Consider the following 144,179-nt stretch of genomic DNA (forward strand, 5'->3'; position numbering starts at 1 on the left):
AGTTCATCGCCCACTTGCATACCTATTTACCCGGCAGTAAGTAGCCCTTGGAACGGATTCGGTTATATTTGGGATTTCATCACCCGAGTCTGCTGGTCACGCATCCATTTGAGGTGAAAGCACCATCTCTTTGCACGTTGCCCTTGTGGTAACGTTAAAATAATGTTGTACTAACTTTCCGTTGCGTTCGGGCACACTGAACAAGGAATTGCTTATACACATTGGTAAGAGGGACCTTGAAGCCTTCATCCCCTGCATAGCCCAGCATACTAAGCACGTAGATATTACCATGTCCTGTCTAAGGACATGCTGAGCTTAGAGTTAAGCAAGCCTACCAGTTAGTCTCGAGAGATGTGAGCGTCATCTAAATAGACATTAAACCCCCAACCCACCTCGGGCATGTTGAGCGCGTCTAGAAAGGTGTCCCCGGGTTGCCCCAATTCTTTCTAGGGTTATCATTACCCTAGTCCGATGCGCACTCGGACGCAGTTTCATTTAACCCAAAATTAGAGGTTATGTCTAATCTTTAGTTTTGTCCAGAGTCATATTTGCAAACCCATATCATCACATTCCTTGGATAAGCAAATCATTGTACCCTTGAAGAACGTCTGTCTTACGGTTAATGCGCTTAGCCAAAAGAGGCCCTCATTCTGGTCCCATCTCACAAAAATTTTGCAAATCCCTCAGTCCTTCTTATCAAGATAGATTAACTTGGTCTCAGACATGTTAGGCTCTGCTGTTTTCCACTTCAATCCATCTTGACTAGCATTATAGTCAAGACAGCAAAGCCCTGTTCAAATAAAGTCTATCTATCTTTTGAACCATCCAATTTCCTGTCAAAGGTTATCTCTCCACACAGAGATAAACCTTCCTTGACCCCTATTGCGGTCCATAGCGGCAAAGCTCTGCCTAATTTCATTGTCAAAGTTTACCTCTCTACACAAAGATAAACCTTCCTTGACCCCTCTTGCGGTCAATAGCAGCAAAGCTCTGCCCAAAATCTTGTCAAAGGTTACCTCTCCACACAGAGATAAACCTTCTGTGACCCCTCTTGCGGTCAATAGTGGCAAAGTGTTGCCCAAAATTCTGTCAAAGGTTACCTCTCCACCCAGAGATAAACCTTCCTTGACCCCTCTTACGGTCAATGGCGGCAAAGCTCTGCCCAACTCAACCCTTCTTCCGTTACGAAAATAACCTAGTCCTGACCATTCGTTATGGTCACAGTACCCGAGCCCGGATCACCCCCTCTCAGTATTTTCTTAGGATTAGACTCATTTCCGACCAGCTCGTAGTGGATCAAAACGAGGGCAAAATTCTATCTGGTTTGTCTTATTTCCGAAAGGATACCCATCACTTGGTCTAATATATTCAAAGCATCGAGTCTCTGTATTCCTTCGCCAGAAAATACGTCAAGCCTAACCTTTGTCAACCAACGTGTCAGACCTCTGTCCGCTTGTCACCCTGAGATCAGGGTTATCTGAATCCTGGTCAAATTCAATCTTTCAGGGGTGTCCTCCCATTTCCCGTATCGTAGGGGCAGACCTCACTTTCAGCTCCTCACATGTCCAAGTTCTATCAAAATTTTGTCAAAATTTGAAAAAAAAAATTATTATTAAAAATTGTAAAAAAAATTATTAACAAAAAAAAATTATTTAAAAAAAAAAAACTTTGTATGGTTCCTTCTTGCATGAAAAGGCACTGAATCTAGTGTATAAATATTCCCGTCTACAGGTAAAAAGTTCATGCACTTGAAACCATTGCACCCGAAAAGTCAAAAGCATGGTCACGTATCAACTCCCGTCTAGAAAGAACCTTGGATTTACTGAGTCCTTCAATTTCTACTCACTCGGTAGAAATTTCGGAACCTTTCAGTCCATCAACTCCTCTTACCATCAGGGCAGAACCTATGGACCAGTCTCAGGCTATCCTAGAACTGCAACAGGCAGTAGCTGAACTCACTCAGAGTTTCCGTCAACTCTTGAAAGAGAATGCTGCATTGAGATCACCTCCTCAGGTTACTGTGGCACCTCCCACACCTCAACTACCTATTCCTCCTGCAGGAAACCATACCGGCCCAGCCCACTAACCAGTCTACGGCTTAGCCTTTGGACCCATTCCTGGAGGAGGAGTACGCCGATGAGAATCATCCCCTTGTACAGATAGTTAAGCAGTGGGAAGATAAACTTGCCAAGGTTAACCAAGACCTCAAGGTCATTAAAGTTCAGGGGTCATCAGGACTCACCATGCGGGAGGTGTCTCTGTTCCCTGATGTACAACTTCCCACTAGCTTCAAATGGCCAGATATCAACAAGTACGATGGAACTGGCTATCCTCGTATGCATCTCGCATCGTTTGAAGGCATGCTCCGATCGCAAAAATTGTCTCCGGAACAGTTAGAATTGGTCTTTCAGATGTCTCTAGAAGGCGTGGCGCAAAAGTGGCTTCTGAATTTACCTGGTAGACTATGGGCTGGGACCGTATAACGAGTGAATTTATCAAACAATTCTCTCATGAGGACGGAACAGAAACTTCTCACCGGGATCTCCAGTCCACTAAGCAACAACCTATGGAGTCTTTCTCAGACTTTGTAAAACATTGGCGTCAAAAGGCAGCTCAGATGCTCAAACAACCGTCTGAAGAAGATCAGATAGACATGATGCACCAGAATCTAACCATCTTCCTCCAGCGCCCTATGGCTGCCCAGAGTTTCTCGAGTCTCAAACATTTCATTGACACGGGCAACAAGATAGATGATTCCATGGTGAGAGGATTGATACCAAGATCAGTACCAGAGTTAAAGCGTGCATACTCCAAAAATTCTGAATCAGGGACAGAAGTAAACAACGGTTCAGCCAAAGTGAGAAAACTGGAGGAAAAATTGTTGCCGCGATCCCAGAGGAAATTCTCCACATTACCATCTGACCTGGTCACAGTTATGAGGGTTTTGATCAAGACCAACAAGCTCACTGCTCGTACACCTAGCCCTCTCCCCAATCCACTACCAATAAACTACAGTGAATGGGAATTCTGTGAATATCATCAAGGGAAGGGTCATCCAACTCAGAAATGTGTCTCCTTGAAGTACGCCATCCAGAAACTCATCGACAAGGGTGACTTCATCATCCCATCAGGGGCGGATGTTGCTCTCTAAAGGTCGTAGCTGTAAGCAAGAAAGCATGGGCATTCGCACTTTTTCCTCATAATATGATTACTGATGCTGGCAAGGCAGAACCCTCCAACTGGTCGGATACTTTTATCCCACTCCTTACTTCTCTGGATACAGACTTCTCATCCTCTAAGTCTGACTCCTTTTTCAGGTTCTGACTCATCTTTTGAAAAAAGGGTCAAATGTAACCGAGCCTAAATAAGGCGCGTCAGTCAGTTCTTCTTCTGATGTATCTTGCGAATCAATAAAAGAACTTTCTGTATTTGCTTTTGTCTCTCGATTCTTCTAAAATGAATGCTTTTAGAATATGCAAATGAAACTCCCCTCAAAATTAAGGAATTAACCAAGAAAGAGGGGCAGCGTCGAGCAAAACTTTTAGAAGATGAGTTTGAAACTATTAACATAAGCATTGAATCCCTGCTTCAGTATATTAAGATTGGCAAAACCTTATCCCCTGAAGAGCGTGCGGGATTAACCAAATTGTTAAAAGAATTCAAGGAAGCTTTCATCTTGGTCATACGAAGATATGCAAGGATTAAGTAAGGAAATTATCCGGCACCATATCCCTCTCTTCCCAGAAGACAAGCCAAAAAAGCAGAAGCTCAGAAGAATAAGACCTGAATAGGTCCTCAAAATCAAGATAAGAAATGATCAATCAATCTCTAGGAGTCTTCCAGAATCCTGAATGGTTAGCATACGTCATTCCAATACCAAAAGAAAGATGGAAATGTTCGATGCTATATCAACTTCAGGAATCTCAACAAAGCATGTCCAAAGGACGAATATCAAAACAGTGGAACACTGAATATCAAGAAGCCTTCAAAAGATCAAGGGCTGTTTGTCATCTCCCCTAATGTTGTCACCAGCTGTCGCCTGACAACCATTCGTCAAAATTCGACGTCATGAACATTACTCTAAAAAGTTTGTCAAAGACAAACTTGTCACAAGGAGAGTTGATCGATGCTCCTACTGAAAATGCAGAGCTAAGCCGTGAACTTCGAGAGAGGGATATGGTGTTTAGATAATACCAAACTCATGTCTTCGATCTAAAGGAAAAAAGTTTAGACCAAACTGGTCTGGCCCCTACATCGTTGATGAAATCCTGTCTGGAAAAGTCATCAGACTTCTTGACTAAAATGGAGATGTGATTACCAAACCTACCAACCTCGATCAAATCAAAAGATATTCAAAGGCTTACATGCGCCGACCAGAGCCAAAATTTGTCACCTACAAAATCAAATCTCTTTTGAAGATGCCTTCAAGCCACAAACTACGCGGACCTGATCCCAGCATCTTTGGGGTACATAAGCAGCCTTGCAAAACCCGGGTTCAGTCACCCTTTTTTGGCAAAGCCAACAGAAATTATCCCCCTTCGATCCTTTCCCATAGAAAGGCCTCGAACTACGCAGACCTGATCCCAATCTCTCTTTGGGGTACGTAGGTAGCCTGATCATTTCAGGTTTGGTCATATTTGGCGAAGCCAAAGACCCAACTCGTTCCCCCGCAGAAAGTCTTGAACTACGCGGACCTGATCTCAATCCTTCTTTGCGGTACATAGGCAACCTGATTATCTCAGGCTCGGTCACAGTTGGTGAAACCAACAAACCTTTTTCAGGATCCCCACAAGTCTTCCCAATGTCCAGAACAAGATCTGAAGATCCGTTAAGTCGAAAACTTAAAAGGGCGGCTTAGGCAAAAATTAGGGTCATCGTACCTATAGAAACAAACCCGGAAACATGTTTCTAGAACAAGTTAAGGTACAAACAGTCCGTTAAGTTGAAAATCCACAAAGGACAACTTAATTGTTGGCAAGGCATACCTTCAAAATGACCAGATGAAGAATTATTTGGTCCAAAACAAGATGCGTTAATACTTCAAACAATCTAAAGGATCTTTGGACCATGATTGAAAACTAGAGGCAGGGAACACTACTTATGCGTAAGAACATTTAAACTCATCTATCTAGGGTTCGACTTACCTAAATAAATCAAAAGCATTTGTTTCAGTAAAATCGAGTCTCCCTCCTTTCCTCCCTACATGGGAATTCAAAAAATATAAGCTCCTTTTTTCAGCCATGTCATTTGCCTAGCAAAGGTAATCATACTTCGACGGAAAACACAGCGAATTCTCCTATCTCAGAAGGTTCAGCTCAGTACTCCAAGTATAGAAAATCAAGATCCAGCTCAGTCCTCCATGTACAGGTCTCAGGAGGTCAAGATCTATTTTTGTACTCCGTGTACAGCAGAAGAATGTTCATAAAGACTTAACCTCGTGATCAGGAGCACTCAGAAAGAACTCTCTTGTCGTTCCTCTCAAAATTGTTATCTTTGTCTCCTACCCTGTATTAACTTTCTCTTCTCTATGGGGATAAATACACTATGGGCATTTTGTATTATTAGTTATAGAAATATAACTAATAATACAAAATGCATGATCAAATCATTAAGAAAACCATGCCAGGGGCATTTTGCATTATTAGTGTTCGTTAATAATGCAAAATGCTCAAAATCAACATTAGCCTTCACTAATAATGCAAAATGCTCAAAATCCAAGTTGATTAAAGAATTATACTAAGGGCATTTTTGTATAAATACCCATCTAGAACATATGTCTATTTATACAAAAATACTCTTTACAAACAACTGCAGATAAAAGGAAACAAATAAAAGCTTATCCATATCTCAAATGTATGTCTGATCAATCCAGAAGATAAAATATATCTCATCCCCAACTGGGGGAATCTAAAATCATTGTTCATTAGTAGGGTCTATCAAACCTTGCTACTGAAGATCATGGACTACATCTAAGGCAGACGACGGGTCTACTCTCGGCTGGAAAACTGAAGACTTCCCTGACTCTCGGAATCCCTCAGCTGGCCTCTCTCCATGGTGATGCTCTAGCAAGCTCACTATCAAATCGAGGAGTCCTAGAACTCCCACCATTTTAGCTCATTTCGCTGATGCTTCATCCGTGGATTTCCTGAATCTTTCAACGATAGATCAATCAACTCTTTGGGCGCTCCCTGAGCCTTCCAAGCACATTTATTCGATGTCCTCCCAACAGAGTTGAGTTATTTTGCTCCCGAATAACCAAAGATTCATACATCTTTTCTCGCAGGGTCTATATAAAGCATGATCAAGGCAACCAATGCCCCCCAAAAAATCTTTTCCATTGTGGATTCCGAGATCCTTGGAGACAATCCAATATATCTTGCATCATCCGTGGCAGAGTCCTCTCACTCAAATGAGTCTCACACCATTGTCAAAATCTAATCCCAGGTGCGAAATCGTCTCGATTTCCCCCCAGCTGAGTGTAACAGCATTCACTCCCCGTTGAAAATATTCCAAGGCAATTGGTTGCCATCCAAAGCCCTTCTCCTCAGTAGAGACAAGATAAACAAACGTTTGTCAGGTACTCCCTGAATGAGAACCCTTGCTCGGGCAATCCGTCTGTCAACGGATTCATCCAATCATGGTCAAACACGACCGATTCCGACACTAATTAATGGATGTTTACATCCCCTTCATAATCAACTCTCCAATCAGTCGATATAACATCGGCTCCCTCAACATAGTCAGGATCACCATCATCAGAATCAATTCCGATTGACTCTCAGCCAATTTACGGCATCCAATGAACCTTACTAGCACAGATAGCTCAAATGGTCCTCCTCACCAGGGCCGAGGCAAACGCTGTCATAGACCCTACTATCACCAACACCCTACATCCCCAGAGAGTCGTTCGAACCTAGTCTTTTAACAAAGAATGTATGTTCCCAGATTCTCCAACATGATATACCCAGCGGCATTTGCAACCAAATCCTCAGCGGACTTTGTACCAAAACCCCTAGCGGCATTTGCAACCAAATCCCAAGCAGACTTTGTACCCGAACCCCCAAAGACATTTGCAACCAAATCCCAAGAGGACTTTGTACCCGAACCCCCAAGCGGCATTTGCAACCAAATACCCAGCGGATTTTGTACCCAAATCCCCAGCGGCTTTTGCAACCAAATTCCTAGCGGACTTTGTACCCAAATCCCTAGTGGCATTTACAACCAAATCCCCAGCGGAGTTTGCAACCAAAGCCCTAGCAAAGTTTATACCCGCATCCACAACAGAGTTTATGACCAAATCAGGCATTCAAAACTAGCAAAAGCCCCATGAGGCATCATCCCCATGGAGTCCTTCGAATCCAGTCCTTAACAACATGCATACGTTCCAAGAGTCTCTAGCCAAATTCCCAGTAGAATTTGTACCCAATCCCTCATCTACCCAGGCTCATTCGCTCGCTTAGTAGATTCCATTGGCCCTGGCTCACTCGCTCGCCTGGTCAATGGTGTGGCCTTGGCTCGTTCACTCGCCAGATCAATCCCTGATCGACACAAGCTCACTCGCTCGTTGGTCGATTCCACTGACCCTGGCTCGTTCGCTTGCTAGACTAATGCCTGATCAACACAAACACACTCGCTCGCTTGGTCGATTCCATTGGCCCTGGCTCACTCGCTCGCCTGGTCAATGGTATGGCCTTAGCTCGTTCACTCGCCAGACCAATCCCTGATCGACACAAGCTCACCCGCTCGCTTGGTCGATTTCATTGGCCCTGACTCACTCGCTCTCATGTTCGATGGTGTGGCCCTAGCTCATTCGCTCGTCAGACCAATCCCTGATCTACACAAGGTCGCTCGCTCGCTTAGTCAATTCCATTGGCCATGGCTCACTCGCTCGTCAGGCCAACTCCTGACTTTTCAGTTCACTCGCAACCAAGTAATTGCTCTGATAACGCAATTCAAAATAACCGCAAAACATGAATATATGCAAGCGATGAGAGTGAGTATGTGCGCTCTTGTTTTATATATGCACCTATTTGGTGCCCCTGGCTTCTAACGAAAAGGGTTCCCATTTTAGCTTACTTTTAGCCCAAATTTCTTCAAAATTAGTAAAAATGGCATTTCTACAGAGTTAGGCAATGTTCCAAGAACTCCACAGCAGAGTCGCCAGCCTGTGGACCCCGATCCCGAAGAAGCTAGCGAGGATACCAGATCCATGTCAATCCTCTAAGATCTCCACATGTGAAGGAGAGCTCTACCAAGGAACTCTCGAAAGAGTGCCCTCACAGCATGAGTGGTGATGTACAAATGAGATACCTCTTGATTCGGGGACTAGCCCATAATCGAGATGTACCTAAAATAACTCAGAGTCGTCATTCAAGGAAGTAGGCCCTGGATCCCATACTATACTCTGTCGCAACGGATAACCAAAGATACAAAAGTCCATGCCTGATGACGAATGGGGAAGGTGTTAGGGGCCCCCAATTCGCTCGAGTGTAAACACCTTGTCTCTTATGCCATTTATTTATTAACTTTGAAGAATTTTGGGCGAAAATCATGTGAAATGAAAACGGATATCCCCGAGAAGACGTCTACCTAAGCATGCATGTCTCGGAGAGGGATAAAGAAAAGAAAACACACAAGTCCTAAGAAGAGTTGATATCAGTGTCATCTGTCATTGGAATGAACACTAGAATCCAACGTCTCTTAGAGAGGCGTAAAAGACTAATCTTTATCCAATGTAAGACAACCCTGCTACCTATCTCCACACATCATGTCTAACATCCACGCCCAAAGAGAGTTAGTACCAGTTTCGTCTGTTATCAGAATGAACACTAGAATCTGCCATCTCTCAGAAAGAGGTGAAGAAAACTAGTATCGATCCGATAACAGATAACCATATTACCAATCTCCATCAATCATATCTAGTCCTAACTCATCACATCTAGAAATCGGTAAAAATACACATGCATAACTATAACTACAGAGACGACGAACCTGCACAGTGAGCAAATGTCAGTAGATGATAGCAAAATAATAATCAAATAATAATAAAGAGCTATAGCTAAGCATATAATCAAGATAAATAAGAAGATAAATGCTACATCTAAGCATGTGGGAGCTACAGCTAAGCATGTGAGCAAGCAGTAAACTAGATAAAATAAACATGCAAATGCTACAGCTAAGCATGTGAATCATCTAAAGAAAGCAATCATTCAAGCATACAAGCAAGTATCAGACCACGGACACTTATGACTCTAAGACAATGAACCCTAAGACTATAATATGAAACTTGACTCGGACCAGGATTGCCATCCCGGCTGCTCTACATAACTAGGCCTCGAGAAGAATCAGAGTCAACGTAGTTCGGTGACCTATTCTAAACTACGATGCCTAACCATCTAGAATCGTTATCCTAAACTCGATCAACTAGATTCAGCTAGTTTTTAAAGCTTCTTATGTGATTGCTTAAGTTCAAGTGAATTATAACTTTGAGGACTCCCTATATGCCCTAACTAATGCAAGTTGGTTAGCCTTGAGCTAATGTAGGTGGTTCCTATGTCCTATGTGTAACAAGGCTGTGTATCCTAAGGAAAACCATCGGCTAACTAATGCATCCTAGTCTAGCCATTGGCTCGACTAAATGTCTAACCGACCACGACTCGAGGCCTCCTACCTCTAGGGACACACACAAAACACACAAAGCATCAACATATCCAGGACAGACTCCTAACTCTAAGAGAATATCTTTTTGAAAAGGTTTGGTTTTTAAAAAAATTTAACTTTTTTTTAGGGTTTTGAATTTATTAATGATTTTTAAGGATTTTTTGAAGGTTTGAAATGTTTATTTTTTAAGGTTTGACTGGACTTGGGATAAGGATCCCAAGCTGCCTACGTACCCCGTGGGAGGGGATCAAGCCAACGTAGTTCGGAACAAACTTTCCTAACTACACTCCTAATGACTCATAACTTTTCAGATGTTTGGGATTTTTCAGATGTTTTGATGTTTTGAAGTGTTTTAATGTTTTTGTTCTTTAAAGTTTTTCAATGTTTTTGAATTTTTAAAGTGTTTTCACCCTTTTAGCCAAAGGGAACCCATGTGTCTACACCCCGTGATCCACAGCCTGGCAGAGTGTCAGTGCTAAGGGTAGAATCCCTAGAGCTAAAAGGGAACTCCAATCTGAAGACAGACTCACAAAAGAAATGGACAAACTCCTAAACATCTATAAGGGCAGGACATACTCAGAAGATTTGCAATGGTTGGACAGAATCCTATACTTTGCAAGGGTTGGACAGAATCCCATGACTTGATAAAAGGTTGGACAAAATCCTAGCTCCCTATGATGATAGGACAGACTCCTATGACTCTATGACAGTAGGACAGACTCCTGAGGTAGGACTGACTCCTAAGGTAATGGACTGACTCCTAAACTTTATACTCTGAGAAGGGGATGATATCTAGAGAAAGCATGTCTTCTATAAGAAGGAAAGACAAATAAGGATGTTTGTGAGACTGGGCAAGTCTCTTAAAAGAGAGGACAACTATGACCAATGAGACAAAGCATGTCTCCTATAGGAAGAACAACTAACTCTAGTGAGACACAGAATATCTCCTATGGAGGGCTCCAAGTAACCTTATCAGTGCCCTTGCAATGATAAAATAGGGGTTAGGCAACTAAAAGACTAAGTTAGTGAAATTCCAAGCGTGGTCCCGAAATGGCAACAATGAGGAGTGAAAATTATTAGGTTGGTAGCAAGTTTTAACCTTTTGAAAACTCAAACCCAATTTTGGAAATTAAGAGATCAACAATGAAATTCAAATACACAAGTTAAATCTAAAGATGCAATGCAAATAAAGAGCAAGAGTTTAAGAGAGAGTGCACCCGAGATTTAAAGTGGTTCGATCCTCAAAACGCGAGCCTTACTCCACTCCACCAACCAAACCCGTTGATGGCTTCACTATGTGATCTTCTTAACTTCGGCGAAGATCAATGCCGATTACAATTCCGATTGCCTTTAACCTTGGTGGCAATCTTCACCACGAAGAGTGTGCTTCGCTTCTCCGAACACTCGCCCAATACAATGTCTTTGAATAAGAAAGAAAGAACAAAAAATCCCTCACAAGGGTTTACACACTTTGTAGAAGATGTACAAATTGAAGCCTATGATCCAAATCCTAATCTTAGAGGATGAGAGGCATAAACAAGCTTTAATCACTCTTTGGATGTTCAAATGAAGTTTTAGAGTGTTAGGATTGATGGTTGGGGTGTTTAGAATGCCCATATTTATAGAAAAACTCAAATATGACCGCTCAAGGGCATAGTGGTAATTCCAGCGAAAATTCCCAACGGCTATAATTCATACCGTTATAGTGTTCTCGGAGTTCCGAGAATATTTCTCGGAGTTCCGAGAATATTTCTCAGAGTTCCGAGAATTTCTCGAAGTTTCGGGAATACAAACAGAAATTGGAAAAATGCTACTGGACCATTTCTCGGAGCTCCGAGGAATGTCTCGGAGTTCCGAGAAGCCTATGTTAAGCAGATTTTCATTTCTGGTTTTTAGGCTTCCGACTCTACACCAAGTTGGGATTGCTATGAGGGTTCCAAAGTGTTGGAACTCCATAAGGACAATCTCTTAAACATTTTAGGGTGTGTTAAATTAACTAATATGTGCCTCTTAAAATCTAAAACTAAGATTGGATCTAATACATTCTAATATGACTTTGATCTTCAATGGATTCTTCAAGTCTTCATTTGTCTTGGATCTCCGATGTCTTTGGCCTTCATAAGCGGTCCAATGCGAGCTTCTTTGGCCTCAATCCAAGCAATCTTGTCTTTAAGCAATTATGATCTACAACTTAGACAGTCAAACACATTAGTGATCTTAAATCACTTGTGTATTGGAATCATCAAAATAAGATGGGAATTGCCAAGGTGGGAACCATTGGGCTTACAGTTAGTCTTCTAACTTGAAGGGGTGCTCTAATGATGGGACTAATCAAGTCCCCTATACATGACTTGCTAGTGAGACCATGCATGTCTCCTAAAAGGGAATAACTTTTCTACTGAGACATAGCTTGTCTCCTAAAAGGGTGGGCTCTAGATGACTCTTTCACTGCCCTTGCAATGAATGGAGACTTCTAATATACAAGGTTACATGACTTAAAAAAGACTGGGCAAGTCTTATAAATAAAAAAGGGGAGTGCTACTTGGACTGAGCCAGTCCCCTAAGGATGGGCTTGGGCTAGCGCCTTCATCGCCCTAAAAGGAGAGGGTCTTGGAATATTACATACTTACAAGTCGGAATCACAAGGCGAGCTAAAAAATGAGCACACAAATTTGCATGATTATTGATATTATTGTATTACTGTTAATCCTGATGAAATAAATGACATTAAAATAAGACAATTTATTCAAACCCCTGATAGATATTGACTTTGTCATAAATAAATTATTACTTTAAATGTAAGCAGACTAGTACATATTATGAAATGATTTTCATGTTATGCAAATGTCTAAAATCTTCCAAACCTTATTTTATAGCTAAATTAATAAAGTAATTGAACACATCAACTGATTTGATAAAAGACATCCATCTAATTCTCAAGCTATACCAGACAATCATATCGATTCAAAATTTTGTTAATTTTCCTTAACTAAACAAGTAGATCAACTCCATGATTTTTCCATATATATAAAAGAAAGACTAATAAAAAATTTTGGAGATTTTATGATTAACATCAATGAAGCACAAATCATGAAAACAATATCCTTCTTTCCTAAATGCTTGACTAGAACTTTTAATTCAAATGAAATTGAATGATATAACCACTCAGAAAGATAACAATGATAAAATGACCTGATCATAAAAAATGATAACAATAGCAAAATCATATGATCACACAAAAACAGGGTCATCTAAATGAAATAATTAACCAAATTACTATTATTATAACCTTTCATTTACCCAAGTCAAAAGTTAAACCAAGAAGTTATGAATTCAAATACCCAAATAGATGTAGGAAAACACATGGGTCATGACATACTTTAATTCCCTGCCAAACAAAATGCTCAAATGGCAAAACACCAAAATTATTTCTGAAGTAAACCAAGGAAATAAGGAAAATTTATATTCATGAAAAAGCTACTTTACCTAATACTTTCACACAAAGAGTTCACAATATGAATATATTGATTCTCGAAATAACGAGTATACTTTAGACTTCGATCAATATTGTATTAGGTTAATGAAAAACACAAACACATGAGAACTTTATGCCACAACCACACTGCACTGCCATATTATGATATTTAATGAAAAGAATACATGCAAAACCTTATACGATAATTAACTCTGTGATATTTAAGGAAGGATCCTTAAACAAACTCTGTTCCAGAACTACCTATGTAATGCTCAAAGAAAGAATACACAAGCAAACTTTTATCCTGTGACCAACTCTATGAGAATTAAATAAAGAATAACTAAGTTAATTTCGTACGGTAGCCAACAATGAGTTGTCAAATGAATGAATCTACATAAATTTTATATCCTGAATCATCACTGTGCTATTTAAGAAATTCCAACAGAATTTATACAACAGACATTAACAATTTTATACTATTTAAACAAATGAAAACTAAGCTTATGCTATGATCAGTCAAAATTCTTCGAATAAATGAATTCAATAAAATGGATCTTTCAGACATTTTTAATATGACCAGATCTAACAAAAACCTCTAAACCCAACCCATTTGTTTATCCTCAAATAATTCTAAACAACTTGAACCAAAACAAAATAACCCAATTTACTAGTGAAATGAAATTTTCTGCCAATACAAAAAAAATTTCTAAAAATCAAAGAAAATTGTAGCAACTGACAAATAAAATACTCTTGACCAGTATATTTATATGAAAATATTCATGGGGAAGACATACAAATTTAACTCAATTATTCAAAACTTTATCGATGATGTATGCTTATCAGTAATGCGTACTCACCCTATCATTTCTTACTGACTTTTCAAAATAATGGTTTTCAAACCAAGGCAATATTTTGAAACAGAACAACTCTCAACTCTATTCAATTTTAACCATCTTGAAGAAATACCAAAAGAAGGCTTCTTACTCTAATCACTTTCATTGAACTATATAAAAATAAATAAAAAATCAACCATCATTTTAAACTCGTAACTCTTACCTTTGCTTAAATCAACTCTCTTGTTTCATACCATTATAGCCTATATGATGAAGATATCACAAGACTTATGTTAAATGAACTATATTCATAACCTTTAAACAATATACAAATGGCACAACCTAACAAAATTTCACACATTTTTTTAAACCTATGTTATTCATGCAATCACAACCAAAACGTTACCAATGCACATTGCCTTCAAATATTTTTTTTAAACTAATCTTTTAAAATTCAGTACAGAGCTAGAGATCATAACAGCATACAATTTTATAAGCATATGATTTTAGCACTTATACTAAAATTGATAAAACCATAATGGATAACACTGGAATGACATTTTAGACAAGTTTTCCCAAGCTACTGAGCCAAAGTAAACTAAAGTCATTGCCTAGATTAAATTTCATTCAAGGGATTCTAAAAATAAATAAATAAATAAATAAAAATGTGAAGGCTTTGAATATGCACAATGGAAGGTAAAACAATGGGGTAAAATCTGTGAGATAGAAGGATGAGAGTTCAGCTAGGGAAGAAATTGAATTCTATACAGACTTCCTTGTAGAAAAAAAAAACCAAATTTATAGCCAAAATCATTTCTGCCTATGGATTGGATATAATGGTATAATTATTCATGATAGCATAGTGGAAAAAAAGGATTATCATGGACTCAAATCAAATAAAACTCTAGAGAGTAGAACATGAACATGATGAGTACAAGTAACAAATATTAAATCAAGTGATCTACAATCTCTTGCTAGAAATTGGTATCCCCAAAGCTCACTACATTTTGATGATCAAAAGTGTAGGCTAAAAAGGCAAGAACAAAATTAACGGGGTTCTCCAATGAACAACAAACAACCTGATTACATTCACTAGCTCAAGGTAACATCAACATTTCTAAACAGAGGTTTCTTATAGGCATTAGTCTGTTGTAATATTCCATTTCCACACTAGGACAGAGTTTGTCAATGTCTTTTCATTCATTTGCCATATACAACTAACCCCTGCAACCTCATTACAAGACATCTTTTCCACTGAAAGTATATATCAACAAATTTCTATGGATAACTCTGCTCCCAATACTCTAGAATTCAAAACTGAGACAAAAGAAGAAGAAAAAAAATCTAAAGATCAAGCATATATACATTCCTCATAACTATGAAATTAAAGGTAAAGCCCACAACTAGCATTTACACTATTACATCTCCAAGAAGGCATTATTACCACTCATATGAAATGACCTTGAAGGTCAACTATCGAGGCATAAAACAGGGAAAGTAATGTCATTTTCAACAGGAAATAATGCCAATTCCAGAACACCATTGTCATATATATGTACATATATTGGAATGAACCACATCATTTGTGAGCTAAAGTCCAAAGGCAACTACCGTCCATCAGTCTTATCTATAGCAGGTTTATGCATTCGATCACCAAGATAAGCCATAAAGAAATGATATCAACATCTTTAAACTTCAGCACTTGCATCAACCCAATTTATTGTTTGAAATTTAAAATGCAGCCAAGGTATTTAAATAAATCGCATGAGAGGAAATGAATAGCACTTATATAAGAATAAGGCAACAAACCACATGTCCTTATTATCGTGCAGGCTTACTCAATGCTGAATCCTTTGGAATATAGTGACAATAATATTCATAGACTGATGAGAGATAGGGGAGCTTAACTAAGTTAATACAACTACATGGTATGGTTTTAAATTCTTTTCATGTTGTAATCTTAGCTTTTCCTCATTCATAACATTCGGGCATTTCCTTTATTATCAGCCTTTTTTAAAAAAAAATCCTCATGTACCAACCAGAGAAAGAAAGAAAACAATAGAAATATACATTAGAGTATGATTATATTAAAACCAAAACAGGGGCTGATACCCACACCCCAAGATAATAACCATTAAAATAAGAACTAATTATGTACAGGTTGTATTCAGCCTTATACCTGGTAACTCGAAATTACCTCACTAGATGGAGATTAACCTGCTTTTATAACCGTCTACACCTCACAAGTTGAACCAATTCTAAAAATTGCATGTTACAGATGGTTCAAATTACAGAAACTGTAACCTGCTACCTGCCCAAAGGATTTATCCACTAATAGATCTTCATATACCCCTGTTCCTGATTTTCCATGTTGTAAGGTACTTATCTCAAGCACTTAATATTTGCTTTTGGTATCACTCTAAAAGAACATATCCAAACAACTAACCATAAAGAAGAAACTGTTTTTTAAACTCAAAAACCAAACTCAACATGATGGATATCAATTTAAACCTTATCCTGTAATGATCATTGGAAAGTTATCCTATAAATACTCATGTGAAAAATACCCAACAAATTATCCAAAGCATCATCGGATTTACCATTCACTAAAGGGACACTAAGAAAATAAGTAAACTATTTGATAAGCTTACATGACACAAAATACCCAATCCAATTATTAGCATATCCTCAATTACACATTCTCACAGACAAACATACTCATAAATACACACACACATACATACACACTCACACAGGCACATATATACGCACATATGGACACATACACCTATACGTGCGCGCGCGCACACACACACACACACTTATACATAGACACACACTTGCATAGACACAACACACACATACAAAACAATAGCATACACCTGCTTAAATGCACATAAGACAGAGATATACACACACATACAAACACACAGGGATGCACATAGACATTTCTATCACTAAACAACAAAGGAAGGGCTGCTCATATCAAAGTAATGTGGACTACCATTATCAAAGGTATGTGTTTGCTGCCACTATCATAAGGGTGAGGTAGTGGCTGCAAATATCAAAGTGAGGGGCTGCCATTATCAAAATAGTGTGAAGGCTGCCATTATAATAATGTGAGGGCTGACAATATCAAGATGAGAGGGCTACCATTATCAAAATGGTGAGGTGGCTGCTAGGATTAAAGTGAGAGGGCTAGGTAAAGAAATGATATTAGCACCACTGCACTAAGACATCATATCTTCTACATATATGATAATGGAAATATTATCATCTATAGTAAAGGACTGTATACATAGAAATGTGGTAATTTATCAACCTTATATATACTTCAGGGAAAAAAATATCGCCATAGCCATGTTTCATAACCACAATGGTTCATCATGTCTTTCATAAGAACATCTCTCCAAACAAGTCAAGTAACTAAATAGAGAGTTCACACTAATCACAAAGAGAGCACTTCAACTGAAAGGTCTAACAAGTACAAGCAAAAATAAGTGAAGATGAGATCAGGTTGCTAAAATGGAGAGGGCAAAATTAGACTAGAAAATGGAGCCAATGGCTAAAACTTTTGGAGAAGCAGATAATAGCAGTGATGGGGAAGACATTAAATCGATGGAAACAATGGTAGCAATGGTTTGGGCATTTACAGGAACAAGGTAATGCATGCATTTCATCATTTAAAAGAAAAAAAAACATAACTGCATCAACATTTTTTCTAAGAGCATAAAGGAGAACTCTTCTTACTGTCCACAAATAAGTTCAAACGTAGAATGTGGACATACACATGTCATCCGTATCATTAATATAGAGTGAAGGCAAAACTGATATATAAAATCTTTGTAATGACCATCAAATCTCATGCATGTCCAGCAACACTTTAGGCTTTAAAATGAGATATCACATTGATACCAGAAACACACAACTTTATTTCCCCAAATATTATAAAATTACATCACTAAGAACACAAGTCATTTGAAATATACTAAACTAGCTCTGTAAAAATCATGAATTTAAGTGATGCAAATCTCTGTTCCAACGATTATAACTCTGCTAACAAGTATCTCCATTTTATCAATTATAATCACAAAAACACAAGATCAGAATATTACCTGTTATCAAGTAAAGATCTGAATTCAACTCTTAAAAATCAAATCAATAACATTATTCATCAATTAAGACATGAAGCACAATAAGAAATGGCTCAGCTAGGGTTACCTATGTTAGATTTCTTCAGAAACGATGTAATTGCCAGGGAAGACTCAAAAATAGCAATCAGATCTTCCTTTTTCTTTTTCCACAAACTCAGATTAAGTTTTTTTTTTACCTCCAAAAATCCTCGATGTTCAATCAGAAAAAAGAACTTGCAAGAAATTTTGCTAGTAAAGGCTCTAACCTGATCTAAAATGAAAAATCTTAAAGCTGGAAAATAAGATCTGAAGTTTTATAAACTCAGCTAGGGTTATAGGAAAAGAAGCTAGGGTTTGAGCAAAAGAAGCTAGAGCTTAACATGGTTGATCTGTGGAATAAGGATCGGAGATCAATAATAGAAGAAGAGATTTTGTGGAAAACAAGGTAACATAAGGGAAAGAACTAGCTGAAGCCTAGCTAGAGCTTGACCGGAGCTCCGACAAGATTGATCGGAGAAGAAAGTAGGAATAGGATTAAAGTTTTGCTGAATTTGGGAATTTTCCCTCTTTGAGATCTTTAAAATAAAGACAAGAACCCTCCTCTCTTTTTTTTAACTAATGGCTTAGATTGGTATTTATAGGTAAACTGTGAGGTTGATATCAGCACTACTGTTTGATGAGGCGCGCGGTTTGCGCAGAAATTTGGTGGGTGCGCGACACCATCGTGTCTCATATGGCACATGCTCTGCACTGTCCAGGATAAATGCACCCCCTTCTGCATTTACACCACATACATTGCTCGGCTCGTTCGCTAGGAAAATGTACTCGGATTCTGACGAAATTTTACGGGGAGTTAGCTGAAACCCTAAGCTACCCTAGGGTGGCATTTGGGGCCATAAATCTCTAATTTTGTGGGGTTTTGCTCAAACACAAGGATAAAGGGTTCGGTCAAAATGGGGTGTCTATAATCATGCATACCATCCGTCGTATCAATCATCAGGTGCCAATTTGGCATTCCTGTCATCAGTGTCCATACTGGATGTCAAAATGACATCCCCCGAGGTCCCTCCCCAAATCAGGTGTCCTTAACCTGACTTAGAGGTCCCTCCCCCAGTGAGGTGTTCTTAACCTGACTTCCGATGACCCTCCCAGCTGTTAGTAATGACGTCCATCCGAAGACTCGTTCTAACAGTCGTATTTTCAAAACCCCATCGGCGAGATGTGTCCACTCAATGACCTGACAGCAAGGTTCCTCGGTGAGGGCTGCACGCCCTAGGATCCGATGTGAGTCTTCCAAGCCTATCATTAGTCTCCAGTGACAAATTTTTGCTGTCTCCTTACTTTAGCATTCAGGTGCCTTGCACTCTCTACCAAAGAGGGGCATCTGTAGACACCCAATTTTGTCAAGGAATTATTAGTGATAGGTGATGCGAGGAAGAACCTTATGACGAGTTCTAGATCACCAGTTGTGTTTCCCTCAATCTCTCTATTAGGGCACTAACTCTTCTCGAAAGTTGTTTTCAACCACCGAAAGCTTGTTTTAACATAGCACCTGCTTTTTTCGGAGAACCCAAAGCATGTTTACATGGCACTCGCCATTTATGGCATCTGTCGGCAAGCCCGTCTGTACACGACATTCTAAATCGGTAAGTCAATTTTGGGTCTGAAACTCTCTTTTGGCATCTAAAGGGCACCCGACTTCTCAAAAGCACCCAATTTTTGTTCCATTGGAAAGCACTGGAGAAAAGAAATCCAACGGACCTGACCACGTGCGAATCGGAGTCCAGTCAGAAGAGATATGGACGACCGAAGACGAAAATCACTACAGGATGAAAAAGCCGCTCCCGAATTACCGGAAAGCTTGTTTTCACTCAGTAAACAACTTTTTCATCAAACCAGAAGCCTGTCTACTCAGCACCCGCCATTTACGGCACAAACTGATAAGCCCGTCTGCACACAACATTCCCAATCGGTAAGTTAACTTTGGGTCCAAAATTTTCTTTTCGCATTCGAACGACACCCGGCTCCCCGAAAGCACCCGATTTCTGGTTCATTAGAAACCCCTGGAGAGAATGAATCCAACGCACTTCACCACGTGCGAATCGGAGTCCAATCGGAAGAGATATGGGCGACCGAAATACCGATAAAAGACGAAAACACTACGGGACGAACCAAGAGAGGACGAAATAAGGGGTGTATGGTGTGACATCACCCACCTTTTTGGGGGTGATGTCACCCCCCACTAACCGACATCCCCCCTCTCCACTATAAATAGAGGAGAGGGGGTAAGGGCTTTTAATGGCGATGAGCCAGAAATGGCCAATTTCCGGCCACTTCTGGCTGGATCCAAACAAAGTGGTCTACTGACCGAATGTCATTCATGATGAGATATACAATTTTGATTAGTAGTGTTTTTTATGGTTTTGATGTTTGAGGGGTCCAAAAGTCAATTCAAAGTTGTATTTTTCACACTAAGACATAACTGTGCAATTTCTTAAAAATCATGGACAACATGAGCTTTAATAATTTTTAGTGGTGGTTTGGATGTTTTGAGCTTGGTAGCAAGTCATGAATCATCTTTTGGATGTTTTCCATGATTCTTACCATTTTTGGGATATTTTTGTGAAAATTGCATCTTTAGTTGTGATTTTACCTTTTATTGCTTTTGAAGGCTATTTTGGACTTAAATCATTTTTAATGCTTATAGTTGGATATGATGAGTGTGCTAACAAGTTTTAAATCATATATTGAATAATTTTTATAAATTGTTTGGCATTTTTGACCATTTTTTGTAAAAATTGCATGTTTGGTGGAAATTTTGTCCTTTTTTTAAAGGTTGTTTTGAGCTTAGATTAATTCAAATGGATGTTTTTTATTATGTTGGGCATGATAGCAGATTATAAATCATATATGGAGTAAATCTTATGATTTATTTTGAATTTTGGGCATTTTTAGTGAAATTTGCATGTTGTGTTATGTGCTTCAAATGCCTTTTCAATGCTAAATGATTGAAATTAATGATGTATGCAAACAAATGATTTAATCATGATCAAGCCTGAATAAAGCATGCTGAAAATATCTAAAAGAAGCTGAAATTAAGCATTAAAAGTTGCTAGAACTTTGCTAGAGACACACCACGAACAAGCTTGCTTCATTCTTCCGGTTCTTGAACTAAATGATAACTTGGCATCTGAAACTCATAGGATCACTTCTAAAACATGTTTAAACCTTCCAAATCTTGCGAGTTTCATCCTTGGAGACATGCCATGTCTCATACCGTCTTTGAGATCCATTGCTTACATATCTTGCCTCTCGTTTGCATCATTACCCATTAATTACATCTTTTGCATATCATCATTTTTCCTTAAAGTCCTTCCTTCATTGCAAGGGCAATTTCCTTCCTTCATTGCAAGGGTAATGAAAGAGTCATCTAGAGCCCCCACTAGGAGACACATTTAGTCTCATTAAGGTCGTTCTCCTTTAGAGATAAGCCTTGTGTATTAGCAAAGCACACATAGGAGGCTTGCCTAGCCTCATTTATAGAACACCTACAAGTTGTACCCCTTTCTAAGTTAGAGACTAACTTAGTGTTTTAGTTATTTTTTTCTCTATTTATCATTGCTAGGGCAATGATAGGGATACTTGGAGTCCACCTCTGTGTCTAGGAGACTTGCCCAGTCTCACTAGCACCCTTGTTTATTTTCTCCCCATTTAGCGAGTCCTTGACTTATTTCCCCTATATTTTGGTAGCGTTATTAGCGAGTCTTTGACTAATTTATCTTTTGGCAGCACTATTAGCGAGCCTTTGACTTATTTGCCCCTTCTTTTATGGAGTTGTGAGATATGCTTTAGATTATTTCCATCCCCTCTTTAGTGTCACTTGTTTAGGACTTTATCATTTGTCATAGATATTTCTTTCCCTTTTAAAGACTAGCTTAGTACTAGAACTTACATATTTGGGATCTTAGCTTTCATAGTGGGATACTAGTTTATTTGTTTTGAGATCATTACATTTTTAATGAGTTTGTTTTGTTTGGGGTTTCCCCTTTACCCTAGGGTTTTACCCAAGGGTGTTGCATTGTGTGTTCCCTTTGGCCTTTGACCATAAGAGTGAAAACATTTGAAAATACATTATAAAACATCAAAACACTTGAAAACTTAAAAACACAAAAAATATTTGAAAACTTGAAATTCAAAAATATTGAAAGCTGAAAAACTTTAAAGATTTTAAGAGCGTATTAGGAAAGTTTATTTCCGAACTATGTTGGCTTGATCATCTCCCACGAGGTACGAAGGCAGCTTGGGATCATTATTCCAAGTCCTGCCAAACTTTGAAAATAAAACTTTGTAATTCTTTAAAAAATCATTCAAACAACTTTAAAACCTTGTTTGCAAAAAGATCTTCCTCTAGAGTTAAGAGTTTGTCCTAGATAGAGAGTTTTAGAATTAGGAGTATGTCTTTGATATATTGTGTGTTTGGTATGTGTTAGAGTTAGGAGTTTGTCCTAGCTAGGAGTTTGTTACGCCTCTGTCCGGTCGGTTGGCAATCTACATCGCCTACTGATGACTAGATTTATGATGCGTTAGTTTGCCCATTGTTTTCCTTAGGCCACACAGCCTAGTTGTACATAGGATATAGGAACCACTTGCATTAGCTTAGGGCTAAACTTGCATTTAGTTAGGGCATATAGGAAGTCTTAAAATCCACAATCCACTTGAACTTAAATAATTGTTCAAAAAGCTTTAAAATTAGTCTGGTCTTTTAGGTCGAGTCTAGTTTAAAGGTCTAAATGTCTTAGGCATCGTAGTTTAGAACAGGCAAGCAAGAACTACGTTGCCTTGATTTCTGTGAAGCAGTGATACGTAAGCGGCTTTGGATGAACACCAAACCATCCAAAATTCGGGCGGAAACGTTTAGGTTTTAGGGTTTGTTGTTAGCATTCTGAAAATTGAGTTTGTTATTCTGTACCATTTCTTGCATAGGATCATGCTAGTGTGCTTTCATTCTTTGATTGGATTGATGGTGATTTCATTCACTTGTCTTAGTTATAATCTTTACTTGTTCATCGTATACTTGCTTAGTTGTAGCTTCACCATGTTTAGCTGTAGCTCTTATAGTTTTTTTTATTGCTTATACTCATGTTTAGTTATAACCCTTTACCGCTTTCTTTATTGTTATTCACATGCTAGCTGTAGTTCTTTACTGCTTTACTATGACCTGCTTAGCTATAGCTATGCATGTGCATGTTTATCGATTTCTAGATGTGTTGAGGTAGGGCTAGATGTGTTGTGTTATGACTTGGATGTTTATTTTTATTTATTTATCCCTAAGTCATGCATGTTTTAGGTAGACGTTTTCTCTGGGATATTTGTTCCCATTTCATATGATTTTCGCCCAAAATTCTTCAAAGTTAATGAAAATTGCATAAGAGACAGAATGCTTGCACTCGGACGGATGGGGGTGCTCTTCGGACCTTCCTCATTCGTAATCAGGCACAGACCCATATATATTTCTGGTTATCCATTGCATAGATGATTTATTTTTGGGTTCCATGGCCTATCCATGGATGGCGACTATGAGTTGTTTTATGAACGTCTTGGTTTCGAGCCTTAGCTCTGGATCAAGAGGTATCTCATTTTTCGTGACCCGTGCTATGCTATGAGGGTGACACCTGTTTCGAGAGTTCCTTAGTAGAGCTCTCCTTCATGTGGAGATCCTAAAGGACCGATGGGGGACCCGTTCTCTCGCCTCCTCCTCTCAGATCGGGATCTTTACAGACTTTGTAAACAAATTATTTAAACTCTTTAAAAAGCAAAAAAATCTTTCGCAAATTGTTTTTGAAACTTTTTTCCTTTAGAGTTAGGATTTTGTCCTAGAGGTGTTGTGTGTTTGTATGTGTTTGTTTTGGTGTTTTATATTTGTTTTAGAGTTAGGAGTTTGTCCACGCCTCTGTTGGGTCGGTTGGCAATCCACATCGCCAACTGATGACTAGAATATGATGCGTTAGATAGCCTCTCATATATCTTTTTTCTAGGGTACAGCCTAGTACACATAAGATATAGGAACCACCTGCATTAGCTTAAAGCTAACTTGCATTTAGTTAGGGCATATAGGGAGTCCTAAAATCTACAATTCAGTTGAACATAAATAAGCACAAAAGAAGCTTTAAAAATTAATCTGGTCTTTTAGGTTGAGTCTAGTTTAGTGGTCGAGATGTCTTATGCATCATAGTTTAGCATAGGCGAGTAAGAACTACGTGACCTTGATTCATGTGAGGCGGGGATACGTAGGCGGCTTTGGATGAACATCAGACCGTCCAAAGATTAGGGCCCGAAAAAAAATTAGAGTCTTAGGATTTGTTATTAGCATTTTAGGATGTGAGTATGTTATTCAGCATTGTTTCTTGCATAGGACCATGACTGTGTGTTTTCTTTCAGACATAATATTTCTTTACTTGTTTACTCGCATGCTTAACTGTAGCTATTCACTACTTACCAGTCTATTACTTCTTGATTATATTGCTTAGTTGTAGTTCTTTTATTGCTTTACTGTTTTTTCAGTTTATTATTCTTCTGATCATATGCTTAGCTGTAGCTATTTATTGTTTTTCTTACTTATCTTATCTCATCTATCTGTTTGGTTTAGCTCTTTATATCTCCCATTGCCTGCTTAGCTGTAGTTATGCATGTGTATGTTTACTGATTTCCTAGATGTGTTGAGTTAGGATTAGATGTGATGAGTTAGGATTTGGATGTTTATTTTTCTTTACCTATCCCCGAGTCATGCATGTTTAGGTAGACGTTTTTTCAGAGATATTTGTTCCCATTTTCACATGATTTTCGCTCAAAACTCTTCAAAGTTAATAAATTAATGGCATAAGAGACCGAGTTTGCTCGGGCGAGTTGGATGCTCTCCGGACCTTCCCAACTCGTAATCAGGCACGAGCCGGATATATCTGGTTATCCATTACAAACATAGCATTTATTTTTTGTTCCATGGCCTATTCATGGATTGCGACTGAGTTATTTTAGGTACGTCTTGGTTTCGAGGCTTTTGTCTCTGGATCAAGAGGTATCTCATTTTATATTGCCACTCGTGTTATGCTATGAGGGTGGCACCTTTTTCGAGAGCTCCTTGGTAGATCTCTCTATTCACATGTGGAGATCCCAAAGGACCTACGGGGGGGGGGGGGGGGGGTCTGTCCCTCGCCGCCTCCTCCCGGATCGGGGTCCACAACACCTTAACGTTTGGTATTCTATTTTGGGCTGTTTTGCTCTTAAGTTATAATAAAAAATATTTTAAGAACATAATTTTACTGCAACTAGTACTATTATAAAGGGAAATTATATCACGATGCGTTGTCTAATACATCTCTCTAAAAAGCTATCAACAACCAACCAGGAGAGTTCTTAATCAGGAGTGTCATTATCGAAACAATGGAGACAGATATAACTTTTCTTACAAAAAGCGTAAATAATACGCGTTACAAATTTTAAATTGGCATTTTTTAGTAGCCAATGTTTTGGGGAGTATTTAGAAACCAATAATTTAAGGAGAAAATTAATGAAAAACCCCATTAAATGTGGTTCTTCAACTAAAAATCCCCTTAACTTTTTTACATAGTGATAGAATTAGAATCCGTGAATTGTTCAATGAGGCAAAATGTTCAACAAGAGGACATGAAGATTTTGGAAAAAAATGCATGTTTTTTTAGGGCGATGATATTTTCACCCCATGCAATACGCATTTGTCCCCATGTAAGATTGTTGTCAAAAAGCATTAAAGTTGCCCAATGTTCACCTAATAATGGGGCCGAATGCGTACTGCAGAGAGGGGGGGGGGTGTATATGATCTCCCTTTTTTTTATTATCTAAAACATACATACTTATAAGGCTGTTTCACCTACATCGCGGGCCCAAGGCAAATACATTCGTCACCCGCATCGCAGTCTTACGATTAAATGTGTGGCCCCTGATTTAAGGGTTTTAAAACCCATTCTTTTACAAGCTTAAATCAGAGCCACACATTTAATCTTACAGTTGCGACGTGGGCGATGAACGGATTTGCCCTGCATCGCGATGCAGGTGAAAAGGCCTCTTAAGAAAATCATTGCCAAAAAGTCCCTAAAACAGACTAACGCGAATTTGCATTGGATGTAAGAAAAAAAATACAGCATATAATTTTTTTTTGCTAAATCATCCATCTCTATCTCTTCCAGAAAGAGGTTGTTCAGAATCGACTCTCTCTCCCTGTCTCTCTCCATTGCAAAATAATGAATAAAATCCTACAAATAAATGCCACGAATAAAGGGGCAAGATTTTCTAACTCAGATTTCGTGAGATTTTCTCCCCATTTTGGCTAGGCAAGATTTTCTCTCAGTAACTATTATTTTTCTTCCCATTTTAACTCAACCACCAGAAAGGAGAAATTTAAAACCCCGGCAACTAGTTTGGGAAAAAGGCTTAGTTGAGGTGAGTTGAGTTTAACACAGCCACACGAAAGGAGAAATTTAAAAACTGACTAACTATGCACTGAATGTCAAGGGACGAGATTTTCTCACACGGTAACTGCCCATTCCAAATTCAAATTAAAAAAAAAATGATTAATTAGTAGTTTAGCATCTACTTTTAAGGGGGAAAACAAAATTTTTTATTTTTTGAGAAAAAGACGAAGCACAACGAAAAGTGGAGGCGCAACTTGGGTCCGGTCGAGTTGAGCTTTTGCAAAAAATGAATAGGAGTCAACCCGAACCCGATCCGATATCAAGTTAAAAGCTCAACCCGATTTCTCAAAAATCAACCCGAGTTGCACCCATGCTTAGTATAGATTATACATAGATAGATTACAAATAGGAGAAATTATATGGTGGCATACCGTCAAGTCCTGTTAAGGTGGTACGATGGAGGTACCATCCTTGATATTTGATCCAACAACAGACTCTTAAAGGGGTACCACCCTTGGATCAAATATCAAGGGTGGTACTGCTTTGATGGTACTTGATGCTCAGGTACCATATAAAAACTCTATAAATGGATGGATGGATGGATGGATGGATTATAGATAGATATATAGATTATAGATATCCCCACCCAATCCTCCAAATTGATCCGTGCAAAGTAGGGATTTGTAATTGGGAAATGTTATCAGCACTACTGTATTTTGATGATCACACTCCTCACTTTATTAAAAGTATGGTATGGCCCGCACCATAGGATGATCCAACCGTCCATCAGATGGGACACAGTCTAAATATGTTGTGCCCCAAAAATCATTTCCATAGGTTGATCCTAACCCTCCGATCTGTAGAGGGTCAGGATCAAACAGTCCCTCTACAGATCGGAGGGTTAGGATCAACCTATGAAAATAATTTATGGGGCACAGCCTATTTACGCTGTGGCCCATCTGATGGACGGTTGGGATCATCCTATAGTGTAGGCCAGTACTTTTAATAAAGTGAGGAGTGCCATCATCAAAATGCAGTAGTGCTGATAACATTTCCCTTGTAATAAATGCGAAGATGTAGCCACAGCCAAAAGTAGGCCTATTACGGGCAATGTGTAGAAATGCAACTATGCAAGGTCAAGTGCGGCCGTGTCGGGTATAGTTCCAGGCTCTAATTTTGTCGTTCTTATGTTTCAGTTTTGCCCATCTAGGCTTTCCACCAATTTTGTGCGAAAAAGGGGGGAAAATTAGAAAGAAAGTTCGAGACCTAGTGAGTAGTGACCTAAAGAAAAACAAGAGATCATATACCGCGTTGATATATGAAGCCTGCTCTGTTAGAGCGTTTGGGGTTTTTAGGGTTTAGTCTTCTATTTTGAAAGCGGTAAGAACTCGGGTTAAGGGTTAGGGAGTTTGTTTCACGTCAGGCTGGAAAATCATCATGTTGGCACTTCGGAGAGCTGCTAATCCTATGCGGTAATGTTCTTCCCTCCCTTTTAGTACTCCATTTTCCATCTTTTCTTTGCATTAGACTATCGTCTTATTTGGTTGTTCTCTTTTATGGTTTTTCTGCAAAAATTTTCCCTTTCTTTTCATTATTTGATTTATTGGATGGGTTTTTGAATGTTTTTGCAGTGTACGAGGATAACATCTGATGTTTTAATTTTTCTTCCTGATTTTTTGCTTGGTTCCTGTTTCTTTTTCCAGTAGATGAAATCATTTCAGTTTCTCTTTGAGTTGCTCGACGTTTTCTTCCCTTTTTTAATCTATGGGATATACCTGCCTATGCATTTTTTTATCAGTAGATTGCCTTTTTTTATATATAATTTTATTTGTTGTAGATGGTAATCATTTTTGGCTTACTTATTCATGCAATTTTAACAGGAAAATTATCTTTCTTCCTAAGGCTCTGTTTCTTTCAACGTAAAATGGCTGTAAAACAAAATTTACACCCATTTTTAAGTGCAAAACTGAGCTTAAAATTTGTTTTACGCCCATTTGTGTTTTGCAAATCATTACAGCCCCTTTCATGGCATTTTTCCAGCGTTGTACATAGATTTCGATGCTATTTTCTCCCCTTTGTATATCCTTATCTTTTTGAAATTTGGAGTTAATTGGATTTGTAGGAGTTTTAGTTTTCTGTTGTCAAATATTTATAGATAGACTTGGCAAAACCTTATCATTAATGGTTGAAAGGACTTACGCTCTTCTATCAGTTGTTTGTAATTTTTTCCCAAGCGTGGGTATTGTTGAAGCTTGTTACGAGATTTTGATCCTTCATTTTTTTGCTACCAGGACTCATGGTTTTCGCTTAGGAGCTACACGAGCCACTTGTGCAAAATCTGACATACTAAGTGTTAATTCAGAGCTTGGAGTTAGTAGTCGCAATCATGACCAATTTATAACTGATAGATTTCTCTGGCCAAAGAGGTTTTATTATAACCACTCTGCTCCATTCAAGTTCTTTATGAAGATTAGTAGTCTTTCTTCACAGGCCGGTGCTAAGAGCAGTGATGATGAAGCCGACTTGGAAGACGGGTTTTCCGAGCTAGAAACACCTCCAGACACTGATAACATAGTTGAAAAAAATCCAGTGGAGGAGAATGATGGGGAATTGATATCTGAACCCGAGCTTTCCGATGATGAAGATTCAGAAGATGATTTATCGGAAACAACTAATAATGAGCTTGCCTTGTCTGACACCGAAACAGTCTCGATTGTTGACAAGGAGTCACGGAAAAAATTCTTGTCTTCCTCATTATTCAAGGTTATTATGGACACTCCACACCAATCCATTCAAGTTGCTATCAGTAAGTGGGTTGTTGAAGGTAAAAGTCTCGGCCGAACTGAGATCTCTCTTGCTATGCTTAATCTTCGGAAGCGCAGGATGTTTGGTCGGGCCTTGCAGGTGTGTTCACTTGGATCTTTCTTTTTCAGAGTTTAATACATGGTGTGAGAACCCAATGTTAATAGGCATGACAAGTACAATCTCTCTTTTTTTTTGAAAATTGACATATTTTATTAATATTAACATAGCAATTGGGACCAATAGTCCCAGTTGCAATACAAAATATTCAAGTGAATTAGCCGGCATACCGGCATTAGCCATTCAGGTTAAGCTACACCGAATCTAGAGTCCTCAATCACCATTCCAGCACCCTCCAAAACTACCCATCATTTACATTCTTTTCTATCCATTCCTTTGCCATATACCATAATACTCGAACCAGGCAAGACAGAGTTGTACTAAAGAGCTAGGACCAAAAACTATGACTCGTGAATCAAGCACAATCAGTCAACTCCACTGATAAGGCTCCAATGTCCAGTTCCAACTCCATATCTTCGGGCCAGTACTCTGCTGCGAATTCCGGGAAAGGGACCTCTACCACCAGGTTCTTCCGAATTGAAATTAATTCAGCAATCTTCCGGAGACAAAGGTTCTTCTTTGCCTCCCATTCTAACCACCGAAGTTCATTTGCATAGTCCAACCATCCTTGAAAGAAGGGGAATTTATAGATTGGTATGACTATGTCCTTTAAGTTATACGTGCCCGTAATAGGGAAGAATTCATCTGCTCTCATCCTATAATCTGCCTGGAACTGTCTCCACTGTCATTTTAAGGTACTTTTAAGTTTTTCAGGTATGGTGGGAGCCTCCACTGATGCTTTGACCCTGTTATAGTGCAAGCTTCTAACCCATTGACGTTGGTCGAACCATTCTAAAAGGTCAGGAATATCCTTCCTTAACCTTTTGAATGTTCTGGGACCCGCAGAAGAAGGAGAAGCCATTTTCTGAGCACCAGCAAAGGAATACCAACAGTTCTTGAGAATGACTTCTCTTTCCCAGATACATATTATAGTTGCCCAAAACTTCTTTCTTGCCCCCCCTGGCTACCTCGAACTAAATCAAAGTGATAATTAATTCCATATGCCAATAAACTCATTATTATATCGTGAAAGGATCATAAACGTTATCTCACAAACTGGCCAGGGCTATTTGTAGCTATCGTTTACGAAATCTTTTCCAAATGATACGTATTCATTATGGGAAAGCAAGTGTTGTCACCATCATAGCGACCCGTGTCATCCCGATCCACTTTTCTTTCCTTTCTATCTTTCTACTGATCCGACCCCATTCTAACGAAAATCCACCCTTTCTGGTTCCTGGCTGAACTTACCCAAGATCTTCTGACGATCCTTCTCTTTTTCTTGATATACGTGACAGAGGCAACGTACAAGGATAAGCTTACATTCCTCGGGCCCCACCAACTGAGTGTCTCGACTGAAGCGGATCTTGATACACAGCATTTTAAAAAAAAAACTAATGATAATGATAACACCAGTGTTACATGCTATCTTCAACCTATACTCGCAGCAGACAAACCGTCAAGACCATTAACTCCAAGCATGTCTGAAACGTGTTTTGCTTGCCTTGGAATTTTTACCATTTTCTAATTCCCAAAAATACCCCCAAGTCTCAATAAAGATGGACTCTTGCGATGAAGGATCCCGTCTTCATAAGAGGCAGGGAAATCTACCAAAGAACTTTCCCATGTCTCTTCTAAAATCCATTTATAAACAGTGTCTCTGATAAGACAAGTTTTCTATCTTGCCCCACTCCTCTTCTGTTTCCGATTCCCCCTCATCAAGAGAGAGGGACCTCCCAACGGCTAAAGGTTCAAAGATTAACAAAATACAGACGGTTTCAAGGAAAGGTTCATAGGGTGAATCTTTCCCCAAGACCGAATTGACGATCTGACAGTTGAATTTTTGTGGTGAGAGGGCCTCTGTGAGAGGTACTTCATTAACGAAGTATCCGGTTGTTTCTTGCATGTGTTTTCCTTTAAAAGGAAGGTGGGTGCAGGTAACTCACCTTTTTGACCCCATTCACGACTAGTAAAGGTGGGGGTAGGTGACTCACCTTTTTGTCTCCATTTGCGTCTAATTTGCGATTTTTCCTTCCAGACTCTGTTCTTAATTTTAGACCCACCCACACAGCTTCGGAGTATGTCGAGAGCCTTCTTAAGTCTTAACCTTTTCTGTCAGTCCCTTTGAAGCTTTTACCCACCTCTTTTCACCAGCTGTCAGTTGATTTGACACCCTGGGTAAGGGTGGATTTTGAATTTGAAAATTGAAATTGGACCAACCTGCCTGATGATCCCTGGTTTCTCTCTTCCCAAAACTGGGACCCTCACTGACAGCTACCAAGTCGGAGTTGACCGTAGCGACGAAGATTGGGCTCTCGTGTAGGTCTTCCCGCTGGGACTGTGTCAATGCCACCGATGATTTTCCAGTAATCCCTTCTAGTGGCGAGTGCAAATCTGGTTGTATCTCCACACCGACCGTGAAGAAGGAATGCTGGATTTTTAAACGAAGGAATGAAGCTCGTAGTTTCCAGGCTGGAGCCAAAATACGCGCTTCAGCAAATTCCATGGTTTGACCGTTGTTTTGTTCCATTTTTATTTCCAGAACCACCCCAAAGCATTTTCCCAATGCCGCAACGGTTGAGATTGCCCACGCATGGAGGGGGATTCCATAAAAGTTAACCTAGAGTTCCTCCTCTCCCTGTTGATAGTCCGAATCCCAGAGTTTAATGGAAGAAAGATGAATTCCGCAGGCTTCATCTCCCCTATCAAGAATCTTTTGGGCTATGTCTTCTCTATCAAACATGAATAAGAATTCGTCACCTGCCAGAATACAAGGATTAGACAGGGCCGGAATGCCCCAGTGCTTTTTGGCCCAATTATAGAGATCCCCAACCCTCCATCCCTTCTCCTTAGTTCTTCCTATGAGGCATGCTTTCAAACAATGACTCATCTTTTCTAGTTCCTTTCCCATGATATGTAGGAAGGGGAATCCACTCCTTGTATTGAATGAGATATCGCCCGAGTCCGGCCACCCCTCCACATTAGATTCCCGACCCTCGTCAGATTCAAATCCCACCCGAGATGAAGTTTTCCACTGGGTATCGTACTCACACCATCGGCAGCAAGCCCTCCATCTAAAATTAAGATAGCCACAATTCTTACAGTTCCAGTCCCTCTTGGCTCTTCGTCCGGAAGCTGGCTGCATTTTTTAGATTGTTGACAAGTACAATCTCTCTTATTCTTGGTGGTTATTTTTATAATCTATTGGGACATTTATTGCTGCTATCTGCTGACAGGTATCCTTGTCAATATCTTTTTTGATAACATATTTCTGGATGTGCTATTCAAAAATAAAAAAGAAAAAGGAAAACTTATTGCGAGACATGTTTGGAACTTATTTCTTTAGCATCACATGTTTTTATATTTTGTACTTATTTTCTGTACATAACCTAGGAGGTCAGTGCTCATTGTGTATGCCAATACACTGCAAGAGCCAACGAATTCTCGTTTTTAGCCTCCATATTCATTATATATATATATATATATATATATATATATATATATATATATATATATATATATATATATATATATGTTGGTGAGGGGGAGCTTCCACTCACAACAATCTTCTCCCATCTTCTTCTTCCTTCACACTTCAACATGGTATGAGAGCCCTAGGGTTACCCTAGGGACCCATTGAGGACCACCATCCTCCCACCTCCCTTCAACCCCAAAACCCTAACCTAACCTTCATCACTAATCTTCATCTTCTACCTTCATCCCTAATCTTCATCTTCTACCTTCATCCCTCTCCTAAAACTAAAACTAAAACCCTAACCTCCAGTCCCCATCTTCTACGTCCAGCCCCTTCAACCCTAAAAGCCTAACCTAACCTAAACACAAAAAGCCTAACCTCCAGCTCCCATCTTCTACCTCCAGCCCCTTCAACCCTAAAACCCTAACCTAACCTAAACACCAAAACCTAACCTCCAGCCCCTACAACCCTAAAACCCTAACCTAACCTAAACACCAAAACCCTAACCTCCAGCCCCAAAACCCACCTCTCACGACCGCCCACCTTCTCCTCTACCTCCAGCCACGACCCCAACCACCACCCACCACCTTCGTCCACCTCTGATTTTTCCCCAAACCGCCGCCGCTGTAAACCACGACCCCCCCCCCCCCCCCACACACACACACACACACACCTCCTCCCACCTCTGGGTTTTCTCCCCACCCACGACCCTCCCGCCCCTGTTTTTCCCAACCCTCACCCCCGTAATCACCTACCCTACCCCTACCACCTCCCAGCCCCCCGTAACCCCTCTTCCCCTCTCCCCGACCCCTCTCTCACCCTCCAGACCCCTGTAACCCACGCCACCCACCCCACCACTTCCATCTTCCAGTTCCCTTCTCCTCCCAACCTCCTCCTTGTTTCCGTAAAACCCCCCTTCCCTCTCTCTCTATCTTTTCCCCTTCCTGTCACCCCCCTCCATCGTCCAGTTCCCATCAACCTCCCAACCTCCTCTCTCCTTCCTATTTCATTACTGTTGCTTACCTTTCCCTAAGTTTTTTTTAAGTTCTCCTTCAATATGGTCTAAATCCTTGTTGTTGGGTGTTCGTGCTCCTATCCGCGGCTCCGATTCGTCTTCTGCGACCTTCAATGCACTCATATTCTCTTATATTTCATCGGAGCCGCGTCCTCTCTCATGGACTCGTCGAGTAGTTCTCTTTCCTTCGTGCCATAGTTTTTTGTGGGGTTCTCTATCCGTTTGTGTCTATGGATTCTCTTGTCATTGAGGATCCCTCTCTTGGACTGGCTTCTACTAGTCCTATTCCTCCCCGCTATGGCTTCTTCTTCTACTCGTTCTTCCTCGGGGGATGGTTCATTCCCTCCGATGACTATCGTACCAATAAATGGGTCCAATTATGTCAATTGGAAGGTCGCCGTCGAAACTTACCTCATTGCTCGCCGTAGGATCTACATCATCTGTCGGGCCCCTCTCTCTTCCACTGATTCATCCTATGAGAAGTGGGAGGAGGACGACGCTCTTGTCCGCACTCTCTATGGCAAAGCATGACCTCTCATATTTCTGGCACCATGATGCATCTTCCGACCGCCAAGCGTATTTGGGATGAGATTGTAGTTCTCTTTTCTGGGGTGGGCGACCTTGCTCGCATTTGTTCCACCTTTTTTTTTGAAAGGCAATCGAATATATTAAAAGGGAGGACCAAGGAGGTCACCCAAAGAGAGGAACAAGGAGAAAAGAAAAAGCAACAGAAAAGCAAAAAATACAAGCACCCTCATGGAGGGTGGAAATCAAAGAATTCCAGCCCCTCCTTCTCAACACCCTCTCTAGCGAAACAATCCGCTTCACTGTTTGCTGATCTGCGCACGTGCTGAAAGACAATGGATGACCCACCAACAATGTCATCAATTTCATCGAACAGAGACCAAAATCTCCATGGGGGCTTAGCTGATCCCCGAAGCCATCTAATAACATTTAAAGAATCTCCCTCCACAATGGATATATCCAGGACCCCCCTATCCAAATGCTTGATGCCCTCATAAGCTGCTTTAACCTCAGCTTCACTGGAATCGCATACACTAAGAGGACCAGAAAAAGCCAAAAGAGACGTACCGAAAGAATTGCGGCACAGGCCACCAATACCCGCCCGCCGGACCCAGATTTCTGAAGCTAGACCCATCAAAGTTAACTTTCAGACAACTAGATGGAGGTGGGATCCACTTTTGCACCACCTTGTGACTGGATAACTTCTCCAAGCAGATGATGCTCCAGCCTTCCTATAAATCATAGGCGGACACAAACTGAAAAGAGGGTAGACACCTGGCCCTAGCAATAATAGAGGCAATAATGTTAACATAAACTCTATGTGGTGGCTTGTGGACACCTTCAAAAACTCTAGCATTCCTTTCCTTCCAGATCTCCCAAAACGTAGAAAACAAGCACAAATTCCACAAAATTCTCCCTTTTTTCTTTCACGGCACTCCTTCCCAAGCTTCAAGTAAATCCATAATTGAAGAGGGAAATACCAGCTCAAACCGAATCTGGCCAAAATCAGACTCCACACAGATCGAGCAAAACTGCAATGCATGAAAAGGTGACTAGCCGATTCCCCGTCCAAAAGGCATAAAGGGCAGTGATCAATCAGCATCATCCCCCTTCTCCTAAGGAAGTTTATCGTTTGAATCCTATCCCTACATACCGCCCATCCAAAAAAACAAACCCTAGGGGGGCAAAGAGATTTCCAAACCTTGGCCAAGATAGTTAGATTAGGACAAATAAGAAGGTGTGAATAGAAAGACTTAACAGAAAAGAATCCGGACTTGTCCCATATCCAAATTCTCATATCAGGCCCAAATATCTTTAAATAACACGACTGAATAGTTTGAAAGAGATGAGTCAGTGCCTCCAATTCTCTCTCGAAGAAATTTCTGCGGAAGGCTGGCATCCACACCACTCTCCCATTCTCCCGCACAAAGCAATCTTTGACCAGTACCTCCTTATTAAGAGCCACCCTACATAATTCCGGAAACAGTAAACTCAAAGGCTCAGAGGCGCACCAGGCGTCCAACCAAAATCTAACTCGATCCCCTGAGTAAACCTTGAATCTGGTACCCTTAACAAATTTAGGCCAAATTTTCAGAATATCCCTCTAAACAGTTAACCCTTTAAAAGAAAACAAATCCCCCGAATCCCACTTACCAACCTTAGAACCGTACTTGCTGCTAATAACTTTAACCCAGAACAGATCTTTCTCGATATCAAACCTCCAAAGCCATTTCCTATGGAGAGCCTGTTTAAATTCTTTAATTCTTCGAATCCCCAGCCCCTCATTTTTAAAGGATAGCAGACCTCATCCCATTTTACAAGGGGTATACCCGCAGCATCCTCGGAACCACCCCACAGAAATCTACGCTGGATTTGTTCATTCCTCAAGCCCACACAAACTCCCACATTTGAAGAGAGAAAGGAAATACGTGGGAATATTGGCCAATACCGCCTTCACAAGCACCAATCTCCCACCTTTTGAAATTAAATTCTTCTTCCAAGTATCTAGTCTCCTTTCGATTCTCTCCATCACCGGGTCCCATAAGTTTTTTCCAGGTCTACCAACCCCAAGAGGTAGACCCAGATATTTTGAAGGTAAGGATTCCAACTTGCACCCAAGTATCGATGCAAAACAAGAAGCTTGGTCCAAAGGCAAATTGATAGCAAACATACACGATTTATGGAAGTTAATCTTCTGGCCAGAGAACAGTTCATAAAACCTCAAAGTCGCCTTCAAGTTCAAGATAGAGGCCTCATCCGGGTGGCAGAAAAGCAGGGTATCGTCAGCAAATTGCAAATGGGACACCTCCACCTTATCCCTCCCCACTTCAAAGCCCCTAAACAACCCAATCCCACTCCCAGAAACCATAAGCCTGCTCAATGTCTCAGCTATTATAACGAACAAGAAAGGGGAGAGAGGATCCCCTTGCCTCAGCCCCCTTGAGGACTTAAAGAAACCATTCGGAGATCCATTGATCAACACAGAAAAATAGGCTGATTCAACGCACCTTCGTATCCATCCCCTCCATCGGTCCCCAAAGTCCATACGCCCCATAATACAGTCCAAACTACTCCAGTCCACTCTGTCATAAGCTTTTTCCATATCCAACTTGCAGATAATTCCTCCAGAGCCAGATCGCCTTTGAGAATCAATAGCTTCATTCGCAATAAGAACACAATCAAGAATCTGCCTCTTGGACACAAAGGCACTTTGAACCTCAGAGGTGATAGAAGGCATCACCACCTTGATCCGCTCAGCCAAAACCTTCGCAAGCACTTTATAAAGGCATCCCACCAAGCTGATAGGTCTAAAATCCGTCACCTTCACAGCTCCCTTAATTTTAGGAATAAGGGAAATGAATGTGGAACCAGTACTACGATCCATCTGCGAACCATGAAAGAAAGCCTGAAAGAAGAACATAATGTCATTTTTAACAAACTCCCAGCATGCTTGAAAAAAGGCTAAACAGAACCCATTAGGACCGGGAGCTTTATCCTTGCTCATCGAGAACACTGCTTGTTTAACTTCATCGTCATCGAAAGGAACCTCTAAAGAATACCGTTCATCAAGAGAAAGCGCTTTAAACAGCACACCCTCCGGAATAGGGCGAGAAACATCCTCCGAAGAATACAATGTCTCATAGAATTCAATGCTAGCTTTAGTAATACTTTCCTTGTCTTCAAGCATCCTACCATCCACATTAAGAACAGAAATCCTGTTACACCTGCGACGGGCGCTAGCCATGGCATGAAAATATGCAGAATTCCTGTCCCCCTCTGACAACCATTTCACTCTTGACTTTTGTTTCCATGGCATCTCCTCCCTCAATAAAATACCTTTATGTTCTTCTTGAGCACAACCCAATTTCACTCTATCAACCTCGGAAGCCAAACCAACCTCAACCTCCAATTCAACCTCCCTCATGAAATTTTCCAGCCATCTCCTTCTAGCCATCTTAGACACTTTATTCTCCTCTACCCACATCTTTAGTTTTGCCTTCACATACCTTAACTTCATACCAATAATGACATCCGCTTGACCTTGCACAGTAAGGGAAGACCACCACTCACCCATCCTCTGCTCCATGTTAGGTTCCAAAAGCCAAGCATTCTCAAATCTGAATGGCTTGGGACCCATGACTCCTGTCGCGGATCCAGCAGCAACGGGCTATGATCCGAAACAGAGTGAGGAGTAATCCTTTGGAAAACCTCGGGAACCAAATTCAACCAGCTAGGACTAATGAGAAAACAATCTATGCGACTATGGCTCTCCCCTCTATTCCAAGTGAATCTACCACCCGATAGAGGCAAATCGATAAGACTATGATTAGCAATAAAATCAATGAACAACCGCATATTCAAATTGGACCGCCTACACCCCAAATGCTCATTAACCATTCTAATTTCATTAAAGTCACCTCCAATACACCAAGGATCAGACCGAGAACCCCTTACCCTCTCCAGCTCCTCCCACAAAAGTTTTTTCTCACCCCCAGAAACAGGCCCATAGACCTCGGAAAAAACCACAAATAAGCATCCTCTACTTTTCGAAATAGTATAGACAGAGTGAATTTGCCTTTCAGAACCTCCGAGCTTTGCCATTTAGAACCATTCCACATAATAAAGATACCACCAGAAGCCCTAATAGACTCAATATAGGAAAAATCCCAATTCGCGCAGCTTCCCACACTCCTAACCACCCTTCTATCAATGGAACCTAATTTTGTTTCTTGGATACAAACTACATCCTGCTTTTGATTAACCACCATATCTTTTAGATGCACTTTCTTCTCCAGCGACCCCAAACCATTAATGTTCCAAGACAGAATCTTCATCTAAACACCTTATTTAGACAACCTCCCTCCCTTTCTATGACGCTTCTTCCGCTCAGAAAGACCCATCAACCTGGCTTTGCCAATCGAGAATCCTTTATAGTTGACAGCAGATTTCAGCCTTTTTAACTCCCTATCCTTTCTGTTAAGGATTCCTGTAGATTGAACCACCCCCGATATATCCAGGCTTGGAAGGAGACTTTAGGCATTTGTTCCACCTATTCCCAGTGGATGCATCTCCGGCGTGGTGACACTCCTCTTTCTGGATACTACAACCAGTTTGTCTCCTATTGTCAACAATTGGATGTTCTCATGCCTCTCACGACAGACTTAACTGTTGCTGCCCAGCAGCAGGACCAGCTCCGGGTCGTTCACTTTCTTGAGACGTTGGGTCCTGAGTTCCTTCCTCTCAGACAGCAGATCTTTGGCTCTGGGACTATGCCCTCCCTACAGGAGGTCTATTTACGAGCTCAGCAGTGCATAGTTGGTACCTCTCTGCCCACAGTGCATAGGTGATACCTTTCTGCCCACTCCGTCTTTCGATGGCTCTGCGACGACGGCTTATAGTACTGGGGATTGTGCTTCCCGTGGGGGTGGCACCTTTGGATGAGGTCGTGGACGTGACTTTGGCCGTGGTGGTCGTGGCTCTGGCCGAGATTTTCCTGGTGGACGGAGTACTAGTGGCCGTCCTCGTCCTTATTGTTCTCATTGCCGTTGGGAGGGACATTCTTTGGAGACATGTTATGCTCTTCATCTTGAGCGTCGTCCGCCCTTTGCTCCACATTTTGGCTGATCATCACATCTTTCTGCCACAGACACATCAGACTCAGTACCTTCTTCCTCTTAAGAGCAGAGCCATGCCGTGTCTCCTGATGGTTTCTATCTTTCTCGCGCCGACTACGATGAGTTCCAGTGCCTTAAGCTGACCAGCCACCCTCCAAGTGCCGGCTTTGCTCAGCCAGGTAGCTCTCCTGCTTCTCTTCTCACTAGTTCGAGCTCCTGTATCATTGATTATGGGGCCTCGAACCACATGACAGGTACCTCTTCATCCCTTAGTTCTTTTCATTCTCTCTCCTCTCGGTTTATTACCCTTGCTTGGGAGTACTACTCCTATCTCTAGTATTGGTAATATCTCTCACTGTCCTGATCTTACCCTATCCTCTGTGCTATGTGTTCCCAAATCTCCTTTTGGCTTACTTTCAGTTAGTCAGCTTACTAAACATCTCAATTGCTCTGTCTTATTTTGTCCTTCTTATTGTGTATTTCAGGATCTTTCGACTGGGAAGACGATTGGCTCGGGTAGAGAGGTGGATGGACTCTATCGTCTGGATTGTGACCCGTCTTCCGCCATTTTGCACAATTCTGTCGATGCCTATCAGTGGCACTGCCGCCTTGGTCATCCATGTCTTGAGCGTCTATGACGCACTTCTATTATGTCTTCCCCTGTTCAGTCATTTTAGTGTGAGGCCTGTGAACTTGGAAAACACCACCGTGTGTCCTTTTTGTCTAGGCTTGTTAGTAGGGTTTCGTACCCTTTTGATATAGTGCACTCTGATGTATGGGGTCCCACGAGGACTACCTCTATATTTGGTTATAGATATTTTGTTGTCTTTATTGATGATTTTTCTCGCATGACTTGGGTTTATTTGCCTCGGATCGGTCTGAGATTTTCTCTACTTTTCGCACTTTTCATGCCAAGGTTACAAATCAGTTCCAATGTACCCTAAAATGCTTGCGCATAGATAATGGTAGGGAATATTTCTCCAAAACCAATGGCTTTCAGGATTTCCTTTCTACTCGTGGCATTGTCCACCAATCTTCCTTTGCTCACACCTCCCAACAAAATGGTGTAGCTGGAAGGAAGATGAGATCTCTACTTGATGGGTCCCGTATTCTTCTTATTCAGATACGGGTCCCCAAATCTTATTGGGGGTGATGCTATCCTCCTTGCATGCCACCTAGCAAATCGGCTTCCTTCTTCGGTTCTTGTTGGCTCTTCTCCCTTTGCCATATTACATCCTCATCATGACCCCTTCCCTCTCACCCCTAGAATCTTTGGTTGCGTGTGCTTTGTTCACAACTTTGGCCCAGGTTTAGATAAGTTGGACCCTCGTGCTGAGCGATGCATCTTTCTTGGGTACTCCCGGACTCAGAAAGGTTATTGCTGTTATAGTCATCGCTTGCGTCAATCATTTGTCTCTGCCGATGTTACCTTCTTCGAGTCAGAGTCTTATTTTGTTACTCATGCGTATCGTCCTGTCATTCTTGATTCGGAGATCCCTCTTCCTCGTGTCGTCCTCCCAGATCCTTGTCCCTCTCCACCCTTGCAGGTCCGTGAGCTGACCCCTGTATGTGCGCCCACTCCAGCCTTACCGGCCCCTGCGGCTAACCCTCCAGTTACTCGGAAGATCTATCAGCGCCGACCGAAGTCTGGAGCCCATCCTCCTCAGCCTGCACCATCTCTCTCTGAGCCGGAGATCCCGTCATCCTCATCTCAGGTACCTATTCTTCCCTCTCCTACAGTTACTCCCGATTCTCCCATTGCTTCTCGTACTCGCTCTCACAGTACTGCTCACCCCATTTCTTCTGTTATTTCCTATGACTCTCACCCCTATATTTCGAGGTTTTGTTTCTTCCATGTCTTCTGTTTCTTTGCCGCAGTCTTTGCCAGCTGCTCTTGATCATCAGGGTTGGCGTGCGGCTATGGATCTTGAGATGGAGGCCCTTCAGGCCAATCATACATGGGATTTGGTTCCCCTTCCTCCTGGGGCTCGACCAGTGGGTTGCCGCTGGGTTTATGCAGTGAAACACTTACCCGACGGCACTGTTGAGCGCCTTAAGGCGCGGTTGGTTGCCAAAGGCTATACATAGACTTTTGGAGTTGATTATAACGAGACCTTCTCTCCTGTTGCCAAGATTCCTTCAGTTCGTGTTCTTATCTCTCTTGTCGTCAACTAAGGGTGACATCTGCACCAGTTAGATGTCAAGAATGCCTTTTTACATGGTGAGCTTACTGAGGAGGTGTACATGGAGCAACCTCTTAGGTATGTTGCTCAGGGGGAGATGTCATCCTTAGTATGTCGGTTGAGGAGATCTATGTATGGCCTCAAGCAGTCCCATAGAGCTTGGTTTGGACGCTTTAGTGATGCTATCATGCGCTTTGGCATTAAGCAATGTGCCGTGGATCACTCCGTCTTCAGTTACCACTCCGCTGCAAGTTGTGTGCTTTTGATAGTATATGTTGATGACATTATCATTACATGTAGTGATTCAGTGGGGATACAAAAGCTGAAGACCTTGCAGAAAGAATTTTCAACCAAAGACATGGGTCGTCTTAGGTACTTTCTTGGTATTGTGATTGCCTATTCTACTAGAGGCATCTCCCTCTCACAGAGGAAATATGTGCTGGACCTTCTTGAGGAGACAGACTATTTCGGAGTGAAACCTGCTTCTGTTCCCATGGACCCAAATGGGAAACTTCTTCTAGAAGAAGGGGATTTATTAGAGGACCCTGGCAGATACAGGAGGCTGGTTTGCAAGCTCATATATCTTACAGTCACTCATCCAGTTATATCATTTGCTGTTGGTGTTGTCAGCCAACATATGAGCTCTCCTCGTACTTCACATTGGGCAGCAATGATTCAGATTCTTCGTTACTTGAAATGAGCGCCAGGTAAAGGCCTCCTATTCAAGAAGCAAGGGCATATCAGGGTGGAAGGCTTCTGTGATGCAGATTGGGTAGGATCTCTTGTAGACAGGCAATCCACCACTGGATATTGTACCTTTGTGGGAGGCAATTTAGCGTCATGGAGGAGTAAGAAACAAGACATAGTTGCCAAGTCCAGTGCCGAATCAGAGTACTGAGCTATGTCCCATACTAGTGGCGAGCTTATTTGGTTGTGTTCTCTCCTATCTGAGATTGGCTTTCCTTCATCCTCTCCAGCTCGGCTTTATTGTGATAATAAAGTTGCGATTTATATAGCCACAATTCCTGTCTTTCATGAGAGAACCAAGCTCAAAGAGGTTGACTGTCACTTCATTCGCTAGAGAATACATAGAGGCGAGATTCATGTTTCCTTCACTCGTTCTATGGACCAGCTTATATATGTTTTCACTAAGCCCTTAAGTAATGCTAAGTTGAATGACAATTGTAACAAGCTTGGAATGTATAATATATACATTCCAGCTTGAGGGAGACTGTTAAAAGTTGGTGTATTAGCCTTAAGGGCATAATAGTCATTTTGTATGTTTCTCTTTTGTATAAATACATTAGTGAGGGGGAGCTCCCACTCACAACAATCTCCTCCCATCTTCTTCTTCCTTCACACTTCAAGATATATATTGTTGTTAGAAAAATTTCTTGTTCTCAATAGTGTTGTATTAAAAATTGGAAAATTGAGCCATGCTAAACATGGATACTTGTCATAAGAAATGTAGTCAAATGGCTCAGGGCACTTTTCTCAGTCATATACTTTTATTAACAAGGTAGAGAAGCTTATTTATGAAGGGTATGGAACTGGAGTTGGAGGTACTTCAATCTTCCATATTATAGGTTTATGGGACTGGGAAACTGGGTGGTAATACAAGTCTTTTGTCTGAGTAGCTTCAAGGCATGCATATCGCAGGTTAAACAAAAAGGAGATGACTTTAATAGTGTGATGCTACATTTGTGAAAACATTTGATGTGTTTCAGTGTAATGACCACCCTTGAATCATCATCAATAATCTTAAGTATTATTTTAAATACATAAAAAAAAAATCATGCAAGATCCAATAGAAACCATCTTGGAAACTACTTCAATTAGAACCCCAAATAAGTAATGTGAGAAGGGGTGTTTAAGTAATATGCTAATAGAAGGAATAAATTTTTTTTACATCAAATAAAGGGAGGCAAAATCTCCCCAGATTTATGGCCGTACGCACGTCTCAAGAATGGGAGTGTGCGCAAGTCATGGGTGGGCCCTGTATGGAGTGCCAATATCAAGAGAATGTATTTTTCTAGGGTTTGCTTAGGCACTAAGTTAACTAACAAGGAAACCTAGCTAATTAGGAATCCTCCAAGCTAATAGAGTAAACCTCCATCGCTTGGGTTTTCACGCCCAAAACTTGCATGACAACCATAGTATTGAAGAAAAATAAAATAAAGAGATAAGAGAAAAGAGAAGGAAGGGAAGAGAGGCTCTTCTCATCCACTTCAATTTTCAACCTTTATCTCCATCAAGTAAGTAGCTTTAATCTAAATCCTCTGGATGTCTCTTTAATTTTTCTAAATTGAAATTGTTTCCTCTTTCTTGCTTCTCACCATGATTAACCTTATTCATCTAATGTTCCACAAATCCTCGGCTCAAATTCCACCTTGTCTATAACCTTGCTGATGCCCAGATCCATGCCTTATTCAAAACCTCCTTGCCCAACTTCCGGCCCCTGCAAATTTATCAAGCCATCTGTATTGACTACGAGAAATTTAAATACCTAACCACAACAAAGAAAAAAAATGAAATATTAGCCCCTATTCTTTTCTTGGATCAGCTTCTTTGGTGATTATACGACTGCTCTTTTATACTAACAGAGAGCGGCCCTGGAAAAAAAAGGGGGTATGAATATATCATATGGGAATGAGGTGATGGCAGCATGCCCATATATGATATCTACACCCTTGTTTCTCGTCATCTAGCATATATTGAGATACTAACAGTTCATTACGTTTTCAAAAAAAAAAATGGGATAAGTTAAATACACAAACATTATACATTACAAAATTTATTCAACTTGAAACCATTCAAAATCTATCTTGAAACGCAATCATTCGACCAAAAATCCTTTCCTTTCATATCATCTTCATGAGCCAAACACCTCCTTTTTCATACCCAAGCTGGAGATAAAAAGAAAAAGAAATTATTAAACACATAAACTAATAAGAAAAATAGAAAATCACCCTATAGGTTTCGCAACTTTGGACGATAACGAGATGAACACAAATGGGGGCGATTAGATAGATGCGCAGAGCGGTGGAATAAGACGTAGTATCATGACGGATGTCGTCATTTATTTTCTTTATTTTCTTTTATGTTTGGTTCTTAAGATTTTATTTAATCATTAGAAGTTTTCAAATTATCCCAATTTGGAAGGGATTGAACTTGCATGTGGTGACATTTTATTTGGATTGTACTCATTTTGGTATGTTAGTTAAAGTAATTAATACGGATATTAATTCTTCTCTGATAGTTAAAATTTTTTTGTTTTAGTAAATTTACATGTTTTATGTTCTCTTTGTGGTAACGGCCTAATATGGTTTTTGTGTCGTTACAGTTGTGGTATCAAAGCCAGGTTTACAAAAAACTTGGTACTTGTGAGTATGGGTAGGCCGTTGGAAAGGGGTAGATAATCAGTTATTAAAAACAAACTATGACACAAGTGAAAGACCCAGACACGACATAAAAGAAGAAATAACCTGCAAAACTTGTCACTTGTTTAGACCGTAAGATTTATTTATTTTTGGTATATAATATGTATTAAAGCTTTTGTCTATTTTGGCAGAATGTATCGAAGGAGGAATACTGCTGGTCATGGAAATAATGCAGGCCGTGCAAATGAGAATTTTGAAAATGCAGGCAATGAGCAGGTGCCTGTATCTGAGCAAGTGCCTGTACCTGAACAAGTGCCCAACGACCAGGGAGGATTTCAGATGGTTGCAGAGATTTTGAGGAACCAGCAGCAATCCCAGGCTGCTAGCCAGGCCACTTTACATGCTATTGCAGCAAATATGACGGCTTGTCAGGAGCCGAGAGCTAGGGACGATGCTTTGCAGTTGCACAGGCAATTTAAGGATTACCACCCCCCTGAGTTTGATGGAGCGGGTGACCCTTTGGCTGCTGATCACTGGTTAGTGGAGATAGAGAGGATATTTAGAGTTATGGCGTGCACTGATGCACAAAAGATTTGTCTTGCCTCGTTTTTACTGGTAGGGGAGGCATGAGTCTGGTGGGGCTCTATCGAGCAAAATTATCAGAATGCAGTGAATGAGACTTGGGCACAATTCAAAACCCGCTTCAACAATCAATTCTTCCCTATGCATGTCAAGGATCGACTGGCAGAGGAATTTGCTGGGTTGAAGCAGGGTACGATGTCAGTGGCACAATATGGAGCTAGATTCAGGAGATTATCGCGCTATGCGCCTGGTTATGCATCCACGGAGGCAGATAGAGTACATAAATTCATTAATGGTCTACGCCCTTCTTTAATGGCGAGCATTATTAACCTTGGGTCACAAACTTTGGCAGAGGCTTGTGAGAAAGCGGAATAGCAGAACAAAGTGAGAAAATTGTGCAGGCGGCAAGATCTTAGTCATGGAATAACAAAAATCAAGGACCTCCTGCGAAGAAATCGAAGACAGAGGGTGACTCTTCTCAGTCTAAGACGGTGTGCCCTACTTGCAATAAGTCGCACTAAGGCCAGTGTTGGAGGACTATGGGTGTGCTATAACTGTGGGGACCCAAATCAGAGGAAGAATGATTGCCCAAAAGGAAATTATCAGCAGAGGCAACAGAACAATAGACCAGCAAACCCACAGTTTAATCAACAGAATGCCAACCAGAACTTCAGGAACAATGGAAATCAACAATAGAATCAACGTTGACCCCCACCTCAGCCCCAACAGAATCAATGGAGAGGGAACCAGAATCGCCCTCAGAATCAAGGAAAGGGCGCACCACGTGCACCTATGAACCGAGTCTTTGCCATTTCTCAGCAGGATGCAGATGCGTCTGACGCCATCATCGAATGTCAGCTTTTCATTAATAACATGCCTGCATACATATTAATTGATTCCGTGTTCTTTATTATCTTTCATATCACCAGCATTTGTGAAAGAATTGGATTTGAAACATCTTTGCAAAAACCATTGAAAGTTATGACACCAGTTGGGGAAGTAGCAATAACCTGTGAAGTATGTAAGGGTTGTGTAGTGAAGATTGGAGATCGTGAACTCCTTGTGGACTTAGTCTTGTTAGATATGAATGACTTTGAGGTCATTTTGGGCATAGATTGGCTAGCATCCTATCACGCTAGTGTTGATTGTTTCTACAAAACAGTCAGTTTTAAAATACATGGGGAGGAAGAATTTATATTTGAAGGGGTGCAGCGTCCTAAGGAGATTAAGTTGATCGCAACATTAGAGGCCCAGAAGTTGATAAACCAGGGTTGCAAATGTTATCTTGCCTATGTAGAGGTGGAAAAGGATGTTGGATGTGAACTTTCTGCAGCTGACATCCTAGTGGTGAGCGAGTTTCTCGATGTATTCCCTGAGGACTTCATGGAGTTACCTCTACATCGTGAGATCGACTTCACCATTGATCTTGAGCCAGGGGTTGGCCCCATCTCTAAAGCACCATATAGGATGGTCCCTGCAGAATTAAAGGAGTTGAAGGAACAATTGTTAGAGTTGTTGGAAAAAAGTGTTTATCAGGCCGAACTCTTCACCCTGGGGAGCTCTAGTTTTATTTGTTAAGAAGAAAGATGGTAGCTTGCGCTCATGTATTGACTATCGGCAACTGAATAAGGTTACTATAAAAAATCGTTAACCTTTGCCGCAGATCGACGATTTGTTTGATCAGTTGCAAGGTGCTAGTTATTTCTCGAAGATTGATCTTAGATCAGGATACCATCAGCTTAGAGTCAGAGAAGAGGATATTCCGAAAATGGCATTCGGGACTCGCTATGGGCACTACGAGGTTGTAGTGATGCCTTTTGGGTTGACCAATGCTCCGGCAATCTTCATGGATGTGATGAATCGTGTATTCCGATCTTTCTTAGATCAGTTCGTGGTAGTATTTATAGATGATATCTTGATTTATTCTAAGACCAGTGAGGAGCATGCTAAACATCTAAGGAAGGCATTTGGTACCTTAAGGGAGAATAAGTTGTATGCTAAATTCTCCAAGTGTGAGTTTTGGTTGGAGAAGGTGACTTTTCTTGGCCATGTGGTTTCGAGAGAAGGAATTTCCCCAGCTAAAGTTGAAGCAGTCACGCAGTGGAAACAACCTACAAATGTTACAGAGATCAGAAGCTTTTTGGGATTGGCTGGTTATTACAGAAAGTTTGTGGAAGGTCCGTTGACGAAGTTGACCAGGAAAAATACAAAATTTGTGTGGACTGAAGAGTGCGAGCACAACTTTCAAGAATTGAAGAGACTTACTACAACATCTGTATTAGTCCTTCCATCTGAGGGAGGAGAATTTGTGGTGTATAGTGATGCTTCATTTGAAGGGCTTGGTTGTGTGCTTATGCAAGGGGGGAAAGTGATTGCGTATGGTTCGCGTCAGCTGAAGAGACATGAAGTTAATTACCCCACGCATGACTTAGAGTTAGCAGCAGTGGTCTTTGCACTTAGAATTTGGCGGCATTATCTGTATGGGGTAAAGTTTGAGATATTTACAGATCATAAAAGTTTAAAGTATCTATTCGATCAGAAGGAGTTAAATATGCGCCAGAGGAGGTGGCTTGAGTTTCTTAAAGACTATGATTTCACCTTTAACTACCATCTTGGGAAGGCAAATGTTGTGGTAGACGCACTTAACAGGTACAATTATGTGAAAGTTGCCTCTTTAATGATGAAAGAATGGGAACTCTTGGAACAATTTAGAGGCTTGACCAGTGGAACTTGTGATGTTGGCGAGAAATCTTTAGTTGCAAACCTTAGGCAGACTTTTTAGAATCAATCAAGGTAGAACAAGCAAATGATGAAGAAATTGCAAAGATAAGATCTGAGTTAGACTCAAGACCAGACTTTTTAGTGGGATCTGATGGTTGTCTATACTTTAAGGGTAGAATATGTGTACCATTTTTTGGTAATCTCAGAAAGAACATCGTAGATGAGGCTCATAAGTCTCGCTACACCATACACCCGGGTAGCACTAAGATGTATCAGGATTTGAAAAGAAATTTTTGGTGGAGTGGAATGAAGAAAGATGTGGCCGAATATGTCTCCAAATGTTTAACATGTCAAAAGGTGAAGTTTGAACATAAAAAGCTGGGCGGTACTTTAGATCCTTTAGAGATTCCCATGTGGAAGTGTGATAGTCTATCCATGGATTTCATTATGGGATTACCTAGAGCAAAGAACGGGATGGATAGCATTTGGGTGATTGTTGATCGTCTTACCCAAAGTCTGCTCATTTTATTCCTATGAAGAAGACTTGGACCTTGAAGCATTTGGCTGAAGTTTGTGTCCCAAATCATTAAACTTCATGGGATACCTACATCTATCGTGTCTGACAGAGATACCATATTTACTTCCGGTTTTTGGCCGAGTTTGCGTAAGGCCTTGGGTTCGACATTGAACTTTAGTACCGCATATCATCCTCTGACTGATGGGCAGGCAGAGAGAGTGAATCAAATTATATAAGATCTTTTGAGGGCTTGCATCCTTGACTTTGGAGGTGATTGGGAGACACACTTACCGTTGGTTGAATTCGCCTACAACAACAGTTACCAACAAAGTATTCAGATGGCTCATTTTGAGGCTCTCTATGTTCGAGCTTGTCGCTCACCTTTCTGTTGGTTCGAAGTGGGAGAAAAGCAATTAATTGGGCCAAGTCTAGTGCAGGAGACTAGTGAGAAAATTACCGTTATTTGGGATAGGCTAAAAGATAACGCAGAGTAGACAAAAGAGTTACGCCAATCAACGGCGTAGGGAGCTTGAATTTGCAGTTGGGGACATGATTTTCGTTAATATTTCACCATTTAAGGCGGTGATGTGCTTCGGTCGAAAAGGGAAATTGAGCCCTCGTTTTATTGGACCTTACTGTATTATTAAGCGTATTGGAGCTTGAGCGTATGAGTTGGATTTACCTCCTAATCTTGAGCGGATGCATAATGTCTTCCACGTTTCCATGCTTCGCCTCTATCATATCGATCCATCTCATATACTCAAAGAAGATGAAGTAGAACTCCAGGAAGATTTGCCCTTTTTCGAAGGGCCGGTGCGCATCTTGGAGCGCGAGGAAAGAGTGTTAAGAAATAAGAGGATCCCCTTCGTGAAGGTTCTTTGGCGTCATCACGGCGTCGAAGAGGCAACTTGGGAGAGGGAATCCGAGATTGAAAAGAAATTTCCAGAATTACTTCGAGGTACACCTCTCATTAGTTTTGTTGGTTGCTTATGTCGTTAGCTTTGTAGCGTTATAAAAGAATTAGTCACATCTATGAAAGAGTTTTGGTCGAATTTTAGGGACGAAATTCCTTTAAGGGGGTTAGAATGTAACGACCACCCTTGAATCTTCATCAATAATCTTAAGTATTATTTTAAATACATAAAAAAAAAATCATGCAAGATCCAATAGAAACCATCTTGGAAACTACTTCAATTAGAAACCTAAAGAAGTAATGTGAGAAGGGGTATTTAAGTAATATGCTAATAGAAGGAATACAAAAAAATTTACATAAAATAAAGGGAGGCAAAATCTCCCCAGATTTTATGGCCGTACGCACGTCTCAAGAATGGGAGTGTGCGCAAGTCATGGGTGGGCCTTGTATGGGAGTGCCAATATCAAAATAATGTATTTTTCTAGGGTTTGCTTAGGCACTAAGTTAACTAACAAAGAAACCTAGCTAATTAAGAAACCTGCAAGCTAATAGAGTAAACCTCCATCGCTTGGGCTTTCACGCCCAAAACTTGCACGGCAAAAGTAGTATTGAAGAAAAAAAAAAGAGATAAGAGAAAAGAAAAGGAAAGGGAAGAGAGGCTCTTCTCATCCACTTTAATTTTCAACCTTTATCTCCATCAAGTAAGTAGCTTTGATCTAAATCCTTTGGATGTCTCTTTAATTTTTCTAAATTAAAATTGTTTCCTCTTTCTAGCTTCTCACCATGATTAACCGTATTCATCTCATGTTCCACAAATCCTCGGCTCAAATTCCACCTTGTCTACGACCTTGCTGATGCTCAGATCCATGCCTTATTCAAAACCTCCTTGCCCAACTTCCAGCCACTGCAAATTTATCAAGCTATATGTATTGACTATGAGAAATTTAAATACCTAACCACAGCAAAGAAAAAAAAAGAAATATTAGCCCCTATTCTTTTCTTGGGTCAGCCTCTTTGGTGATTATATGACTGCTCTTTTACACTAACAGGGAGCGGCCTTGGAAAAAAAAGGGGTGGTACGAATATGTCATATGGGAATTAGGTGATGGCAGCATGCCCATATATGATATCTACACCCTTGTTTCTCGTCATCTAGCATATATTGAGATACTAACAGGTCATTACGTTTTAAAAAAAAAATGGGGACAAGTTAAATGCATAGACATTATAAATTACAAAATTTATTCAACTTGAAACCATTCAAAATCCATCTTGAAACGCAATCATTCGACCAAAAACCCTTTGCTTTCATATCATCTTCATGAGCCAAACACCTCCCTTTTCATACCCAAGCTGGAAATAAAAAGAAAAAGAAATTATTAAACACAAACTAATAAAAAAAAAAAATCACCTATAGGTTTCGCAACTTTGGACGATAACGAGATGAACACAAATGGGGGCGATTAGATAGATGCGCAGAGCGGTGGAATCAGACTTAGTATCATGACGGATGTCGTCATTTATTTTCTTTTATGTTTGGTTCTTAAGATTTATTTAAGTCCTTAGAAGTTTTCAAATTATCTGAATTTGGAAGGGATTGAACTTGGATGTGGTGACATTTTATTTGGATTGGAATAATTTTGGTATGTTAGTTAAAGTAGTTAATATGGATATTAATTGTTCTCTTATAGTTTAACAAAAAAACTTTCTTAGTAAATTTGTATGTTTTTATGTCTTATAGAAGAAGTGGATGCCAACTTTTCATGAGACGATGAATGTTCAGGTTGTCCATAACTCCACCTCGTCTATGACCTCAAGGTCGGCTTATAGAAGAGGTGGAGGCCAACCTTTCACTAGATAACAAATCTTCAGGTCGTCCATAACTCCATCCCGTCCATGACCTCTAGGTCATCTTATAGAAGAGGAGGATGCCAACTTTTCACAAGACGACAAATCTTCATGTTGTCCTTAACTCCTCGTACATGACCTCCAAGTCGACTTATAAAAGAGGTGGAGGGCAACCTTTCACAAGACGACAAATCCTCAGGTTGTCCATAACTCCACCTCGCCCATGACCTCCAGGTAGTCTTATAGACGAGGTGGAGGCCAACTTTTCCAAAAGCTCCTAAAGTCCACCTCGTCAACAACCTCCAGATCATTTTATAGATGAGGTGGAGGCTAGCTTCTCGAAAATATCAAGGCCTCACCTTGTCCTCTTGTCCCTGACTCCAAGTCGTCTCGAAGACAAGGTGGACTCAAAGCTTCCGTATTTACCATTCAAATAATGCAATTAGAAGCAACCCAATGAGACAAACTTAACACAAAAAAGTTTCTTCCTTCCCTAGGTCGAACATATCGACCCGAGGAATTGGGGGGGGGGGGGCAACTGATGGGGACCAAAAATGACCCTCCAACCATAGGCCGACAAGTGGCAACAGAGCAAACCCGTAGTTACACCACCCAATAAAGGGTAACTAAGTAATCATAGCCTCAAAAGCAGATTCTTAGTGCACGTTCTGCTCAATCACAGGTCAACACCTGTCCAAGGGCAGCAGAGAAATACAAAGTCTGCCCAATCACAGGTTGACACCTGTCTTGGGCAGAAGGGTAAACTAATACCCAGACTCCAACTATAAATAGCCTTCAAAGGCTCAAAGGTAAAAGCTCTGATACCAAAACCTACTATTCACAGCATTTAGTTCGTCATCTGTTGCAGTCACTGACTCAAGCATCGGAGGGCCTCCCCGAGTCCCCAGAGCACCAACTCAGAGTAGGTCGTCTGACCGTTTGCTACCTCTTGCAGGGTGCAGCTCAGCTCTTCTTACTCCAGCTCAGTAGATTATCAATTTTGGTCGCAACAATACCCTTGCACGACATATGCAACTCACATTGCAACAGATGATGAACAATTGAAGATTGATCCATCTAGGCCGAGACGAATACTGCCACGGTGCATGGATTTCCAACCTGCAATTCTATCTTGCAACAACTCTAGATTGAAATCAGAAATCAACGCCGCCACTGGGATTTTCATGAGAAGATCCAAACCTATGGTGTGTTCGCATAGAATACCCTACTTTGGCTATGACGAAGAAGTGTGCATTGATTGGGTAGAGTTGCCATAGAGAAGTATTCTTTGCAAGACAATATGAACCATAGAGAGATGATCAAAAGTGTCGGATGACTCTAATCAAACGTGCCAGAAATTGGTAGATATCACTAGAACAGGAGGGACTCTACTTTGGATATCCGCCCTTCAGCCATTGGGGAAAAGTAAATGATGGAAAGGGTGGAATGGTAGATCCATGTCTCAACTAGTAATGACTAAGCAAACTGTTTTGGAGAACATTGTCAAACTATAATAAAATAGATGGACTGGAAGTTTTGGGCCGAAAGAACAATCCAGAAACTGCTGTTGTTGTGACAAGGAAAACTGCAAATTGTTCTTCTTGGGCTGTAAAAGAAGAATATTACACTGTTCGGGATGCAGTTGAAAGCCAACAAATTGTTAATGTTTTGATTGAAAACAAGGAGCGGTTTTGAATTGTGCTGGAAACTAGCATGCAATTTAGGTTGAGAGACAAATCAGCATTTTGTTCTGGCCGGGATAAATGAAAACATCAAGGCACTATTTCGTAAGATTTGGTCTGTGAGAAAAACAATAAAATTGAAGAATTGTTCGTAGTACAATTGTTTTCTAGGATATAAAGGAAATCAAGCATTCGGATCTGAAGAGAACAGAAAGCAATCTGATCTATGATGAAGAAAACAATGAGCAAGCTGACCTATGTTAGGGTCCTTTGTGATGATGATCCATGGTGCAACTGCAATAGGGGCTTCAAGAACTCCTTGATTGAGTGTTGTTCACATATCCCAGAAAGAAGCAGATGATCTTCAAGAGCCTTCCGTGCTACAAGGTTGAAAGTCAGAAGCGAAAACCTAAAATTTTTTGTTCAGAAAGCTTTAGCTATCTTCTTCAAAACGTGAAAACCATTGAGAGCAAGGGAGGTTCTTTCTTGTGTCAAGTACAACCTGTTAATCATTTAAATTCACGAAAATAATATCTTGAGTCTTTTGCTTGGACCTTCAAGTAAGAATGCTTTCAGGGGACTGATCAAGGTGATGATTAGAGAAGTTCTCTCATTGCTAAACTTGCATGAAACTAGGTGGAAGAGTGATGAGGAGCACCCAAACAGAAACATCCAATTACTGTGTTGGGCAGTCATCAAGAGAAATAAGACCACATAGATAGAAAAGGTGCAAAACCAAATTGCATATCCATCCAAATACTAGCTGCCATCCCATATACAAAATTATCTCTAATTGCGTTTGTCGACTGAATTAAGAAAGTAAATCACAAGCAATATCTTACCATTGCCGTCCAAGTAATTTCAGTACTTTAGAAACTAGAACCAAATTTATTGCAACTTTCTAATCTAATAACATGGCTGAAAATAGCAATTGTTATAAAATTAAATAAAGAAGCTTTTTATCTTACTTCACCGAATTAGCTATTTGATAAATTTGGTATTATCAAGTTGTGTAATAAGCTATTAATGGAAATAATTACCATTTAAGAGTAATATGACGATAGAAATAGCTAAGTTGGGTGTCTTTATTTTAGATAATTCATATCTTAGGCAAAGACAAAATTGAAAATTGCTAAAATGAAATCAAGGCCTTCGATTTAGAAATGGTTTCTAAATTTGAAGCAACCCATAATTGGAAATGGCAACATTAGAAATTGCCCTAATTGCAATTTCATGAAAATTGGCCAGTCTTGGGAAGAAAAAGCATATTGGGAAGAAAAAATAGAAAAATAGATGGGAAGAAAAGTTGCTATAGGCAACAAAAAGCATATTGGGAAGAAAAATAGATGGCAAGATTTTATTGCCATCTGTTACTGATTTTTCTTGAGTGTATGGGCGTATCAATCTGTGGATGCTAGAAACAACAAAAAGTATTTGGGTGTATCAAATCTGTGAATTAAATCCTAGGCATAAATCTGATTTTTCATTTCTTTTTTTGGTCGGTAAGCTGGGAATGAACCTCTGACCTCTTGGTTGAAGAACAAAGATTCTTACCCATTGAACTAGAGGCTCAACCCCAAATCTGAATTTTCTTGTCTTCTGTTACTAATTTTTCTTGCCATCTGTTGGATTGACCCAACTGATGGGAAGACTCTCTTTGCTATTTTTTTTTCAATGTTGATTGGCAAGTTGCTGTCATTTAAGAGATGGATTAATTAGAAGCCAGTCTGTTAATGAGAGCCAAAACATTGCATGAGATGTACCACACAGATGATAGGGCTGTGGACCGTATTGTTGAGATTGCTGTTTATGGTGTTGCCTGCAAAGCCATCAAGCAGCAGTCACCAAGTCTGTATGGATCTCGTCCATGGAGTTTCTGACAGTCTCGACACAGTTTCTCAAGGCGGCTAGTTCTCTATGCTTCATACCGTGTCTGGCCGACAATTTTGACATCACGGCTGAAACCAATTGTGCTTGTAAGGCTCACCGACAGGGCTGTATGAGCCCATTCAGTTGGGCTAGTCTGGATGGTGCTTGCATATATGGAAGGGCTGCAAGTTGCATCTCCGCGAGGGAGGGGGGGAGGGAGGGAGGGCAAACACTGCTGGTCGGCATCCTCAAACAAGATCAGCACTTGCCGATTTTCTGCATCGGCGCAAAGCAGTATCTTGCATTTTCTGAATTTTCTTCTTTCTTTTTTTGAATGGCACGCAGTTTCTGAATTTTCTATTGCTTCGAATTGTGTATGTGGGTCGTCTGTTTTTTCTCTCACAATGCCCCTTCTTATTTCCTGTCATAAAAATAAAAAATAAAAATTGTATATGCGGGTCAAAATGCGACCAAAGCAAATCCTAGTCGACTCGGCATGTCACGGTCAAGTACTCAGTTGACGCGGCTGAGTACTCAGTTGTTGCAGTCATAAGAAGCCAAAAGGGGTTTTGGTTGACTTTGTACGGCAAAATGCGGACTTGAACAAGAACAAGATCGAGGTAAAAGGGAGTCGACTCGGGGGAATCCATAATGATTCGGGGGAGTTTTGAAACTACGGAATTTTCAGCAAGCATTGCTTGCTGCTCCAAAACTGTTTGCCAAGGGGGGCTCTAGTGGCTATCTCGCTTTCCTGCAGCTAACTACATGGCCAGAAACATTCACAAGAACGATGAAGACAGTAACAAAACATATTTCTTCTAATCTATCTCTTGCTTGTTGTATGCAAGCTTTCTTCTTCAACTCGTTACATGCAAGTTCACTTGCTTGCGATCTATGTACGCGGTTCTACGTCCACACGTTTATCCTTCCCCGCCGCTCGACATTCCAGCAAACACATCTATAAGAGCGATTCTCTACTGCGCGACTCATTATTTGGTATCAGTGCAGTTCTTCGTCATGATATTCTCATCATTTGGTATCAAAGTGTTTTGCTGCTGTGCATCCTTATCAATTGGTATTGAAGCGATTCTCCGCTGCTGCACTCATCAAAAAGTATTTCTCCTTGTATAAACCCCTCAAATTCAAGAGTAGCTTGTTTGTCCAGATTTGAGCAACAACAAGGAGTGCACCAAGGTTATACACTATGATGGAACAAAATATAATATTAATCACGAGTTTCACACTAAAATTCATACTTAAAATATAACGTCACATACTGATGGGAATTATCCAAGGGCCAATATTCAAAATTTTGTGTCATTCAGGTGTCTAGTCCCTTGAGTTATAGAGGGGCACCACCGTCTTTTCCCACCAATAGCATTTGGTTTCTTTATGTTGTAAGGGTGTAAAATGGGGCCACAAGTGTATTACGTAAATCTTAAGTGATAGGATCATTCAATTCATTAGTAGTTAATCACTTACCTTGGTAAGTGACCTCAAGGGCTCACACTGCAATTTAAAAGAAGTCATTGTAGTCTATTTATGCTAGAAAATGTCCATGTAGTGGGAGTCTTAATTCATTAGGAGTTTGAGTTGCATTATGAGTTTTATTTCAAAAAGAAAAGTAGTTTATTTGTAGTAGGATTAGATAGTGTCCATGTAAAGAGAATAGGACTCTTATTTAGACTAGGAATAGTTTTATAACAAAGATTAAGAGTTTTTTCTTTCAATTTTCTTATGTCTTGCACTGCCTGTAAATACGAAGGCCTATTGGTCTTGAAAACAATTGAATATGAAAGAAAATTGATGTGTTCTTATGTTGGTTGGGGGTGATGCTTTTCGGAAGTGTGATGCTTCATATCCTAAATTTGAATCCGTGATTGAATCTAAATTTCTAGGATGAATCTAAATTTGTAGAAACCTTGCGTTTTTTTACTGAATCTTACAATTCGTTTGTAAGTCGTACGATTCATATGATTTATCCTTTTAGTTTTGTATAAAAGAAAATAAGGCTTTCTTTTGAAAGAATTCCATTTCCCTCATGCTTTAAAAGAAGCCCTCAAAATCCCTTTCGTAAGAAAGAAGACAAAGGAGAAAAAATTTGAACTAATCAAACCAGTTTGTACTAGTCAAGCACAATGCATGCGCATGACGACATTACCTGCATCGAGGAGGGAGACGACTATAAATGTTTTTTTGAAAGATGACAAATTTTATTAATATTAAGATTGCATTAGGGACCAGGACTCCCAGCCTGCTGCTTTACAGGGTACTAACAAGTAACGACCGAGGCACGCCCGAGCCAATTCGAAATACAGAGATTGAAAGAACCTAACCTACTACTCTCTTCCTTTCCACCACCTATTGTCTTTACAACTCCCATAACGATTTAGGACCCTTACATCTGTGTCTTTTCAAACTTACGGGTACAACGACTTTTCTAACTGGGATCAAAGTTGCATCCTAAATTCCTAAACTTCTAGATCTTGTGCGACCCTCCATGTGAGACAAGCAAAATTAGGGTATCCAGACAAGAAAGTCTAAGTGAAAGACAGAATCTCTCAAACCATGACCATTGAATAGTATTTTGGGAATAGACAGATAATCAAGCCTAAAATATATGCTCTCAAACCGAACCCAAACCCCTAAACCTACTTGGGTTCTTCAACCCAACAGAACCCAACCCTTCATCTAAACTTTAACCGAATCCATTTGGGCTCTTCAACCCAATCAGACCTAACCGGTCCAACCCGAGTCAAGCAACCAAGCCACACCTACCCAACCCCCCATCCCAATTTTCCTTCTTTAAAGCCCCACTGATCAGAACAACAATAATACTCCCTGTAAACCTGATCCCTCCTCATACAAGAGCGACTACTCATGATTCTTCCCTATTTTTCTTCCCACCTCTTTTTCTCTAATCTCCTTTTCTTATCTCTAGCCTCCATTGCAAGGAACATATTTTTGGTTGCTTCCAAGTTCTCATTATATTTAATCCCAAAGGCATCTCCCATTGATAAAAAATCAGCAAATTCAGTTGGGACTGGTGCTTCACTCAATAATTCTTCTGGGCTATCATCAACCCGTTTTCCTTACCTTTGGGGACCCTACCAAGCCCTTGAGATTCCTCTGATAGATAATCTTCTTCCTGTCCTACCAAGTCCGTGATAGGATCCGCCTGAGACCGGGTAATCTCCAGGTCCCTGATCACAGAGCTTCTTTCCTCCTCCCACAAGCTCCGGTGAGTGCGCCTTTCCTTTTCTGGTACTTTGCTAAACATGGGAAGCTCAAGGAGGGGTAGGTTCAATTCCATATCACTTGTCGATTCAGAGTGATTAAGGTCGATTCTGGTAGAATTGTAAGAAGTTCTCCTTAGCTTAGCCCAACGCTTCTTTAGCGGACTTAGTGAAACCTCGCAGGGGGTGGGAGATTCCTTCTTAGCTAACTTTTCATTATAACGTAGATCCTTCAAAAGTTCAATATCTCCGACTTCAAAAGAGAATTCCTGGGCACTAGGGGTATCTCCACCCCGACTCGGTCCCTTTGCTGACATGGCAGGCGAAGATATGTTATCAAACTTTCGAAGAATCTTCTGGGAGTCTTGGACAAGTCTCCTCTTTCTGAGTTCCTCCTTCCTAACAATGCCTTTCAATTTTCTTGTGAAAACAGATAGACCCTCTCCAGTGGCCAATACCCGAGCTTCCAAACTAGTATTTCTACGCGATAGGTTACTTTTTCCTATACGCGAGCGCTGTTTCTTAGAATTTTTACTTCCAACATTAAATCTGTTTTTAATTTTTAAGGCTCTTTTCTCCTTAGCCGAATTTAGTATAAAGCTCTCAACGATATCTTTCCGAAGGGCCTTTCCTTTCACGCCTCGAGCTGCAGCATTTAATGTTTTTAGAGCTGATTTACCTTCAGACTGATCCCACCTTCCGGACGCAACAACCACTTTGCTTTCTGACATTCGAGGCGACGTGATGTTTGCAGAGCCTAACAAGGTTTTTTCAAAATTCAAACCTGGGCCCACCAACGGCTCCCTGGCAATATCACCACCCTCGGGATTAGCATTTGACACCATTTCCGGTGGGACCACCCTCGCTGGCGACCGAATTTCGGAACTCTGCTCAGGGCCCTCACAAACAACCAAATTATCCTTACTGCTGGATTCACCCATTACCGACATCGCTTGACTATTAATGCTATCCTCATGTATCACCTTAACTCCAACAGAGTAAATGCTGGATTCAACTCTTAGATTAATGGATGAGGGGATCGATTTCCAAAGTGAAGTTAAGATCAGAGCCGAGGCATAGGTCATACAATGATCATGATTGCCCGAAAGTTGAGATTGGATCACCTGGCCCAGGTGCTGTCCAAGGGTCTCCATAGTTGTCAAAGACCATGCGTGAAGAGGTATATCATAAAATCTGACCCTAATGGTTCTTGCACCCGTGTTGTATGCCGGTAACCAGGGTTGAAGGGCGGAGAGATACCCCCCCAAAGCATCCCCTCCCCGCCTCAAAATGGCGGTCGCCTGCAACTCTTACTTAAAGTAAAAGAGGATATCCACTGAGTTGATGGAGTAAGGCTTTTGGAGTTCCTGAATGCCCCAACATTTTTTAGCCCACTCCCATACTTCTTCTAACAACCATGATCCAGATTTCAAGCTCCCAATAAGACATCTCTTAAGACTCTTCTTTCTCTCCACCAAGGTAATCGGGACCTCAAGTGCTAAAGGTTCTGCCTGAATATCTACCTGAGAGGGACCAATTTTAGGCTTCCAGATCATGGCTGGAGCCAGTTTGGTCTTAGGCCCTGAGCATTTTCTACAGACATCCCGTGAACTAAAGTTTTATATTGACATTTCCAGCACATCCAATCGCTGCCATTGGAGCTTCTGTTATACTCAATGGGACGACGACCAAGGATTCTTCTGGCCCCAAATTCCAACCGCCTTGCTCTAGTGTCCCTATCCTCGATACTTCCCAAGGACCCCGAGTGGGATCTGGGGGAAGCCCATTGGGGCCGACCCAAGTTATCTCCTTGCCCAACCAAGCTTAAAGTCCTTCGACAACAAATGTTGAGGATCCCCAGGGATTCAAAAGCTTCTAAAGCGGGATATCCTGACTCTATAAAGTTAAAAAATGAACTACTGTATGATCAAGGTTGGAACCACAAGAGCATATAATAGGATCCCCCAGAAAGCCAGAGTCAGCGGTCATCAGAGGAAGAATCTGATGGCCTCTAAAAACATCTCTAATAGTCATTTTTATACCTGATTCAAGACTCTAATCAGACTTTTTCACCGATCCGAGTTCCAGCATGTCCCGTGCATGTTGTTCACCGTGACATAGAACACCCTCTTCTCTAAGAATATGTTTTCTTAGTTTCCCTATTGCATTTTATTAGTCCCTAAAAAACTGTGAAACAAGAGACGACTATAATGAGTACAACATTGACTACTTATCAATTTTTTGAATTGATATTTGTCACTTAAAAAAATAAAAAAAAAATAAAGCTCGACGAGAGGATTGGGATTCTGCTGTGTAGTTACCAGAACTTCAAATGGCGTAAAGTCTCTAGAAGATGTAATGGTGGAAGAGGTGGTAGATCAGAAGTGCCATCTACGTCTCAAATCAAATTTCCTCGACACAAAAACACGGGAGAGGAGAAGATCTTGCTAGATTACGGTAAAATCCTTAACACTAAGACAAATGGAGTGCCGACTGTCCTGGTTTCTGGGCAAGAGATTGAGAAGAGACAACAAATCCTAAAATCATGTCTGATTGAGCGTCTGAAAAACCCTAGAATATGTTTGGAAGATGTATGGAAATGTGCGAAATGGTTTTGGGATCTTCCTAGTTTACCAAAACCCTCCGTTCTTGCCCCTCAGGAAGTTCTCTTCATGTTTCAAGAGGAGTATATGGTGGCCAACTTAAAGAGCAAGGGGGATAAAGCGTTTGGTCACTACTTATTCTCCCTTACGGAATGGAATTCAAGTTATCAACAAGGTGCTGAAGCTATTTGGGTCAGATTCACAGGAATCCCACTTCACGTCTGGGCCGTCTCAACGGTGCAAGCCTTGGAGTCGTTATTTGGTACAGTTCTTGAAACAGATATGAAGGGCCATCACGAAGATTGTATGAGTTTTGCATCAGCAAGAATTATTGCTCCAGCTTGGAAAATCCAGAAGTCGCTAGTGGACCTTCGGGTTAATGGCTCTTCCTTCCAAGTAGGGGTCGAACCGATTGCAGAAGTTAATGCGGAAGCTTGGAGGTCTAAGGAAATAACTCTAAATCATGCTGAATCTCTGAAGAGGGCTCGATCTGTGGAAAGGAGAGGGGAGGATGACATCCCGGTGTAGGACATTGCCGGAAGGAAACAGGGAAGGGCATCGGTGCTGTTTTCGAATTGCTCCGGTGATCGTACAAACACTGCCGAGAAGTCCGTTGGATCGGCTCCCACGTGGCAGCCTCACGCACGTGCTAGTGGAAAGTCCGGTACATCAGTCCCCACGTGGCAGCCTCAAACACGTGCTTCGGAAGACTCTGGAGAGCACTCGAGCCACAAAAAGAGATATCAAAATTCAAATTTCAAATGCATCTGACAGAACCATCTGGCAAAGAGACTAGACCGGGCATTTTGGTAGCAATGCGTCCTGGATCCAGAGAGCAAAAGACTTCCCTGCCCTCGGTCCCTCTAAGATTAACGAAAAAGGTAAATCGAGCCTTGGGTATCTTACGGTAGGCCTGAAACACACGGGAAGGAACACAAAGGGGCATCCATCAAGACACCGGTCTGCAAAAGGAAGAAACCAAAACAGATGGGGTCCGCAAAGTCAGAGCCTAAATAATAACCCCAAGCTTACAATCCGTGGAAATGTTTCTCAACTTGCACCGGAATCTTCGAGAGACCTGCTCTGCTGTGCCTTGGAGAGAAGGGTCCTGCGTGGATCCAAGGCCAGCGAGGGGTCTTTGTTTGAACATATCTGAAGCCTTGGGAGTACATCCCCGCTCCCAATGAAGATAGGCTTCTAGAATATTAGGGGATTAAGGGAAGATAGAAAATTACGGGCGGTGAAGAATTTCAATTTTAAGAATCAGTTAGATTTGGTGGCCATAATTGAAGCAAAATTAATGGGGGTCACTGACATTACTATTAACAGGTCTTTGGGAAGGAACCAACGAGAATGGGTTGCACATGATGCGGTTGGTACATCAGGGGGAATTATTGTAATATGGAGAGAGGGTAGATTCCGTCGCAAGGAGATCAGAGAAGGGAGATTTTTGATATCTATAATCTTCTCTTCTTCTGACTGGAATGACGATTGGATGCTCACAGTCGTTTACGGGTCAGTTCGTTCCTCTGAAAGAAGCGAACTGTGGCAGGAGTTGAATTCTCTGCGAGAATCATGGCAGAGTCCCTGGATTCTGGGGGGTGACTTCAATACAATCCGTTTTCCATCCGAAACCAACATGATGAATTTTTCCAATTTTATTCAAAATCATGAATTATTGGATATCCCGCTCAACGGAGCGAAATTCACTTGGTCAAACAATCAGGTACGCCTAGCCATGACAAAAATTGATCGTGTCCTCTCCCAAGAATCGGAGGAACATTTCCCACTCATCTCTCAGAAAGCGTTGCCAAGAAGAGACTCCAACCATAATCCAATTATTTTGGAGATTTCAAACTTCTCTGGGGGACCGCGACCGTTTAGATTTGATTTAGATCTGTTGGAGGTACCAGGCTTTGCGGAAAAGGTCAAGCTTTGGTGGGATGAAATTGAGATTAGGGGTTGGAAGGGATATATTCTTTGCCGCTTAAACATAAAATCAAAGAGTGGCAGAAGGCTTTCGATGTAGAATCCAGTTAGAGAAAAGAGGCCATCTCAACCAGGCTGGCCTCCTTTGAACTCAGAGAGGAGGAAGACCCTCTATCAGAAGGGGACCAATTGGCTCGCTTGAACCTTCTGGATGAAAATGAAATGATTCTGCGTAGAGAAGAGATCTGCTGGAGACAGAATCCCGTGCCTTGTGGCTAAAGGCTGGGGATATGAATTCCAAATTCTATCATCGAACAGCCAACTCTCGAAGGAGGATAAACCTGATCAATTGCCTAAAGCATGGGGTCTTAATAGTTGAAGATCCTAATCTCATCAAATCTTTAATCGTGAAATTCTATTCGGGCCTCTATTCCAAATCTTTGGAGTGGCGCCCGAAGATGGAGGGACTCCAATTCAAATGTATCTCGGCTGGACACAGGGCCAATCTGGAACGAAACTTTACAGAGGAGGAGGTCGAACAAGCTACCTTTTCAAATGGCTGCGGACAAGGCCCCAGGATCGGATGGCTATCCTATGGCTTTTTTCCAGTTTTTTTGGAGGATCTTGAAAGAGGACATTATGGCGTTCTTTCTCGAATTTGCCCCAAGGGGAATCATTAGTGAAGCAGCGAAAGCAACTTTCATTGCCTTAATTCCAAAGAAGGAAGGGGTAATTGGAATAAGAGACTTCCGCCCGATCAGCCTGATGCATAATATCCCCAAAATAGTTGCTAAGTTACTAGCCCGAAGAGTGAAGAATTGCATGGGGGATATCATATCACAATTCCAGGGAGCCTTTGTTGATTCAAGGCAGATACTTGATGGTGTCTTAATAGCTAATGAACTCATCGATTCAGTAAAGAGAAGTGGGCGTCCGGGCCTTGTGTTCAAAATTGATATAGAAAAGGCCTACGACCATGTTGATTGGGATGTCCTCGACTTCATTCAAGACAAAATGGGTTTCGGGCCATCCTTGAGGAAGTGGGTCAGAGCACTGATATCAGCCAACTCCTTCTCAGTAATCATTAATGGCTCAGCGGAAGGTTTCTTTAAAGCATCAAGGAGGATCCGTCAGGGGGACCCATTGGTACCGTATTTGATCATCATGGTAGTTGAGGCACTGAGCTTGATGTTGACAAAAGCAAACATAATGGGGTTGATTGGGGGATTTCGCGTGGGACCCTTAGTTGAAGAGGTAACCCATCCCTTAGTTGAAGAGATAACCCATCTACAATTTGCAGATGACACATTAGTCTTTCTTTAGTACTCCCCTCAGGCTATCTCTAATGTTATGACAATCCTCAAGTGGTTTGAGGTTACACCGGGCCTCAAAATCAATTTAAGCAAAAGCATGCTCTTGGGCATAAATTTGAATCACATAGAGGTGCAAAGATTGGCAACGTCTATTGGGTGTTCTGCGGAGTCTTTTCCTGTTTCCTATCTGGGCTTGCCCTTAGGATTCGGTATTCCATCGGCGTCCCAATGGGATTCGGTAATTGAAAGAATTGAAAGGAAGCTAGCTACTTGGAAGAAGAAATATATCTCTTTTGGGGGCAGAATTACACTAATCAAAGCAGCCCTATCTAACTTACCTGGATACTTCATGTCCTTGTACAAAATCCCAGTCAAGGTGGCCTTGAGAATTGAGAGATTGCAAAGAAATTTCTTATGGGACGGAGACGGGACACTAAAGAAGGTAAGGCATCTAATTAGCTGGGACAAAGTCACGCAGTCAAAGGCGAACGGAGACCTAGATATTGGCAAGATCAGATTACGTAACAAATCGTTGATTGGCAAGTGGCTGTGGAGATATGGTAAGGAGAATCGGGTTACAGGGCTAAAATATCGTTCCGAATGGGGGGACTGGAGCTTCAGAAAGCCCGCGAGAGGAAAGGGCTCAGGTGCATGGAAATCTATTTGTTCTGTTAAAGAGGAATTTGACCAATTAATCCGCTACAAAGTGGGAAAGGGCACCAAAGTAAGATTTTAGCTGGATCTTTGGTGCGGCCAATCTAAATTAGGCCTGGAATTCCCGGGACTTTTTAGAATCGCTTCAAACCTTGAAGCAATAGTTGCTGACTACCTGGTGAGAGAGGGTCAGGGAGGAAGAGGATTCTGGGATACTCGTTTGCGTCGAAACCTTAAGGATGATGAAATTCAAGAACTTGGGACTACTCCTACTCATAGAACCAACATATTGCTCGCAACATGAGGATGATGAAAGAATCTGGATTCCAGCATCTAATGGGGACTTTTCTGCCAACTCCTTATTCACTCTGTTACATGATGGTCATGTTTCTCCGATGAGGCGCATTTGGAAATCATTGGCCCCACGAAGGGTAGTGGCTTTTGGATGGACCTTGATACACCGGAGGATTAATACATGTGATCGCCTAAAGAAAAAACATTTCAGTATGGCGAGTATGTGTGTTCTATGTCATCAACATGAAGAAACTTTGGATCATCTAATGTTGCACTGCCCTTTTGCTTATCATTTATGGATAAGAGCAATTGGAGCTTTTGGGATCTCTTGGGTGTGTCCTCAATCTATCAGCTCCCTCCTATCTGGATGGCGCACAGGGCCTTTTGGAGAAATGGGTAGATATCTCTGGGCAACGACTCCATATGCCATAGTATGGAATATCCGGAAAGAACGTAATAGAGACATTTTTCAGGAGAAATGTAGAACTGCGGCTCGTATTGCCTCGGATATCAAGATTGAAATGATTTCCTGGACAAGGGCGAAGAAACAAACTCCTTATGGGATGAGCGACCTCATAAGGAACCGGTGGTCAGTAATATGGGATAGAACTATCCACTCCAAGCCTAAACCCAAATGGACGAGTCCGCCGATGGGGTGGTTGAAATTGAACTTCGATGGCAGCTCTTTGGGCAATCCTGGAAGGGCAGGGGTTGGAGGAGTAATTAGAAACTCTTCTGGATCAATAGTTATGACGTATTCGGGACCATGTGGAATATGTGACGCTAACGAGGCTTGAGGTTAGAGCATTACTTCTTGGTCTAAGGTGGGCGTCTGACCATGGTCAATGTCCTCTTGTCGTGGAAGGCGACTCCTCGAATGTAGTGGCCTGGGCTTCTAAATCATCAAAGGGACCTTGGAGATTGCAGGAGATTGTAGCGGAAATACTGGATCTAATGCAGGTGCTCAACCCGAGTTTTGAACATCGCAGGCGATCGGCAAATGAGATGGTTGACACTCTAGCCAAAGCAGGAGCCGACCGGGAGGATTTTGAAATACTATCATATTTGTAATGAGCGCTTTCCATGAAGGATATTGTTGTCCTAACCTCTGGAAGGGTGCTTTCTGCCTTTTGAAAAACATCGGATATGTCTGGTGCTCTACTAATATTTGTAACAGCAGGCTAGGACCACTGGTCCCGAATGCTTTTTCAATATTAATGAAAATTGTCATCTTTCAGAAAAAATATTTGTCACTTAACGTTTCACTTTGAGAATTGATATGAAATTGTCCTTTATTATTTTTAAGATTATTATCCAATATGCGTGGGTTTGAATGGGAAATAGATGATTACTGCGTGACAAGTTTGTTTGCATACAATTCGTATTATGATATTGAATAATTAATCATGTTATCTTCTATTTCAATTAATGGACTTGTCTGAAAAACTGAATAGTTGGCCATTTTATTATTTTGTTTAATTTATGTTTTTGTTATATTTTATGAGGAATGATAGATGCAAGGGCCCTCATTATGCAAGGCCTAAAGAAGGTCCCTTGAATAGATCCACGGCATTAAGTGCAACCGAATTCAGTTTCTCAACTGACTTTAAAAATTATGTGGATCTATTCAGGGGCCCTTCTCTTGCCCTTGCATAAAGAGGGCTCTTTACAATACGATTTACAATTCAACCCCTATTATAATTTAACTTCTCTCATCTGCTTTAACCCTACGTCAAAGGCTGCTGACTACGTTTTAGGAATTGTAACAGCTGGTTCAGCATATAGGCCAAGGTTAGTTCACAGCTATTATCAAAAGAATCGAAGTTATTTTTGCAACAGGGTTTGTGAAAACCTCAGTTTCTCGATATATACTTCAAATAATCTAAAACCTATGGCTGCTGACTACGTTTTAGGAATTGTAACAGCTGGTTAAGCATATAGGCCAAGGTGAGTTCACAGCTATTATCAAAAAAATCGAAGTTATTTTTGCAACAGGGTTTGTCAAAACCTCAGTTTCTCGACATATACTTCAAATAATCTAAAACCTATGATTTATGGACACGGACACAGGTGTTGCATGCCGACACGGACACGGAGTGTCGGACACAACGAACCCCAAAAATTTAGAAACGGGGACACGGCTAAAATAGAAAGTATATATATGATACAACATCAAATATTAGATAAAAAAAGCCTAAAAATAGTTTATAAATATAAGAAGAGTTAATAATAAATGAGGTAAACACTATTTGCAATAATAAAACAAAACGTCACACATGACACGGCACAAAAACATGTCCGCACTCCACATTAAAGTCTAAAACTTATAGCAGTACATTGAAAAGTGTCCAAAGGAGTGTCGACACAGGTGGACACGCATGTCGTGTCGGACATGGCTGGACGCGTGTGTCAGCAATAAATTCAAAGTGTCGGCTAAATCATAGTCTAAAACCCACTTTTACTACTGTTGTCTTCCCTTCCAGCTGGATGAATGCCTTCAGTACTCCATCGTTACGATGTTTGAGGTGCATTTCTAGATGGAGCTCATTTTGCGCCATTTATATTTTCCTCTACTGGACATTAATCTCAACCTGTTATTAGCATCTAATCTGTCATTCATTATAAGGTATTAACATTTCCTATAGAATCGCCTGAAGTAAAAATTCTTCGCTTCCTCCACTTCAAGGCTTGAAGTCAGGCTTGTCCGTAGAGTAGTAATCTGTTAACAGAGAGATTTGAAAATGAAATATTGTGTGTTAGCCTCCTTGCCCTAACACACACATATATATTTATTATGAAAAGAATATGAAAAGACTATAATGCCCTTAGGCTACATAAGCTTATTCTAACACTCCCCCTCAAGCTGGAGTATGAATGTCATACATGCCCAGCTTGTTACATAAAATCACTCAATCGAACTCCATTCAACGGCTTGGTAAGCATGTCTGCAATCTGATCATTCGTTCTAGTGAACTCGGTTTGAATTTGGCCTGTCTGAATCCTGTGACGAATAAAGTGACAATCCACTTCTATATGCTTAGTTCGTTTGTGAAATATCGGATTCATATCTATGTGAATGGCTGACTTGTTGTCACAGTAGAGGGATGCAGGTGAGGAGTATGAGAATCCAATCTCTGACATAAACGACCGTAGCCAAATTAATTCACAGCTTGTGTAAGCCATGGCCCTGTATTCTGCTTCTGCACTGGATCGTGACACAACGTCCTGCTTCTTACTCTTCCAAGATACTAGATTTCCACCTATGAAGGTACAATAGCCATTAGTAGATCGCCGGTCAGCAGGAGATCCGTCCCAGTCTGCATCAGAGTATCCCTCAATCCTCAAATGATTATGCTTCCTGAAGAGAAGGCCTTTCCTGGGAGCTTTCTTCAGATACTTCACTATCTGAATCACAGCTGACCAATGTGATGTCCGAGGCGCACTCATATACTGGCTAACCACTCCAACAGCATATGCAATGTCCGGACGAGTGACTGTGAGATAGATCAACCGTCCTACTAACCGTCTGTATCGACCAGGATCTTCTAGTGGCTCCCCCTGATCAGGTGAAAGCTTGACATTCGGATTCATAGGAGTCTGTGCAGGTTTTGCCCCCAGAAGACCTGTTTCTTCCAAAATATCAAGAGCATACTTCTTTTGGGACAAAGATAGCCCCCTTTGTGAATGTGCCACTTCAATGCCTAAGAAGTATCTCAGAACACCAAGGTCTTTTGTGCTGAATTCATTCAGAAGGAAATCTTTGAGGCGTTGTATTCCTGCTTTGTCATTCCCTGTAATAACAATATCATCAACATATACAACCAGGAGAATCAAACCATCCTTGCTTTGACAGCTGAACACAGAATGGTCTACAGCACATTGTTTCATACCAAATCGTAGGATGGCCTCACTGAATCTCCCAAACCAAGCATGGGGAGACTGTTTAAGACCATAAATCGCCTTTCTAAGCTTACAGACGGTATGCTGCAACTCCCCCTGAGCAACAAACCCTGGTGGTTGCTCCATATACACCTCCTGAAAATCACCATGGAGGAACGCATTTTTGATATCCAACTGATATAGTGGCCAAGATTGATTCACGGCCAAAGAAATCAATACACGGATGGATGGAATCTTTGCCACTGGAGAGAATGTCTCAACATAATCAATCCCATAAGTCTGAGTAAAGCCCTTGGCAACAAGACGGGCTTTTAACCTCTCAACAGAGCCATCAGGTACCCACTTACATCCGACTACCTAAGCACCAGGAGGAAGGGAAGCCAACTGCCATGTCTGGTTTTTGGCCAAAGCATCCATCTCAGTCTCCATAGCTGCTCGCCATCCCGAATCAAGGATAGCCTCTTGAGCAGAGCGAGGAATAGAAACCAATGACAAAGATGATATAAATGCGGTATACGAAGGAGATAACCGAGCTTAACTTACCGCATCAGAAATAGGGTGATGAGTGGTACGAGAACGAGTACGGCTCGCAATGGGGGCATCAAGAGATTCATCAACCTGAGTAGCATCATCAGAGGATGAGGGTAAAGGACCCGCTTGCTGAGAAGAGATGGCAGGGCATGAAGGCTCAACTAAAGTAGTAAAACGCTTGCGAGTATATACCTGGAAGGGACGCTGAACTGGATTCGGTGGCAAACTGGGAACCGGAACCAGCAATGGCAACGGAGGAGGAGATACCGGTAAAGAAGAGGAAGCAGGAAAGTAGGGAGTATCCTAAAAAAAGGAGACATCAGCACTGATAAATTTGGGGCGAAGCTGAGGACTGTAGCATCGATAACCCTTCTGGGTTCGTGAATAACCCAGGAAAACACACTTGATTGCCCTTGGGGCCAATTTATCAAGTCCTGGGGTGAGATCCTGAACAAAGCAAACACACCCAAACACATTGGGAGGTAATGGAAACGGATCCCTAGAAGGGTGTAACACCGAAAAAGGAGACCGATTGTTAAGAACTGAAGATAGTAGACGATTAGCAAGAAAGCAGGCTGTAAGCATAGTGTCAGCCCAAAAAGATTTGGGAACATGCATCTGATACAGAATGGTGCGAGCTATATCTACAAGATACCGTATTTTCCGCTCGGCAACACCATTCTGTTGTGTGGGCACAAGACGACTGATGAATAGTTCCACACTAGAAAGAAACTCCTGAAAACCGTGCCGATCAGAAAAATACTCACGGGCATTATCAGTACGTAAACATTTAAGGGAATATGAGTATTGATTTGTAATTTCAGCATAAAATAAACAAAATGTAGAAAACACCTCAGAACGATCCTTTATTATATAAAGCCAGGTCATCCTGGAAAAATCATCAACAAAAATAGCAAAGTACTTCCCACCAAACATAGGAGTACGACATGGACCCTAAACATCAGAATGCACTAACTCAAAAGGACTACTGACACGACTAACAGAACGAGACAGGTAGGAAACACGATGGTGTTTTCCATACTGACAGGACTCACAATGAAAAGGACTAATAACACCAGAAACAACTGAAGAACGCTGCAGACGTTCAGAAGAAGGATGACCGAGCCGGCAGTGCCACATAAAGGAATCTACTGAGTACTAAACGCCATGAGAGTGATAGCATCATCCAGGTAGTATAGGCCATCTGTCTCATGCCCAGAGCCAATCGTCTTCCCAGTCGCAAGGTCCTGAAAAACATAATAAGACGGAAAGAATGTTACTGAACAATTAAGGCGATTAGTAAGCTGACTAACAGAAAGAAGATTGCAAGGAAAAGTAGGAACACAGAGTACAGATGATAAGGATAAGTGGGATATGGCTGTAACAGTCCCAGTGCCTGAAATAGGACATCGAGTCCCATTGGCCAAGGTGACCATCTTAGTATGAGCACACGAAGTAAAGGAACTAAGAAGTGTACTGTTAACGGTCATATAATGAGAGGCACCATAATCAATAAGCCAGGAAGCGGAGTGGCTAAGGGAGTAAGATGGGTTGCTACCTTCTGTTGCAAGTTGAGCAGCCGGTTGTTTCCCTTTCTCCTGTAGGCGCAAAAGTGACTCATACTCAGTCCGAGAGACGAGCATGGTGTCTGAGGGAGCAGGAGTAGGTGCAGCAGGTGTCTCAGAAGCGAAGTGGGCGGCTCGAGCGGGACGCAGCTCGGGATGGAGATCGTAACAGAAATCAATAGTGTGACCCTCCATGTCACAATGACTACAATAACGTGAGCCACGACCCCCATAAGTACGACCTCCCCCTGAATCTCGGCCAAAGCCACGGCCCTGTTCGCGACGACTGCGACCACGATCCCTAGCACGAGTGCCCCAAAAGGAACCAGACTAGGCAGCAAAGGCGAACTGGTCACCAGCAACAGAGATAGCCGGATCGAGACGTTGAGCGCGTTGAACACGAGAAAAGATCCCATCCAAAGATGGGAGCGTGCCTAACCCAAGGATCTGCTGCCGAAGAGGGACAAACTCAGGCCCTAAACCATCCAAAAACCAAGTAATACGGAGCTCATTCTTATGTTGAGCCAAGACCTTAAGGTCGGTGGATGGGCGATGATAAATATCAATCTGCTCACAAAGACCAACAAAATCCGAATAGTACTCAGCGACAGTCTTATCTCCACGCAAGATACGAAAGAAGTCACTGTAAACATCAGTAATCCGCGTGAGATTGTTACTGCCGGAATAGAGTGTCTCAGCACGCAATCAGACCGCTCGTGATGTATCCAGAAATAGCATGTGGCTCGCAATCTTTGGTTCCATACTCTGACAGAGAAGAGACTGAAGCTGGGCATCCTCCTGACTCCACTTATCATACCCAACATCTTTCGGAGCCGGATGATCCGTCGTGATGAAACGTAACATGCCCTGACCTCGCAAATAGAGAACGACTCCAGGCAGGGTAATTAGCACCATCCAATTTAATGGATGTCATAGAGGTTACCGACACCGGAAATGAACCGGAGGAAGAAGCTAATGGCAAGGCCATAATAAACACCAAAACTCAAATGGGATGTGGGTGAAGCAGACCAGACAAGACACACCACAACAATCACAGACACCCACAGAAAAGTGCAGCCAAATATAGGCAAGCAAATCACCACGAAAAATAAACAATCAGAAGGAAAAACCACAAACATCCGCCGGAAGGACCCCGAAAAAACAAGCACGAAGCCGCATACTTATGGAACTACAACGAAACATAGAGACAAAGCTTAAGTTATCAAGTAGGAAGCAAAGAAAAATGTAACAAAGCGGAGCCGCGACAAAGAAGGTGAGAAATGTAACAGGAAGATTTAGGGCATGAACACCCGACGGCTAGAAGAGAAGAACACTATCCTTATAGGTCAAAGAAGATGGGGAAGATGTTACAAAAGAAGAAGGGAGAACGCGCAGGGGGGGCAAACAGGGAAGAGCAGGGTTTTCCAGGGGGGGCGCGCAGGGGGGGCAACCAGTGGAGAGTTGGGTTTTTCAGGGGGGGCAAACAGGGAAAGTTGGGTTTCCCAAGGGGCGCGCGCAGGGGGGGAAACCACTGAAGATGGAGGAAGAAAGAGAAAGAAGAAGAAGAAGAAGAAGAAGAAGAAGAAGAAGTTAGGGTATGGGCTTCAATGGAAGAAGAAGTTAGGGCATGGGCATCGGCATGGGCATGAGCTTCAATGGAGGAAGACAAGAGGTCTTCAATGGAGGTCCCTAGGGCATCGAGAAACCCTAGGGCTTTGATACCATGTTAATAGAGAGATTTGAGAATGAAATATTGTGTGTTAGCCTCCTTGCCCTAACACACATATATATTTATTATGAAAAGACTATAATGCCCTTAGGCTACATAAGCTTATTCTAACATAATCCATTGTTCGTTGAAGGTGATTCACGGAATGAGAATAGGTGCACCTTTCATGGCCTAAACTTTCCTTTGAGACTTGACAACACTTCTAAGGAGATTCTGGACCTTTGTTCTCTTTGGTAGATTACATTTCAGCGCTTTTGTGGAGAGAAGCCAGTGAGGTGGTGGATTTGCTGGCCGAGGAAGGGGTTGCACGTGAGTCGTTAGTTTTTAGGGTACTTTTTGAGGCCTAAAATGACTGAATCATGAAAAATATATTGAAATAATGATTGTAGGACCTGAAGAGATCTTTGAAACAAGATATAAATTGTTAAAAATGGATACGTTGGTACCCGGTTTTGGTCTTTGTAAAGAATGTCTGAAATTGTCTTGACCTGTATTTTGTCAGTTCCTCTCAGGCATTATATTTTTTTATGTTGTTGTTCATTAATAAATTACTTATTAGAATCAAAATAGAGGTGGAATGATCAGACAAAACAAAAACAGAGCTCCGTCATGGTTGTACCTGCCTGAGCTGTCGTGGTCTTGTCTGATATTTTAAAGCATTGGGCAGCATACACGAGTTCCAAAGGTCATGCACGTTCAAAGAAAATCTATAGTACCTAACAAAATGGACTAAATTAATACATTTTTAATGTAGAGATATATGAGGAAACAGATCGTAACTAATTAACTGACCATCTTTACTGAAATATTGCTGTGTTTATAGCTTCCAATTATGAATGTATAATTATATGCATAACTAGTTAACTGACCATCATTTCTGAAATATCGCTGTGTATATTACTATATTGCTCCCAATTATCAACGTATAATTATATGCATAATTAATTAGCTGACCATCCTCTCTGAAATATCGCTGTGTATGTAGGTTCCAATTATCAACGTATAATTATATATTATGTCTATCAGTCCACAAGAAGTAAGAAGTGCCTTTAATTCCTCGGCCCAGTTAAGGTAGCATGGAAATTGAAAATGGCTGACATTAAGCAAGGTTAGGATACTCGGGTCTCAGACCTTGTGAAGGCAAAAATCATGATTAAAGCAACTTGACTCCATGACTTGAATGAGTCAGATTGTTTCTAAATGATTTAGATATGACATTCTAGTGAGGGAAATTATTAAGCCAATTGCACATTTTGAGACATCAAAACTATTAGTACTTGAAGTATAGACATGCTCACTTTGCAAAAATTATTGCAGTAAATAGACATTGTTGTGAATTGCCAAATCTATTTTTGTTTGGGAAAATCTTTTAACTGAGGCTGATAGCATACATGGTGTCAGTCTGTTCTCTTCTCTATATTCGGGACTTGCATTCTCCTTAATTTTCTGTATTGATTTTATTTTGGTATTGTTTTGCAGCTTTTTGAGTGGTTAGAAGCAAACAAACACCTCGATTTCACCGAGCGAGATTATGCATCTCGCCTGGATTTGATTGCTAAGGTTTATGGTCTTAGAAGGGCTGAAAAGTATATCGAAAAAATTCCAGAATCCTTCCGAGGGGAAGTATTATACAGGACTTTCTTGGCTAACTGTACGGTGGTTGTCAATATCCAAAAAGTGGAAGAAGTGTTTAACAAGATGAGGGACATGGGTTTCCCATTGACCCCATTTTCTTGCAACCAGTTGCTTTTGCTCTATAAGAGGACTGATAAGAGGAAAATAGCGGATGTTCTATTGATGATGGAGAAGGATAATGTCAAGCCAAATCTGTTCACCTACAGGCTTTTAGTCGATGCCAAAGGCCGTTCAAATGATATATTAGGAATGGAACAGATTATTGAGACCATGAAGGCTGAAGGTGTCGAGCCGGACTTTTCGATCCAAGCAATGGTGGCAAAGCACTACATCTTTGCGGGATTCAAAGAGAAGGCAGAGGCGATGTTGAAGGATATGATGGTGGGTGACCTAAAGGATAATCGCGGTGCTTGCAAGGCTTTGCTTCCTCTATATGCAGCTCTTGGCAAACCCGATGAGGTGCTTAGGGTTTGGAAGGTGTGTGCGGCCAAACCCCGATTGGACGAGTGTTTAGCTGCCATTGAAGCTTGGGGTAAGCTCGGGTGTGTAGAAGATGCGGAGGCAGTCTTTCAGAAGATGCAAAAATCATGGAATAAGCTCTCTACGAAATGTTACACTGCCCTTCTTAGGGTTTATGCTAATCATAAAATGCTGGCCAAGGGAAAAGATTTGGCAAAGCTAATGTCGGATAATAATTGCGTGATAGGCCCGTACACTTGGGATGCACTGGTGAAGCTCTATGTGGGTGCTGGTGAAGTGGAGAAAGCGGACTCGATTTTGCAGAAGGCGACCCAACAGAGCCACAAGAAGCCCTTATATAGCTCCTACTTGGCTATCTTGGATAAGTATGCTAGAAGGGGTGATGTCCATAATGCCGAAAAGATTTTTCACAGGCTGAGACAGTCTGGGTATGTGAATAGGTTGCAGCAGTACCAGATACTCCTTCAGGTTTATATTACGGCCAAAACTCCAGCTTATGGGTTTAAGGAGAGGATGAAAGCGGATAATCTTTTCCCAAACAAGGCGGTGGCGGCACAGCTGGCACAAGTTGACGCGTTTAAGAAGACGCTTATGTCAGAGTTGCTTGATTGAGACTGTTCAAGAATGAGGTATGAGCTTTTTTATCATCACTAAATCTATCTGTTTATTTTAAAAGCTGATGTGATCCAATGTTGTTTATGAGAGGGAATGGATGTTTTCCTTATCCTTCTGCCGTTTTGAGTGCTATGCTATTTATACCTAAGATTTAGGATCAAGAGAGAGATAGTGTCTTAATTTTCAAAAAAGAACAAGAAAAAAAGAGAGCAAGATAGTGTCTTAGAAACAGTGGTAATTGTTGAAATGGAACTTAATGCGATACATGTCTCCCTTTAGAATTCAGATAGTTCAAGTCTCTTTCCATTGCTAATCATATTATTGGATCTGGGACCTTATTGATACATTTTTTGATGTAACTTATGCTGTTCATCTCTCTTGCCATTCATGTCTCCCTTTAGTGTTAAGATATTTCTGTCTCTTTTGTAGCTACCCATATTATTAGATTTGGGACCTCATTGCTACTTGTTTGAATGGAATTTACCCTCTTCATCTCTCTCAATTCTTCATTTTGGAGCGTTGGGATTGTTCAATCTGTCTGTTTTTCTGGGTCTGACCTGATCAAGATGGGAACGACTCAATGAGCGGCGAAGATTGCATATGCTTGTCTGCAGGTGGGAATTCAAGTTGAGCTTTTACCATGAAATTGGTTCTATTTAGGGTTCATTCCAATTCATTTTTTAGCGAAAGCTCAACCCGACCTGACCCAAGTTTTCACCAGTAGGCCCGCAAATGTGGGACCCGCAGTACAAATTCTTGTCACTTGTGCTCCTATGTGAATCTATGGCTAACAATTGTCAGCTGTTGGTGCTTAATGTTCTTGATCAGATGAGATACGTGGATTTTAGAATCTTGGATTTCCTCAAAAATCATGCATGCCATCCGTTTCGCTTCTCTTTAGAATCCTGGATTTTAGGTAAGAAATCCAGGTCTTAGAAATATCTCCCCTATCATGAGATTTCTAAAACTTGGAAACATGGGATGATCTCCTACTCTCTTGCTGATGGAAAGAAGGGTGAGAAATCAGAAAGCGCCCGACGCCCCCCTTCTCTAGTCTCTCATCCAGGATTTTGAGGAAATCCAAGATTCTAAAATCTGTGTATCCAAACGGTCCTACATGCTAAACATTTTTTTGGTATTTAAGCTGGGATCGGACCTCCTACATGCTAACCATGTGCTGTGTATGGTGAGTCGTACATACAACTCAGATGATACTTGAAGGACATTCCGTGATTGCCATAAATCCATCTTATGGTAAGAGTAAACAGTAAGATCCTAATTACCTCACCAATATTCATGACATGATATTGGAAAGTGGTAAACGGCCAAAGTCATAATGGTCAGATAATCTTTTCCTTTCGGGTATTCAACTGCCATAGACTAATCTTACCCGCATATAGCCTTTGATCTGTCTTTCTTTTCCCTTTTTTTTTTTTTTTTGAACCGTTAGCTATTGATCTGACTATCACCAGATGATCCTATGCTGCAGGATTTTGAGGAAAGAAAAAGAAAAGACAGATCAAAGGTTATAACAGTGAGTCTGATAATTTTTTTTATTTTTGTTTATGAAAATCGACATATCTATTCATAATAACAAAAGGGAGGTGATATTTACGCCCCTTTTGATAACCAGGGAGACCCAGCGTCAGTGTATCAATGACAAAAAGGGAGCTAATGTACCTGATGTCAGAAAAATTCAGTGGCTTTGATTGCAAAGTACATTGGCAATGGGTTTCCCTCGTGATCAAAAGGGGCATAAATATCATTTACCTAACAAAATGTTCAAAGATTGGGGACAAGTAGTCCCATCCCATTACATAACATCGTGAGCCAATCCATATGCTCCCATTTTTAATAAAATTACTGCCAAAGGAGGATTCTCCAATGGCAAAACGAAAAAAGATAGAACACCATCAGGAAGAACTTTAAAACTTCAGTGTATGGCCTGACATTTCATCTCCACAAGTAGAATCAAAATCTCAACCACTCCCATTAATGAGTCTGATAAAAGTTGTACTCATAAACATGTAGAATCGAAAGGAAAAGAGTGACTTATCGATTAGTCAAGGCACGAACCTAAATTCACTTTCCTTGAGGTAAGTATCATCCCCACATACAACAAATCATGGTGCAATATGGGAACTCCAATGTATGTTTCTAGGATACAACTCCGCTCCTGGGGGTGTGCACTCACGTTACACGGATGCATAGTAAACGTGATTTATGCAGCCTTGGTGAGAGAAAGAGAGAGAGAAAGAAAACCTTGAAATCTCGGGAACAACCCTAAACAAACGAAGAAAAGCAGTATCCCATGCTGTTTCCGTATCCGATACAGTCCTTTTAAGGAAGTTTAACAGACACCTTAATTAAAGGACACGATTAGAAAACATTTTAGAACGTTACCCAACGGAAACATAGAAGAATTTGCATTACACGGTCGTTAAAGAGATTTATGGCGGTAAAATAAATGACCGCATACCGACTTACGTTTTGCACGGAAAAAGAGGATTTGTGGCTGTAATTGAAATATCTATAGGCAACCGGAGGGGGGGGGGGGGGGGTTTATAAAAACTTTTGCACTAGTTGATTAATTTGGGTTTATAAAAACTTTTGCACTTATCACCAAAGAGATAGAGAGAAGAAGATGAAGCTTGTACAGAAACGATTTATAGTGTCCCGGTCTTAATCCAAGACCTACTCCACTCTTCTCAAGTTTATCTCCTTGAGGAATTTACTATCTTGATCCTCCTTGAGGGCCAGATCCGAGCATCAATCTCCAAGGGATTTAACTAGGGTGCCCTTTCCACCACTTACAAGTTGATGAAATAAAGAGAAGAAGATCAATCACTTGGCCTCTTAGAAGGCTAATTTGTACAATGGAGAATCACTCAAGCTCTCTTGAAGATTGCAATATCAAGGCTTGATCAAAACACTAATTGATTTCTAAAGTTCAAGGTAATAGTGTGTAAATTATAAATATGTTATTATTGTAATATTGCCCTTACTTAAGGGTATAACTGTCATGTTAAACTTATCTTTAATATTAAAGGAGACAACCAGTGAGATAGAAACGACACTGGATTGCAAAATATCCTAATATTTTTAATATTGGGGACTACTAATATATCATTCATTTTGAATTGATGATTAGTAGTATGAAGAGTCGAATTTCCAATATGGGAAATGGGCAATAAATTTCCATTTCCTACATAAATTCGATCATTTCCAAAATATGGAGTTTTTGATGAAAGAATACCTTCTGATGGTGTCATATGAGAAGTAGCACCTGTATCAGGAAACCAAGGTTGAGGGAAATATTCATTGACATGCATAGCAGTAAAGGATTGAGGTAAATGATTGGCAGTGTAAGCTTGGTTACACCGATTTTTACACTCAAGTGGGGTATGGTTGGCCTTGGTGCAAATCCGACAGATTTCAAATTTATTTTGTGGGATAGGAGGTTTTCCAAGAATACCTTCTGAAGGATTTCGGAAAGAGGGTGGAGGAAAATTTTGAAATTGGGGATTTCGGAAAAAGGGTGGAGGAAAATTTCGAAATTGGGGATTTTCATGATTATAAAAATTGGAATTAGGATTCGATTTGCCACGTCCTGAAAATTGATATTGATTAAATCGACCTCCACGTCCACGTCCACCACGATTACCACGATAACCACGACCTCGTGTAGCAAAGAAGACTTTATCAATTGGAGGAGGGGAAGGATTATGTTGGACTATTCTGTGTTCTTGAGCAAGAAGAATGGGGCGAATTTGGTTAAATTTAGGAAGAGGTGGATGGGCAGTAATAGCAGAAATGAAATTGTCATAGTCGAAATTGAGACCACCTAAGGCTTGCATCACTAAATCTTCATCTTCTAAAGGATGGCCTATTGCGCTTAAGGAATCAGAAATATTTTTAATTTCTTGAAGGAAGGTATCCATTGATTTGTCTAACTTTTTAAGTTCATGGAATGCAATTTTCAATTGAAGATAGTGTGCATTTGCTTGATCGTGAAATAGTTTTTCAATGGATGTCCAGGTTTCCCAAGCGGTAAGAGATTGATATGGTTTAAGGATGTGTTTTAGAACATCGGTAGACAGACTTGCGTTAAGCCAAGAAACGACCCTATCGTTTATGCGTTTCCATATGAGATAATCAGGATTAGGAATTGATAATCCAGATTCATTAACTTTTGTTGAAGGAGGTGGTGTAGAAGAACCATCAACATGATCTAAAACATTGTAACCGTTGAGAATGGGGAGAAAGATGGTTTGCCAAAGTATAAAATTTTCTTGATCAAGATTAATAGTGACAAAAGATTTAATGTTAGATATTTCGAAAACAGGATGAGAATCTGTTTGAGAAGAAGATACTGAAAATATTTGTGAAGGAGAAGTATTTGGATCAAGTGTTGAAGTTGAAATGTTTGAAACGAAATTTGGAGAAGACATGTTAAAAAAAAATGCGATAAAAAAAATTTTGGAGGAGAAAAAAATATAGGAGATAAAGATTTGATAAGAAAATTTGTAGGAGAAAAAGATTTGAGATAGGATCACTCTGCTCTGATACCATAAACAAATTCAGAAAACATAGGATATTTTGCAATCCAGTGTCGTTTCTGTTTCACTGGTTGTCTCCTTTAATATTAAAGATAAGTTTAACATGACAGTTATACCCTTAAGTAAGGGCAATATTACAATAATAACATATTTATAATTTACACGCTATTACAAGGCACAATGTGTTTGGAAAGAGAGATTGAAAATTCCAAGAGTATTTTCAAGTTTTTGTAGGCTTTAGGGATAAAAAAGTCTTTAATTGAAGAAATAAATGCCCAAAACCATCATAAATTTATTGTCCAACAAAAACTAGCCTTTTGAAAGCTTTAATGGAGTCGACTGCCCAACTAGCTTGGGCTATTTTAAAAACGCATCTGGGCACTCGCGGTTGACTGCGGTTGTCGGTTGCCGTGGGCTTGGTAGACCGCCCAATGCACTCTATTCATTTTTTTTATTGTTGGCACCAGAAGGTTTGCGTCAGACCGCTTGGGCGGGCGTGGCGACCGATGAACATGGTACTTGTAATTTTTTAGTTTCAAACCATGATTTTGATTTTCAATGGTTGAGGGCTTGGTTTTAATTTCTTTTTAAAATATATGGAACTTTGAAAAAGTTCCTTTGAACCTTGGAAACTTAAAGAGAGATTGGATTTTTGTAAGCCCAAGGGTTTTCATGGGTTAATCATTCACCTTACCTTCTTGTTTTGATGCTAGCAAACTAAATTGATTAGCATTTATGGACTGATGTGTTGCTTTGAGGTGTTGTTCATGTCATAATCGCCACTACACAACTCTTCACAACATATGACTTGACCATTAACCCACCCAAAAATGTGTTTGAAAACCTTGGACTTAAGCCCAAAGACCATAGCCCAAAAGCCCCTAATCTTTAAAGTAAAAATGGAATTTTATACAGGGCCGGTCGACCAGGGTGTCCCGGGCGACCACGGCAAGGTAGCTGGAAATCCAGCACTTGCCGGATATTGGCGGGCCGGTTGACCGGGTCAATCCGGGCGACCACGGATATGTGTCTGTTTCAAACAGAACAATCCATCATGGGTTTGGGCGGGCGACCGCCATGGGTCAGTCGGCCGAGATAGGTTTTTGAGCCGAATTTTCTGAGCAAACAGTTAGCCCTCGCCGGGCGACCTCCATGTGGCCGGTTGACCACGACAGTAAGAAATTTGAAAATAGAATAGGGCGCCCGATAGGGGCGGGCGATCGCCGTAGCCCAGTCGACCACCGCGGTCGAGCAAACTAGCCGTTGGGGCATTTTCTCCTTGACTCTTTCAAGCCATTAATTTACAGTTTTACCCCAAACGGTCATATTTTCAAATACACTATATATACATGATTAAATCCTATTTCTACAAGCTTTTGAACATTTGAGAAAGATCAAATCTCATTTCTCTTTGAGCTTCAACATTTTATTTCAAAAGCTAAAAATCTCTTTGATCTTTCATTTCTTCATCTTATCAAGAGGCATCCATAGGGCTTTACATTTGTATTTTCTTGGAGTGAATGTGAGCTTACAAAGTTGTAATCCGCCTATTAAGAGGCATTGAGTATTTTTCAATTTGATTTGTTCTTCATGGGAGGGTCTTCTCTTTTGCCTGGAAAGAATTGTGAAGAAGAGGGTCTCCGATTATGCCCGTGAAGAAAGGTGAATCATGTGCAAGGGTGTGATTCCCTTGTCAAGGCTTCGCGCGAGGGGCTTCGCTTTGGCCCTTGAGAACGGAAAAGCAAGGGTTTGTTCCCTTTGGAGATGAAGGAGTCGGGTGTACGGCTTCATCATTTTAGTGGAGATCCCAATGAAGTAAACTTGGAAGAGTGGAGTAGGTCAAGTTGTGACCAAACCACTATAAATCTTGTGCCTTCTGGAGGCTTGCTCTTTTTTTTCTCTCTCTCGCACGTGTGGTGATCGGTAATCTCTAACCTTACTTATGTTTATGCTTTAATTGAATAAGGGTTAGTGACTGCTCTTAAGTTAAATGTCTAAACCTAAGTTGCATTATAATATCTATTTGAACAAGGGTTAGTTAAATGTGCATGATTAGAAAGTTTAATCTCTAACTTTTATTGATATACCTATTTGAACAAGGGTTAAACTAATTAGTGCTTAATTAAATGGATTAATTTTTAATCTCCCTTAATTAAGCTTAAAATTTCTAATTGACCAATTCACCCTCCTCTTGGATTGTCACACCTGTATTTCATTTGGTATCAGAGCTCAGGCTCTTAAAGAGATTTTTAAATCTTAAAAATCTATAAGAGAAAAGATTTGTGACAATCCATATGGATTTTGAGAAAGGCCGATCCACCCTAATTCCTCCATTCTTTGAAGGAACGAATTATGGAGGTTGGAAAGCCCAAATGGAAGCCTATCTCAAATCCATAGATAATGACATTTTAGATGTTATTAAAGAGGAAATTTCTTTTTCAAGGAAATGCCCTGAAGGTAATGGCTATGATTTTATTGTGTTGTGGTTTAACTTCAAACATTTTTGACAAAATTTCAAATTGCATCAATGCAAAAGATATTTGGACTTCATTAGAAAACACTTTTGAGAAAAATATTTGTCTCTCTTCAAATGATAAAATTTCTTATAAAAACGAGACTTAACAAAAATCTTTTGCATATGAAAATTCTTTCAAACATTCTATTTCCGATATGGAAATTCAAATTGAAAATCTGAAATTGAAAATAAATGAAAGTTGGAAAAGAATTGAGAAATTAAGTCAATTAAGCATATTTTTAATAAATAAAAGTGTTGACTTATTTCAAAGATGCAATGCCTTTGAGAAAGAAATTAAAAGCCTTGAAAACACAAACATTAACTTGTTGAAAAATATAAACATGTTTGTGAAAATGAAGAACAAATGAATGAAAAACTCTCTAATAAGCATCAAAGACTTCAAGAAGAAAAAGATAAATATACTTCTAAGTCTTGTGATTTCATTTGTTCGTCATCTACCAATCATTACTATTGTACCCATTGTGGTAGATCTGGACATCACAATTCTGAGAGTATGCTTAGAATTGTGAAATCTAACAAGTTTGTTTGGATAAGAAAATGTACACTCCCACAAACAAACTTGGATGGAACTAAAGGGATTTGGGTTCCAAAAGAATCCCTCTAATCTAATTAGTGAATGAGTTAGTTTAGGGGCTATACTAGATTATTTTATCATTCACATTTTTGTTAGATACTTTAATTCATTGAATATTTTTTGTATCTAGTTTTCATGAGCTTAATGATATATCTTTTTAATTTTTAGCACTAGATACTCATCATTATTCATGTTATTAATAGTTTGTATCTTTGCTCATTGTGCTTAAATGATCACATCTTTTTTATTTTTGTGCTTTATTGAATATATTTCTTGATTAAGCCTATCTAAGTGCAAATCACATCAGTTGTGCACTTAGCATCCACAAAGTATTTCCACATTAGAAAATTTAATGTGAAAACTATATATGTGCTTCCATAAAAATTAACCATCTTTTTTGCCATTGAGTTCAAATTGATCTTTCAAGTTCATTCCTATCATTCTTGAACTCTATTTAGGACAATCTTGGCAATTGCTAGATCTCAGTATATTCAACTTAGGAAGAATATCATTTCTAGCAAGATTGAGTAGTAAAAGTCATGTCTAAGGTAATCCACTCAAATCCTTTCTTAGACATCTCTTTTGACCTAGGTGAGTAAGTAAGTTTATTACTATCCACCTAGTTGTCCTTCTAACCCATTCTTATGTGCTTAATGATTATCATTAAATGCATAAGAAATCATGATGGGTTAAATTGATGTATTCCAAAAATGCTTAAAATGAATATCCTCTCATGACTAAGATAAAATTATCTAGTCATAGTAGTTCTTTTTGGAGTGCATGTGTCCAAGGTGTTCATCACTTGACATTCTCTAGAAGTCCTTGGATTATTCTCTACAGTCCTGCATGAATATCTTCGTTTGTGTAGAGAATTAAAAATGAGTCTAGATTCAATGTATGAAACCCAAATGAGTAAAATTAAAAATGTCATAAGAATCTAGTACCATTGTTGGGCAGTTTCTCATTGTTATGGTTATCATGTAACACATTGTGATGGTAACACTTGTTTCCCACACATCTTGGTTTTTCATGGGCCTTTTGCACTTTGTGCTTAAATGCCCTATTTTTATATGGTGGTTTGTGGATATAGGTATAGATGTTTGGACCATGATTCGTGTGTCCAAACATGGTAGACTATCCATGAATGCTCTCACTGAATGAGCCATGGATGACTCTCTTAAGCATGTGATTCTATTGATCCCTCTTATAATGTCCACGTCCTATAGAATTGTGCTTAATTGATATTATATATATATTCTATAGTTTTTCCTTGTATGCTACTGGGTACATGGTAAAGATGGTAAACTTAAATTTAAAAATCATTCAGTAGGTACTCTTAGTCCTCTTACTTAGTAAGATGGAGAGTGTACACTCACTTTTAATTAAAACACTAATTTCTTTGGCTTTTAGCCAGCATCTTAACCATAATAAGCCATATGTGCCTTGTGTGTTATATATACATATATATTATTTGCACATATTTAGGGGGAGCATGTTTTGCTAGGTTGTCGTCATATCTTTTGGTATCATATGACTACCTATAGCAAATCATGCATTAGTGGCCCAAGGGTGGTTTGGAAGTCATTCACCTTTAAATCCCTTGGTGTCTCTGTGGCTGGACAACCCTTTGGATTTATACATTGTATGGGTCATTACAAAGGGAGAGCTATACATGCTCAATGTCTGTCCATCCACCTTATCATAGGATGTGTGATGTGTATCACATATGATAAGTACACTCATGTGGAGCCACATTGCTCCATGTGTGTTGTAGTTGGGTCTTGTCTTATTCTTTACATTTGAGATCATCTCTCATCTTTTGACAAGATCCCTTTGCCTGTGCCTCAGTACCATATCTTTTCAGGCCTTATACTGATCTTGGATAGACTTATATGTTTCTATCTCTACCAATGATAAGTATCTTTTTCTAGAGTTTGAAAAATCTCTAGAACTCTTCTTCATAGAATAGTGATTGAGATGATCATCCTATCTCCTATTAATTAATCTCTTATCATGTGCTCTCAAAGATAAGAACATCTTTAATCATGATGAGTTCCAATGGCTGTGCTTTTACATTCTTATCTCTAGCCATTGTGTATTGTTAGGTCTTGCACTATAAGAATTATCAAAGGCCAATGACAATTTCTTGGAAGAGGGACGATTTAAATATTTTTGAGTTTGTCATGTTCCATCATCTCTTCCAATATTTTAGCTTCGGAGGACCCCATTCAGATCATGTTCTCCGTAGCTTATTTATGATACTTGTCTCCTTCCATTGTGCCAGATGTAATAAGATGGTAGATGTACTCAATTTTCCTCTGTCCATCTCTACATTCTTCCACTGTGAAGGATGAACAGAGATTAAGGAAATTGAAGACTCTGTCTAAAGGCTGGCATGTGCACTTCATGATCATCCTTTCAAGGATGACCCTTTGTTGAAGGAGAAGATTTAAAACAAGTACCCAATCTCTCAATCCGGAAAGACTTGTTAAATGATGCTCCCTTACATGGAAGAAAGGTCAAGCATTGATCTAAGCACTTCTAAACAATCATCTGTAGAAGAGTCCCGGATAGAAGAAAAGAAGTTTAGTTTTACTTCTTTCGAGAGATTTCCAAATACCACTTTTATCATTTCTCGAAGTGATAAAAGAAATGTGATATTAATCTTCCATTTTGATCATGTATATTGAGCTTTATGGTTCTCATCTATTTATACATGATCTTTTGGTTGCCATGGATATGTACCACATTGATTTCATTCTCTTATCCATGTGTTTATTAGACCATCTGCCTTAAACTCATATTCTCTGTCTAATAATCATCCATTCATATTTAAAGTGTGATTGGTTTATGAATGGAGCAATCCGAATGGGTAAAGGTGATTAATTAAATCATGGGTTCTATGTGCCTTGATCTATTACATTTAAATTAGATGCACTCAGTTAGGGGGAGCTTTCACTTTGATATATGTAAATCTCTATGAGCAAGAAACAAGTCATCTCAAAAATGTTATATTATAGTTCAGAGCATATCAATGCTCTGGAAGAGACTTGTCTGCTTGTTGTCAAGAGATCCCCTACACAATGCAACTTGTGAACTTAAAAGTTATGTCTAATACTTGAGTATATCCTTGCTAAGGTAGAGACTCATCTTCTTACAAGTTGCAAATGAAGCCCAAGTGTTTAAATCACTCACCTTTTAAACCATTATGCCTGGTCATGCCCAATCACATAGGTTTCACCTAGGGCCAATGAAAAATAAAGGGGGGAGAGCCACATGATTGTTTTTTTATGTTTATATAGACCATTGTGATATGCTCACATAGTCTATTGCCCCCATAATTGTGCTTAACTTACATATCTTTAAAAAAAAAAAAACTCTGCTTATCATGCATTTCACTTTGTTTTCATTTTGATAAGCATCATATGAGCTCCATTGACACATCATATACACTTTGAATAACTCTTATGAGTTGTTCTTTATCTTGACACCCCACTTGCACTCACACTTGCATATCCCTACCTTTTTGCTGTTGCCAAAAGGGGGAGAATTTTGAGAATTGATTAGGTAGTCCATATCTTATATGCACTTCATGATTTTCATTCGTATATTACACTTGTGCATATAGTGAGGGGGAGCATTGCTTAATTGTTTATAGTGTTTAAATGCTCATTCATATATTTGTTTAATATCTCTTGCATCCCTAATCAATTTGTTTGCCATCATTAAAAAGGGGGAGAATGTAAGCCCAAGGGTTTCCATGGGTTAATCATTCACCTTATCTTCTTGTTCTGATGCTAGCAAACTAAATTGATTAGCATTTATGGACTGATGTGTTGCTTTGAGGTGTTGTGTTGTATACAGGAATTTCATGTCATAATCGCCATTACACAACTCTTCACAACACATGACTTGTGGATCAAGAAGCAAATGAATCAAGAGCTTGCACCTACATTGGAGACATCCTCATTTGAAGATGCTCAAGTCAAGAAGCTTAACATGAAGATCCCACAAGTTCCTAAGCAAGTGTCAAGAAGGAGCTTGGAGTTCAACTAGTCATTGGTGACATCTCATGTACCTCAACATGCATTGAAGATTGGAGGACAAGTCACAAGAGCCAAACAAGGTCAAGAAGTTCACTCACAAGCCGAAGAAGACTCAAGGTTCTTATTTTTAGAATGCATTTGGAGTCCTCTTGATTTTATGTTTAAATGCACTTTCAAAAGGTTTTCAAATAATTTTTATACTTAACATTTTACATCTTTAAAAACCATTAACACACCAAAAAATGCGTTTGAAAACCTTGGACCTAAGCCCAAAGACCATAGCCCAAAAGCCCCTAATCTTTAAAGTAAAAATGGAATTTTATACAGGGCTGGTCGACCAGGGTGTCCCGGGCGACCGCGACAAGGTAGCTGGAAATCCAGCACTTACCGGATATTGGCGGGCCGGTCGACCGGGTCAATCCGGGCGACCGCGGATATGTGTCTGTTTCAAACAAAACAGTCCATCATGGGTTTGGGCGGGCGACCGCCATGGGTCGGTCGACCGAGATAGGTTTTTGAGCCGAATTTTCTGAGCAACTAGTTAGCCCTCGTCGGGCGACTTCCATGTGGCCGGTCGACTGTGATGGTAAGAAATTTGAAAATAGAATAGGGAGCCCGATAGGGGCGGGCGACCGCCGTAGCCCAGTTGACCGCGGCGGTGGAGCAAACTAGCCGTGGGGGCATTTTCTGCTTGATTTTTTCATGCCAATAATTTACAGTTTTACCCCAAACGGTCATATTTTCAAATACACTATATATACATGATTAAAACCTATCTCTACAAGCTTTAGAACATTTGAGAAAGATCAAATCCCATTTCTCTTTGAGCTTCAACATTTTATTTCAAAAGCTAAAAACCTCTTTGATCTTTCATTTCTTCATCTTACCAAGAGGCACTCCATAGGGCTTTACATTTGTATTTTTTTGGAGTGAATGTGAGCTTACAAAGTTGTAATCCGCCTATTAAGAGGCATTAAGTGTTTTTCAATTTTATTTGTTCTTCATGAGAGGGTCTTCTCTTCTGCCCTGAAAGAATTGTGAAGAAGAGGGTCTCCGATTCGGCCCGTGAAGAAAGGTGAATCATGTGCAAGGGTGTGATTCCCATGTCAAGGCTTTGTGCGAGGGGCTTCGCTTTGGCCCTTGAGAATGGAAAAGCAAGGGTTTGTTCCCTTTGGAGATGAAGGAGTCGGGTGTACAACTTCATCATTTTAGTGGAGATCCTAAGGAGGCAAACTTGGAAGAGTGGAGTAGGTCAAGTTGTGACCGAACCATTTTAAATCTTGTGCCTTGTGGATGCTTGCTCTTCTCTCTCTCTCTCTCGCACGTGTGGTGATTGGTAATCTCTAACCTTACTTATGTTTATGCTTTAATTGAACAAGGGTTAGTGAATGTAGTTAAGTTAAATGTCTAAACCCTAAATTGCATTATAATATCTATTTGAACAAGGGTTAGCTAAATGTACATGGGTAGAAAGTTTAATCTCTAAATTTTATTGATATACCTATTTGAACAAGGGTTAAACTAATTAGTGCTTAATTAAATGGATTAATTTTTAATCTCCCTTAATTAAGCCCAAAATTTCTAATTGACCAATTCACCCCCCTCTTGGATTGTCAGACCTGTATTTTAATTTTACATTCTAAACATAAACTCCTTTCTTGGACTTGAATTCTTCACTGTGAAGTCCTTATTGATCTTATAATTTTTGCTGTTCGAAAAAAAGAAAAGAAAAGGAAAGTGAAGTCCTTATTGGTTCTTTGGCTTGCATATGAACTCCTTTTCTTTGAACTGTCCATGTGACTTCCTTTCTTCCTTCAATTGGCTCAATGAGTGGGTCACCATCAGTGGTTCATCTTCAAGCTAGGCTTTGGTACTTATGCAAGTTGCATTGATTCCAATAATAACATGGCTTAAGCACAACACTAGCAAAGCACATTAGTCTACTTAATCAATTTGGGTTTGTAACATTGGTAAATGTTGAACCCTTGGACTAACATTCTCCCCCTTTTTTATGATGACAAACCTAAATTGAATATGAGGTAGGAGCTCTCTCTATAAGCTTGATAAAAGCAGTTATTACTCCCTCTCAATCTATACTTAATATAAAAGATATCAAATGAAATGAAATGATTAAGCATATGATGTAATCATGTAAAATCTTGCAAGCATAAAGAGATGATCATGATAAGCACATACAAGATTAAGTGAATATGTGAATGTGAGCATGTTCAAGATTAAGTGCATATGTGAATGTGAGCATGAGAAGCATGATTGTACATAATCAAATCTACTTTACTTCTCCCTCTTTTGGCATCTCAAAAAGGATGAGGTGATTCAATTCAAGCACAAAAAATGGTCCTAAGATATAAGAATATAAGCTCCTCCTAAGTACAGAAAATATGTAAATCGATACTAATTTAAGGTATATAGACATGTTCATGGTCTTAATGTTGGCATATAGTCAAATTTGTTTAGTGATTTAATTAAAGGTGATAGTGCTGTCTTCTCCTTTGGTAAGAAGAGGGTTAAGAGCACCAATTGAGTGTCTTTAGCTTAGAGTTTGAACATCTCGACCATGCAGCAAACAATGGCGATACCATAATAAGGGAGATGACTTTTTCGCCCCCCGAGGATAATGCGCCCCCCTTTTTACGTGATTTGTGGGCAGACTTTAATGCTTTTTGTCGTCAAATCACGTTAAAAGGGGGCACATAATCCTACAGGGCGGGGGGGAGGGGGGCGAAAAAATCATCGCCCCATAACAATCAATCATGCTTTTCATCAGATATTCCGGGTATAGCCACCTATAACTGGAGCGACACAAGATGAACGTTCGAGGAGTTCAAAGGGTTCGAGAACGAATTCGAGAACCATGTTGGTAAGGTAAGGATCTTCCTCTATTGGAAGAGGAAAATACCTCTCGGATGATTTCGGGGAGTGGAATTGTATCTCAGTGGACTCCACCCGCGACGTCATGGGATGATGTTGCAAAGTGGAGATGTTGAACCTTGTTGTACATGGTTCAATGATGAGCTTCGCATATGCACTCTTGTTTCTTTGGTGTCATGCCTTAGAAACAGTAGTACTGTACATCCTTAACCAAGTCTCAACTGAGTCACTGACAAGGACTCATATTGGATATGGACGGGTGGGAAACCTTCAATGAATCATTTGAGGATTTGCATCCCATGTAAAATGTATAAGCGCTGAAAAGTTGGGGACGAGGATCAAAAGGTGTGCCACTATTGGATATCCCGCAATGATAAAGTGTTATTAACCTTGAAAAGCAAAATGGTTTTGCAAGCTAGAATGCTGCATTGGTGGATGAAAACTTCATCGTGGTTGTTGACAAGAGGGATAGGGTTCCCTTGGATGAGTAGCCTGAAATTCCAATAGAGTGGACACATGAGGATATTGAGTAGAAACCAACATAACCTATTCCGGCACTTCGACGTAGTTTTAAGGAGATAAAGCCGAATGATGGATCTTTCTATTTGGGTAATTTTCACTAAATGGTCTCTAGCGGGGTCGAGATGGATTCCTCTGGACTACGCGAAGGTAATGTGAGACATCAATGCGGACAAGTAGCTAGTGCGATAAAATCCAAATGGACTCTATGTATTCCAAAGAGTCTGGACTCTAGTAGATCTACCAGGGGGCTTGGAGGCCAGTTGATGCGAGTGGATCTATAACAGGAAGGACTCAAGTGGAAAGGCGGAGACCTATAGGGAAAGGCTATTGGCAAAAGGACTATGGTCAAATGGACGGTATTGACTATAGGTAACCTTTAGCCTATAGCAATGCTACAGTCCACTGGATTTTATTTGCAATAGCAATGCACTAGGATTACGAGATCTAGCAAATGAACTCAAATATGCCTTCTTGAATGGAAACATTCAAAAGTTTTATGCAGACCAGCCTAGGGTTTTGAGGCTGCCGGAAAGGGAGATCTGAAAGTGTGCAAACTGTTGAAGTAGAGGTATGGATTGAATCAGTGTTGCACAATTGGAACCTAGTGTTGGTGAGATGGTCAAAGAGTTTGTCTTCTTGTAAATTGGAGGTGGCTTGTGTTTACAGGTAGGTTAGTGGGAGTGCAATGATGTTCTGCATTGATAACATCCCATTCATTGGAGATGATACAGGGATGTTGTCTTACGCATGAGATATAGCTTTTTAGTCGCTTTGCCTGAAGGACTAAGTTTAGCATGACAAATTCCTAGAATGGGTTAACAACTTTCCAGCATGGAATCGGGCTCTCCAAAATAATGTTCCTTGAGATGTCTAAGGAGAAGCAAAATGTTAGCATAAGTTCCCATGCATTAGCCGTGGGTGGTCTGATGTATGCCATGCTATATACTAAACCGGATGTCTCTCACTCTCTGAGGGTCAACAGATATTGGTTTGACCTTGGTCGTGAGCATTGGACGGTGGTGAAGCATATTCCTAGGTACCTTAAGGAGGACTAGGCATTGATGACTAGTCCATGGTGGAAATAATTGGATTATCTCTAGGTATACCGACACGGATATTAGTTTGACGTTTGTGACACGAAAGGGTTTCATGTTTAATCTAGCTAAAGGGATAGTAAGTTGGTGGAATTACAGGCAACCACCACATTGGATCCCACAACCAGGGCAGTGTATCACTACATGACATGCGACAATATAGACAAGAATGACTGCGGGAGTTCTTGGATTAACTCACATAACTAGCTTTGAGTGCAAGTGGGGGATTGTTAGAGTATATGCCCTAAAATCCAGGCGTATTGAAACTATAATTTAGTATTACATGACATCTATTGGGTACTTATTGGAGTGTCTGATGTGCTTCTAGACACACATTTGTCCTTAGGTAGCATCGTAGGATTGGTAACGAGCATCGTGATTATGTGGTAGGAAGATATGACCATCTGGTTCTTTGCAAACCTAGAATGTTCCTGGTTGGGGTTGAGATTGGATATCTCTTACCTATACACAACCAGCATTGATCCTATCTCCATACATGCATTGGGTGCCTTCTCGATAACTGGGGTAGTTGACCCTGAGCAGGTGGAATAGGTATGATGATTGGATCACACACTTATGGCCCTTGGAAATGTCCTTAGACCCAAGGGGTCGTTTTCTTTTGTGGGCGCACATTATGTTGGTCTAACTAACTGCAATCCAAATAGTATTACCATGGGATAACCTCCATCAACACAGAGGGTAGTACTTGGTCGTCGGGTAAACCCATGGGATCATTAGTGATGCCAAATAAGGAATCATCCACCTCTCTTGTAGGAAAAAATCATTTATAGTTTCGATTTTAGCTAGGCCCTTTAAATAATGACTGGCCAGTCTGTTTGATAAATTGTCTATCCAAGTTTTTCAAAAAACATTGATTGTTTTCGAAGGAAATTTGCAAATGCATTTGAGGGCCTAAGCTTGATAGATTGAAAGGTATATCATTGACTGGGCCTTGGGGTAATTCGTGTCCACCCCCGTATGACCTAACCCAGTAAATGTAGGATTGGAGGAAGGATATTCACATTGGATGTGCTTGGGGTTATTTAGATCTAACGGTCTTCTTCAGGGTAATGCCCACTTTTCCAATATGATCATAGTTGAACTACATTGCATGAAGATCGTTGTGGGGCCCATTGCGGGCCCTGCATGAATGACCATTGGATCCCTGAGACGATCCCACTCACTAATCGCTAGACCCTTATGGATTTTTGGACAATACGGGTTTCAGATTTAATTGTACACTTGGAATGGATTGGATCCACTGTATGTGATACATGGAGGAGACACATCATACATAGGGTGCATACAATTATTTTATTAGAGGAGATACACCATATCTATTGGTTGGGAGTTAAGCTAATTAATTGCATGTGCGTATGAAGAGGTAAATGATAAATGCACCCCTTTTTATTACTAGGGACACCCACCTGCAGTGTACGATAGCAATCAGGTCCCTTAAATCCATCACATGTGATGTACACCAGAATTTTGCAATCATAGATAAAGTGCAGATGGGTGTCCCAAATAATGAAAAGGGGTGCATTTATCATTTCCTTATTAAAAGCATAAATCCTATTGGTTGAAAATTAAATGCATTCCTATTGGCTGATTTATACTTAAATACTATTGGAGGAGACTAAATAGAAGAGTTGGAGAGATTTTAGGCAAAGTCCTAAAATTTAGGAAAGTTGCTAAAAAAAAGCAATTTTCCTTTTGGATGGAATTTTAGAAGGGGAAAGAGTGATAAAATAAAAATGTTTTATTTGATTTCAAAAAGGAAACTAAAAAACTATATAAATAAATAGTGTGGGATGTCCAACAAACTTTTTGGGCTCGGACATTTTCCATTCTCACTTTCCTTCTTTTTGTTCTTCTTGTGTCACTTCTAGTTGCTTTGAGAACTAAGAAGGCCAAATGGTTTTAGCTTCTAATTATTGGGATTGTATCCCGAAGTTTGTCCTCTTCCCCTTTCATTCGTGCGATGAGAGAAGCTACTACTTCGACTTCCAAAGAGGCTCGGGTTTGAGAAAACGCCAGGCACCTAGCGGGGAGTGGATCAACCAGAGATTGGTAGTACCGGTCAATCAATTGGTATGGTTTTTATTCTCTTCTATTTCAATTCATCACCATCAGTATCTAGTGACTAGTATCTTGAATTAGTCGGTGGAAAAAGATTTTTTGTGTGTTTAGTGCATACAATTTTCCACCGCATGTATCGATTCAACTACAGACTTTCATTTTTTTATAATTCCTATATTTTTTAGGAGTCTTATTGGTCCGAAAAGATAAGTTCATGCTCCCATAATAAAATGGGGCACAACCAATTTAGGCTGTGGCCCATCTAGTGGACGGTTTGGATCATCCTATGGTGTGGGCCATATCGTACTTTTAATAAAGTGAGGAGTGCACTCATCAAAAGACAGTAGTGCTGATTGTTAGTGATTTTGGATTTTCAGAATCTTAGTTTTTGCCATATTTTAGTGTTTTGGAAAATGTTTTCTCCAAAGCTGATTGTTACAAAAGTATGTAGAATTGTAGTTGAAAAGATAGTCTCATATCGAATGAGAAAACGGAAAGAGAAGGGCTTATAAAGCATTACCCTTCTCTACTACTTGTTTGGTTGCACATTGGGTTGAACCCATGGGTTGGACCCGCGGGACGGTGCAACGCATCGTTCTGGGCAATGGGCTATAGGGCGCTAGTGGTGCTTTTTTAGGCGCACTTTGCACGACACATCGTCGCGAGGAGCGATTGGAGCCTTTAATTTTTTCAGATTAGATCTGTACCATTGGATCTAGATCAAGGTGGATCAGTCGGATGGATGGGCCGAATGGTTCGGCCGGCCCATCGAGCCATGGTTCGGTTGGGCTGGGCTTCAAGTTGGGCCTAATGGTTGGCCCAGCGGGCCCAGTACTCTCCAACGGCTATTGTGCCAGACGATGCGATCCATTGGATTTGTCCCTTTACCCAACGGTCAAGAGCCCAAGGGTTGCGATCCGAACTGTAGATGATTGATCTAGCGGTTGAGGGGTTGGAGGGAGGCTTTACACAAACCAACAGTCATTTCCAAGATCGATTCAGACCCTTGAATCGCGAATAGGTGCGATCTAATCGTTAGTTTTCAAACATTATGGAAAGGTAACCTGTAGAGGTGTTTTCACACTGAAAAGACATCAAAGGCTCTATAAAAGGAGCAGATCTCATTCATTTCGACATAGAAATGAATTGGCAATTCCCTTGTGCTATTCTGACGGATTATAAACTCACTTCTACACTCCTACAAGATCCCCAAGTATTTTACATACTGTTTTTATTTTGTTTACTGTTCTGGATACTGTTATTCTGCAGAAACAATATCTGGAGATTTTTCTAAGGCTTGAAATTTCTGAAGGGCATTTCGGATTTGATTCTGCTTGTGTGAGGCATCATCAAACATTAGTAGGATATTCCTACTAGGCTTCATTGTATCTTGGAGGCAGTTCGCGGATCCCCTTTGCACACATCTGGTGGGGGCGAATTTTGTCTTAAGTGATATCACACCTTGAAGCAACACTGGTTTTGTTATCTCACCACCAACAGGATCCATCAATTCTCCAACAATCTTAAGACAAAATTTACTTCTATTCTAATACTACTATTGTTTCAATGGCACTCTATTCGGTTTGTCAAATGATCGAAGACTTTGTCAAACTCGAACGTTTCGACAAAGGAAATTTCAAGCGGTAGCAGAAGAAGTTGCACTTTATTTTGACATCACTCAAAGTTGTTCGTGTTCTCACAACTCCAAAGCTGGTAGCAAATGAGAATGAGACTTTGGTAGAGGCTCGTGCAAGATTGAAATGGGAATAAGACGACTACATTTGCAAAGGGCACATTCTCAACGCTATGTTGGATACACTCTTCGACATATATTAAGGAATGGGATCAACAAGTGAAATTTGGAATGCACTTGAAGACAAATACTTGGCGGAAGATGCCAGTAGCAAGAAATTCACAGTGACTCGATTTTTAAATATCGCATGGTAGATGATAAGCCTGTCATTGATCAATTACATGAGATACAACATATAGTGAGTCAAATTCATTTGCAAGGATTTCAACTTGATGATTCCTTCATTGTCCCTTCGATAATAGTTTCCACCAACTTGGAAAGACTTTAGGAAAAGTTTTAAACACAAGAAGAGGAAATGTCTCTTGAAGAGTTGGCTCAATGCCTTAAGATTGAGGAAGAGTCAAGAATAATAGACAAGAAAGAAGAGCTTGAACCTCTATCCTCTAACTCTAAAATCCATTTGGTGGAAAATGTCAAGAATTAGAACCAACAACCGAAAGGCAATCAGAAGAGAAACAAACACCCTGAAAAGAAGAACAATAAGAATAAGAAAAGGAAGGGTGCTTGTTTCAATTGTGGCAAACCTGGCCATTACAAGAGTGAGTGTCGATTTCTTAAGGAAAAGAAGCTGGGTGCACCAGTAGATAAAGATAAGTTTATCGCCATGATTTCTGAGGCAAATGTCCTTAAAGATGGCAATGATTGATGGATTGACTCGGGTACGACGAGGCACGTCTGTAAAGACAGGAACCTATTTTCAGCCTATGAATCGGTTGAAGATGGAAGCATGTTTTACATGGGAAATTCGTTGACAACAGAAGTCAAAGGGAAAGGAAGGGTGGAACTTGAGTTCACATCCAGCAAATGGCTCACTCTAATTGATGTCTATCATGTACCAGAAGTTAGAAAGAACTTAGTGTCGGGAAGCATTCGGGTTTGTTGTTAGTGTTTTTAGAGCGGGTTTGTTGTTAGTGTTTTTAGAGTTTATGTTTGTGGTTATCATTTTTTATTTCTTGTGTGTTTTCTTTCAGACTGTGAATATTTCTTTACTTGATCACTTACATGCTTAGTTGTAGCTCTTTGTTGTTTACTAGTTTATTGCCTTTTGATTATGTTTTTAGTTGTAGCTCGTATATGCTTAGCTGTTGCTCTTTATCTTTGCTGATTATTATTCTTGTTATTATCTACTGACGTTTGTTCACTGTGCAGGTCTGTCTCTTTAGCTATAGCTATGCATGTGTTTGTTTACTGTTTTCTTAGATGTGCTGAGTTAGGACTAGATGGGATGTATAGAGACTGCAATTAGGGTTATCTGTTATCGAATTGGCTCTAGTTATCTCCGCCTCTTTGAGAGACGGTGGATTCTAGTGATCATTCTAATGATAGATGATACTGGTTCTAGCTTTCTTTAGGCATGGATGTTAGATGTGATGTATGGAGATAGATAACAGGGTTATTTGGTATTGGATAAACTTTAGTTTTCTATGCCTCTTTTAGAGACTGTGGATTCTAGTGTCTTTTCCAATGTCAAATGAGACTGATATCACTTCTCTTTAAGATTTGGATGTTTATTTTCTTTGCCCATCCCCGGGTCATGCATGTTTAGGTAGGATTTCTCGGGGATGCCCGTTCTCATTTTACATGATTTTTTGCCCAAAACTCTTCAAAGTTAATAAAATATGGCATAAGAGACCGAGTTCGCTTGGGCGGATGGGGTGCTCTTTGGAACTTCCTCATTCGTAATTAGGCACGAACCCATATATATTTCTATTTATCCATTGCACAAATGATTTGTTTTCGGGCTCCAGGGCTGACTTCTCTAGATGGCGACTCAGAGTTATTTTAAGTATGTCTTGGTTTCGAGCCTTGGCTCCGGATCAAGACTGATCTCATTTTTATCGCCACTCGTGCTATACTATGAGGGTGGCACCTGTTTCGAGTTCCTTGATAGAGCTCTTCTTCACGTGGATGATCTAGAGGATGACGGGGGGCCCTTCCCTCGACTTGATCTCCGGATCGGGGTCCACAGGCTGGCGACTCTGCTCGGGAGTTCTTGAAACAATGCCCAACTCTGTAAAAATGCCATTTTTACTAATTTTAAAGAAGTTGGGCTAAAATCAAGTTAGTGAGAACCTTTTTTCGTTAGAATCCAGGGGTACCAAATATGTGCGTAATAAAACAAGGGCTCACACACTCACTCATCCCTGCAAATATTATCCTGTTTTGTGATTACTTTTCTGCTATGGTTGGTTATGGATGGATATCAAGATGACCTATTCGGGATCCTATGAGTAGGAACTGTGAGGGCTATACTCGCATTTTAGCACCACCGCACTACTAGTATACTCAACGCCTGGACACCTTGTGTGTAAAACGGACATAGTTCGTATGCTGGGTGATAGTCATGTCATACAAGTAACTATGCACCAGGCCAGGTGAACCTCAGCCTTACCCCCTCTCTATATTGCATTGTCCTTTTATTTGCATATAGGGACGAACATGTGTTGGTTATACATGTGGAGCCTAGAGTTAGGAGCCTTGTCCTATTTATAGACTAGGGTAGCTCACTTTATGTGGCTACGGACGCAGTCCTATTACACTCACCAGTCTGTTATGAGTCAAGACCTCCTTGACTCCGCTTGATTGGACTAGGGATGGTACCCCTGGTTAGGGTGCATATATGTATATATACATATTTATATTGCTTTTTAGTTTAGGGCCTTTGTTAGCCCATGGGTTCTCATGGTTTCATTCAATCACCTTGTTTTGATGATTAACAAACTCAAATTGATTAGTCGTTTATGGACTAATTGTTTGCCTTGAGTGTTGTGCTATGGACAAAAAATTATAGGTTAATCCATGATAGCACCAACACACACAATGGCCTTTACTTGAAGATGAACTAACCAATGGACAAAGGAGCTAAAGCATACTTGGACAAAACACACCTCGGAGGATCAACCAAGGAGAAGCTCAACATCATCCACATCAAGCATTGAACATACAGAGAAGATCATAAAGGCCAAAAGGATCAAGAACCAATGCAAAGGACCAAGGAGCTTGTACCACAACTGGAGAAGTCAAAGCAAAGCTTACATTTGAAGATCCCAAAGCAAGCCAAGCACCTCATTAAAGATCAAATGAAGATTGGCTCAAGAGAATTTCAAGAGAGTACTTAGAATGGTAGTATGTATCATCTTTCTTTCTTGTGTTTTCTTTTGATCAAGGCACATCTTAAAACCCCTTAAAAATATATTTTTCAAAGAGACTAACACATCCTTTAAGGACTTAAATGGATAAGTGAATGGCCATGGTGGTGTACCAACATGTTGGGACCCATATGGCATTCAACACAACATTGAAGAAAACAGAGTTCAGAAGAAACAACCAAGACCAGCAACTAAATCCTATCAAAACTTGTTTAAAAAATTTTCAAATATTTTTAAAATATTATTAACAGATAGCTCTCATTTTTCTCAAATCCGTAGAGTATAAGAACGTTGAAATCCGATAAGAAACGAAGGAGATATGAATTTTACAAAATCAGAAAATCCTGCTGGAAATCCAGTTTCGGAATTCCGAGAATTGTTCTCGGCATTCAGAGACATTTTCTCGGAACTCCGAGAAAGCCCCTGGACTAAAACAAATAGCCTTTGGGGGTCCAACCAGTAGTTGAATTTTTGACCTGTAAATAATCGTTTTGCCCCTGAAACGGTCATATTGTATTGGACTCTATATATACGTATTGTATGGGTTCAAAACGATGAACATGTTCCAACTTTAAAGAACCCTAGAAAACTACTTGCAATCATTTTTGGGTTAATTTTCTCTCACCAACCTCTTGTGCCTTGATTTGAGAAAATCATTTGAGATTGGTTTAGGCATTACTTGTAATCATCCTCGAGAGTGCATTGTGAGCTTTACTTGGTATTAGCCTATCTAGAGGCAAGTGAGCAACATCTTCTTCTCTTCATTGTATTTGGCAACAAAGGGGGCCGTATTTAAGACCCTTGGAGCTTGGATGCTCGGATTGTACAAGGCGAAAGGAACGCTGTATTTAAGTTCCTTGGAAGATAGTGGAGTAGGTCTTGGGTTTAAGATCGAACCACTATAAAAGCCGTTGTGTCAAAGCCTCTTGTCTCTTCCTCTCTACTCTTATGGTAAGGGCTTAACTCTTGTGGTTGAACTTTATTCTTAATTTTGTTTTACTTGTATGAACCATCCACAAAGTGTTTGTCAAAGGAACTAAAAAGAGAGTAGATGGACTAGGGTTCCACCAAGTGTTTGATAAAAGGCCTAAAAGAAACCATTCATCTTATTCCTTAATCTTGTTGTGGAATTTACATTATATTTGTAATCTTTAATCACCCACCAAGTATTTTGATAAAAATACAAAAAAAGAAATAATCAACTAGGGTTTTCAAAAGTCACCTAACAAGTACTTGTTAATAGGTCTAAGAGAGAGTATTCATTTAAGCTTTTGAAACTAATCTAACAAAATTTTTTAAAGAGGATAAATTTTTAAAGACACCCAATTCACCCCCCTCTTGGGTTGCCTATTGGGATTTCACTTGGAATCAGAGCTAAAGGCTCTTATATAGATTTTTGATTTTTTAAATTTCTTCAAGAGAAAAGATCTATATTGGCAACCTAATGGCTTCTAGACTTCCTTATTTTGATGGAATCGACTATTGATCTTCGTCGATCCGTATGAGGTCTTATCTTACGCGTCTAGATAGTGAATTATTAAAAGTAATTGAAAATGGCTTTGTATTAAACTCCAAATATAAGAGAATTAGTGAATATGATAAAATATTATACTGCTTGAACTCAAAAGCTATGAATACCATATGTTGTGCCTTACCTTCTCATATGTTTGATAAAATAGCTAATTGTAAAAATGCCAAAGAAATATGGACCTCACTTTAATATATTTTTAATGTAAAAATTTTATGACATTAGAAAACAACAATGAAGAACATAAAGATAAGGATGAGTCTCTTGCAATTGATGAACTTCTTCATGGATGTGAGAAACTAAATGGTGCCTTAAATCTTGAAGTCTCTAAGAATCAAAAACTTAAAAACTCTCTCAACTCAATTTCTAAGAAATTTGAAAACCTTGAAAATGACTATCAAAAGTTGCTAAAAGAAGAGAGGAAGTTAATTGAAAACAACAAAAAATTAGAAAAGGAAATAGCGAAATTAAAAACAAAAGAAGAGAAACTATGGGTAAACACATCTCATGAACTAAAAGAAGAAATTGAAGAGATAAAATTAGAAAAAGAAAGACTAGAGTTGAAAAATAAATCCCTAGAAGAAATGAATGCTAAACATGTTTGTATACTTTTGCATTCTTGTAGTTGTTCATCTAGATCCTCATCTACCTATTCTTATGATTCATGTGATTATTGTGGTAGATTAGGTCATCACAAATCTATGTGTAGACTTAGGTTTGTGAAATCTTGCAAGTATGTGTGGTTTAGAAAAGATGATTTTCTTCATAGAACAAACTTGCATGGACCCAAGATGGTTTGGGTTCTAAAACCCCCTACTTGATCTATTTATGACTTAGTAGATGTAGGGATGTGCTTCAATATTTATATCATATGAAAATGGTTGTTTAGATACAAAAATATCTATCTTGCAAGAATGCCATGTATTTTGTGCTTAAATGTTTATCTTTTTGAAAATCCAAAGTCTATATGCTTAAAACTTGATTTGTATTAGACTTTGACACATTGCACTAAATTGTTATATCTATTGGAAAAGGTTCCCTAGATATCTCACTTGATGTCTAGTTTATATTTGAGCTAAAATTATCAAATCCCATGGAATGTATACTTCTAGATACAATATGCTTGATTCCCATGTATCTAGTTAGTCTTGAGCTTAAATGCCATATCCCTTGAGTTTATTTGGGTGCTAGATGTCACATTATTATTTCATTGCATCTAGCCTCATATGGGTTTTAAAGATCACATTTTGTTTGAAAAAAACAACTTATAGATACAATAGACTTATATTGTTTGATTCTTGTGTATCTATATATACTACTCTAAGTGCACTTACTAAGACTTAGATTTTTTTGCACTTAGTAGTCATCCACATATAAAACCACAATAGAGCACTTAATGTGAAAACCATGATTGATCTTACATGAATATCAACCTCTTAATTGCCCATGCGTTCAAGTTAAACTCATAAAGAGTATATCTTTCATATTTGAACTTTAATTTGGATAAAAATGGCATTTGCTAGATTAGTATATACTTGAATTGATTTATTAGTATATACTTGAATTGATTTATTTATTTCTTCTAGAAAAATTATGTGCTTAAATGTCATGTCTAGGAAAATTGTTTCAAAGCCTTTCTTAGACAACTTTTTATGCCGTAGGTGAGAAAATGTATTTGAAAATCTCTATGCACCTAGTTATCCTTTACACTATCACTAGACTTTCCTATTATACCTAAATGGTTATCATTACATGTAAAGTCTTTGATGAGTTGTAAGTATATGTATTTCCAAAGGTTTTAATTGGATATTTTTTCATAACTAATGTGAATCTTGCTCTTTACAAGTAATATAAATTATTCATATAGTCTTGAAAATCCTTTTTTGGAATGCATGTGTCCAAGGTAGTTTGTTCACTTGATATTTATCCTTAGAATCCTTGGATCCATCCCTAGATTCTTATAGAATATATTTTGTAGGAAAAAATGAAAATGGTCTAGATTCAATGTATTTAAGTAAAATTGAAAACATATTGTGAATCTAGTATCTTATTTGGGCATATTTCACCTTGGTGGTTGATACCCTATACTTTGTGATGGGAACATGTGTCTCCCACACATTTTGATTTTCCTATAGGATTATGCACTTTGTGCTTAATGCCTTGTCATTACATGAGTGGTTGTGGATGTAGGATGTAGATGTTTGGACCTTGCACATCATTTGTCATAATTACAAAGCATCCATGGACTATCCATGGATGCCTTGATATGCATCATATCTCTCTCATGAGGTTTACTCTCACCTTCATGAGCTATGGATTCTCTCTTAGACATTAGAATTTATAGTCCATCCTCTATGTCTAAGTTCTATAGAATTGAGTCTTATTAGTATTCATATATATATATATTTATATATATATATATATATATATATATATTCTATAGTTATCACCCCTTGTTTTGTATGGCACCCACATATATGAGATGTCAAACCCTAACTTTAAAAGCTTCTCAATTGGTACCCTTAGCCTTTTTAGTTCCTAAGATGGAGACGGTACCTTTATCTAATTATAACACTTAATCATATGGCCTTGTGCCATCATCTCAAACATGGATGGGTATATGTTGTTTTGTGATCTTCTTATCTAGTATATATGATATACACTTAAGGGAAGCAAAAAATAAAACTTATAGAAATAATATCACACTTAGGGGGAGCATGAGCCAAAAATTGAAAATCCGTTGTGCTATACTTGTTTATCATGATGATCTAGACTATGGCCATAATTTTATTTATGATAAACCAACACTTAGAGAGTAGAGTGTCTTTGTAGCCCAAGGGTTGAGTCTAACTTGGTATCCTTTGGAAAATATATCCAAAATCTCTTGGAGTCTATATGTAAGGACAACCATTTGGATTCATGCATTGCATGATTCTTTCTCAGATGGGGAGATTTAAAGTTAATCTTGTCCTTTATGTCTTATCATATGATTCTAAATGTGTATATCATTTCTCATATGATAAGTTTACTCACTTGGAGCATTGTTGCTCCATATGGGTTGTTTGGCATTGTCTTGTGCGTGTTTGTGTATTTTGAGTTTAATACAAGTAAGCCCATAGCCTAGATTTTAAGGTCATATCCTATTAGGCTTGATACTTATCTTGGATCATCTATTTGATTTCATTTGGTATCATTTTGGTATCAATATGTGGTAACTGTCATTCCAAGGATAAGTTTCCATTCTAGTGGTCTACCTTGTGTATTCCTTAGAATCTCTTTCATAGGATCTTTCTTAGAGTTGTTTATCTTATTTTCTATGATTAGACATCCTTATCATGTGTTTCTAAAGTTATTTAGTATATATAATCATGATAAGTTTCTTTGTTAGCCATGTATTCAGTTTCATACCTTTGGCCTATTGTGTCATGTCATGCCTTGCAATATAGGTTTCACCTAAGACCAATGACAAAGACAAAGGGGGAGAGCTTACCAGTGTTATTTTTAGAATCATATGGACCATAATAACTTGTGTGCATTGTCCATTTTAATATTCTCCACATATTTGTGCTTTAACTTGCATATCTTTAATAAAAAAAAGGGTTTCATGATCAACTTTTTGAGTTTTGTGCTAAAACCTTAATATCATTGTTGATCATCATTCATAGAAGTATATTACACTTGCTCATCCTAATTTCTATGAAGTTGAGTGGTTATCATGTGTGCTTTTACCTTTTCACTCATGTACCCATAATATACCTCACTGTCATGTCATGAAATATGCTAAAAGTTAACCATATGCATGACAATTCAAAAGGGAGGGTTCTTAACTTTCATTATGTCTATTCTTACTTATCATGATTAGTCTATAACTGCACATGACCTCATGATAAGATTATAATAGGAATTTAAATAATTGGGGGCTTATCATGCTAAACTTCAAATTTTGATTAAATCCTTCAAGATAAGTATATTATACGCCTTATAATGCCATATTATTCATGTTTGATTGGGTCTTGGGTGTATATGAATATTTTTCATGTTTTATGTATTATCACACCCAAAATTGTGCTAAAATGTCAAGTCTCTTTGATTTTTTTCAACATAAACTAAATGTATATTTGATATTTTGTTTCTATGTTGTTGTGCTCTTGTCATGTATGATATGCATTGCTTATCTTGTATTCATGATAAGAACCTAGGGGGAGCATCTAGTTTGATTGAAAATCTTTGATGCCTTGATATTGTGCTTAATTGTGTATCCTTCCTTTTTGCTTATGCCAAAAGGGGCAGAAGTATAAAATTGATTAGATTGTCCATAATCCATATGCATGTATGCTAAAACTTGTTAAATTTATCTTATGCATATGTTGAGGGGGACTTGTTATGCTTACATTGTTTATCTAATCCTCATAAGAGGTTCCTCCCACCTCTCTAATCAATTTGGTTTGTCATTATAAAAAAGGAAGAGATTGTTAGCCCAAGGGTTCTCATGGGTTCATTCAATCACCTTGTTTTGATGATTAACAAAGTCAAATTGATTAGTCATTTATGGACTAATTGTTTGCCTTGAGTGTTGTGCTATGGACAGGAAATTTATAGGTTAATCCATGATAGCACTAACACACACGATGGCCTTTACTTGAAGATGAACCAACCAATGGACAAAGGAGCTAAAGCACATTTGGACAAAACACACCTTGGAGGATCAACCAAGGAGAAGCTCAACATCATCCACATCAAGCATTGAACATACAGAGAAGATCATAAAGGCCAAAATGATCTAGAACCAATGCAAAGGACCAAGGAGCTTGTACCACAACTGAAGAAGTCAAAGCAAAGCTCACCTTTGACGATCCCAAAGCAAGCCAACCATCGCATGGAAGATCAAATGAAGATTGGCTCAAGAGAAGTTCAAGAGAGTACTTAGAATGGTAGTATGTATCACCTTTCTCTCTTGTATTTTCTCTTGATCAAGGCACATCTTAAAACCCTTAAAAATATGTTTTTCAAAGAGACTAAGACACCCTTTAAGGACTTAAATGGATAAGTGAATGGCCATGGTGGTGTACCAACATGTTGAGACCCATATGGCATTCAAGACAACATTGAACAAAACAGAGTTCTGAAGAAACAACCTGGACTAGCAACTAAATCCTATCAAAACTTGTTTAAAACATATTCAAATATTTTTGAAAATACTTTTAACAGATAGCTCTCAATTTTCTTATATCCGTAGAGTATAAGAATATCGAAATCCGATAAGAAACGAAGGAGATATGAATTTTACAAAATCGAAAAATCATGTTGGAAATCCAGTTTCGGAATTCCGAGAATTCTTCTCGGAATTCCAAGCTCGAAATTCCGAGACATTTTCTCAGAATTCTGAGAAAGCCCCTGGACTAAAAAAAATAGCCGTCGGGGGTCCAACGGGTAGTTGAATTTTTGACCCGAAAATAACCGTTTTGCCTCTGAAACGGTCTTTGGGACTCTATATATACCTATTGTATGGGTTCAAAACATGATGATGAACTTGTTCCAACTCTAAAGAACTCTAGAAAACTACTTGCAATCATTTTTGGGTTAATTTTCTCTCACCAACCTCTTGTGCCTTGATTTGTGAAAATCATTTGAGATTGGTTTAGGCATTACTTGTAATCATCCTTGAGAGTGCATTGTAAGCTTTACTTGGTATTAGCCTATCTAGAGGCAAGTGAGCAACATCTTCTTCTCTTCATTGTATTTGGCATCGTATTTAAGACCCTTGGAGCTTGGACGCTTATATTGTACAAGACGAAAGGAACGCTGTATTTAAGTTCCTTGGAAGATAGTGGATACCTCAAGGAGAGCAAACTTGTGAAGAGTGGAGTAGGTCTTGGGTTTAAGACCGAACCACTATAAAAGCCGTTGTGTTAAAGCCTCTTGTCTCTTCCTCTCTACTCTTGTGGTAAGTGCTTAACTCTTGTGGTTGAACATTATTCTTAATTTTGTTTTACTTGTATGAACCATCCACAAAGTGTTTGTTAAAAGAACTAAAAAGAGAGTAGATGAACTAGGGTTCCACCAAGTGTTTAATAAAAGGCCTAAAAGAAACCATTCATCTTATTCCTTCATCTTGTTGTGGGATTGACATTATATTTGTAATCTTTAATCACCCACCAAGTATTTTGATAAAAATACAAAAAAGAAAATAATCAACTAGGGTTTTCAAAAGTCACCTAACAAGTACTTGTTAATAGGTCTAAAAGAGAATATTCATTTAAGCTTTTGAGACTAATCTAACAAAAGTTTTTAAAGAGGATAAATTTTTAAAGACACCCAATTCACTCCCCTCTTGGGTTGCCTAATGGGATTTCAGCCTTCATATTTAATGAGGTTTCCTTATCTAATTCAAATCAATTATATGAATCCATTTTCCAGATTTAGACTAAGCCTGTGGCTCTCTCTTTGCCGCTCTTATGGCTATGGTCTATCTTTTGATCCATTGATGGTAAGTTCAATCCTTATATTTAATTAGACTTGGACCTACTCATCTTGTGATGTTTCCTTGTCTAAGTTTATCCTTGATATCAATTCATTTTTCAAGATTTGGACCTGGTCAGTGGCTTCTATTTTGACACTCTTATGGCCATGGCCTATATCTTGTTTCATTGATGATAAATTCAATCTTTATATTTCTTGATTATTAGACAAGGACCTACTTCTTAGTAGGAACTTCTTGTCTAAGTTGATCAAATATTTTCATCCATCATGCAGATTTTAGATCTGGTCCTTGACCCTACTTTGTCATTATTATGGCCATGGTCTATCATCTGAGCCATTGATTATCCATTTGATCCGTGTTTATCATTTTTTTTTACCCTTGGATCATATCGAGATTATTGATGGAAAGGTTTGATCCTGTTTGTATCCTACCTGTATCCTTTGAGTGCATGATTTATTGTCAATACCTTTCTTTTGGTAACTCAATATTTAGGGTTGACCTTATTCTTATCCCATTTACCTCCTTTGATTATCAGGTGAACCATCATGTCTAATGATAAATTGAAGAAGTGGATGGATGATGAAAGAGGGTATCGCCTTGTAGAAAACCATGCTGGCCATAACCTTAATGCACTCCAAAGCCTACCCTACATCAAAGTAGATTGGAATTTCCTCAATGCGGCCGTCGAATTCTTGCAACCCGATCTTCACGTCTTTCGCTTTGGCATGCAAGAAATGTGTCCAATCATTGAAGACTGGTGTCATTTGTTGGGCTATGATTGCAAGGGTCCCCTAGTCAGACTTGAGTCTAAATTGGGTTACAATACTATTTTCGAGAAATTATTTCCCACATCACCTGAGCCCGTCAGTTCCTTTTTAAATGATAAGGGTTTGCCAGTTTCCCAATTGGTCAAAGTCTTTTTTGATTTGGGAAAGTACACTCGAGAGCATCAAACCAGTCGCATTCATGCCCTAGTTCTTTGTGTTTATGCCAGGTGGCTCCTTTTTCACCAGGGTGACAATATTTCCCCTGCGCTCTTAGATTTTGTTGACCAAATCTCTCGAGGAAGTAATCTAGTGCCAACTATCCTCGCCGAAACCCTTAATGGATTGGACGATATTGCCAATAAATTTTTTACTTCTTAAATCGTTTTATCCAAGCGTAGGCCATGGTAACATAAGACCTTTAATTTTACCAAATCGGAATGGACTGATTGGTTAAGTTCCCGACAAGACGACCAGATTACCTGGAAGTTCTTCCTTGGTCACTGGGGAATAATCAAAACCTGAGCCAGTAGGAGTGTTCAATTTCTTGGTTTAGAGAAAACTTCTTTCTATATCCCAGACCGTATCTTCCGTTAATACGGAGGACTCCAGACCGAACGTCCATGTTCGCGTTTTGAAACAGAGTATTACTTTCCGACACCAGTCTATGCCCTTGAAAAATCTAATCGTCATCTTGTCAAAAGCATTTGTGAAGATTGGGTGCGTAAATCTGAGGATCTTTTGCATCGTATACGAGATAGAACTCCTAGAGGGACAATTGGAGCAACAACACTTGGAGGAGGAGTTCACGCAGGAGTGACTCCAAATTATTATCAATGGTGGACGGAGGACATTGAAAATCGCAAATAGAAGAAAGCGAGACTGGAAGAAAAGAAGGATTGAGAGTCTTCATCTATCTTATGTCCTAAACATCTTGATGTTTAGAATTTCAATGTTTTGACCATGTTATCCTTTAGTTTACTAGTTTGTTTTTGTAATCAAACCAAGATGTTATCAATGAAAAGTGTGTTTCTGTTTCTTTTATTTCTATTTGATCAGAATAGCAATTATCAAAGTTTTAATTTAGTGTTTATACTTCCATCTCAGGATTCTGACATTGAGCAGTCATAGCTCCCAGAAAAGTCGCAATTTCAAAACCAAGCTGGCACCATCAGTCTTCTGATTCCAGGCTGAGTAGACAATCTTCGTCGCCTATTTCATTCACTTCCCCAGCGTTACCTTTGTCTCATTTTCAGAAAATACTTTCACCCATCCAACCCACCCCAGTCTCAATGGCGAATTCCACTGATCCTATGGTAGCCATACAGGAGATGCTAAGAAACCTTACTCGTGGCATGGCGAGTATGAAGTAAGAAATGACCCATATGAAGAACCAAATTAACGACAAGGCCTCTACTTCCGGAGGGTCGATACCCCATCAACCTCCTCGAGTCACGTCTCCAGATATGAATAGGCCAACTGTTTCACCATTAGAGATTGACTTGGATGACGAACAGTATGTAGAAGAATACTGTGCACCCAAAGTCAACAAGGAGAAGGAGATATATGAAAAATTTGAGAGAGAAATGTCTGAAAAGTTCAGAAAATTGGCTCAGGAGATGGAACATATGAAAATTCAAGGACCCAAAAATTTGATGTCTCAGAGCTATTGCTGTCCTCTGCAGTCGTTTTACCACCTAATTTCAAAGTCCCTGACTATGACAAATATCATGGGACCGGATGTCCTCGGAGCCATATGAGGTGGTTTATCATTCTTTCACAACAATATGGTCTCAGTCGTGAGCAAATGGCCCAATTGTTTCCAATCTCTTTGGTAGGAATAGCAAAGAAGTGGTTCTTACGGCTAAAACCCAGAAGAGGTTAGGACCATGGAAGATATTTTTGACAAGCTTCTAGAGCAATTTTCAATGGAAGAAGGGATAGAGGTTACGAAGAGAGACCTAAAATAGTTGAAACAAGGTTCACAGGAGACCTTTACTGCCTATATTCGTAGATGGAAGAGAAACTCCGTGCAGTTGAGTCAGAGGCTTTCTGAGGAAGAACAAATTAAGTTGGTGATCAAGAGTCTGTCTACGCAGTATTTTTACTTCATGGCCCCGCAACATTATCTTAATTTCAACCATTTGATTCAGACAGGAACGAAAACCGAGGATGCAATAGCTAAAGGTTTGAGGGCTAGGCCATCATCATCTGATATCAGAGAAGGCAAGAGGCCGATGGTTATGCAGAAAGAGGTGAACAATGTGAATTATGTTAGACCGGTAGCTAAGACTGTAACTGAAGTATTGAAACCGGCAGAGAAGAAAGCACCCAGGCACTTTGATCCACTCCCTTATCCTTTGCCTATTATTCTGAAGAAATTAATCAGAGATAAGAAAATAAAGCTTCCAGACATTAGGCCTGTACCTGATCCGCTACCAAAGTACTGGAGGTTAGACCAGTAGTGCGAATATCACAAAAATTCGCGTCACTTGACAGAGAGGTGCTTAGCTCTAAAACATGCTATTCAGAACATGATAGAAACTGGAGATTTGGCCATTGAACAACCAAATACTACCTAGAGCCCCCTTCCAAATCATCATATTGTTCCTCCACCTGCTACCAATGCTATTTTTGTTGATGAGCCTCTTCTTGACCCTTCGATCCTCATCTGTGCCATAACATCCGATAAACCCTATACTAAGGTTAGATGATGAGGAGATTAAGGAGTTGAAAAAAGAGAAGCCTTATGTCCTTTCTCCGAATTATGGTGATTTTGTAGAGTCTTCCTCTCGACCCTATGTTCTCCATTGCGAAGATGTAGAGAAAGAGAAGAAGATCCCTTATGTCCTAAGAATTGATGAGTATGAGAAAGAGCAGATGAACAAAACACCATATGTGCTGAAAATAGAGGATGATGACTTGTTGTTCCTTGACCACCAGTGTGATGAGCTTCGTCACATCACAAGGGGTGGTAGTGTATTCAAACCTCCAGAGTTGAGTGCAGAGAATCCAATAGAGGTAGTAAGGGCAGCAGAGAATCAGAGGCAGACCCTGTTACAGAGGAGGAAGACGAGAGTTTACTAAAGCAGTTAAAGAAGACTCAGGCGAATATTTCTGTATGGGGTCTACTCATTGTTTCATCAAAGCATAGAAAGTTGGTTCTTCAAGAACTTAATGCAGCCCAAGTCTCTGTTGATACTACACCATATGAGTTGGTGAGCTTGGTCGCCATGGCTAGAGCTTCTAAGACTTTGTCATTCACAGATGAAGACCTGCCCCCTAAGGGTCGAGATCACACTAAACCTCTCAAGATCACAGTCATTTGCAATAAAAAGAAGTTTTCAGAGGTATTAGTAGACAATGGGTCCGCTCTGAATGTTTGTCCATTGAGTACTGCAACTACCCTTGGATTTGGGCTAGAAAATTTTGTCCCTTCTAAGCAGGGCATTTTAGCGTACGATGGAACCCGTCGCGATGTCATAAGGACTTTGGTCACAGAAATCCAACTAGGAGGAGAAGAGTTTGAAATAGAGTTCCAAGTCTTTGATATTAAGGCATCTTTCTTGTTACTACTTGGTCGCCCATGGTGGCACAAGGTAGGGGTCGTACCGTCCACTCTGCATCAGAAGTTGAAGTTTATTCGAAATAATAGGGTGGTCACTGTCAAAGGCGACCCTAATTTGGAGATAGGCCAGATTTCCCAGGAGTTGATTGTTGGCAAAGGAGGGGATATAAGCTTAACTGGTTTTTAACTAGAGGTGACTGCTATTACCATGGAGGAAGCGATGAATGAAGAGATCTTCTTCCTAAGCAGCACAAATTCCAAGGTTGTCAAGATGATTCGCCGACAGGGTTATATACCAGGTGCCAGACTAGGCAAATATCATCAAGGTTTGGTTGAGTCACCAGAGTTTCGAGCTTTCAATGGTCTATTTGGACTTGGATATAAACCCACTAAGAAAGACATCAGAGAAATGAAGCGCAACATTCTAAAATGGGCCGAGTGTCGCTGCCGAGGCTTAGACCTACCGATGGAACCGCTTGATCTAACCATGAATGGCCGCTTCCGTAAAGAAAGAGCAGACATCCCGTTCTGTGGCTTTACTGAGACTTGGATCGATGAGTTGACTCGACAGAGACTCCCTGGATTTGAAATTTTCTTCGATCTCGAGTTAGCTGATGAACCAGTGGGCTTACAGATCACAGAGACAGAGTCAGAGACTGATTGGGGTGACTGCATGGAGCCAGAATTTCTAAACTCACTTTTTGAGGAAGGGGCACATATTGTGGCCATTATTGACAGGAGCACGGTGATACTAGACCTCACATATCTGATCACCTCGGCAGAGGGACCCTTGACTAACTGGACCTCTCAGATCATATCTCAGGTTACCCTTCAGTATAGTCTTATTTCTTCAAAAGAGTCAGCTGTGTTTAAGTATGAGTCTGTTTCCGAGTCAGATACAGAGTCTGTCATTTCTAACTCTTCTTTTGATATAGGTACTGTAGAGGTTGAGTCTTCTCTTGGAGTTCGTGATGAGTCTGCTTCTAGTGGTGCCGAGTCTATAAACGAGTCTGTTGTCAAGTCTGTTGGTCAGTCTGTAAATAGTCCAACAGAGTGTGTTGATACTGATGTCAACTTGTATGTTTCTGAATTTGTAAATACCATTCCAGAGTCTGTAAAGCCTGCTATGGGCTATTCAATCATTGATGTAATCATTGATTCTGATGAAATAAAAGATTCTTCGGCGTACATTCCTGTTTCTATTTCTGCTACCGAATCTGCTTTAAAATATGATAATACTAATAATGACAATCAAGACTCCCCCTCTGACGAGGATGCCGACGAAACTCCTATTAAAATCAAATATATGATCCAACAGGAGGAGAGTTGCCGAGCAAAACCACTCGAAGAGGAAGTTGAAACCGTGAATATAGGTGATGAAACCTTGATTCAGGAAATAAGGATTGGCAAAACTTTATCTTCTGAGGAACGCGAGGAATTAATTACCTTACTTAAAGAGTTCAAGGAGGTTTTTGCTTGGTCTTATGATGACATGCCGGGATTGAGTGAGGAGATTGTTCAGCACAGATTACCTTTAATCCCTGGCGTTAAGCTGAAGAAGCAAAAACTCCAAAAACTCAAAACAGAATGGGAGTTGAAAGTTTATGAGGAAGTTAAGAAACTTCTAGAGGTGAAATTCATACAAGTGGTTGAATATCCCGAGTGGTTGGCTAATATAGTACCGGTGCCCAAAAAGGAAGGGAAGGTTCGAATGTGTGTTGATTTTCGGGACCTGAACAAGGCAAGTCCAAAAGACGATTTTCCATTGCCGAACATTGATCTCCTGGTGGATAATACTGTTGGATATGTACTTTTATCCTTCTTGGATGGATTTTTCGGGTACAATAAGATTAAGATGGCACCCGAGGTTATGATAAAGACAGCATTTATTACTCAGTGGGTTACATATTGCTATAGAGTAATGCCGTTTGGTTTAAAGAATGCAGGTGCTACTTATCAGAGGGCTGCAACTACTCTTCTTCATGATATGATTCACAAAGAGGTTGAAGTCTATGTAGATGATATGATTGTAAAGGCGAAGACTCAACCAGAGCACACAATTGTCTGGAGAAAATTCTTTGAGAGAATCAGGAAATATCAGCTCCGTCTGAATCCAAATAAGTGTGTATTTGGAGTTACATCAGGAAAACTCTTAAGACTCATGGTGAGTGAAAGAGGAATCGAGGTGGATCTTCAAAAGATCAAAACTATTCAAGAGATGGAACCACCAAAGACGGAAAAGCAGATTAGAGGTTTCCTTGGGAAAGTGCAATATTTGAGGAGGTTCATATCTCAACTGACAATGACATATGAACGAATTTTCAAGCTTTTGAAGAAGAATTCTCCAAAGAAGTGGAATGATGAATGTCAGGAAGCGTTTGAAAAAGTTAAACAATATTTATCTTTGCCTCCTGTCCTATCACTCGTCATTCCAGGCCAACCCTTGTTGTTGTATTTGTCGATCACAGACACGGCAATGGGTTGTATGCTTGCTCAGAAAGATCCAGAGTCTAAGCGGGAAAAGCCTATCTATTATATCAGTAAGAAGATGCTAGAATATGAGATAAAGTACTCCATTTTGAAAAAGACTTGTCCAGCATTGGTTTGGGCGACCCAAAGGCTTAGACATTATATGTTGTCGAACAAGGTTCTTTTACTTTCACGGATGGATCCATTGAAGTACTTGTTTGAGAAACCAGCCCTTACTGGAAGAACCGCAAGATGGTTGTTATTGTTATCTGAGTTTGACATCACTTATGTCACTCAGAAGTCCATTAAAGGACGGGTTATAACTGAGCAGCTGGCTGATTCTCCTACAGAGGAGAATGCTTTTCTGAAAGCTGAGTTTCCTGATGAAGAGATCATGGATATTGAAGAAGAGACTCCAAGTACTAAATGGCTTATGTACTTTGTTGGAGCTGTCAACAATCAAGGTCAAGGAGTTGGAGCAGTACTTGTATCCCTGAGGAAAGAGTACATTCCTATCTCTATCAAGTTGCAGTTTGAATATACATGGAGGAAGAGGGGCAAACATACCTTCCCCCTCTCTCCCCATCAAACAAAAAAAGAAGAAGGAAGGGGAATATTCTTCAGCAAATTATTACAGACCTAATGTACCGGCCTCAAACAAGACCGTGAAGAAAAGTTTGGTAAAAAGTTTGAGAGGCACGAGTACCCTACTCACCACCCTACTGGTCCCCTGTAGAGGGCTCAACCTCGGTAGGAACGGTCGGGGCCGCCTCTCTTGCCGAACCCTTGGTCGGTTCCACATCATTCACCCCCTTCAGAGGAAGATCCTCCCGAACAATCTCCTCAGACTCGTGCCTCAACTTCTCCAAAGGGAAAGATGGATCGACTTCTCGCACACGGCGCCAACACTCTATGAAGGCATCTATCTCAATATCGATGCTGAACTCCGTTGTGGCCGTAAGGAACTCCCGGGAGCCTTTCCACTCTTCCCACGCCCGAGCTAACTCCTAGGAGCGAGTTGCCTAGGCAACCAGCAGATTATTCTCCGCCACATCTCTCCTGTGCTCGGCCATTTGAAGCTGTCCCCTGAGGTCCGACGATATCCTCGACCGATGCCCTCTCGGCCTGGACCTTCCCATGATCCTCCCCCAACTTGCGGACACGCTCATCAAAAGAACCCATCTCAGACTCATCCTCCAGCATGTACTCTAGCATCTTCCTAGCAAAACTTTGAGCTTGCAAGGATACATCCCGAAGAACTACCATCGTACACAAGACATGGAATGGAAACATTCACACAATAATCGACCAAAGGGTACTTATGCAAGATGCGGAGTGGAGATACCGAGCAGCCAATGTTCTGGGAGGGTATTTCTCCAGCTCGACCTCGTCACCCGGAAGAGCCGTCATCAGACCCACCTCCACCCCAACCTGTGGGTTCGAGAGGACACCGTCCTCATCGCCGACCCTCCAATATGGCCTAAACACCTCGTCGTGCATCTTGAAATTCTGCTAAGGAATCTTCACATCATCTAAAATCAACTTGGTCATATTAGACCCCTCCATCCTGCTGGGAACATCAGTGAAAAATGCCGACGAAGCCTTAGCCAACCGTCCGGCTTTCCCTTGTGAGGCGAGTGGAAGAGCGACCTTCTTAGCAGAAGGCTCCATATCCTTGACAGGAGGAGGTCTCGGCACACCTTTCCCCCCTACCGAGCGGCCTGAAGAGCTTGAAGGCGTAGACCCAAGGGGCACGACCGTCGCCTTCCGTGCCATCGCCATGAACTCTGAAGGGATCTTTGCTCGACCAGAGAGGCCCTTCGGAAACTCCACCATAGCCTCCTTTCCCTTGGCCAGGTTCTCAGAGGAAGACATACCTATGGCCAAGAAACAAGGAAAGCGGTTCAGAAGTAAAAACCAAACTTGGGAAAAAACCTAGAAAAAAGCCGTTAACGAGGAGAGGGGCTCACTACAGAGATTGACAGAGCTCTCTCCCACGTCCTCGTCCGTCTTGTGGGCCCTCCTCTCCATAGTGCTGATCAGGCCATATTTCCTCAAATTCTTCTCTTCCTTGAACTCAGAAACATCAATGGGTTCCCCGACGACAAGCTTCCCCAAGTCAAATTTACTATAGTCCGACTCATTAGGAAAGGACTTTCTTCTCCATTCGTTGGAACGTCTCCAAGACCTAGGAAAGCCCCGATCTGCATCCGACGGAGGGGTAATAAACACGAACTCCTCCTTCCACCTCTTTATGGATGAGGGCATGCTTGTTGCAATCTTTACTTGGGGACGCTGGGTCAAGTACAACCAACGGTCCTCGCCCTTTATCAGAGGGCTGAGGGCGACACAACTCCTAAGCAAAGGGAGGGTGGCCTGGACCTTATGCTGACCGGCCTTGGCTACAAAGGCTAAGAGGGTGCGCCAACTGTTAGGCACCAGTTGAGAAGGCTCTACCTTGTAAAACTCAAGAGCTTCGACAATGATGCCCAAAAGCGGAAATCTAACCCATGCCCTAAATGACTCCACGTAAAAGGCTACCTCGCCCTCTGTAATCCCCTCACACACCCCGTCTCTAGAAGTTGGGATTCGAATCCCATACTCAACAGGTATTCGGTACTCCTCCCTAATCCCCCTCATCACCCCCTTCTTCAAGGAACTCTTAATTGACATCACCTGCCCGGGGCAAATGATCTCACCGGCCATTATGCCCATAATGTCTGCCTAGCGAGTAGAGGGAACCTGGGCAGAAAGTCCAGATTGGGTAGCCTCTGAAGATGTTGAACCAGAGGCCCCAGTACTATCATCCAATTCTCTAGGCATATGACCGTCTTGAGGATCACCCCCTTTGCCCCTCACCAATCGCCTCCTCTTACCCCTTGGCTGCTCACTCTCGACTACTACCACTGACTCACTAGGTGGATTTTGGGAGTCAGTCATATCGGACATTGTCAAAGAAAAAAGAAAAGTACATAACCAAAGATTGATTAAAACAAAAAGTACGAGACTCACCGGGAAGAAGGCAAGGACCGGAGATAAGCCAACAGTAAAAACACCCCCTGAAATAAAGAAATCGACCGGTGAAGGAAAGCGCCTCGCAGAAAAACCTGTTACACCCAGAGAAGATGAAGGAACAAAAGAAAATGATCCCGAACAAGCTCTTAAGTTAGGGTTTCCACACGTGTCAGTCACCCTCTCGCCTACTTTCAATCGGATAGGACGTCCACACGTGGCGCCGTTTTAGGAATTTGAAAAAGGCGTCAAAATCAAAGCGCCAATTCGTCTGTGAAAAGACATTTCTACCCCCACCACCAAACTTGGGGAGCAAGCTACCTTCACAGTTTCCAGCCGAAAGTGAGCGGAAGGCCATTCGAAAGGATCCGACCACCCTACTACCATTCCACTAAGATGGAAAAAGATCCTAGTAGACCAAAAAGGGTTCGAACCTCAGAGCAAAGGTCCGGCCACCCTACTACCATTCCACTGAGATGGAAAAAGAGCCTGGTTAAGCAAAAAGGGTTCGGACCTCAGACCAAGGGTCCGGCCGTCCCACTACCATTCTACTGAGATGGAAAAAGAGCCTGGTTGAGCAAAAAGGATTCGGACCTCAGTGCGAAGGTCCGGCCACCCTACTATCATTCCACTAAGATGGAAAAAGAGCCTGGTTGAGCAAAACGGGGTCGGACCTCAGAGCGAAGGTCCGGCCACCCTACTACCATTCCACTAAGATGGAAAAAGAGCCTGGTTGAGCAAAAAGGGTTCGGACCTCAGAGCAAAAGTTTGGCCACCCTACTACCATTCCACTAAGATGGAAAAAGAGCCTGGTTGAGCAAAAAGGAATCGGACCTTAGAGCAAAAGTCTGTCCACCCAACTACCATTCCACTAAGATGGAAAAAGAGCCTGGTTGAGCAAAAAGGGTTTAGACCTCAGAGCAAAGGTCCGGCCACCCAACTACCATTCCACTGAGATGGAAAAAGAGCCTGGTTGAGCAAAAAGGGTTTGGACCTTAGAGCAAAGGTCCAGCCACCCTACTACCATTCCACTGAGATGGAAAAAGAGCTTGGTTGAGCAAAAAGGGTTCGGACCTCAGAGCAAAGGTCCGGCCACCCTACTACCATTCCACCGAGATGGAAAAAGAACATGGTTGAGCAAAAAGGGTTCGGACCTCAGAGCAAAGGTCCGGCCACCCAACTACCATTCCACTAAGATGGAAAAAGAGCCTGGTTAAGCAAAAAGGGTTCGGACCTCAGACCAAGGGTCCGGCCGTCCTACTACCATTCCACCTAGATAGAAAAGGGGTCTAACTGAGCAAAAGGGGCTTAGGGTCCAGCACAAGGATCTGGCCACACTCCACGACGATGGAAATAAGGTTCGGAACTCGGTGCAAGGACTTGGCCACACCCACACTCAACCTCCTCACGCACATGAGAAAAAACGAAAAGAATATATCTACATTACTCACAAGGCAAACAGACAACAATAAAAAGAGCATGCCATGGAAACAAAAGATGGCTATTGATTAACTGCTTTTTTGACCCGAAGGCCTACAAAAAAAAGTAAAAAGAAAAAGAAAGGGTGAACAAGAAGAGAAGAGGGCATAGCCAATAGGGCCTTCAAAATAACTTTTTCTTTCAAACAAAAGAGAGGAGGAGGAAGAGGAGGCGCGACCCCCGAGAATCAATCTGAACGACTGTTTGGGGAATTTTCCTCAGAGGAGTCCTCCTCCTCCTCTCTTTCCTCCCCGGAGCTCTCCATAAAAGTGTCCACCTCATATTCAAGCAACTGCTCATTAAGGCGGTAAACTTTCTTCCGCAACTCCCTATTCTCCCGCTTCATGCCTTCAATCTCCTCGCCCATCTTCAGGACGCGGTCGCATAATTCCATCTCCTAGCCATAAACATGGGAGAAAAAAGACCGCCTCTTCACAACGTAAGCGGCAGAAGACTCGCCCTCGCGAGGCGGGGAAGGGAGGCAAAAAGGACGAAAGCCCGGGGGAGGGCCTGGATCCTTCCTAGCGGTGTTTTGGGGGGCCGTAAGATCTCCCTCTGAACTGGAATACAAGTCAAGATCATTGGAAGACTCCTGGGAAAGGGGGGCCTTGCCCTTGGCCCATGAAGGAGAACCATCAAAGGGTTTCGGCATATTTTCGAAAAGGTGGGAAAACAGAAAAGACTAAAGAAAGAAGGAAAAAGGCTCATGGGGAAGAAGACGGGAAAAACTCTCCTATATAAGCCTGAAAAGAAACCCTTGGGTTATGAAACGAAATAACTCGCCCTACGCATGTCCTTTTCCAATTGGGCGGTCAACCGACGCCCCGCAATCACACTGTAACCTCTCGAGAAGGAACCGCCGAATGTAACAGCACGCCCCTTCACCTCCCAAGATTCCCATCAATGCCCTCACCACTATATTTTATGAACAGGTAAAAGAACTTACTCCCTTGGTCCATTCAATGGACCAAAGGATAGGGAGAAAATACAGTTGGACCGTTAGATCCCGCCATGTGTCGTCCTTATTCCAAAAGAATCTAATTATGATCAAGAAAAGCATGAAGACACGGTACAACCACGTGATCTCGCCACGTGTCACCTCCCCACCACCAAAATCTTAAGCGTGATTATCCATCATCATGATTATGGATAGGATTACACGACAAAGCCATGCATGCCGCCGAGCCAGGGGGCAGCTCAATCCAACAAAAGAAGGCTTTCTCTCCAAAATGATTATAGATGTCCACGTGGCGCCCCATGAAGGAAATTTGCATGCAGGAAAGAAGGATAAAAAGGCCGCTAACCTCCTAAGAAGGGGGATCAAATCTGATCTCGATGCCGGATCCCTCCCTCTTACTTTCTACCTTCAACCCACCTACTCCGCCTATAGAGAAAAAGCCCGTCCATTAGTTCTGGTAAACCTGATCATCCCTCTGATTTCCTTGCTGTCCATTATACGGTTGGCCTAGAATCTGATTTGGGTGTCGAAGTGGTCGTCCGAGACCCACCCCGGACCTCCCTGACCCCTTTGTTTGTGGTTGCAGATACCAACGGAGGCTCTCTACCCGCCATGCAATTGTAAACCCGGATTTTGGCACTATCAATCTTCTTTCTTCTTCTCTCGTTTCTCAACTCAACTACAAAGTGAGATAGAGATCGAGCACTCAAAATGAAAAGATCAAGAGATATAGAGAGCGATTCTAGATCTTGTGCGAGAGAGATATGATTTTATATGTAAGAGTGTGTGAGAGAGAAATGGGGATAGGGTTTTCAAATGGGTGAGAATGTCTTCATTCTTTTATTGTCCATTTATTTAAGATTTTAAATTAAAACAAGGGAATAACCCTCCCCCCCTATGAATTGAATAAAAATAGTTTCAAGTTCAAATTTCAAAAGGGAAGTGATATTTACGCCTCTTTTCATCACCAGGGACACCCAGCGTCAGTGTATCAATGGCAAAAAGGGGGCTCATGTACTTTATGTCAGAAAAATCTAGAGGCTTTGATTGCAAAGTACACTGGCAAATGGGTGTCCCTGGTGATAAAAGGGGCGTAAATATCATTTCCCTTTCAAAAGGATAAAAAGTAAAAATTTCAATTCATGAAGAAAATACGATCTAATTTCTAAATGCCGTAGTATTTCTCTAATCTTAAATGGTCACAATTTCTATTATGTCCAAAATATTACTAAGAGCCAAAATGCTGGAGAGAAAAGCCATATTTGTTAGTTTTTAAAATATTTTTATATTTACAATTAAAAACTAATTATATATAAAGTTATTCATTTAATTTAAAGTATTGGAATTATGAGGATGGTTGGTTAAATCATGAAGTCATGAGAAAGTATGGAATTTGTACTTCTACTTTAAATATTCGATCTTAAACACTGCTCATATAAGCTATGAATATAGGTTATATAATGATGTTGCACCATGCTAGAGTATCTCTCTTTCTTCTAAATGAGCAATTCTCAACTTCTATAGATCCCTGTTAAAGTGTAATTAAGCGAAGCCACTTTTTAATCTGTATTAGCTACTTATTCTAAGGTATGGTCGTAATTTCAGTTTCCATGTGATTGACAAAGACCTAATTCATGCCAATTGTGCATGCATAAAGAGCATTAACGTAACTCATCTCTTCAACTGTTGTTTATTATGATATTAGACGCCTATGTTTTATTTGTCCAGGAAGGCTCTTTCATTGGATAAAATTCAAATGTACAATGGAGTTATTTATCATATTAATATTTAGAAACATATTGAAACATAAAAATAGAAAAAAGATATTAAAATAGGAGATTAGAGCACATAATCTTTTTTCGGAGAACAGTTTTTAATGAGAATAAGCAGGTTGTTCCACTTGTGAATCTTAAGATTACAAATTCCGAAAGCAGGTTGCCCCAAGGACCAAACTTTTGAGAGCTACCAACATTTTGAGATTGCCATCATACAATCGAATACAAGCATTTGAATATAAAATATGAAGTGAATACAAGGCTTCACACTAATGCGGCTTGTTTTGATGTTATTCTCTCACTACGAATTGTTAAAGCTGGAATAAAGTGGTACGAATAGATCACACATTATACAGGTACTTAATGCGATTTCAAACATTATACAGATCCCTAGTTCGATTACCTCTTCCATGTAGGTGACATAGTTTGGAAATAACTCCATCCTGAGATTCCTAATTACTCAGTTATAGAATTTAAATGTTTACAATTGTTCAATTTTTACTAACCATCTATTTGGATGGTTAGGATCATCTAGCTAGTAAGTGTAGTTTACTTTTCATGGAAGGTTTGGATCAACTTCTAGTACGCTTCTTATACTACGTACTCTTCTCATTGATTTATTCTGAAGTGTTCAATAATTCTTTGATTTTTGTATAATAATAATAAGAATAATAATAATGGGAAAAGCCGACCCCAACTAGTTTGGGACAAAGGCTTAGTTGAGTAGTTGAGAATATAATAATGGGAAAACTTGGTTGACTGTGGAGGTTCAGAACCTTATAAATTCAAACTTTTATTAAGCTACCTTATAAAGACTTATAAAGAAATGGCTATTAATGGAATTTAAATTTCCTTATAGCTATCAAATACCTTACTTACAAACGATTATATTGAAGGAATCAATATATTGTAAAAGTATATAACTATTTTTATAATATACTTTTTAAAGTGTATGCAAATATTTAAAATCTACTCAAAGAAGAAAACTTAGCAATATAAAAAAAATGGAAATGTTATCCGCACTACTGTATTTTGATGATCACACTCCTCATTTTATTAAAAGTACGGTATGGCCTGCAACATAGGATGATCCAAACCGTCCATTAGATGGGCCACAACCTAAATAGGTTGGGCCCCAAAAATCATTTCCATAGGTTGATCCTAACCGTCCGATCTAAGAGGGTTAAGATCGGAGGATTATGATCAACCTATGGAAATGATTTTTGGGGCACAACCTATTTAGGCTGTGGCGCATCTAATGGACGGTTTGGATCATTCTATGGTCCGGGCCATACAGTACTTTTAATAAAGTGAGGGGTGCGATCATCAAAATACAGTAGTGCTGATAACATTTCCCTAAAAAAATGGAAAAAAATTAGATCTCATGGTAAATACTAGGATTTTGGTAACATACACTGAAATAAATGGTAAACGAAGAGAAGTATTCTAGGTCCATAATTTGATGATCCTATGACCTTGATCAAAAGGAGCTTTGGGAGCGCACCAAGAATAAAGGTAATAGACTCTTGTCTTCCTTGTAGTTTGATGAGTTTTTACATGGTGTCTACACGTACATGCACGTATTTTCAAAACAATACAGTGGGGCCCACATTATCTGATGATCTAAATCATATATGTAGGGCCCAGCATAAATAGGTCATTCCCCAAAACCATGAGATGATCCTAACCCTTCGATGTGTAGAAACTGATTGTAGATATCTTCACTAAAGCTGTTGGCCAAGGATGATTGTCTATGATTCTTTCTTAGCTAGAAATGTTAGTGAAGTACACTCCAACTCGAGAGGGATTGTTTGAAGATTGTAAGCCCAATGGTTCCCACCTTGGCATTCCCATATTCTTTTGATGACTCCAATACACAAGTGATTTTATATCACTAATGTGTTTGATTGTCTAAGTTGTAGATCATGAGTGTGTTAAGACAAGATTGCTTGGATTGAGGCCATGAAGCTCTCATTGGACCACATTAGGAAGGCCAAAGACATCGGAGATCCAAGACACATGAAGACTTGAAGCATCACCATTGAAGATTGAAGTCGTTTAGATTGTATAAGATTCAATCCTAGTTTAGATTTTAAGAGGCGTAAATAAAGTAATCACACACCCCTAAAAATGTTTAAGTGATTGTCCTTGTGGTGTTCCAACACTTTGGAACCCTCATAACAATCCCAACTTGGTGTAGATTTAGAAGCCTAAATAAATAAGAAACAGAATTGAAAATCTGCTGGAATTAGGCTTCTCGGAACTCCGAGAAATGGTCCAATAACATTTTTCCAACTTCTGTTTGTATTCCCGGAACTCCGAGAGAAATTATCAAAACTCCGAGAAAATCTCTCGGAACTCCGAGACTACTATGTCGGGAACAAAATTATAGGCGTTGGGGATTTTGCCAGAATTACCACTATGCCCCTCAAACGGTCATATTTGAATTTTCTCTATATATAGGAGTTCTAAACTTCCCCAACAATGAATCTTAACACTCTAAAAACCTATTAGAATATCCTAAGAGTGTATTAAGCTTGTTTATGCCTCTCATCCTCTAGAATTAGGATTTGGATCATAGGCTTCAATTTGTACATCTTCTTCAAACATTGTAAACCCTTGTGAGGGATTTTTTTGTTCTTTCTTTTTTTGCTAAACGATTGTATTCGGGCGAGTGTTCGGAGAAGTGAAGCCCTCTCTCCGTAGTGAGGATTGCCACCAAGGTTAAAGGCAATTGGAATTGTAATTGGCACCGATCTTCGCCGAAGTTAAGAAGATCAACATAGTGAAGCCATCAACGGGTTTGGTTGGTGGAGTGGAGTAGGCCTCGCGTTTTGAGGACCGAACAACTTTAAATCTCGGGTGCACTCTCTCTTATCTCTTGCTTTACATTTGCATTGCATTTAGGATTTAACTTGTATGCTTAATTGCCTTTTTGATCTCTTAAATCTTCAAAATTGGGTTAGAGTTTGCAAAAGCTTAAAACTTATTAGGAACCTAATTTTCCCTTCTCATAAGTTGCCATTAGAATAGTACTTGGGCCTACCCTTGGAATTTCAAAGATGTTGACCAGACTATCTCTTTTTAGTGGTTTTTGTCATGATTTATATAATTCACTTGTTTGCAGGGGTATTTTTTATTTGTTCATTATGATTCTTGTGGTCTTATAGAAGGATTAAGGTAATTAGAGTCAATTATTCTCACTATGATTACACAAAAAGTATGTCTTTTTTCTTCCTTCCTATTCTTTTTTCCTCATTGTCTATTATTTATACGTATATGTATTGTCTATTATTTATAAGTATATGTAGATGTATAAAGTTTTCTCTTTGGATGTTACGGATCTCAACAAGTTGTCAACTGCTAATGTGAGAAATTAAAAGCAAAGAGAGGGTGTCAATATCAAAACAAGTTGGTCTGAGTAACTATGTATGTATGTATGTCTAGGAATATTCCTTTTGTTTGTATGTTGCCATTCAAATAAAAAAGTATGTATGTATTACTAGTAATATTCTTTTTTCAATTTGAATTGCCCACATAATGTCTTACTGTGCTCCCATGATAACTCCAATTTTCTAAGGTTTTGCTTGATTATCATGTCCGCTTCTCTGGCATCCCCTCTACTTCTCTTGTTCCAAAGGTGTTTCATACTTGGTTCTCCTCTAAGTTTTAAATCTCTCAACTCACTGAGGCGATATCCATCCATCCTATTCATAATGAAAATGTTTAGTCTGGAGACAACTCAACTGCCCAATGGGCATATGCGTTAGTCCAAAGCAATGATGAATGTCTACATGTCTGAGGTTACTCATGTATTTCATGCCTTGTTGTAATTTACAGAGCTCGTAACATCCTCTTTGTTTTAATGTTTTCAAATTTTGTAGGTTGCTAATCGATTCAGGTAATTTTTTGATATGACCGAAAGAGAGATTATGAAAGATTATGTAGCAGACATATGTGGGAATTGGTCCTACCATGGGAATTACCCATATGTGGTTAAAGACATAGTGTGGATCCTTTCGCATTGAAGGGAGGCCATACTTCCTGTTGAGATTTTAGTGTGGATCCTTTAACATGGTATCAGAGCTTCAAGGTTGAAGATTGAAGATTGTTACTCATCCTTGAAACCCTAAACCTAGAACTAACCCTAAAAATCATTGTCGCCACCCCTTCCCCAACCCTAACTAGTGCCACACCTACCTAGAACCGTAACCCTAACTATCACACGCCCTCCCTCTCTTCCAATCTGTGCCGCAGCCACAAAAATCCTAATCATAGCCCTAGAAAACCCTAGTTTTCATCATGGTTTTAAATTTCGACCGAAATCCGAAATGTCGGGTTTCGGTCGAGACCGACACCAAAATCGGTAATACCCAAAAGGGTAGTTAATTTCAGTCGAAATTTTATCCGAAATTTTGTCCGAAATTTTAGGGATTTCACCCAAAAATCTAGATTTTAGATAAGTATTAAATATTTTCCCAAAATTTCAGCCAAAATTACCAAAATTTTGTATGCGATAAAATATTGCTTTATTTTATTTCGTTGGATTTCATCCGAAATTTTGGCTGAAATTTCGGTTTCGGTGAGGACTGAAATGCATTCCGAAACCGAAATTTGAAACCATGGTTTTCATTCGAACCATCTTACGAAACCCGACTTTGGAATTTCAATACCTTACCCTAGACTGCCCTATACCTCTTGTTCCCACATTTTTCTTGAACTATGTTCACCCCCTACCCAACCGCTCACACCATCTAGGGTATTTTTCATCACATCTGACCTCCCCATAAATCCTCTATTGGATCATTTTTCAACCTTTTCCTAAAATCAGTCCCTAAACTTACTTTAACCTACTTCCATCTCTTTGTATTCATGTTCTAAACAACTATTCTTCGATCTTTATTATCTCGTGGTTGGTTCCGGGCAATTGTTTGGTGATTTTTCCATGTTGGTGGTGTATATTCATGGTGTTGTTGCCCCTTTCTATCTTGGAATCGTGTGTTAAAGTGTGAGATAGCATCTGTAGTTGCATTTGTTGGTGGCTTGTTTGTGATTTGATGGTGATCAGTTGTTGGGGGTGCTTGTCGTTTGTTCGGTGTTATTTTTTGGTGGCTTTATTTGTGGTTTTGTGAGCGCTGGTGATTGTTGGTGATATAAGTGCACGCCAACTGTTTGATGAAATGTTTGAGAGAAATTCTTGTTGGCTTTGGTAGTGCTTGGTTGTGCCTCATTACTTGTCTTATTGATGGTGTATGTTGGGTCTTGTGATATTGGTGGTAGTTTGTTGGTGGCTCGATTTTCGGTGTTGTTCGTAGTTGATATTTGTTAGTGGTGAATGTTAGTCAGATTGGTGGATTTGTTTGTGCTTGGTGTGCTCTTCGTAGTTGCTAATTGTCAGTAGTGGATGCTAAGTCAAATTGTTGGATCTGCTTGTGGTTGTTCATGTAGCATCTTTGATTGGGTGAATAGCAACTGAGTTGTTCAAGTAGCATCTTTGATTGGGTGAATAACAACTAATTCATTTCATTGTGGTTGGTGTTGTGGTGTTGTAATTTTGTGGCTTTACCATTCGTTTGTGTTGTTGTGATTTCGTGTAGCTATTCAGCATGGCTACGTCCTCTACTATATTCGGCTCTTTTCCTATGACCTCCATGACTTCGATCAAACTTGACGGATCCAACTACCCTACATGGAATCGGGCTATTAAGCTTTATCTTTGTGGCCAGCGCAAACTGAGTTATATCACTTCAGACCCACCATCACCTAAGGACTCCACCTATGACAAGTGGAGCCAGGAGGATGCTAGTCTTCAGTCTCTGTTATGTCAGAGTATGAATCCCATGATTGCTAGTCATATGTTGTTCATGGAGTCCTCGAGAGCAGTCTGGTTACTTGCAGAGACACTCTACTTAGGACCAACAATCTTACAAAGATTTGTGATGTTTATTCGGACATTCTCAGATCGAAGCGGGATGAGCGATCTGTTCCTGAGTATTACTCTGAGTTTGTCGGCTTGTATGAACAGTTAAGCTCTTACTGGCCGTCCTCTACAGAACCTATCGTGCTAGCCAAACAGAAAATGGAGCTATGTGTTGTTTAGTTTTTGGATGGTCTAGGAATAGAGTTTCTTCCTATTCAACGACTAATAGTGGGTGAGGGCAGTTTACCATCTCTTGAAGTGGTTTTCTCTCGTGTTCAGCGAGCTCTTCAGCATGATGTTCCTGATGATTCTGTTGGTGAGTGACCTGCTTTAGCTATTCAGTCTAGTTATGGTCACGATACCCATGGTGGTTGTGGTCGTAGTCGCCGCGGATCTGGTAGAGGCTTTTGACGTGATTCAGGGGGAAGTCTTGGATCCCATTATTGTACACACTGTGGCATGGAGGGTCACACTGTCAACTACTGCTATGACTTGCATCCGGAGTTACGACCCCCACGGGCTGCACATCATGTTTCTGGGACTCCGACAGCGAGTTCGACGGCAGTCTCTTCCACGCCCAGTTCTTCTGATACACTAGTTGTTTCTCGTAATGAGTACGAGCATCTACCGCGTCTATAGGATAAAGGGAAACAACCCATTGCAACACTTGCGACGGAACGTAGCAACCCATCCTGTTCTCTTAGTCACACCAGTGCATGGCTCATTAACTCTAGAGCTCCCATCACATAACAGGTAATAGTAGTCTTCTTAGCCCCTTTAAGCCTACATCCACTTCTACACGTTACTTTGGCTAATGGGGCTCTGTGCCCTATCTTTGGTGTAGGGGACACATCTCTTTGTTCTAATTTATCTCTCATTTGTTTTATGTGTTCAAATTTTTCGCCTGCTTACTCATTAAAAAATATCCCAGTGACTCTGTGCTAAGCGAAGTTTCCCTTGAAAGGGGGAAGATATCCCAGTGACTCTCCATTCGCCCAAGCTTTTAGAAAAAAACACATCGTGATAGGGAGCATCTCAATTACACTCGAGTGTAGATTCTTCTCGTCCGATCTCTATTTTTTCATCTATATTTTTCATTTCCATTAATGTACTGGTAGGGGTCCGACCAAACCCCAGCTTACTCACCAAAAAAATGACTGAAAGAGAGTTTGTGGTACCAAAGAGGTTGAGGTACCTCAGCTGTTTCAAATTTCCTACTGAGTGTGGCAACCTTTTAAGATCTCTAGCACCAATATCTAGCACCTGCAAGCTTCCAAGTTTTGAGATGTGTGTATATATTTCGTTAGGTTGATCAACATTAGCATATTTTGAAGATTTTAGCTTTCTTCGCATTCCTCTATATTTGATAATAGATGGGATTGTAGATCACAATAGCAACTAGTGGATGCCACAAAACGACAATCAAGGGCCTGGGGTTCATGGTAAATGAACGTTAAAATATTACCTCCCTTCTTAAGACTATTGAGCTTCTTAGAAAATCTTCCTAACAACGAATGCATTCTATACAACACTGATCGAGAATCAGTTGACCACCTCTTTTTCAAATACAACTTCTCAGCTTGGGTGTGGAGGTCAATCCTTCAGAGGTTTGGAATGAGAAGAAAAACTCTTAGATATCCACAGGAAGAAGATCACAGGTTAAGAAGCTCCAAGCCCGGAAATGGGTAGGCTGCGATAGCTTTAAAATTATGCTTCTTTGCAGAAATATACATAATTTGGGCTGAGAAAAAATTCAGTTGATTAACAGAACATTAGGAATCCTTAATAAATTCAACTCATGGAGGATTTCACATGTTTGGAGAGGATCCAACTCAGCCGCCGATTACCTGTCTAAGCGAAGTTGCCCCTGCAAGGAGGGATATCCCAGTGACTAAATCCGCCCAACTTGTTACATATAACAAATTGTGATGTGTGTATATATCTAGCACCTGCAAGCTTCCAAATTTTGAGATGTGTGTATATATTTCGTTAGTTTGATCAACATCACATTTTGAATTTTTTGGCTTTCTTCGCATTCCACTAAATTTGATAATAGATGGGATTGTAGATCACAATAGCATGCGGTGGATGCCACAAAATGGCAAGGCCGTGGGGTTCATGGTAAATGGACATGAAAATATTATGTCCCTTCTTAAGACTATTAAGCTTCTAACAAAATCTTCCTAACAATGAATGCATTCTATACGACACTGATCGAGAATCGGTTGACCACCTCTTTTTCAAATAAAACTTCTCAGCTTGGGTATGGACATCCTTTGGAGCTTTGGAATGAGAAGAAAAATAAGATATACACATGAAGAAGATCACAAGTTAAGAAACTTCAAGCCCGGAAATGGGCATGCTGCGACAGACTTAAAATTATGCTTCTTTGCGGCAATATACAAAATTTGTGCTGAGCGAAACTCCATGTTCTTCAAGAGGAAACAGAAGCATAAGAGACACATTCTTCAAGAAATTATCCACAATATTAAAAGTAGTATGGCCACCATAAACTCCGTTGACATCCTAAAAGATTTTACTAAAGCAAAAGGAAGGAACCTCAAATATGCCTCTCTAAAAAAATGAGGGAGCTGGCATTAGAGGATTACTCAGAGATAGCAAAGGAATGGTCAATAGCATCTTCTCTAAGGGTGCAACTTGGGTCGGGCTGAACCCGAACCCAACGGGTTCAACCCGATTTTTCCTTGGGTTGGGTTGGGGATTGCTCGGGTCGGGGAATGCTTGGGTCAAAAAATGGAAACCCGAAAACAATTCGGGTTGGGTTAGGGTTAAGGCATTTCCAACCCGACCTGACATGTAACCCGTGATTTTTGTTTTCTTAAATTTTTTCATATTTTACGATTTGAATGTTAAATGGTTTACATTTTGTGGGATCCGTGCTCACTTCCCTACCATCTTTCTCACGTGTCGCATCAACTAATTTTGTTTTTTTTTTCTCCACAAAACTAAGCCCTCTTTTTTACATGTAAAATAACAAAAGACATAGCTTTTGTGATAGGCATGGTTTAAAATACCGGTTTCGGTCTCTGGGAGAACCGATATTTCGACCGAAATTCTGAAATTTCAGTTGAAATTTGGTAAGAAATTAAAAAGAGTATTTAATTAATTCCGAAATTTCGGCCGAAATTTTGTAACAATTTTTTGTTAAAAAAGAAAGTCCCAAAAACGAAATTTCGGTCAAAATTTGGTATTTAGCGAAAAATGGGATTTCGAGAAATTTTGGTTTCGGTCCCCATCGAAATCCGAAATTTAAAACCATGGTGATAGGTAAGTGGTAACCTCGAGACATGCGCCTTTATTGGGCAGGGTGTTGCCGCCTTTTCCTATTTTATCTTTTGTCTTTTTATAAGTTTTCTCACTTTTGTAATAGCCTGTATTTATAAGGGTAAAAGTGTAACACTGCACGAGATATAAAATGTCTTTTAAATATTTTGTGAAATGATTCCCCCCCCCTCGCCCATAAATGGATAAAATTCCCCCTTTAACGGTTTCTGTGAGATTGGTTCACTGCTTGAGCATAAATTCATCCCCTTTAATGTTTTTATTTGCTTTTAAAACTTAACGGAAAATATTAGAGGGGGGGGGGGGGATTTTATCCGTTAGAAAAAGGGGATATGATTCCCCATATTTTAACCCTAATCAATCGTCACTCTTACGATTATTTCTTCCAACCCTAAGTCCAAAGAATAAACGAAGATCTCGATTTCTCTTCTTCCAACCCTAATTCCAAAGAAGAAATGAAGAGCTCAATGTCACCTCCCCCGATTCTCTCTTCTAACCCTAAAGATAGAAGATGAAATGAAGATGCATTTCCTCTTCTTTTGGTGGTTTTATCTTCTTAGAGAACTGGAGGAGATCAAAGAAGATTAAAGGAGCGAAAAAGTTAGTAGAATCAAGTGAAAATCAGAAGTCACAGGTTACGTTTTCTTCGTATTTCAATTTTTCTTTTTCTCTTATGCAGATTTTTTAGGGTTTTTGTTTTTCATTTGTTAGGTTTTCTCCCGTGCATCTTTGATTTCCTCTTCCCAGATGTATGTTTTTTGCAAGTTCTCCAAATTTTTTTGCTAGAAACTCTTCGATTTGGCTTGCGTCTGGAAAATTGGGTTGGGTTTGGGTTAGGATATTTTATCAGCGGGTTGGGTCGGGTTGACCCTCCTCGGGTTGGATTGGGTTAGGGTTGGGAATTTAGATCCTCAGGTTGGGTTCGAGTTGGCCTCAACCTAACCCAACCTTACCCGACTTGCACCCCAAATCTTCTCCATTGAAGTAAAGAAGGAAGAAATGTTCAAGCTAGAGTTAATAACCATATACGCAGAAGTTAATCTCATGTGGAAGAAGAGGATTAAATCCAAGTGAATTGAAGCTGATTCATTGCTCGTCGTGGAAGTAACATGGAAAAATATTCGGTTGATTAACAGAATATTAAGAATCCTTAACAAATTCAAGTCATGGAGGATTTCACATGTTTGGAGAGAAGCCAACTCAGCCGCCGATTACCTATCTAAGCGAAGTTGCCCCTGCAAGGGGGAAGATATCCAAGTGACTCTCAATCCGCCCAAGCTTTTAGATACAACACATTGGGATAGGGAGCATCTTAATTACACCCGATTGTAGATTCTTCTAGTCTGATCTCTATTTTTTTTCATCTGTATTTTTCATTTTCATTAATGCACTGCTAAGGGTCCTACCAAGCGCAAAGTTACTCATTAAAAAATGACTGAAAGAGAGGTTGGGGTACCAGAGAGGTTGAGGTACCTCAGCTGTTTCAAATTACCTATTGAATATGGCAACCTTTTAAGATCTTTGGCACCTATATCTATCAGCTGCAAGCTTCTATGTTTTGAGATGTGTATATATTTCGTTAGTTTGATCAACATTAGCATATTTTGAAATTTTTGGCTTTCTTATTCCTCTATATTTGATAATAGATGGGATTGTAGATCACAATAACAACCAGTGGATGCCACAAAACGGCAATTAAGGGCTTGGGGTTCATGGTAAATGGATGTGAAAATATTATCCCCCTTCTTAAGATTGTTGAGCTTCTTAGAAAATCTTCCTAACAACAAATGCATTCTATACAACACTGATCGAGAATCGGTTGACCACCTCTTTTTCAAATACAATTTCTCAGCTTGGGTGTGGAGGTCAATCCTTCAGAGGTTTAAATGAGAAGGAAAACTCTAAGATATGCACATGAAGAAGATCACAGGTAAGAACCTTCAAGACTGGAAATGGGCAGGCTGAATTTAAAATTATGCTTCTCTATGGCAATATACAAAATTTGGGCTGAGCGGGACTACATGGTCTTCGAAAGGAAGCAGAAGCATAAGAAATACATTCTTCAAGAAATTATCCACGATGTTAAAAGTGTTGGTGGGAATACAGTAATGATAGAAATCAGTAGAGTTGCTTCAAAGCGCGTAATCGCTTTTCTTAAGACAAATTTCACCCCACCAGTTGTGTGCAAAGGGGATCCGCGAATTGCCTCCAAGATACAATGAAACCTTGTAGGAAGATACTATAAATGTTTGATGATGCTTCGCACAAGCGGAATCAAACCCAAATGCCTTTTCTAGAAATTCAAGCCTCAAAGAATTCACTAAAGCTGTTTCTGCAGAAAACAGTCTTTAGTGCACTGTTTTTATGAAAAACTCAACTTTAAAAGTTAAGAGAGAAGGAGATTGCAAGAGAGAAATAAAGTACAGCAATAACTGTTTTTCTATATCTAAAAAGAATGATTTCTGCTCCTTTTATAGAGCATTTGATGTCTTTTCATTAAGAGAAGCATCCCTTCAAGACATTCCTTGGATTGATTTGATTAATGACCATTTGATCACAACTCTTCGCAATTCAAACCACAAGGTGTTCCTTGTGTTTGAAAATCATCCATGACTGTTGGGAAGCAAAAGACATGAAAGAAGTTTGAAAAAAAGAAGTTTGAAAAATGAAAGTGAAAAGCCATGTCAATTTTCTCCCAGCGGATAAATTTTTGAACATCCACGGTCGACCAGGCAGGCTACCACGGTCGCTCGCCGATAGGCTTCTAGACAGTTTATTTTTGCCCAATCCAAAGAACCATGGTCGACGGGTTATCGTGGTCGACCGACCCTCCCTTTCTAGAAATCATTTATATTTCCAATAACCAATCCACGGTAGACAGAGAACCCACGGTCGACCGGCCCTCTTTGAAAATTGTTTTTCATTTTAAAATAACTTATGAAAAATTGTTTCCAAAATCATAATTTAACCAATATCATCTTGAAAATCTCTAACAATAAGTGGTATGGACACCATAAACTCCGTTGACGTCCTAAAAGATTTTACTGAAGCAACAGGAAAGAACCTCGGATGTGCCTCTCTTGAAAATGAGGGAGCTAACGTTGGAGGACTTCTCAAAGGTAGCAAAGGAATGGTCCATACCATCTTATCCATTGAAATAAAGAAGGAAGAAATATTCAATCTGATGTTAACATCCATATAAGTAGGGATCTGGAAGAAGAGGATTAAATCCATGTGGATTGAAGCTGATTCATAGCTCGTCGTGGAAGTAATCAAGGGTAATTTCAACCTCACGTGGAGAAAAATTCCATTGATTAACAAAATATTAGGAATCCTTACAAAATTCAACTCATGAAGGATTTCACACGTTTGGAGAGAAGCCAACTCAGTCGCCAATTACCTGTCTAAGCGAAGTTGCCCCTGCAAGGGGCAAGATATTCCAGTGACTCTCAATCCACCCAAGCTTTTAGATATAACACATTAAGATAGGGTACATCACAATTACACCCGATTGTAGATTATTCTGGCCTAATCTCTATTTTTCATCTATAATTTTCTATTTCATTAATGCACCAGTAGGGGTCCTACCAAACCCCAGCTTACTCATCAAAAAACTGACTAAAAGAGAGGTTGTGATACTTCAGCTGATTCAAATTCCCTATTGAGTGTGGTAATCTTTTAAGATCTCTGGTACCTATATCTAGCACCTGCAAGCTTCCAAGTTTTGAGATGTGTGTATATATTTCGTTAGTTTGATCAGCATTAGCATATTTTGAAGTTTTTGGCTTTCTTCGCATTCCCCTATATTTGATATTAGATGGGATTGTGGATGACAATAGCAACTAGTGGATGCCACAAAATAACAATCAAGGGCCTGGGGTTCATGGTAAATGGACGTGAAAATATTATCTCCCTTCTTAAGACTATTGAGCTTCTTAGAAAATCTTCCTAACAATGAATGCATTCTATACAACACTGATCAAGAATCGGTTGACCACCTCATTTTCAAATACAACTCCTTAGCTTGGATATGGAGGTCAATCCTTCGGAGGTTTGGAATGAGAAGAAAAACTCCTAGATATCCACAGGAAGAAGATCACAGGTTAAGAAACTTCAAGCCCGAAAATAGGCAGGCTGCGACAACTTTAAAATTATGCTTCTCTGTGGAAATATACAAAATTTGGGCGGAGCGAAACTCCATGTTCTTCTAGAGGAAACAAAAGCATAAGAGACACATTCTTCAAGAAATCACCCACGATGTTAAAAGTAGTTTGGCCATCATAAACTCCGTTGACGTCCCAAAAGATTTTACTGAATAGACAGCAAGGAACCTTGAATATGCCTCTCTAAAAAATGAGGGAGTTGGCATTAGAGGATTAGTTAGAGATAGCAAAGGAATAGTGTAAGCCCAAGTGTTCCCATGGGTTTAATCATTCACCTTTACCTTCTTGTTTTGATGCTAGCAAACCCAAATTGATTAGTCTTTATGGACTAATGTGTTACTTTGTAGTGTTGTGCCTTAGACAGGAACTTTACATGTCATATCGCCATTACATAACACAACAGAACACATGGCTTGAGGATCAACATGCACAAAGGAACTAAATGAGCTTGTACCCACATGGGAGAATTCATCCTCGAAAGATATTCAAGTCAAGAGCTCAAGTCAAAGATCCCACAAGCATGCCTAGCAAGTGCCAGTAGAAGCTTGGGGATGACCCAGCATTGGTGACTACCTCATGGACCATTGAAGATGTTCGAAGAATGGAGGAAGTCACAAGACCCGAAGAAAGTTGAAGAGTTCTCTCACAAGTCAAGGATGTCCAAGAAAGTGGCAAGGAGCGAAGACATTCCAAGTAGACTCAAGGTTCTATATTTTTTAGATTGTATTGGAGTCCTCTTGATTTATTGTATTTGCACTTTCAAAAAGGTTTTCAAAATGATTTTCATAAACAAAATTAATATCTTTGGAAACCATCTACACCCCCCAAAATGTGTTTGACAACCTTGGACAAAAGCCTAAAGACCATGGCCCAAGTTCCTAAAATTTTTGTACTTAAAACTCAAATTTCAAACAAGGCCGGTCGACCGGGGTTCCCCGGGCGGCCGCAGTAAGGTGACTGGAAATCCAGCACCAATGGAAATTTAGTGGGCCGGTCGACCGGGGTCTCTCAGACGATCGCGGATGTGTTTTTGGAAATCCAGAAACAATCCAGCATGGTTGGGCCGGTAGACACTCATAGGGCCGGCCAACTACGGATAGGGATCTGGACAAAAATAAAAAGTCCAGATTGCTCTCGGCGGGCGACCGTATTAGGCTCGGTCGACCACGGCGGTAAGAAATTAAAAAAAAAGAAACGCGACACCTCGATCGACCGCGCCGGTATCGAAAAGTATCCGTTGGGGCTCAAACGACTAGTTTTCTTTTAGCCAGTTATTTACTGTTTTGCCTCCAAACGGTCATATCTTTGTATGAGCTACTTATACCCTATCCATGGCCAACTAAATAACCTTTTAGAAGATCATTTAACATCTTTTTGAGCTTACACCTTCAAATCTAAGGTTTTTAGTTTATCCTCTTTTATGCTTTGATTTGTGAATTTACATTCAACAAGAGGATCTCCATAGGCTTTTATCTTTGTTATATTTTGGAGAGATTGTGAGCTACCACCTTTGTAATCCGCCTATCAAGAGGCTTTGAGTGTTCTTCTTTTATTTGTTCTTGTTTATATCGAGGGTCTTCGATTTGGCTCGGTAAGAAAGGTGAATCAAGATTGTGAAGAGGGGCTTTCGCTTCGGCCTTTGTGAAATGAGAAGCTTGATTATAGTCGAGGGTCTACAATTCGGCCCGTTAAAAAAGAAGAATCCGGAGCAAAGAGGGTCTATTCCCTCGGAGGCGGAGAGGTGTTTTTGTACGGCTTGGAGATTCGGCTTTTGTGGAATCTCAACATTAGTGGAGTACCCAAGGAGATAAACTTGGAAGAGTGGAGTAGGTCTTGTTGATAGACCGAACCACTATAAATCTTGGTGTCTTCATTGCGGTGTGCCTCTTCTCCCCTTCTCTTTGCGATTGGTGATTGGTAATATCTAAACCTCATTTTCATTATCTTGCTTGATCAACAAAGGTTAGATATAAATTGCTTAAAGTTGTAAATTGATTTTAACAATCACATTTAATTAAGAATTTTTTTTTAAATCAACCATTCACCACCCTCTTGGGTTGCCCTACTTGTATTTCAAATGGTCAATACCATCTTCTCCGTTGAAGTAAAGAAGGAAGAAATATTCAAGCTGAAGTTAACAGCCATAGACACACGGGTTAATCTCAAGTGGAAGAAGAGGATTAAATCCATGTGAATTGACGCTGATTCATTGCTCTTCGTGGAAGTAGCATGGAGAAAAATTTCGTTGATTAACATAACATTAGGAATCCTTAACAAATTCAACTCATGGAGAATTTCACATGTTTGGAGAGAAGCCAACTCAGCCGTCGATTACCTGTCTAAGAGAAGTTGCCCCTGCAAGGGGGAAGATATTCCAGTGACTATCAATCCATCCAAGCTTTTAGATATAACACATTGTGATAGGGAGCATCTCAATTACACCTGATTGTAGATTCTTCTGGTCTGATCTCTGTTTTTTCATCAGTATTTTTCATTTTCATTAATGCACTGGTAGGTTCCTACCAAACCCAGCTTGCTGATTAAAAAAATGACTGAAAGAGAGGTTGTGGTACCAGAGAAGTTGAGGTACCTCTGCTGTTTCAAATTCCCTATGGAATGTGGCAACCTTTTAAGATCTCTGGCTCCTATATCTAGCACCTTCCAAACCCCAGTATATATTTCGTTAGTTTGATCCACACTAGCATATTTTGAAGTTTTAGCTTTTTTCGTTCCTCTATAGTTGATAATAGATGGGATTGTAGATAATAATAGCAACTGGTGGATGCCACAAAATGACAAACAAGGGCATGGGGTTCATGGTAAATGGACGTGAAAATATTGTCTCCCTTCTCAAGACTATTGAGTGGTTTTAGTTTAAGAACTCCATATTTATTTCATGGTTTCTACGAGATTATAAGTAACTACATATTGAAGATAGAATGTGTTTATTAGTTTTCAAATTTGTATTGGATGATGTTTAATTTGCATTGACTGATGTTTAATTATGGGAAATACTTCATTGGGAAAAATAAATTTACAATGGAAATTGTAATTTAATTGAAATTTCAAAATTCCAAAAAGAACATAGATATAGCTCATTGTGATATAGCTAATGCAACAGTAAAAATATATATCCCAACAAAAGAGCGAACAATGTAAATCACCAATTGATGACAGCAAACAATGGTAAGCACCAATTGATGACAAAAAATATCTTTATATGGTGCCATTGAGTTGGCTATGTGTTATTTGAAAATGTAAAAAAGAGAAGAGAAAGAAGAGTGCCGATATCACTTGATTTGTCTTAATTGGAATGACTAGTACATAGATAAATGAACAGATAGAAGAACATATAAATAATCTAAGCAAGAAATAAATGAATGCAAATAGATTATATTAGGAAAACACTTCTAAATGGGATTCCGTGCAGAAAATAAAGGGATTAAGATGACCGATTAGGCCATTTTCACATGTTTTTTTTACATGGACACTCTTTTTTCTTTGCTTGGACGGTATAAAACAATCCTGCTTTTTTTTCAGGACAGAATCCCATTTTCCAAGCAACCCTCATTATATTATATATATTCATATAAGATAAAATATGCGATAAAGAAATAACGAACCTCGAATGGTAGGTGTGGATAGAGCTGAATGGAAGGTTATGAGAAAAAAGGTCTTCCTTGAAAATCATTGGCCTCTATATCAGAGAGAGGGACATGACGTATGTGATTTTTCTGTATTCTGGCAGGGATGGCACAATGCAGATTTTCGGTATATGGGCAATCTTGTTCCAATCCTCTCCTCTATCCTTCTCGTGTCGTCTCTCCAATTTAGGACATCCTCTAATTTCTAGCTTTCGGAGTGTGGTGAGGTGTTTTAGCCCATCAGGCAAATCCACCATGCTCGAACATCCCAAGATATAAAGATCTTGGAGTGTGGTGAGACGTTCCAGCCCATCTGGCAATGATGACAACTTATCACAATTGCTAATAATTATCTTTTGGAGGGCAGAGAGGCACTGTATGCATTCTGGCAATGATGCCAACTTATCAAAACTGCTAATAATTAGCTCTTGGAGGGCAGAGAGGTACTGTATGCCATCCGGCAATGATGCCAACTCATCACAGTTGTCAATACGTAGACCTTTGAGGGCAGAGAGGTACTGCATTGCATCCTCCAAAGAAGTAAGCTCTGGTCGACAATACTGAATAGTCAACTTTTGGAGAGAGATGAGGTTTCTCAATACAATTGGCAAAGAAACCATCTCCTTACAACGCCAAATTAACCATGACTCGAGAGCGGGAGCATGAACTTCTGGAATGGACTGTTGATCAAACAATTCTAGGGTGGTGAGAGATGGTAAACTAAGCAGGGTTGTCAACTTTGGGCAGTCGCTGATGTGGAAATAATAAAGACAAGGGAGAAGTTCTCTTCCCTCCACCGCTGGCCACATCGCTAAATTAGGCATTCTTCCCAAAGTTAGTCTTTTCAATGATGGAAATAGAATCCCACTGGGCGTGCTATTGTAATACAACTCATCGTCGATGTGCTTCACCGCATCCATTCCACGTATTTCAAGAACCTCGAGTGAGGGTAGTCTCGCAAGTGGTGGTAGGTGTTTACATCCTTTACAATAGAAAAGAACAATCTTTACTAGATTTGGGAGTAATGAATTGCACATCCTCATCCATCCTGGAAACCTATTTCCCTCATAGTTATATATCGACAATTCTTTCAAATTTTGGTGAGGTTGAAGGCCTTCTAGAACTTCTTCTGCTTCTACGTTTTCTTGCATATGAATATTACCACCACTGTGCCGCCATGATAACTTCAAATTTCTAAGGTTTTGCTTGCTTATCAAATTGGCTTGTCTAGCGTCTCCGTTACTTGTTGTAGACACCCTCATTTTGCTACACTTTAACCAACAATAACCTAATATGTTGATCCGTGGAATTTCATTGGTAAAGTATGCATCCTCAAATTTTCTGAAAACCAAAATGATAAAGAGATGTACCTGGTGAGATGATTAGATCCGAAAAATTGAAAAATACCCTGATTGGTGAATTTAGTGTGTTAAATCCATGTGAGAGCCCCTCTATCATGAATTTATATGTTTTAGGTCATTAATTTCTCGATTTGACTTTACGGATCATCAATCGGGACAAAATAAGCTAGGGTCACTTCATAGCCCGGGACCTGATTCCATTCCGAGACCCGATTTCCGTAAATCGTTAGATCAAGGGCAGATCTTAACCTGTGTGTTTTTCCTTACTAAGAATTTGTGATCATTTAGTCAAAATAGGATCGATCAAGGTTAATCTCAAATTCAGATTAAACATTGTGTCACTTAATTGAGCAAAAATCCAGTGAAAAATCACGGATCAATGTGGGTGAACGAGAGCCGTTGAAATTATTTAACCAAATTATCAACAACAGTGCTTTCAGTACTTTAATTGTTGTCAAAATTCATATTTCAAAGGTTAGGATCATTCATCAAAAATTGATTAAGTTGGTTGGATCAATCGAATCGTCAATTTGATCAACAGTTGGAAAAACGATTCGCGGTTAAAAACCGACGGCTCGCATTGGTCAAAAATTCTGAAAATAATATTTCTATGGCAACATTGGGCTTAAATGAAAGAGGAAAAATCAACGATTTTAATGGCGAAAGAATTATCGAAATCGGACTTCAAAATCTCCTGAAAACCGCGTTTTTCGATTTTTACATTCAAAATATTTGAAAAATCTTTTACAAGATTCTAGGAGATTTGGAGGCATCATCTCGTCGATTCTTTCGATTGAAATTGATCTCAACCACCCAATCTTATTCCATATCATTGCAAAGATTTCAGGATATTTGGAGACCCGATCTCGCCCGTTCTTTCGATCACATGGAGATTGCAGTTAATCGCAACCATCCAAATCGTTGCCATTCTCTACAAAGGCAACCAAATTGGACATTTCCCTTACCTTGAAATTTGCTTCCAAAATCTACAAAGATTCCAAGGACAAATGGCATCATCTTGGACCTTGAATTGTTCCTAAATCTTTAGTACTTGATCCTGGCCGCATAAGTGCCTGTCATTTTTAACATAGCCATGGCTTAAATGGAAGATGCCAAAGAAGAGGGAGAATATTCTAGAAAAATCTGATCTTGGCCATTCTTTCCCCTTCCTTTTTCCATCACTCAATCTCCACCCTACACCTCTAGGCCCTAAAGATGGCAACCTGGCTCATCCCTCACCTATAAATACCCATGCTCTCTTCTTTCAAAAAAGGAGAAAAAAAGAAAGAGGAATAAGACTCAAAGAAAACTACTAGAGAAATCCTCCATATCCTCGCCTTCAAATCTTGTCCTATTCAGAGGATACCCAAAATCTCCATCACAGGTAGGTGCACTATTCTCAGATTTTTTTCAGGATTATTTGGTATTTTTTTATGTTTTTGCATGATTTTTAGCATTTAATTGAATTTAATTCAATAATATATGTGTGTGCTCAAAATCATGATCTACATGAATGTTTCAATTCCGATTTGTCTCCAAATTTAATGCGCTGATCAATTCAAATAGACTAAAATAACCATCGGATCGGATCGGACATTGGATCAAAAGATTTCGAAAATTTGAGTGAAGAATTGAATTATATTTAAAATAATGGCTGAGAAATTACAAAATTTAAAAAAATAGCTATCTCAGGATGATTTGTTTTGTGGAATTTCAATTTTTTTTTGTGTTCATCACATCAGAACAAGGTTAAAGGACATTTTCCGAAGTCGTAATTTTCTCAAAAATCGTGTTTTAAAAGTAGAAAACTCTTCAAAAATATCTTTTTGACGAAGAAAAATAAAATATATACTAAAAAGATTCCACAATTACTGAAATTTTGTGGAAAAATAATATGATACTGATACATTCTACCATGAATTTTTAAAGATTTTTGGATTCTGTTTGATATATTATTTAATGCTTTCTTTGAAAACTATCAGATTTTGTGAGAATTTTTACTGATATCATATCACCATTAAAATTCACAAAAGTTTTACAATAGTCGTATTTTTCATATTTCTTGCTGCTGTAAAATTTGTAATTGATTTGGATCTTATTTCGGTTGTAGTGTAAGTTCATAATCTGGTCTTAAAATTGAAAGATCCGAAACTGGTAGTAAATAGTCTTTAAAATTCATGAAAATCTCACAGCATGCTATGTTTACTTATATCTTTCTACTGTATAAATTTCAATGAATTTCGATTTCTATTTCTAGTAGTTTCTGTGGTATTTTTGCAATCTGGTCTTATTGTTGTTAAATCAAAATTAAATATGAGCTTAATGTAAAAATCTGCAAAACTCTTTCAAAAAGCTACATCCCATCATGTCTTGTTGCTGCTGAAGTTTCAATTCCTTTCGAATTCGTTTGTAACAATTTCACTTGTAAAATCACTCATGTGGTTTAAAATTGATAAAATCCATTAAAAAATTAAAATTAATTAAAAATCACCATAAAGCTTCTAAAGGACCTTAAAATTCTGTCACACGTTCACTCCTCAATCCATTGAAACAGAAATTTTAGGATCTTTAGATTTCCTTGAAAAAATGGCCAGTGCATCCATAATCGTATCCCTGTTGCCCTCGATCTTTGACAATTTGAATATTTAAGCTATAGCACGTTGTTGGCTCCGAGGTTACTGTCCACGGAAATCCTGAGATATGCCAGGCAATAAGGTGCTATAACCTAAGTATTAAATTGCACAAGGAAAGAGCGCACGATTCCCTTCCTTGGATGCTATTCTGGGCCGAAATTGGTGAATCCTAGAACCATTGGTAATCCTTGAATGTCCAGAAACTGAAAATCCTTGAAATCTGAAATTCATTACCCTCGAGAATTTAAATCGATTTGTCTTGTGTCTTTCGGAACCGTTGGATCGCGGTTTCCGTCATAAGAACCCTTAGAGCCCAATTTAGGAACACTGGTGTCGTGTCTTGTCCTAAGTTTTAGGGGGTCTTAGGTTTTAGGGAGTCCTAGAGTTAGGAGTCCAGCCTCATCACGGACGTTTGCTATGGATAGCAACCGTGCCATAGGTCTAGTTACACTAGTCACCCAATCTTTTCCTAGGACAAGCCTAGTAAACTAGGATGTAGGCTAACCTGCATTAGTCTAAGGAACAACTTGCATTTAGATAAGAATCATATAGCATCTTAGTTAAAATCCTAGGATAATAAAATCCTCAACTTGAATTAAATAACTCCTCTTAAAACTGTTGAAACAGTCAAATCAGTCTAGATCGGTGTCTTAGTTGAGTTAGGCATAAGTAGCTTAGCTTAGGTGCACCGAACTACGTCGACTCTGATCCCAGTGAGGCTTGGGTACGTAGGCAGCTTGGATGTCTGATGGCATACCAACCGCGAGTCGGCTCCACAACAAATTGTGGGGTTTTGTATATTAATTTTCTTGTAAATTCTTAATTAAATCATTTAGGATTTTCCATGAAATTAGAATTTTAGGAGAACATTCACCTAGATTGAATCCAAACAAATTAAGGAATCAAGATACACATTTAGGATCCACAATGAAATTAGATCATAGGATGCATGTCATTTAGTTCGCACATTAATAGAGAGTTGAATGAGCCATTTAAAATAAATTTAAAAGAGTTAGCTTTTGGAATCGAACGGGAATGGTGCATGTGGTGGATAACTCCCCATACCTTCCATTCTTGTAACCAGGTAGCGAGTCTAGATTTCTGGTTACTTATGGGTCCTAGATCCCACATCTAGGTGGCGACTCTGTCAGTCTCTTTTGTGTGGAATTCGGATTGCCTTAGTGATCCCAAGTTCACATAAAAGATGAATTAAAATCAATACTAAAAATGCACACGCCAATCGCGTGGGTACGAGATACCAAGAGGGAGCGTGGCGGCTCGCGCCCCACCCCTCTCGCGGGATCGGGTCCCACAGTTTGGCGACTCTACTGGGGACCACCTAACTTCATTAAAATTTCAAAAGATAATTCATTTGAATTTATTTTAACTGGCTCATAAAAACTCTATACTTGTTAGATTAGTTTGTCTTGTTTTATTTTCTCATCACATTTTACTTGAACTTAATCTAACAAAACCTGAAGGCTGATAGATTGCGCAAACTTATTGCACACACTTACATCACTTGCATCTAAACCCTGCATCTCACATGCACACACGTCCTATTTTAGGAACCCGGAGTGTTATCTAGCATGGTTGACTGGGATTTCATCACCTGGTGCCTCTGTGCTAGAGAAGCATTCCACCCTTAGGCTAGCACCTGATGGTGCGTAAACGGATCTCTTGTTCACGTACTGATACGCCGGACACTGGTACAGTATATCGAACATGGATTCGCGCTAAGGGAACTCTTGGCCTTACCCCTAGATTAACCCACACATGCATGTAGAATACGAACACATGTGCATCACGTGTGTGAGCCTAGCTTAGGACATCCTACCCACTTGTGTCTAGATTAGGCCGTAGTCCATCTTCCAATGGCTACGATCGGTCTTTAGGTACACAAACAAAGTCATGAGTCGAGATCCTCTCTCCACTCCGCTAGATTAGGATTAGGGTTTGATGCCTTCAGGTAACACTGTTAAAATGTGCGAAGATTAAAAATTTTCCCTTTGGGGTTAGGATATAAATCCCATCATTTTCAAAGATCTCATAGGACTAGCCATTCATGATTTATCCGTTGAAAGC

At 40.0% G+C, this 144,179-nt stretch overlaps 1 protein-coding gene across 1 annotated transcript; it reads left to right on the top strand.

The window, feature by feature from the left end:
* The first annotated feature begins 27,685 nt into the window (after positions 1–27,685).
* LOC143888462 (pentatricopeptide repeat-containing protein At1g80270, mitochondrial-like) lies at positions 27,686–76,272 on the top strand. Its single transcript, XM_077392914.1, has 3 exons — positions 27,686–28,017; positions 28,837–29,449; positions 74,525–76,272. Exons 1-3 carry the CDS (start codon positions 27,983–27,985, stop codon positions 75,770–75,772), a joined length of 1,896 nt encoding a protein of 631 aa, XP_077249029.1. The 5' UTR covers positions 27,686–27,982; the 3' UTR covers positions 75,773–76,272.
* The last annotated feature ends 67,907 nt before the right edge of the window (positions 76,273–144,179 follow it).

The sequence above is a fragment of the Tasmannia lanceolata genome, unplaced genomic scaffold, assembly GCF_043159265.1.
Source record: "Tasmannia lanceolata isolate RefF3 unplaced genomic scaffold, GAP_Taslan_0.1 ptg000012l, whole genome shotgun sequence".
NCBI lineage: Eukaryota > Viridiplantae > Streptophyta > Magnoliopsida > Canellales > Winteraceae > Tasmannia > Tasmannia lanceolata.

What these genes read in the sequence shown, in the direction of transcription:
- LOC143888462 (XM_077392914.1), top strand. Translation starts at nt 27,983, where the DNA reads ATGTTGGCACTTCGGAGAGCTGCTAATCCTATGCG. An exon ending in AGAGCTGCTAATCCTATGCG is followed by an intron (nt 28,018 to 28,836) that starts GTAATGTTCTTC and finishes TTTTGCTACCAG; the next exon opens with GACTCATGGTTTTCGCTTAG. An exon ending in TGTTTGGTCGGGCCTTGCAG is followed by an intron (nt 29,450 to 74,524) that starts GTGTGTTCACTT and finishes ATTGTTTTGCAG; the next exon opens with CTTTTTGAGTGGTTAGAAGC.